General features: G+C 48.1%; 36 protein-coding genes and 1 non-coding gene across 37 annotated transcripts in view; 24 read left to right on the top strand and 13 right to left on the bottom strand.

Annotated features, from left to right (window-relative positions):
- Nucleotides 1-6: 6 nt before the first annotated feature.
- F4812DRAFT_410187 (P-loop containing nucleoside triphosphate hydrolase protein) lies at nucleotides 7-2,818 on the bottom strand. Its single transcript, XM_047932505.1, has 3 exons — nucleotides 1,609-2,818; nucleotides 1,475-1,555; nucleotides 7-1,421 (listed from the first exon to the last, which is right to left on the bottom strand). The coding sequence occupies exons 1-3, from the start codon at nucleotides 2,401-2,403 to the stop codon at nucleotides 36-38; spliced, it is 2,262 nt and encodes a 753-aa protein (XP_047795082.1). The 5' UTR covers nucleotides 2,404-2,818; the 3' UTR covers nucleotides 7-35.
- A 7,599-nt stretch (nucleotides 2,819-10,417) lies between these two features.
- F4812DRAFT_24614 (uncharacterized protein) lies at nucleotides 10,418-14,498 on the top strand. Its single transcript, XM_047930687.1, has 2 exons — nucleotides 10,418-10,745; nucleotides 11,011-14,498. Exons 1-2 carry the CDS (start codon nucleotides 10,728-10,730, stop codon nucleotides 14,284-14,286), a joined length of 3,294 nt encoding a protein of 1,097 aa, XP_047795081.1. The 5' UTR covers nucleotides 10,418-10,727; the 3' UTR covers nucleotides 14,287-14,498.
- Nucleotides 14,499-16,346: 1,848 nt separating this feature from the next.
- On the top strand, nucleotides 16,347-18,900 carry F4812DRAFT_410172 (tubulin beta chain). The gene is made up of 6 exons (XM_047932504.1): nucleotides 16,347-16,436; nucleotides 16,677-16,700; nucleotides 16,784-16,851; nucleotides 16,915-16,969; nucleotides 17,039-17,829; nucleotides 17,892-18,900. The coding sequence occupies exons 1-6, from the start codon at nucleotides 16,425-16,427 to the stop codon at nucleotides 18,280-18,282; spliced, it is 1,341 nt and encodes a 446-aa protein (XP_047795080.1). The 5' UTR covers nucleotides 16,347-16,424; the 3' UTR covers nucleotides 18,283-18,900.
- Nucleotides 18,901-19,298: 398 nt separating this feature from the next.
- F4812DRAFT_454577 (Mss4-like protein) lies at nucleotides 19,299-20,116 on the top strand (the record flags this gene model as incomplete). The annotated part of the gene is made up of 3 exons (XM_047936671.1): nucleotides 19,299-19,433; nucleotides 19,592-19,770; nucleotides 19,900-20,116. 3 exons carry the CDS (start codon nucleotides 19,299-19,301, stop codon nucleotides 20,114-20,116), a joined length of 531 nt encoding a protein of 176 aa, XP_047795079.1.
- Nucleotides 20,117-21,628: 1,512 nt separating this feature from the next.
- Nucleotides 21,629-25,848, top strand: F4812DRAFT_24496 (nitrite reductase). Its single transcript, XM_047930674.1, has 4 exons — nucleotides 21,629-21,992; nucleotides 22,077-22,227; nucleotides 22,300-24,308; nucleotides 24,373-25,848. Exons 1-4 carry the CDS (start codon nucleotides 21,928-21,930, stop codon nucleotides 25,511-25,513), a joined length of 3,366 nt encoding a protein of 1,121 aa, XP_047795078.1. The 5' UTR covers nucleotides 21,629-21,927; the 3' UTR covers nucleotides 25,514-25,848.
- A 2,474-nt stretch (nucleotides 25,849-28,322) lies between these two features.
- Nucleotides 28,323-30,936, top strand: F4812DRAFT_24344 (kinase-like protein). Its single transcript, XM_047930652.1, has 7 exons — nucleotides 28,323-28,575; nucleotides 28,720-28,842; nucleotides 28,932-29,043; nucleotides 29,109-29,313; nucleotides 29,372-29,527; nucleotides 29,605-30,056; nucleotides 30,109-30,936. The coding sequence occupies exons 1-7, from the start codon at nucleotides 28,533-28,535 to the stop codon at nucleotides 30,632-30,634; spliced, it is 1,617 nt and encodes a 538-aa protein (XP_047795077.1). The 5' UTR covers nucleotides 28,323-28,532; the 3' UTR covers nucleotides 30,635-30,936.
- An 869-nt stretch (nucleotides 30,937-31,805) lies between these two features.
- F4812DRAFT_454574 (HET-domain-containing protein) lies at nucleotides 31,806-34,516 on the top strand (the record flags this gene model as incomplete). Its single annotated transcript, XM_047936670.1, has 4 exons — nucleotides 31,806-33,699; nucleotides 33,843-33,935; nucleotides 34,102-34,113; nucleotides 34,197-34,516. The coding sequence occupies 4 exons, from the start codon at nucleotides 31,806-31,808 to the stop codon at nucleotides 34,514-34,516; spliced, it is 2,319 nt and encodes a 772-aa protein (XP_047795076.1).
- Nucleotides 34,517-36,158: 1,642 nt separating this feature from the next.
- On the bottom strand, nucleotides 36,159-38,513 carry F4812DRAFT_24131 (PAP1-domain-containing protein). Its single transcript, XM_047930631.1, has 4 exons — nucleotides 37,728-38,513; nucleotides 36,917-37,664; nucleotides 36,528-36,846; nucleotides 36,159-36,436 (listed from the first exon to the last, which is right to left on the bottom strand). Exons 1-4 carry the CDS (start codon nucleotides 38,244-38,246, stop codon nucleotides 36,259-36,261), a joined length of 1,764 nt encoding a protein of 587 aa, XP_047795075.1. The 5' UTR covers nucleotides 38,247-38,513; the 3' UTR covers nucleotides 36,159-36,258.
- A 1,122-nt stretch (nucleotides 38,514-39,635) lies between these two features.
- F4812DRAFT_24218 (uncharacterized protein) lies at nucleotides 39,636-40,959 on the bottom strand. Its single transcript, XM_047930640.1, has 3 exons — nucleotides 40,521-40,959; nucleotides 39,924-40,445; nucleotides 39,636-39,865 (listed from the first exon to the last, which is right to left on the bottom strand). Exons 1-3 carry the CDS (start codon nucleotides 40,533-40,535, stop codon nucleotides 39,758-39,760), a joined length of 645 nt encoding a protein of 214 aa, XP_047795074.1. The 5' UTR covers nucleotides 40,536-40,959; the 3' UTR covers nucleotides 39,636-39,757.
- Nucleotides 40,883-42,863, top strand: F4812DRAFT_24122 (BSD-domain-containing protein). The gene is made up of 5 exons (XM_047930628.1): nucleotides 40,883-40,959; nucleotides 41,020-41,538; nucleotides 41,595-42,312; nucleotides 42,377-42,583; nucleotides 42,641-42,863. Exons 2-5 carry the CDS (start codon nucleotides 41,329-41,331, stop codon nucleotides 42,736-42,738), a joined length of 1,233 nt encoding a protein of 410 aa, XP_047795073.1. The 5' UTR covers nucleotides 40,883-40,959; nucleotides 41,020-41,328; the 3' UTR covers nucleotides 42,739-42,863.
- On the bottom strand, nucleotides 42,290-43,818 carry F4812DRAFT_410151 (Pre-rRNA-processing protein TSR2-domain-containing protein). The gene is made up of 2 exons (XM_047932503.1): nucleotides 43,673-43,818; nucleotides 42,290-43,568 (listed from the first exon to the last, which is right to left on the bottom strand). The coding sequence occupies exons 1-2, from the start codon at nucleotides 43,701-43,703 to the stop codon at nucleotides 42,988-42,990; spliced, it is 612 nt and encodes a 203-aa protein (XP_047795072.1). The 5' UTR covers nucleotides 43,704-43,818; the 3' UTR covers nucleotides 42,290-42,987.
- A 2-nt stretch (nucleotides 43,819-43,820) lies between these two features.
- Nucleotides 43,821-47,401, top strand: F4812DRAFT_410149 (alpha/beta-hydrolase). The gene is made up of 3 exons (XM_047932502.1): nucleotides 43,821-44,359; nucleotides 44,494-45,513; nucleotides 45,567-47,401. Exons 1-3 carry the CDS (start codon nucleotides 44,297-44,299, stop codon nucleotides 47,220-47,222), a joined length of 2,739 nt encoding a protein of 912 aa, XP_047795071.1. The 5' UTR covers nucleotides 43,821-44,296; the 3' UTR covers nucleotides 47,223-47,401.
- F4812DRAFT_410146 (mitochondrial ribosomal protein L27-domain-containing protein) lies at nucleotides 47,402-48,480 on the bottom strand. Its single transcript, XM_047932501.1, has 2 exons — nucleotides 48,019-48,480; nucleotides 47,402-47,914 (listed from the first exon to the last, which is right to left on the bottom strand). The coding sequence occupies exons 1-2, from the start codon at nucleotides 48,205-48,207 to the stop codon at nucleotides 47,792-47,794; spliced, it is 312 nt and encodes a 103-aa protein (XP_047795070.1). The 5' UTR covers nucleotides 48,208-48,480; the 3' UTR covers nucleotides 47,402-47,791.
- A 110-nt stretch (nucleotides 48,481-48,590) lies between these two features.
- Nucleotides 48,591-52,033, top strand: F4812DRAFT_24094 (small-subunit processome). Its single transcript, XM_047930624.1, has 3 exons — nucleotides 48,591-49,260; nucleotides 49,315-51,405; nucleotides 51,502-52,033. Exons 1-3 carry the CDS (start codon nucleotides 48,778-48,780, stop codon nucleotides 51,682-51,684), a joined length of 2,757 nt encoding a protein of 918 aa, XP_047795069.1. The 5' UTR covers nucleotides 48,591-48,777; the 3' UTR covers nucleotides 51,685-52,033.
- A 4-nt stretch (nucleotides 52,034-52,037) lies between these two features.
- F4812DRAFT_410143 (DUF1604-domain-containing protein) lies at nucleotides 52,038-54,806 on the bottom strand. Its single transcript, XM_047932500.1, has one exon. It carries the CDS (start codon nucleotides 54,600-54,602, stop codon nucleotides 52,302-52,304), a length of 2,301 nt encoding a protein of 766 aa, XP_047795068.1. The 5' UTR covers nucleotides 54,603-54,806; the 3' UTR covers nucleotides 52,038-52,301.
- Nucleotides 54,807-58,395: 3,589 nt separating this feature from the next.
- On the top strand, nucleotides 58,396-61,289 carry F4812DRAFT_449115 (Pkinase-domain-containing protein; the record flags this gene model as incomplete). Its single annotated transcript, XM_047935939.1, has 3 exons — nucleotides 58,396-58,611; nucleotides 58,686-59,316; nucleotides 59,368-61,289. The coding sequence occupies 3 exons, from the start codon at nucleotides 58,396-58,398 to the stop codon at nucleotides 61,287-61,289; spliced, it is 2,769 nt and encodes a 922-aa protein (XP_047795067.1).
- A 1,711-nt stretch (nucleotides 61,290-63,000) lies between these two features.
- F4812DRAFT_23940 (cell differentiation protein rcd1) lies at nucleotides 63,001-64,695 on the top strand. The gene is made up of 3 exons (XM_047930617.1): nucleotides 63,001-63,555; nucleotides 63,621-63,776; nucleotides 63,838-64,695. Exons 1-3 carry the CDS (start codon nucleotides 63,186-63,188, stop codon nucleotides 64,389-64,391), a joined length of 1,080 nt encoding a protein of 359 aa, XP_047795066.1. The 5' UTR covers nucleotides 63,001-63,185; the 3' UTR covers nucleotides 64,392-64,695.
- A 1,866-nt stretch (nucleotides 64,696-66,561) lies between these two features.
- F4812DRAFT_410127 (uncharacterized protein) lies at nucleotides 66,562-67,862 on the top strand (the record flags this gene model as incomplete). The annotated part of the gene is made up of 2 exons (XM_047932499.1): nucleotides 66,562-66,820; nucleotides 66,879-67,862. Coding segments are annotated over exons 1-2 (448 nt in total), but the record flags the coding sequence as incomplete, so codon positions are not given.
- Nucleotides 67,863-67,910: 48 nt separating this feature from the next.
- Nucleotides 67,911-68,722, top strand: F4812DRAFT_23924 (uncharacterized protein). The gene is made up of 2 exons (XM_047930614.1): nucleotides 67,911-68,032; nucleotides 68,165-68,722. The coding sequence occupies exons 1-2, from the start codon at nucleotides 67,976-67,978 to the stop codon at nucleotides 68,600-68,602; spliced, it is 495 nt and encodes a 164-aa protein (XP_047795064.1). The 5' UTR covers nucleotides 67,911-67,975; the 3' UTR covers nucleotides 68,603-68,722.
- A 2,206-nt stretch (nucleotides 68,723-70,928) lies between these two features.
- On the bottom strand, nucleotides 70,929-72,474 carry F4812DRAFT_454562 (Zinc/iron permease; the record flags this gene model as incomplete). Its single annotated transcript, XM_047936669.1, has 6 exons — nucleotides 70,929-70,963; nucleotides 71,015-71,142; nucleotides 71,204-72,072; nucleotides 72,123-72,238; nucleotides 72,307-72,333; nucleotides 72,384-72,474. The coding sequence occupies 6 exons, from the start codon at nucleotides 72,472-72,474 to the stop codon at nucleotides 70,929-70,931; spliced, it is 1,266 nt and encodes a 421-aa protein (XP_047795063.1).
- Nucleotides 72,475-74,971: 2,497 nt separating this feature from the next.
- Nucleotides 74,972-76,676, top strand: F4812DRAFT_410100 (cation efflux protein). Its single transcript, XM_047932498.1, has 8 exons — nucleotides 74,972-75,080; nucleotides 75,136-75,213; nucleotides 75,268-75,342; nucleotides 75,408-75,492; nucleotides 75,549-75,619; nucleotides 75,682-75,930; nucleotides 75,988-76,105; nucleotides 76,155-76,676. The coding sequence occupies exons 2-8, from the start codon at nucleotides 75,136-75,138 to the stop codon at nucleotides 76,337-76,339; spliced, it is 861 nt and encodes a 286-aa protein (XP_047795062.1). The 5' UTR covers nucleotides 74,972-75,080; the 3' UTR covers nucleotides 76,340-76,676.
- A 95-nt stretch (nucleotides 76,677-76,771) lies between these two features.
- Nucleotides 76,772-78,644, top strand: F4812DRAFT_23820 (COX15-CtaA-domain-containing protein). Its single transcript, XM_047930603.1, has 2 exons — nucleotides 76,772-77,280; nucleotides 77,399-78,644. Exons 1-2 carry the CDS (start codon nucleotides 76,937-76,939, stop codon nucleotides 78,474-78,476), a joined length of 1,422 nt encoding a protein of 473 aa, XP_047795061.1. The 5' UTR covers nucleotides 76,772-76,936; the 3' UTR covers nucleotides 78,477-78,644.
- F4812DRAFT_23812 (lysyl-tRNA synthetase) lies at nucleotides 78,611-80,998 on the bottom strand. The gene is made up of 3 exons (XM_047930602.1): nucleotides 80,561-80,998; nucleotides 78,820-80,431; nucleotides 78,611-78,755 (listed from the first exon to the last, which is right to left on the bottom strand). Exons 1-3 carry the CDS (start codon nucleotides 80,768-80,770, stop codon nucleotides 78,745-78,747), a joined length of 1,833 nt encoding a protein of 610 aa, XP_047795060.1. The 5' UTR covers nucleotides 80,771-80,998; the 3' UTR covers nucleotides 78,611-78,744.
- Nucleotides 80,999-81,861: 863 nt separating this feature from the next.
- Nucleotides 81,862-82,698, top strand: F4812DRAFT_454558 (uncharacterized protein; the record flags this gene model as incomplete). The annotated part of the gene is made up of 3 exons (XM_047936668.1): nucleotides 81,862-81,947; nucleotides 82,065-82,262; nucleotides 82,476-82,698. The coding sequence occupies 3 exons, from the start codon at nucleotides 81,862-81,864 to the stop codon at nucleotides 82,696-82,698; spliced, it is 507 nt and encodes a 168-aa protein (XP_047795059.1).
- Nucleotides 82,699-83,822: 1,124 nt separating this feature from the next.
- On the top strand, nucleotides 83,823-86,837 carry F4812DRAFT_454557 (uncharacterized protein; the record flags this gene model as incomplete). Its single annotated transcript, XM_047936667.1, has 2 exons — nucleotides 83,823-84,339; nucleotides 84,403-86,837. The coding sequence occupies 2 exons, from the start codon at nucleotides 83,823-83,825 to the stop codon at nucleotides 86,835-86,837; spliced, it is 2,952 nt and encodes a 983-aa protein (XP_047795058.1).
- Nucleotides 86,838-87,140: 303 nt separating this feature from the next.
- Nucleotides 87,141-88,081, top strand: F4812DRAFT_23412 (uncharacterized protein). The gene is made up of 3 exons (XM_047930561.1): nucleotides 87,141-87,580; nucleotides 87,643-87,680; nucleotides 87,747-88,081. Exons 1-3 carry the CDS (start codon nucleotides 87,443-87,445, stop codon nucleotides 87,994-87,996), a joined length of 426 nt encoding a protein of 141 aa, XP_047795057.1. The 5' UTR covers nucleotides 87,141-87,442; the 3' UTR covers nucleotides 87,997-88,081.
- Nucleotides 88,082-88,165: 84 nt separating this feature from the next.
- Nucleotides 88,166-89,640, top strand: F4812DRAFT_454555 (uncharacterized protein; the record flags this gene model as incomplete). Its single annotated transcript, XM_047936666.1, has 3 exons — nucleotides 88,166-88,394; nucleotides 88,460-89,046; nucleotides 89,428-89,640. 3 exons carry the CDS (start codon nucleotides 88,166-88,168, stop codon nucleotides 89,638-89,640), a joined length of 1,029 nt encoding a protein of 342 aa, XP_047795056.1.
- A 5,413-nt stretch (nucleotides 89,641-95,053) lies between these two features.
- On the bottom strand, nucleotides 95,054-95,127 carry F4812DRAFT_t4. Its single transcript has one exon. It is a non-coding gene; the product is annotated as a tRNA-Val (tRNA).
- Nucleotides 95,128-97,499: 2,372 nt separating this feature from the next.
- F4812DRAFT_449109 (glycoside hydrolase family 16 protein) lies at nucleotides 97,500-98,726 on the top strand (the record flags this gene model as incomplete). The annotated part of the gene is made up of 2 exons (XM_047935938.1): nucleotides 97,500-97,596; nucleotides 97,663-98,726. 2 exons carry the CDS (start codon nucleotides 97,500-97,502, stop codon nucleotides 98,724-98,726), a joined length of 1,161 nt encoding a protein of 386 aa, XP_047795055.1.
- A 1,163-nt stretch (nucleotides 98,727-99,889) lies between these two features.
- F4812DRAFT_410059 (DUF791-domain-containing protein) lies at nucleotides 99,890-101,963 on the bottom strand. Its single transcript, XM_047932497.1, has 3 exons — nucleotides 101,317-101,963; nucleotides 100,752-101,243; nucleotides 99,890-100,699 (listed from the first exon to the last, which is right to left on the bottom strand). Exons 1-3 carry the CDS (start codon nucleotides 101,506-101,508, stop codon nucleotides 100,070-100,072), a joined length of 1,314 nt encoding a protein of 437 aa, XP_047795054.1. The 5' UTR covers nucleotides 101,509-101,963; the 3' UTR covers nucleotides 99,890-100,069.
- Nucleotides 101,964-111,294: 9,331 nt separating this feature from the next.
- F4812DRAFT_449106 (fungal-specific transcription factor domain-containing protein) lies at nucleotides 111,295-113,575 on the top strand (the record flags this gene model as incomplete). The annotated part of the gene is made up of 2 exons (XM_047935937.1): nucleotides 111,295-111,617; nucleotides 111,766-113,575. 2 exons carry the CDS (start codon nucleotides 111,295-111,297, stop codon nucleotides 113,573-113,575), a joined length of 2,133 nt encoding a protein of 710 aa, XP_047795053.1.
- Nucleotides 113,576-114,174: 599 nt separating this feature from the next.
- F4812DRAFT_23035 (glycoside hydrolase family 16 protein) lies at nucleotides 114,175-116,220 on the bottom strand. The gene has a single exon (XM_047930523.1). The coding sequence runs from the start codon at nucleotides 115,690-115,692 to the stop codon at nucleotides 114,673-114,675; it is 1,020 nt and encodes a 339-aa protein (XP_047795052.1). The 5' UTR covers nucleotides 115,693-116,220; the 3' UTR covers nucleotides 114,175-114,672.
- A 2,086-nt stretch (nucleotides 116,221-118,306) lies between these two features.
- Nucleotides 118,307-119,772, top strand: F4812DRAFT_23018 (bacterial luciferase-like protein). Its single transcript, XM_047930521.1, has one exon. It carries the CDS (start codon nucleotides 118,426-118,428, stop codon nucleotides 119,530-119,532), a length of 1,107 nt encoding a protein of 368 aa, XP_047795051.1. The 5' UTR covers nucleotides 118,307-118,425; the 3' UTR covers nucleotides 119,533-119,772.
- A 1,485-nt stretch (nucleotides 119,773-121,257) lies between these two features.
- F4812DRAFT_410017 (putative type III polyketide synthase) lies at nucleotides 121,258-123,706 on the top strand. Its single transcript, XM_047932496.1, has 3 exons — nucleotides 121,258-121,443; nucleotides 121,503-122,109; nucleotides 122,166-123,706. Exons 2-3 carry the CDS (start codon nucleotides 121,979-121,981, stop codon nucleotides 123,400-123,402), a joined length of 1,368 nt encoding a protein of 455 aa, XP_047795050.1. The 5' UTR covers nucleotides 121,258-121,443; nucleotides 121,503-121,978; the 3' UTR covers nucleotides 123,403-123,706.
- A 292-nt stretch (nucleotides 123,707-123,998) lies between these two features.
- On the top strand, nucleotides 123,999-125,154 carry F4812DRAFT_454547 (asparaginase-domain-containing protein; the record flags this gene model as incomplete). The annotated part of the gene is made up of 2 exons (XM_047936665.1): nucleotides 123,999-124,280; nucleotides 124,333-125,154. The coding sequence occupies 2 exons, from the start codon at nucleotides 123,999-124,001 to the stop codon at nucleotides 125,152-125,154; spliced, it is 1,104 nt and encodes a 367-aa protein (XP_047795049.1).
- A 231-nt stretch (nucleotides 125,155-125,385) lies between these two features.
- On the bottom strand, nucleotides 125,386-130,837 carry F4812DRAFT_22975 (uncharacterized protein). The gene is made up of 3 exons (XM_047930520.1): nucleotides 130,300-130,837; nucleotides 127,763-130,246; nucleotides 125,386-127,698 (listed from the first exon to the last, which is right to left on the bottom strand). Exons 1-3 carry the CDS (start codon nucleotides 130,624-130,626, stop codon nucleotides 125,842-125,844), a joined length of 4,668 nt encoding a protein of 1,555 aa, XP_047795048.1. The 5' UTR covers nucleotides 130,627-130,837; the 3' UTR covers nucleotides 125,386-125,841.
- Nucleotides 130,838-131,157: 320 nt separating this feature from the next.
- The window catches only part of F4812DRAFT_464761 (glycoside hydrolase family 61 protein), a gene marked incomplete at its 5' end in the record, with an annotated part of 1,625 nt that continues 1,524 nt past the window's right edge, over nucleotides 131,158-131,258 (bottom strand). The window contains one exon of the mRNA XM_047938380.1: nucleotides 131,158-131,258. This exon is cut by the window's right edge and continues 913 nt beyond it.

The raw sequence follows: 131,258 nt of genomic DNA, 5'->3' as shown, positions 1-131,258 counted from the left end.
CCCTTTTTTTTTTTTTTTTTTTTTTTTTTCCTCCTTTAATGCGCCTTCACCACACCCGCAGCATCCGCCTGCGCCGTGATCCTCTTCTTGTACGCCTGGACATCGCCGGGGAACTTCCAGACGGTTCCGTTTTCGCAAACCCACAAGCTCGTACATACGGTCTGCAACATAGTCACGTCGTGGGAAACCATAAGCACACCTCCCTGGAACTCGCGCAGCGCATCGGACAAGGCGTCCATGGCCTCGATATCGAGATGGTTAGACGGCTCGTCCAGAACTAAGATGTGCGGCTGCGTGAGGGCCAGGCACGCGAACGCGACCCTAGACTTCTGACCTCCGGATAGGACTGACATCTTCTGTAGACCCGTTGTGCCCGTGATGCCAAACGCGCCAAGTTGACGGCGATACTCCTCGTCCGTGCGACCAGGGTACGTCTTAGCCATGAAGCTAACGGCGCTCATGGTCAGGTCGAGCGCGTCGACGTGGTGCTGCGCGAAGAAGCCGATACGCAGGCGCGAGTTCTGTTGGATGATACCCTTGGTCGGCGATAGCTTGCCGATGAGCAGCTTAAGGATAGTAGTTTTACCCGCACCGTTGGGTCCTACAATACCAATTCGTGAATCTAACTGTACATCTAGATCCACGTTTCGCAATAGAATGTTGTCTTCGGTATATCCGAATGTGACTCCTGACATCTGAACAATCGGAGGTGACAACTTCTCCACTTCTGGGAATTTGAACTTGACACTATATTCTGTCTCTGGAGGCTCCAGAATAGGCATACGCTCCAGCTTTTTGATACGCGACTGTGCTTCGGCAGCCTTGCCAGCATTGTATCGGAACTTGTCGATGAAAGCCTGCAAGTGAGCGCGCTGCGCCACGTTATTTTCGTACTCTCGCTTCGCAGTCTTCTTACGCTCCTCTCGGGTGGCGTAGAAGGACTCGAAGTTAGCTCCCCTGTAGTAATCGAGCCTCATCGAGTGCTGATGTATGATATCTGTCGCCACTTCGTTTAGGAAAGCTCTGTCGTGACTGACTACCAGGACAGTGCTCGGATATGTGAGAAGGTAGTTGGAAAGGAAAGTGATTGAAGGAACATCCAACATGTTAGACGGTTCGTCGAGAAGTAGTAGATCAGGCTCGCAGAAAAGCGCCCTAGCTAGAGCCAGACGCATACGCCAACCACCAGAAAATGTCTTGGTTGCGAATTGCTGGCGCTCAGGGGAGAAACCTAAACCTGCCAAGATACTAGCAGCTCTGGATTCTGCCTTGTCTGATTCCATCTCGGCCAACTTGGCCTGGATTTCTCCCAATTTCTGGTCAAGAGCTTCACGGTCATGATCCAACTTCGCAGCATCTGCCGAAGTATCTGCCATAGACGATCGTTGTGACTCAATATCGGCAAGACGAGCTGTTATTTCCTATAAAAAAAAGTATATTAGCGAAAGTGGATGAGACGGGAAAAGATACATACCGTTTGCTCTTTGAGTAACACCTTTCGCCAAACATCGGCATCCAAGACGGCCTGTAAGGCGGTTGTGTCATCACCGGTAATCTGGCGTATGTTAGTATATGGGACGTATTATTCAACTTAGTTGAGTGGCGTACCTCTTGTTCGACGTGAAGAATGGAGATATGAGTAGGTACTGGTAACTCTCGCCTCGAGAGCGCCCTGAGTAGCGTAGATTTACCAACACCGTTGTGACCAACCAGACCATATCGGTGTCCATATGCCAGCGTCAAATCCGTGTCCGTTAGGATACGGGTACCACCAATACCAACATCAATATTTTCAAGTTTGATATCCTTGGTCTTGCCGGCACCGCTGCCAGAGCCAAGCTGTAAGGGGTTAACAGCCATGTAAAACTCTTCATAGCTCTGAGCGTCCTCGGGCTGGTTGAGCAGTCTAGAAGCTTCATACTCAACCGTCTTGAACTGCTTCTTGCTCTGCTTGGCGGCGATTTTACGCTCGGCTTTCTCGAGCTTCTTTCGATCAACCTTAGATTCTACCTTACGACTGTTGGCAGATTCTAGATCAATGCTGCCGGTAGCTACGGCTAGGGTGGAGGACATATTTCGTTGGGCGCCGACCTGGATAGCCTGGTCTAGTCGCCTCACAGCGGACGGCCCTCGTCTTTCACCATTGCCGCTGTTAGCTTCCTCATACTTGTCAACCCACTTCGAGACTAGGGAACGAATCTTTTCCTGGTTGGACCCAGCCTCATCACCGGAAGCGGACAGAAGGAGCTCAGTGATAGCAGCAGCAGCCTCGGCAAGCGGCGACAGACCTGAGGATTCCTCATCGCCGACCCACGCGGTGGATGCATGTCTAAGATAGCCTACCGAATATTCGGAGACAACAGGATCGATATCCGGAATAGCGGCTCTGATATCGGCCTCCATGTTAGGGGCGCGGGATGGGGAGAGATTATCGAGGAATTATCGATCCCAGTAAATAGTGATCCTTGGGGCTTCTCGAAACGGGACTCAATTTGCGAAGACCTCAGCGGCTCAGCCTTGGTTGGTTCGTTGTTCGCCCCCCTTGGAATCAGCAATGGTGAGAAAACACGGGCCCTTCGAGCAACGTGGATCCCCTAAGTTTTCTAAGAAATTTAATTTCCAAGGTACACTACGGACCGTCCGATCCAATATCAAGGTGCGGGATGTTCCTTTTGCTGGTCCGAGCGGTGGTTTTACTGATTTGGATTTGGATTTGGATAGGCACAGTTACACCAAAAAAATGAAGCCTGAAAGAGGTACGGATGGAAAAATAGTGGAACCAAGATACTACAGAATCACAGTAAGCAAACAGTTTTTTGATTTTAGCGACACTGTATTGCGTTTCAGCATGTATGTTATGTAATTGGTTTTAGTCGGTTCATCCTCGGTCTATTTGACACATAGAAAAGAATACAAGGTACATGAGGTACCTAGGTACCTCTTAAGTACATCCATGTAGAAGTGACCTCTGTCATTGCAGGTGGTTTTGGAACACGTCCGTGTCGTGTTCGTGAACTTATTATGTTAATGAATATATAAGAAGAAAAGAATGTCGATCAATAACAATATTCGACTTAGCGTCGGCCAAGTTGAATCAACCGGCGTTGCCGTGTTGACATTCGAGATCGCAACGCTTTAGTTAGGTAAATATCAAGTAAACAACAAGCAAAGGTTCTTCAGGGGTAGGTAATTCCTACATACTACTACTACTAGTATGTACATAGTTCTTCCCCCTCCTGTCGACGATTAGGTCCGATTGATATATATATAAGCTGGGATATCATGATATGATAGGATACCGATAGGAAGGGGATAGACTTAGCTCCATCTTAAAGAGGGCTTAATCAAGAAACCCCAACCAATAAATCAACACCATCTAGCGATGAGACGAAGGTTGAGAGAACGCAAGGCTAGCCCTAAAGGCTCGGAATCAAAACAAACCTAAGAAGGAAAGAGGGGAAAATAACAACTAGTTAGAGGTAACTAACAAAAGTCCAACGAACTCTTTCGGAGTTTTTCCATGCTGAGATATTTGTATGCGACGTGATATTGCCCAAAGCGCCACAGTGATCGGCGAAGTTCCTACTTGTACCCAGCGTCGCAACTGGGATTCGGATCGATCCTCGTCGAAATAACAATTAGTTTAGGTACGCGCGCGTAAACCAATAGGATAGATATTCTGCTGTCCCGTTCCCGGTTGCCGTGCGGGAATGAAGCGAAAGCGCGTGGGAAGATGACGCGACGGCACCAACCGCGGACGCGCTCTGGAAATCTCCCATTGCTACCTTTCGACGTATTTTTACATACCAACTACCTAGTACCTTACCCTAGGAGGTAGGTAGGTAGTGTACATACCTAATGCTCTTACGAGGATGTAGGTAATGCCTAGAAGGTTTTGAAACGCAGGCGCCATTCCGTCGCGACCCCCCAGTATCCCGATCTTGATTGGTCGTTCTACGCACCTGCAACCCTTTTCTGGCTCTCGCAAGCCACGGGGGGTGGGATTTCTTCAGCCAGCCAATGTCTCGCCGGGAGCTGTCGCTTCCGTTGCGGACAGTTGCCAACAGCATTCGAAGGTCTTATTCGGGTATTATAAATAATGTAATGTAATGTAATCGATGTAATAGCCCGAGATGCGACAGGTATGCTCGGTCCGTGTTAGGCTAAGGTAGGTAGGTATCTAGAGTAAGACGTTGGTACGTAACAATACTATGTTAGTTGGAATTATTATGTCTATGTTAGTAACAAATGTAATAGGTATTCCTTTCGCAACCCTTCACTGAGTTGTAAGCGCCCGCGATGCGAGGTATGGCCCATCTACAAGAAAAGGAGCTTGCCGCTGTACATGACTGACGTACAACAACAGCAACATGAATCATTATAGTCGTATTGTACGATTCTGACCACACATAGGTAGGTAGCTGGTCTTGTGCTTTTTAATCTATCTCCCGAACACGTCTGCTCATGTGGGGGTTACATTTCGCCTCTTGAGGGGGAATCCAACGTCATATCATCAGGTTATAATTGGTTTGAAACGTATCCGTAAGTCAAGCTTTGAGCACTCGGCTCGTCTTGTCTTTGCTTTAGGCATGTGAGGCTTGTGTTAGTGTGTTTGCTGTAGGTATTGTACAATACCTACCTAGGTATGTAGGAAACGAGTACGAGCTGTGGCGGTTCACAGCCAATAAGTTGAGCGGTTGGCAGTTAGGCGTATCAACTTATCAAGATAGCAAACCGTCTTCTTAAGTCATGTCGCAGTCATAATTCTATCGTGGCGGCATGATAAAGGGGAAACTTGCTGCTGCTCACCGTCTCCTCGCCTCTTGTCCGACTGCCACCAACCTATTAGTAGTATGATCTCCGGGCCGCGCCTTGATGACGGGCCTCAACACGGCATGATGCCGCCGCCCCTGGGAGGATCTAGTTTCACTTTCGCTCTGTTGGGTGGCTTGTAGGTGACGCGACGCTACGGAGAACTATCCATGAATTTTGATTAATCGGCATCGGTACGCCGCCCGGTTACATTTGTTAGGAAGAGTTAGGCCACAGCTGAGCTCGGCCGTGGGTCGCCGAAAGCGAGCTATATTCTACTAGGATAAGCTGAGGGATAGGTATTAGAGCGTTTCTTGATCCGTCGTCCTGTGCATGTGACTCGATAGGTATTCCTACACCGAGGGAATATGGAGGTCATAGCCGGACTTCCATGGCGCTGAGTGATAAATTTTGATTCAAGGATCTCCCAGCGAGAGACGTCTCGATACCCTCAGAGATAATTTCCGAGAAAAAACTACTGGTCACTTAGCACTCCGCCGACTACCGTAAGCCGTTGATAATCGGAATTTTTACCGAGCATTATGGACTAGGCAATTATTAACGAACTGAAATACTCGTTTCTCGTTTGTTTGACTTTAAGGTCTGGTTTCCGTTTACATGATTTCCCAATACAATCGTATTGTATTCCGTACCTAGGTATGAAAAAGTAAATCAAGAGGAATAGGACATTCGCGTTGGGTCAGGCTATTTGTCAGGCGATATTTATTACTTGCCTTAACTGATCAAGTCAGTCCATTGTTAGCATTGTCGTTGTTCTTGTTCTTGGTTTCGGCCCCCGGCTTGTGGGGAATATGTGGCTCGACTGGCTTCTGTTGGTCGATCCTAAGCTCGTAGTCGCCGGCGGTGTTTTCGTCAAGCTAGCCCACATACTATGTAATGCGGCACTACCTAGTCCCTAGGACCACGATTATGACCCGGCAGTTCCGTTAGGGGCGGCATAAGTGATATGGATGGATATGGATATCATGCTATGCTTTGTTCGAAACACCTTTCTATTTTGCCGACTTTCTCAGTCTCGAATCGCATTTTTACGCAATGGAGTTGAGCAGGTTTCTGTTTCACTTTATAAGCCACATCACGTCAAGATGTCTTTAGTGTGTCCAGGCACAGCGCCTCCAAAAGATCCCCTCCCCCATTGAACAATGACATTGATAGGAGTGAGGGGTTCTGACTCCTGAGGGGTAACACCAAAGACCGGGTACCCATAGCTATTTTTAAGGAGGAATCGATCTCCACATCTCCAGCTTCCATTGTCACACGGTCGATGTATATATCGCTGTATGGATTTACCTAGTATTTACATACATACAAATTCGGCTAAGGGATCGTATTGTACAATACGTTCGATATGGTAGTACCTGGACTTGCCTACCTAATTCGTTACCCAGGTTTAGTCTGTTGCGAACAGCTTCAATCCTTGCCCGTTGATAGGTTATTCCATGCGCTTAGCAGTATACTAGTCAAGCTGATACCTAATATTTCCTTGGAAGAAGTTGAGCAAGGAAAGGCGAGCCACATCATAACTTGCCGTGATTCGGGTGTCAAATGTTTGCATCCGTTCCGTTGTGATCTGAACAATTTAGACGGATTCGAGGCTCCCACTTGCTATCACTATCAATCACTCTTGTACCCTCAAGTGGAAAAACGCGGACTTTGAAGTTTGTATGGTTAGTAGGCCGAGGTAAAGGGGCAGACGACAGTATGAACACTACATAGGGCACCGCATAGACATAATGAGACGGCTGTGATTCGTAATAGGAGCCGTCGGATCGTGACGGCACGGCAAGACGCCTTATCCATGACAATCAGGCAAGGCCTTGTCTCGTATTTCGACCTCGATTGGTCGGAATGCTTGATGGGTTCTGCATTGTATTATTCTATAATACACAACTGGGATGCGCCGCAATCTACTTTGGTAACACTCGCATGCGTGTCTCGCCATCTAGCAGTCTTTTCGGTTGATGCTAGGTGGTCCTTATGATAAGTCATAGCCACAAGAAGAATCTAGTTGTGTAAGAGGTGGATAAAATAGCATTTCCGCGTTTGTCTTTATCCCCAAACTCTAACAAGAGTTTTTTTTTTTCTTTTTTTTTCTCGGGAGTAGGAATACGTGACTCGCAGATCGGAGAATTTAGGATAAGGCGAACCACGAGAAAAAAAATCTTTTTCCCAGGCGGACGGATACACGAAAAAAAGGTGATGCTAATTAGATCAAATATGAGTTGTATATATGATGTGTAATCTGTAATGTACAATTATGGGATGACGGGATGTGCCAGACGCTACTGATAATTGGTGGTACGACCTACTTGTTCCCCATGGGCACAGCTTGCTCATGTTGTGATTCGTGGCAGCAGGCGACGGTAGATGGCCAATGGTTGGGTAGGGGGCACAGGAATTTTTATACTGAAGCGGTAAATATTCAGTAGGCTAGTACTGCACCGACACTAAATATCGCTATTTTGATACAAGTATGACGGCAAGGCCTAATTGATGAGATTGTTTGCGTTTGGTGCTCGTCAACTTACACCGTAGTGTTATGAGCAAAGGAATGCGAGAGATCCCGCGAGGCTTTGTTTTCGTTCCCGGACTTAATGTACGCCGGACGTACAAAACCGGAAGAAGGTATTTAGGGAGATACCTTATTAGTCATAGAATTATATCCTGACAAGTATAATTATGAGCCTGCCTTCCTCGTAAGACTTGGAATAAGCACTTGCGCAACTAGAGTCCAATTTTGGATATTAATATATGTATATTGTATAGTTGTATGCTTTCCTATATGCACAAACGGTAGCTGCCTGCTTGAGGTATATACCTTCGATACCGCTGTAGTTTTGCTTTTTTCTTAAAAGATCCATTATTTTAACGAGCTTAGATGCTAGGTAAGTTCCAGAACCTCTCATATATGGGTATATACCTAGAGTGTGTTGGCGAAATACGAGGAATCTTGCCAGTGTAATGTATCTCGAACCATGGGCAGAGCAGTTCGAAGCACAGGATGTATCTAGTTGTTATGGCATCTGTTAGGTAGCACCTGTCGCATAAATCAAGAAAAGTGTCGTAAACTTGCAGTAGTTTGCACAACTAGCGGCGTCTAAAGAGAACTGGTTATACACGAACCGAATATCTGGAACTACCGTACCTAAATACAAGGGTTATAAAGATAACTAATAATGCATTAACATATAAGGCTGTAATTTTTAATCGTGGAGTGCTTACATGGTGTATATAGTTGCAATTATATAGCAATTATCGTTCTTCGTTCGATATCCCGAGTTCCAACGTGCCGGTTGATGCGAGATATACAACGTGGAGGGAGGGACATCAGAGGTTTAATTAGGAGGCTTTTTCTTTTCTCCCCCAAAGAAACCGATCGACGCCGAAGCCTGCTTAGGAATTGGCCAGCTAGGACTGGCATGTAAGCTTAGCTTGGAAGCTGTCCAGTTACCGCCGCACGTTTCGTCGTTCAGGAATCGGGCACTCTAACTAAAGCCAATGAGAAACGACAATAGGTCTCGGATAGCGAAATGGCGCTAGTAAGTTGCATCGGTCCCCAATCTCTGCTAAACAACAAGACAGTTAATAAGAACAATAATAAGAATATCATCATCATCAGCAGCATGCGGAGTGCACGTCCGAAGGAAAAAGTGGGAAAAGCGGGTAAGGCAAAAGTCCACTTTCGATAGAGTCCAAGGTTAGTGTATGCTCTTTGCTCTTTTTACTGTTGAGGAGATATGATTTTGATACAGCAGAACAAATATATTGTAACTTATGATCTTAATATCTTCAATATTTCTTAAACTCGGGCATAATTGAATAGTATCCACGGAGACGACTTGCAGCTAATGTCTTTTGTAGAAAAGAAGAAAAGTCAAAAGAGAAAGCCAAGGAGAATTAAGTTAAGCATAAATCGATCTAAGTCAAAGTCATCTTACATACAAGGTACCTGTCTCCAATACTCTTATGTATGGCATATGCAAGTCTTTTGTTCTATTTAAGCGTTTGTTAAATTCGAACACAGGTACCTAATGAATAGCATTAAAGGTACCTTAAAACACTTAAAACATACCTAAGGTACCTACCTTATTTTTCCTTTACTTCTAGCTTCGATCATTCCAAATAATACGGTATGCATACACTATTGGCTAGGCCATGCATTGTACATATAATACTGGTTGAGGTACGTGAATAGGTACTGTGCGTGTTAGGGAACCCGCATTTGCATATTGCAGGACAGACACTTACCAATCCTTGCCCTTGCCACACGGTATCGCCGTCCGTTTTGGTAGGCGTCTCAGACTCTCAGACGATTGGCAGCACTGTCTCGCACGGTATGCACTGTACGAACTGAGGTACCTACTATGATATAATCCGTAATGATAGGTACAACTAACATATTATTGCGTGTCATGTAACCGGTACTTGGATGCGCGCGTTCTTTCAAAGACTTCCAACTTAATAGCGGCCTGCGTTTTTATAGCCTGGAGAAATCTGGGTTCTCGGCTTCCATGGTTGCTATACTGGTTGCTATGCTGTAATGTCCATGAGATCGTGTCTAGGTAAGTCTGAGTACGTGCATTGTTACATGCAATGATGTACCTAGTACACAGATAACCTAATTAGGTAAAATATATACATGGGAGGGTATCTGGGGATACCTTATGTAAGGTACTCGACAAGGGACGGGATGCATACCTATGTTATGTACCTAGGTACTTTGGACTTTGGCTCATTTTACTGGGGAATCTGTGGCTTTTAATCTTAGATCGTCGAGTGTATTGTACCCATTATACCCTATGTACATACTAGCGTACTTCTAACCATGTTCTAACCATGTTCCAAGCAGCGAGATGATGTTTACATACCTAGTAGGTACTTTCGAAAGCCGGGGGTCGCTCCCATGTACATACCTGTACTAGGTAGTATCCAGCTCCGTAAATATCCCAGGGACTTTATTTTTTTTATATTTTTATATTTTTTATTTTCGGTAATCAAAAGAAAACCAAATCCTCTCTCACCAAATGTCTACATAGTAATGCTCTTTTTTTCTCCATCCCCAAGCAAGATTCAGGTTTAGTCCCCATAATAATTATTACAACAGCAGCAACCTTGCTATGCCAATACCTTGTATGTTTCTGTTGCTGCAGCTTACCTCCTCCCGGGATTAAGAGGTTTTCTTATGCTTTCTTCTTCCTTATTATTCCTGTCGTAGCTTGGGAGGTCCTTTCTTCCTTTTTTGTTTTACATAGCATAGGGAGGGAAGAGAGATAGGCTATGCATGAGGAGTTATAGCAATAACGACGACTACGACCACAACTACGACCACAACTACGACCACGACTACCTACGACTAATTCCCGAATTAGCAACAGCAATAGGAGCAGCAATAGGAGCAACAGTAGCCAGCGTCTTTACTGCCTTAATTTATTCCGTTCACCATATTTTTCTTTTTTTTGTTTGTTTGGTGTTTTTTTCCTTCGAGGGAGGAGAAGAGGTTCCATACGGTCTTGACTCTTGAGACCCTTATATCAGAATTATATAATTTGGAGTCAACGATTTTGTCCAATCGCTCTTCACTTGGGGGTCATCCATCCGTAGGGGCACCCAAAGTAAATATTGGCCCATCCCATCCGCACAATATCTAAAAATCGTCGCGCCAGGCCGCCAAACCCTCGACCGCCGACCCAGCTAATAGCCAGTGCGTAACGCATTCGATACAGAAGTTCTTACAAAAACCATAATTTTTCGTATCTCTGGTTCCTCCCAACACGAAATATCCTATGCCTCGATGAACAATGGTCACGAGAGCGTCACTGAGAGTCGACGTTTCTTCCCTCCGCCTCTCGATAGAAGGCAGCTCTCCCCTGTTCTCCTAACGCCTGTATTTTACGATGCAGACCGTTCCGAGTGTAAGTCAAACTTATCTGCTGATGTAACTTGCTAGCTACATTCCACATTCCATCCGTTGTAAAGGAATGGTCTATTATGTTATGGATACCTCCTGAGTCACTGGTTGCCATACTGGTTGCCATGCGAAACTATTCTCGAGTGTAGTTCTCTACAACTCATTACGTTGCCTTGGTGCCTCTAGTGTTTTTTCTTCTTCTTTTTTCCCTTTTTTTTTGTCACCTATTATCGGGCTTATACTTGGAACTTATTGCTAACGTGATTCAGCTCATTGGAGCCGGTACTGCGGTTGCCGCCGCGGCAACGGGTCTGGCATTTGGCGAACTGGCAGATGAACCGCCTCTGCACCCAAACACAAGCAAGAGAAGGTCGCTAATAGCGGATCGAGACTTCCTAAGCGTTTTCTCATCTCGACCCGGGACAACGAGTTCTGCCATCCCCGCTACTTCCAATAACGGCTTTACGCAATACTCGACCCAACAACCCTCCCAACCGAGTACGACTAGCCGACCGCGAAACCCTCGAGACTCTTCACATTCCCAGGTAATACGTACCAAATCTTTACTTTCGAGGCACCCGTCTACTAGACAGGGCGAATTTGCGCCTGCGACACCTCTTGTCGGGGATTCGCGAGATTCCTTGTCCTCGAACGGTTCTTGGATACGGAGATTCTCTCTACGGCCGCTCTCTCAGCACGGTAGTTGTAGGTCGAGCGTCGGTCCTGATTCACCATCCATAACTTTTTCTCACGGCTCTGGGGCGCCCATCCTATCGCCCGTGGGACATCCGCCTCCTCAACCACCTCGGAATAAATTAGTTAAGCGTGCATCGGCCGCCAACGGTGGGAATACTGGGCTTTTGGTGCGGCGAGGATCAAAGACACAGATGACACTGCGCAGACCGGCTACGAGTCACCAACGATCTGCTACATTGCATCAACAGATCAACAGCGAAACGTTGCAACCATTACCGGATATAACTCTCGAACAGTCTAATCGGCCCAGGGCACAGACACTGGCCAGTCCTGTTGAGCCTAATTTCGGTGCTAACAACAGGCCATCGAGGTGGAAGTCATTTTGGCATTCTCGAATATCCCGAAGTTCGTTTAAATTGTCACCACTGAGGGGCAACGACAGCGGCGCCGTACCTGGTATAAAGCGAGTCTGCGTGGAGCAGCAAAGTCGTCGACGAGTCTACTTGGTGGTGCCAGGCTCTCTTGCCATGGGCTCTTCCACTTTGGAGGTTCCAACCGGTGACCTTCCTGTGTCAGAAAACCAATCTAACACTGACAGCAGTCCACAGCCGTCCATCCAATCTTCAGAATCCTCCGAAGGCACCCCCGCTAAACAACCTCGACGTTCTATTTCGATGCACTTCAATTCAAATTCTACCTGGATGCCGAAATCTGGGAGTATTAAACGACGTAAGCGTGGTGAGACCGTTAGCGAAACAAGACGACACGTATCTGCCCCGGCTACAACAGGTGCAGACGCTACAAATACGCACGATATGGCCGACCGCCGAGAATTCGACCGCGCTGAGACCGAGCTATCAGTAGTGCTTTATCCAGCAACCCGCAAGAGAAATACGTCATCTCCTCTCCCGCCCATAACGAGACTTTCAAGCTTCCATATTGATTTGAACAAGTTTGGCTCATTGTCACCAGGCTTGCAAACTCACTTTACCGAATCAACAACCAATACAGCAATAACTCCAAGAACTGTTTCCAATACGTCACAGGCTCGGACATTGGACCGGGCTTCTACGACCGGCAGTTCTGAATACTATCGTGGATTTACGTCGGGTGATGATGATGACACGGATTTCAAGACGACGGATACGCCGTTTGACTCGATACGAACGGCTGCGTCCGGATGCCAAAGAGCTGCCGATAGCCCGTTAGAATCAATGTTTGAAGAATCACCTCCAAGTACTACCGGTCATAACAGTAAGCCGAAAAGATTATCGATTCAGGATATTTTAGGTCCGTCATTTGATGGCGGGAATAAGATCATGGAGGAGGATGAGGGTATCGCTACGCCTGTTCGAGCAGGGTATGGTGGACCTGAATCGCGGTTCCTTTTGACGGATATTGGAAATGGAGATGGTTTTGACTCCGTGCTAGCCTCTCCTAATTTCATAACGCGCGGAGATAATACTCGATTTTCCCTGGATGACGACGACGATCTCGATTGGGATAAGGAGGATGATGACGGAATATATAACCACCTATCTCCTCCCGGTTCGATGAATTCGCGAAAAGGTAGTCCGAATCCCCGACCTCCATTGACTAACATCAATGGTAATGCAAGGACTGTGGCACGCACCGATTCCATGAGTGAGCGACCTAGGAGTACTGTCTTTGACTGGACCGAATCGGTGACCTATGGGGGATACGCTGGCAATGGTAGTTATCTGCGACCCAAAACTGTCCATGGTAAACAGGAAATTGATATAAGAGGCGGGCGTTCCGCGAGTCGTAAGGGTCCCGTTCCCGCTCATGTGAGAAGTCAAAGTGTTCCTGTCGTTCCAGAGTTGTCTGAGACCGCGACCTCAACTCCTAAGTTTGGAACTTGGGGGCTAGGCCAGAAGAACGCGAGCGAGGACTGGGACGATGACTTCGAGTTCGAGGAAGAAAGTGGCGATGGGTTATTGTCTGGAAAGAATGAAGAGTCAAAAGTTTCAATGGTTGTACCTGCGTCGATTCAGGCTACCCAGCCTACGATCAAGGCTCACTCTGGACAGATCAGGGAGCTTTCGCTCTTAGTTAACGATTTAAAGAGATTGTGTCGACTCGGTCGTGAGATGGATATGCTTGGTGGCTCTTCGGTAAAGCTCTGGCGAGAGGCCGAGGGAATCATCGCCTTAGCATCGCCCGACGAAGATCCAGCAGAGGTTGTCGATTCTAAGCCTGACACTTCTGACACCAGTATACCATTCGTCGACCAGGACTTTGATGGGGCTTCTCATGATTCCAATGAACCTGCCAAGGCAACAGAGAACCAACGGAATGCTGTTGTTCGTGACCGTGCTGCTGGCCGTCGTCGATCAGTCTTTTCCCCAGAGGATGATATCTTCGGCACTTGGGATCATGCTGATGAGGCGGCTCCTGATCGACCAAAGACCCCGGAGAATCTAGCCGCCAACCCCGAATTCGGATCAACCAGTGTTGCTAGATCTGTTATGGAATCTATGCAGCCTCGGCATTCGAGAACAAACGCGGGCCGCGGATCGTCCGGGAAGTTGAACTTTGACACAAATAGTCTGAAAGAGCTGGTCAAGAGAGCAAGCGATTTGAGAGACGGATTATCCGACCTCGTTCGCAAAGCAGACCACCTTACGCAGAGCCCTGCGCGGACTCCGAAGCATACGAGATCAGATGGAAGCCCTGCATTCACGCGAGTTTTTGATGATCCAACGTCTAGTCCTACAAGGCGAATGCCCCATAGCCAAAGCAGCACTTCGATTCTTAGCAGCGGTTCAGTTGGGACATCTCCGTCCAGTGGATTGAACCAGCGCATGCAGATGATGACTGTTAGCTGAAGCTCACAACAAGCCATCCCACACTCGACACATCTCCGACCCTCCCCGTTCTCGCGCCCTCGTGGTCTAATTACAATGGGAAACTGTATATGTGAAGACGCATGTATGATTTGCATAGCGTATGGTCGGTTGTCAGTTTTTCTTTATTGCAAAATTACATACAAAGGGGGACCTTGCCTTTCTGCTTAATTACGTGGAGGATACGCCAAAACAAGATGCTTGTTGGCCTGATGTCGATTGTCGATTGTCGACCCGAGTATGAACTTGGTTTTCTCTACTTGGTTCATGTTTTCCTGGGCTTGAACCTGGATACACCTTAATGCGGATTCCTTGAAGGATCATTAATATTGGCTGATTTTTTTTTCCAACCGCGACTCCGAATGCATTGACGTCTGCGAATCACGATACATCATACTTATAGACTCACGGAGCATTATGAATACGAATTACGACTGCTGTATGCCCAGACCATGCACACACAACTGGACGACCTAAGCAGCCATTGTGTACGAGATGGATCTTCCAAGGGTTCCTAATTCTATACATAGATGGGGGACTGTGGATGGAGGCATAAATTGCAAAGGCGCAGCGAGCAAATTGGACAGGATTCGACAAGCCACCTCCACCTCTATTCACAGAGCCTATCTCCCCAGCAGATGGGGAAAAAAGGGATGCTGAGACCAATGTATTCCCCAATGATATATGCCTTCTCGTTTGTCTAGGACATGTCATGAGTTTTTCTTTGGACGTATCGACCTCAAAACAGCTCGGTGTGGCGAATCAATTTGTGTTTGATTTCAACACGAATGGAAGAAAAACGAATTGATTAATTCCCTTTTTTTTGTTTCTTTTCTGCCCGCCCGTAATTCTTAAAGGTACCGGGCATTGGTATGGCAACTAGGGTTTCTGGCACAGGCATACGGCATTAGGAGTGCATTCATTGTACAGGTAGACAGGTCGGCTTGGGTTATGGCTGGCTGGCTGGGCAAAAAAAAAACAAGTAGAAAAATAACAAATAACGGGCGACCGATTTGGCCGGCCTTGTTCGGAACCTTTAGTGCAGTCTTTTTTCCGTGTTGCTGTTGTTCTTGACGCTCGAGAAATGTCCCGCTTTATGTATCACACAAGATTGTTGACTTTGATATGATAGGATCGTGTTGTCACTATGGGGTTTAATCCACCCATCGTGGGAATAGCCACGTCTTATACTACTAGCACCTAGGCACCTAAGGCATTTACTTCGTACACCGCCAAGTATCGTGGCAAGGGAGGCTGAAGTTGAAAAAAACCGCGTATTTATTTCATGTACGGATTCATCGGACGATATACGATAGACCTAGGCACCCCTTTTATGATGGCTGTATCCGAGATAAGTTACGCTTAGCTACCTAAGGTAAATAATTCGATATGAACGTAGTAATAGTAATAATATATCAGGCAACAGAATATCAGGTACCTGTCCTAAAACATGTAGCCTAACCGTATCACGTTATGCCCGTATTGATGGTCACGGCGTTGGTTACCATGTGCCTACATGTATTCGTAAAAGTGGTGTTGTTATTGTTGATAAGGAGATGCAGGCCTACCTAACCTAACATAGGGGCAGCTACGGTAGCCTGGGTAGACAATACACGGTAAATTGGGAAGTAAATTGAAAGTAATTAGAGTGATTAGAGTGATTAGACTAGCTTATATGTACCCTGTACTTTCTCCGCCTCTGTACCGAGAGTATGGTCTGTGCGCTTGCTTCCCCCCCTAAACAAAGTGCAATAGAGCAGTAGCAGTGGACAGCAGTGGACAAGCAGTTGGAAAAAGAGGGGCTACCCCTGTCAGGTTATTGGTTATTGGTTTTTTGGGAGTGGTAATTGGGAGCGACGAGGAGCGACCCTTTCCGTTTTGGAAATCTCCAAGTAAAAAAAAAAGCTGCTCTCAACTTTCTTTCCGCCCAAAACCGCAAGGCAAAAACACAACTCTCCCTCAAACCACACCGCTCCTCTTTAGTTTTCCTCCTTAAACTTCTAAAACAACTACCATTCTCAGGAACACATCCTTTTTTTTTCTCCCCTTTTTTTCTTCTTCCTTACTTTGCCAGCTTCCCTCAGTCGTGTTCGATATTATCATAATCAACCACCGTCAAAATGCGTGAGATCGTAAGTCATATCAAAATTCAAATGTTCACACCTTTACCGAAGCCCAGCATCGCTAGAGAAACCCCCTGAACGCGTCCGAAAAACTCGAGAAAAAACCCCCCCCTTTGAGTTCTTCTGCCCCTCACGTATACAACAACACCACAATCTACATTTTATATTTTACATTTTACATTACAACCACGTCAAAAATTGTATAACAACATGTTGGAAATATTCAAGCTAATCGTGTTTCTTCAATAGGTTCACCTTCAGACTGGCCAATGTGTAAGTAGGCAACCATCATCGAAACGACCGCGATATACCTACCTATTTAATAAAACGTGGCGGGGCTCATACGAATATAATAGGGTAACCAAATCGGTGCCGCTTTCTGGCAAACCATCTCTAGCGAGCACGGCCTCGACAGCAATGGCGTGTATGTATTTTGGATTTTTCAATTTTCGCCGTCAAGGATATCGAACTGATCACCAATAAATAGCTACAACGGTACTTCCGAGCTTCAGCTCGAGCGCATGAGCGTTTACTTCAACGAGGTACGAATTCACACATAAATAAAGGATAGGTAAATAGAATCGGCTACTAATCACCCTTCACGCGTGCAGGCTTCCGGCAACAAGTATGTTCCTCGTGCCGTCCTCGTCGATCTCGAGCCCGGTACCATGGACGCTGTCCGTGCTGGTCCCTTCGGTCAGCTCTTCCGACCCGACAACTTCGTTTTCGGTCAGTCCGGTGCTGGCAACAACTGGGCCAAGGGTCACTACACTGAGGGTGCTGAATTGGTTGACAACGTTCTCGACGTCGTTCGTCGTGAGGCCGAAGGCTGCGACTGCCTCCAAGGTTTCCAGATTACCCACTCCCTCGGTGGTGGTACCGGTGCTGGTATGGGTACTTTGTTGATCTCCAAGATCCGCGAAGAGTTCCCCGACCGCATGATGGCTACCTTCTCCGTCATGCCCTCCCCTAAGGTCTCCGACACCGTTGTTGAGCCTTACAACGCCACCCTTTCCGTCCACCAGCTGGTCGAGAACTCGGACGAGACTTTCTGTATCGACAACGAGGCTCTGTACGACATCTGCATGCGTACTCTGAAGCTGTCCAACCCCTCCTACGGTGACCTGAACCACCTGGTTTCTGCCGTCATGTCCGGTGTTACCACTTGCTTGCGTTTCCCCGGTCAGCTAAACTCTGACCTGCGCAAGCTCGCCGTGAACATGGTTCCGTTCCCTCGTCTCCACTTCTTCATGGTCGGCTTCGCTCCCCTGACCAGCCGTGGCGCTCACTCCTTCCGTGCCGTCACCGTTCCCGAGTTGACTCAGCAGATGTTCGACCCCAAGAACATGATGGCTGCTTCTGACTTCCGCAACGGTCGTTACCTGACGTGCTCTGCCATCTTGTATGATATTTCTCCCATCTCTTTTTTTACGTATTACCATTTTGCTAACTTGAATTGTGTAGCCGTGGCAAGGTCTCGATGAAGGAAGTTGAAGACCAGATGCGCAACGTTCAGAACAAGAACTCTTCGTACTTCGTCGAGTGGATCCCCAACAACGTCCAGACCGCTCTCTGCTCCATTCCTCCCCGCGGCCTCAAGATGTCTTCCACCTTCGTGGGTAACTCGACTGCTATCCAGGAGCTGTTCAAGCGTGTGGGTGAGCAGTTCACTGCCATGTTCCGACGAAAGGCTTTCTTGCATTGGTACACTGGTGAGGGTATGGATGAGATGGAGTTCACTGAGGCCGAGTCGAATATGAACGACTTAGTCAGCGAATACCAGCAGTACCAGGATGCCGGTGTCGATGAGGAAGAGGAGTTCGAGGAGGAGGAGGATGCTCCCTTGGAGGAGTAAACGCTCGGTCATATACCCCGTATCCATAAGCGGCAACCTAAGGATTGGCGGCACGGCACGGCACGGCGCAGCATAGCACGGATGAGTGACTTCAAGTAAAGACATGTCACGGTTTGATGGTTTTTCCGCTTCACCTATACTATTCTCACGCCCCCTTCGTTACCCAGACGTTCAATGGATATAGTAGTACCTTAATAATGAAATTGATCAACCACGATCAGTTGAACGGTCTGTGGGGCCTGTTAGATATACCTCTTTGGTGTGTGTCTGGAGAGGAAAAGGAAAAAGAAAATTATTCATCGCTAATAGTAACAAGAACAATAATTGATCTTGTTGTACTAATTACTTGCTATTCTTGGTTCGAGTTCTACTCGGGCTCGTAATACAGTTACATTCTAACCTGTGAAAGACGTTGCAGGACCGAAGTCGTATGAATAATGTGAGTGTCATGTTGAGCCGCTTGAAGCTCTTAATTCCGAAGACTCAGCTTATTACCAAGATGGCCGTCAGCAAACACCGAAAAAAAGAGCCTATGTCCTGTTTTTCTTTTAAGCATGGATAATTCGGAGTCACTTATATCTTAGATCTTCTTAGTCAATCGACTATAAAACTCCGCGCCGTTATGGCTTATAGCTCCTCTTATACCCGATTACTGTGCTGAATAATAGATACCTATCTACCTACCTAGGTAGGTATAATGGACAGCGGAGGACAGGGGATACGGAGGTATATATTTACGTAAGTGATTATGCTAGGAGACCGTGAGAGAAGAGCCATGGTTATTCCCTTTACTATCTGCGGATATCTATAAATTTGACGTATACACGGATAGTGTTGGTACGGGAAGACGAAGCAAGTTACTTTACTTCACTTACTTCACACCAGTAATACCTACCTTAACGAATCGAGCTCGGTACTTATTTATCATCCTGAATATCCTTGAAGCTACCTTATGTTAGGTTAGGTTAGGTACTTACTCGAAAGAGAGATAGCAATATAACGCTTACACAACGGCCATGTCCATCTCCGACGAAAACCACCACCCGGAAGCGCCGCACCATTTCCCGCTCGCAGGCGGTGCCGATGACGGGTGGTCGACCGAGGACGAAGCTACGGCGACGTGCTACTGCGGCGGCGTGCAGCTGTCTTTCGTAAGTCCCACGCCTCATATGTAAGGCACCTACACCTAACCTACCTGTACCTACCTAACCTTAGGTAGGTAGATACATACCTAAGGTTAGGTAGGAGGTATACATCGTAAATACAAACAACGACAAACCCTCATCTAACAAACGACCAAAAAAAAAAGCCAACCCGCGGACCGGGCCTGGTCGACGTGTTCGTATGCAACTGCTTCGACTGCCGGAAGATCACGGCGTCGATGTTCGCGACGGGCATCATCGTCCGGGACGCGTGCGTTCGGCACCTGCGCGGGAGGGAGATGCTCAAGACGTACGCGCAGGAGAAGACTATTGCTTCGGGACATCGGTGCGTGTCTAATTCATACATCCGTACATACATACAATCCTATGCCCATGTCCCCTACCTACCTGCATCTCTCCTAGTACCTACCTAACCACTCACTCACTGACTGACTGGCTTATCTGCCACACACAGCGTGACCAACCACTTCTGCAGCACGTGCGGCTCCCTCATGTACCGCACGAGCACGGGGCTCCCGGGCCACAGCGCGCTGCGGCTAGGCACGGTGGACGACGTCGCGCTGCACGAGACGCGGCTGAAGCCCCGCGTCGAGCAGTACGTCAAGGACCGGGTCGGCTGGCTGCGGGGGGCGGAGGGCGCGAGGCAGGTGTTGGGGAGCGCGTATTCTTGATGGGCTATTGCATGCATGTGCCCTGAGAGACGGGATGAGTACCTAGGTTAGGTAGGTTAGGTACCTACCTGGTATTGGCATTTTAAAGGTCGGAAGTCTACACTGTAGGTCCTGTGGAGGGGGAAGGATGGTGGAAGGATTAGCTTGAGCTCGATGGGAGAGAGATGTAAGGGATGAGTGGTTGATAGGTATTATAGAAAGGGAAGAGGAATATTGATGAAATATAATGAGATGAGATGAGATGAAAAATAAATGAAAAGAAGAGACAGGAATATAAGATTGCCATAAGAACCAAAGGTCGCTTCGCTGCCCCCCAATGCAGGTTCGTATGGAAATATCGATATTGGAATAGTAGGGATTTATTTATTTGGCTTTTATTTCAGTCTGTCTGGTACTAATGCAAGAACCCGTTGGCTTTTGAGACATTTTCATGCATCTTCTCTTATAGAGACGAAACTCGTCTGTCTCAGAGTCATTCAGGCCGTAATTTGAGACGCGACGTAAGAATACAACTACTATATCAATAGTTAATAGTGCTTTTCAATGATATACCTAGCAGGATCAAGCAGCCACGACAAGTCCATAATTCAACTCATCTTCATTAGTTATTACCTTAGGTACCTACCTTACCTACCTAATATAATAACTCTTGCATGGTGGGCAATAACGCCTCACCTTCTACCCGCCGCCACCAGCTAGCGACGATCCAGTTATCCGAATGACCAGAGAAACTTAGTACTAACAACAGTCGATCCAGAAAGCCGAACGTGGTCCGTAAATGGGCCGATATATATTTCTATCCGCATAATATTATAACATAATAGAAGACCAACGGAAGCGATGTTGTAGGTTAGGTAATGTTGAGTCACGGATCGTATGAGAATGAAATAATAAAATAGAAAATAGACAGAGTTGGCCGGAGATGCAGAATTCCTCGGGAAGTCTTGTTAGCGGACGTTGGATCACAGTTAGAAAAAAAAAAAAAAAAAACGACTGTTGAGGCGCCGCCGTCTTTCTCCGCGGCGATCGGGTTCCCGTTGATTGGCCAATCGTGTTGCCTTATCGAAAGTTGTTCCCCCCCTTTTTTGGGCTGGTGTCAGGGGACGTCGATCCACACCAGTTTCGATGGCTCCATCTAACCTAACATACATACATACATACCTACACACCTCATACACTAGGTGGGTAGGTAGGTAGCTACATATACCAGCGTGTGTTAATTAGTACAAGTTGATTAGTCGCATAACCGTCCGCTAAGCTCAACACAGCAGAGCGTATAGGTTAGGTATACTATTATGTAGAATCCTACCAGAGCCACGCCGATATCTTCCATGGGGTATATCCAAGTTAGCTGGTCCAAAAGAAATACTAGCTACCTGTAAGATAGACTAGAAATATTAGGTACCTATCCAATGGGAACCTGGGGAATCTTGGTTCTAGTCAGCTTTCTTGCCTATCGCTGATAGGTTCGGAGATGCACGTATCTCACTTGGGAAGCCCATATAAGGTATATACCCTATACTAAGTTATGTAGGCATAGAGGTGATTCAGATTTCTATTTTGTTGTTGGCCAGCCCGCTCGTTTTTTTCTCCTCTGAGTTTTATAGTTCATAGTTTTTCTTTCTCTCTCTCCGTCGTCTCTCTTATATACTACTTACTTCACTGCATAATAATACTTTACGCCATCTTGGAAGACATCAATCCAATCTGTTAGGAAACGTCTTGACGTATTGTGACACGGCACATGTAATCAGAGTCGGAGTTGTGACGTAGTGGTCGACGAACCGAACCCGTTCTGTCCTCTTTCCAAGATGGCCGTCGACAAGAGGAAAACTATAGTTGTTGTCGGGTTGGGAATGGTCGGCATAGCCTTTATGTGAGGAAGAAAAAAACACTTCTGCTTCATCACGATTCGATACCGTACCGTTGTCAGATTTGCTAATTAGTCTAAACCTTATAGAGAGAAACTCCTGAAGCTCGACGCTAGAAATCGCGAATACGATGTTATCGTCATTGGCGAAGAACCCCACCTCGCATATAATCGAGTCGGGCTCACGAGCTTCTTCAGTCACCGGAAGGTTGAGAACTTGTATCTCAACCCGAAAGAATGGGTGAGTTTTCTAACTAAGGATATGGGTTATATTATAGGTAGCCTTAGACGTATTACTTACCTCTCAGTTCAGTATGCGCTGCAGGCCCCGGACAACAAGTTAAGTTATCACTTGAATACCCTGGTCACCGGCGTCGATTCTACACACAAGACGGTGTCTTGCGCCAACGGCGACGTGGTCTCGTACGATATTCTGGTCCTGGCAACTGGTTCCGACGCCGTTCTCCCAAGGCACACTCCTGGCCACGACGCCAATGGGGTCTTCGTCTACCGGACCATCGAAGACTTGGAAAAGCTCATCGCCTTCGGGGAGTCTCGCAAAGGGACAGTCGGGGCCGTGGTGGGCGGTGGCTTGCTAGGGCTCGAGGCGGCAAACGCCATGATGGACCTGAAATGCTACGAGAAAGTAAAACTAATCGAGAGGAACCGATGGGTTCTCAGTAGGCAGCTGGATGCTGATGCGGGCAACTTGGTCGTCGAAAAAGTTGCAGCGTTAGGCCTTGAAATATTGCTAAGCAAGAGGGTGGGAAGGATAAACACAGACGATCAAAACAATGTCATCGGTGTCGTGTTCGAGGATGGCGGGCAGATGGACTGTTCCACCGTTTGCTTTGCTATCGGCGTGCGGCCGCGGGATGACTTGGCAAGAAGCGCAGGTATCCAGTGTGCTGATAGGGGTGGTGGAATCCTCGTGAATGACGATTTAAGTACGAGTGTTCCGGATATCTACGCCATCGGAGAATGCGCCAGCTGGAAGAACCAGACGTTCGGTCTCATCGCCCCGGGTGTCGAGATGGCGGATGTGCTGTCCTTCAACCTCACACAAGCCAAGCTTCATCAACCAAGAACTTTCAAGCGACCCGACCTAAGCACAAAGCTCAAGCTGCTCGGAGTTGATGTGGCTAGTTTTGGTGACTTCTTCGCCGACCGGGATGGTCCCAGCTTTTTACCGGCGAAGGCGGCGAAGAAAAAGACGACGGACGACCAGAGCGTCGTTAAGACGGTTGTCAGCGGGCCTCCTCCCCCACCAGTCAAGGCTCTCATCTATAAGGACCCTTTCGCCCAGGTATATAAGAAATACTTGTTTACAACCGACGGGAAGTATCTGCTTGGCGGCATGATGATTGGAGACACCAGCGATTATATCAAGCTAGTGCCGATGGTCAAGAACCAGAAAGAGCTTACTATACCTCCTGCTGAGCTTATCTTGGGCGCTAAGAAAGAAGGCGACGATGGTGCCGACGATCTCGATGATGATACCCAAGTCTGCTCTTGCCACAACGTCACAAAAGGGGATATAGTCAAAAGCGTCAAGGACGGCACGTGTAAAACCGTGGGAGATGTTAAGGCTTGTACTAAGGCTGGTACGGGTTGCGGTGGTTGCATGCCTCTCGTCACAAGCATCTTCACTAAAACCATGACGGATATGGGCGCCGAGGTAACGAACTACCTATGTGCGCATTTCAACTATTCTCGCGCGGACCTATATAATATTATCATGGTGAAGAGGCTAAAGACTCTTCCCGAGGTGATGCGAGAGGCAGGAAACGACAAGGACTCGGACGGCTGTGAAGCCTGCAAGCCCGTCATAGCAAGCATCTTCGCGTCGTTATGGAACAAGCATGTCATGGACAAGACGACGCATGGTTTGCAAGACACTAATGACAGATTCCTGGGTAACATCCAGCGGAACGGCACCTTCTCGGTTGTTCCCCGCGTTTCCGCTGGCGAGATCACGCCGGATAAACTGATCATCATCGGCGAAGTTGCCAAGAAATATAACCTATATACGAAGATTACCGGCGGGCAACGTATCGACATGTTCGGGGCGAAGAAACAGGATTTGCTTGACATCTGGACAAGACTGATAGAGGGCGGAATGGAGAGCGGACATGCCTACGCCAAGTCACTACGCACTGTTAAAAGCTGCGTTGGAACGACCTGGTGTAGATTTGGGGTAGGAGATAGTGTTGGCATGGCGGTGCGCATAGAGGAGAGGTATAAGAGTATACGTAGTCCGCATAAGATAAAAGGGGGTGTTAGCGGTTGTGTGCGCGAGTGCGCCGAGGCCCAGAACAAAGAGTAAGTACCATCATATAAGCTAGGAGCCGACCTTGGAAGGCAGGTTATGCTAATGGTTCGACAGCTTTGGACTTATCGCTACAGAAAAGGGGTTTAATATCTTCGTAGCGGGCAATGGTGGTGCGAAACCCAAGCATTCTGAGCTCCTTGCCAAGGATGTCCCGCCGTCGGAAGTCATACCAATTCTAGATCGGTATCTAATGTTCTACATACGCACGGCAGATAAGCTACAGCGTACGGCGAGATGGCTGGAAAACCTACCTGGCGGTTTACGATACTTGAAAGAAGTCGTATTAGAGGACAAGTTGGGCATCTGCGCTTCGCTTGAAGCTCAGATGCAAGAGCTGGTAGATTCGTTCTTCGACGAATGGGCCGAGGCCGTGCAGAATCCGATTATTGCTGCCAAGTTCAAGCAGTTCGCTAACACGGACGAAACGGTCGAGACAGTGGAGACGGAGAAGGACCGCGACCAAACACGCCCCGTGTACTGGCCCAAAGACGCTGCAGCTGAGGACTTTGCCGGCCTGAAGAACCGTTGGTCATCCACGGCCTGGCAGCCCGTTATCGAAGCTAACTACTTTGCTGGTGCCGACGCCACGCCCAACGGTATCAGCGCAAATATTAAGCGAGGCGACACGCAGCTCGCACTCTGGCGCGTTAGGGGGAAGTATTACGCGACACAACAAATGTGTCCTCATAAGCGGTCCTTCGTGCTGTCGGACGGTCTTATCGGACAAGACGTCTCCCCTCCGTCACCCCCACCATCACCACCATCATCACCATCATCATCATCCCTGTCGCCTGATTCCACTACTAGCACTAAGAAAGAGCCATGCAGTGATCCCAAGGCGCCGTGGGTCTCATGCCCGTTCCACAAGCGCAACTTCGACCTCAGCTCCGGGGCGTGCCGTAACGACTCTTCCCTGTCTATTGCCACATTTGACGTGGAGGAACGTGCCGACGGCATGGTGTACCTTAAGTTACCACCCGTCGAGGAGCTAGACGCGGTGCTGGGAACAGCGCGGTGGATGGTGAGAAAAGAAGACGGGGGCTCAGGCCAGTTCGGCGAGCTGGATCGCCGGATTGGGTTTAAGGGGCGCCGAGGGAAGAGGCCAGCAACAACGGCTGGTGCAGAATTGTCGATGCGGAAACCCGTGGAAGTGTTGCCGAGTGGTGGGGGTTGTGGTGCTGCACCGGAATGGTAGTTATTGCCATTCATCTTATATTTGTATATCTCATTTAGCCATGTATAGCCTATGGGGAGCATCTTTGGATATGTGGCCAAGACAATATCATCTGAAGTTTATAGCATGTTCTTTGGCTACTTTAGGGACGTCGAATTGTATCGTAACGTTCGTTGTATGACCAAACGTTCGATCTATAGAGCAGCTTCCAGCTGTAGGACGGGGCTGAAACAGGGCCAACGCTAAGACACGAAGGATGGCCGTGGCCTCTGTTCCGTCGCCCAAAATTGCTGTTTACAGTGTCGGGTGCAGCGTAGTACTGAGATATGTATGATAGTTGTCTATTCTAAACATTAGAAGATTTCGATTAGGTGTAAGGAAGAAGCTTGGACCTGGCTACCTCAGGTAAGTTCATCGCAAATCGAAGTGATTATAATTGAAGTGGCGTCCCCTTTGTTTCTAGAACACAAGAGGAACTGCTTCCACGGGATTGGTTTCAAAAACCGTGTAGGTATATGAGGCTATGGGGTAACGAATGCACTGGTCCTCCTCATCCTTCTAGAAGGAATCCTCACGATCCTATTTGTCATGTTTGGGATTAGCTTCGCGTCATCCACGGTGGAACAATACGGAGACTTCGGACGGAATATCAGGATGGTATTGAATCAGGAGAGTAAATGGTAGCATCTGCTATATATAGAGTGGCTTTCCTTTACTTTAGACTCCGTGGTACGGCATGGCCGATTGAGTGACAATCTGAAATTACTCAACACGTGGCTGTTGACTTTTAATATCCTGTTCGCCACGAGGAGAACTTAGCCGAGCAACCGTGCGATCCATGCCCATGAGCACAAGCACAAGCACGAGCACGAGACCCAATGCTGCTAATGCTGCCAATGTTCCTTAATCCGGTGCGTGGGTGGTCCTAAAGGGATATACGAAACGTCACTTATCACTCTGACGAACCGGGTTGAGTCTGATAACTTTCTAAGCTTCCCAAGTTAGTATACGGACTGACGGACAAGATACAGGCAGGAAGCTGAAAGTTGTTCTTTTTTACGGCTGATCGGAGCTTAGCTCATTCTACATCTGTTGGCTAAAAGTGATGTGCATGGATACGGGGTTTTGAGATAACATTCTAGAATGGTTCCATGTCGTGGTGTCTTGGTGTCTTGGTAGCTTTACGATTGTTTCAAATAGATTCCCTCTTCGCGATAATCGGGTATGTAAAGCGTAAAATTATCTGAACCCCGGATACGAAATAGAGAATAACTGTAACTACTATAATGTGTAAAACCAAGGGAATTCTGAAAATGGTAGATGAAGATAGTTATTTCATTTCTTGAAGTGAGAGGAAATCTTACGAGGCTTATAGGATCATGTTGAAATAAATTAAGTGGTTAGTTCTGTATATGTTCAATAAACAGTATTATGTGATACACTATTGATTTTGTTATGATGAGAATCGCAAGGTGCGAAAAAGTAGTGGAAGAAAATGGGATAAGGGGGGTGGGTTGGAGGGCAGTAGGACAGGGGGGAAAAGGTGGGCTAGCCACACCCACAGCATACAAGGAAGTCACAAAGAATGGGATATTTCCAGGCTGAAACATGGTAACATGGTTCAACATCACGACCTTACCCATTAAGGCTAAGTCAAGATGCATGTACTTTATTACTTCGTGGCAAGTGCTTGGCCTCAACTTCAAGATGAACCGTGGACATTTGAAGGTGGAGCTTGGAAAGCCTCAGATTCGATTCTACCATAGGTACCTAGGTACGGACGCACGAGGTGTAGCACATGGAAAAGCCCGCAGCTGAGCGGCATGGATCCTGCCATGATCTAAAAGACCCCATAAAAGCCGAGGTTTCTCTTATGTGAGTTATTACAGGTACCTTACTTGCAGGCACAGAGGCAGTCGTGACTTGACCTAGCAGCTTACCACCTAATGTAAATAGAGTAACTGCAGGTATTATAGTGCAAGTCCGGTCCCCTAATTAACCTGCACTAGCTGCCTGACTTGATATTAAGTACCTACCTAGGTACCTTACCAGAAATTGTCCTAGGCCAATCGGTATTTTAGGAGGTATCATAGTACTGAAATCCCCTTATACTGCGATACGACGCAGTGCCGTACTGGTACTTGCGAGTCCACATCCTGTCCTTTGTTCTGTCCCGTGCCGTACCAATTATCAATGGTTGATGGTACATACATGGAGTACCCTACATGCAAGGAAGTAAGGTTACCTATTGCAGGTGCTTTTCTTTCTTTCTTTACTCTCTTCATACACTGACACTAAACGCTAACGCTAACGCTAACGCTAACACTGACACTGACACTGACGCTGACACTGACATTGACACTGACATTGGTATTGGAACCAGATACCAAATAGGGACCTTCCAATCAGCTACATTACAAGGTAAGGTACCCAGGTTATTGTCTCCCTCTTCTTTCTCTTCCTCCTCTTCCTTATGATTGTTACATGCATATCTAGGTACATGCATACATGCATACGTACATAACATAGCATTATTAGACCTTTTATTATTTCCATTGTCACCACTTACAACTTCTTCCCTTCGGGTCCTAGCGCTGATTATTATTGCTTTTTCCTCCATTGCAACTGGTCTTCTTTTCTATCATTACTTACTACTTACTTATTACTCATTACTAGGTAACTACCGCTTTCATAATCAGCTAACTAACTAATTATAACAATAACTTGTCTAGTTTGGTCAGGCTGAGAAAGAGACGAGAGATACATTTGAAAAGGAAAAAGAAGAAAAAAAGGACATTCATTCATAACCTAGTAGGGATCTAAAGAGTGGATCTCCCTGACCTCCTGACATTCTCTCATACACTATTCTCCCAATCATTATTTTTATTCTCCTTGCGCTTAATAAACTGGCCTATTTTTCTTGGTCTTTTCCAATCGCCTATGATTAAATTCTTAAATCGTCATCCGTTCACCGTCTCCCCCGCGGCTGAAAACGAGTAGAATTGTGGAAGCCGGGAGTCGATACCCCCAAGTTTCCCCCATGGGTAATAGTCAAGGCAAGCCCGTTGATCTCAACGGCGAAGGTATGGCTTTATTTCTTTTTTTTTTTTCTCCTTCGCCCCGATTCGCGAAGGGGGCCTGGACTCTCTACCCGGTCGTTGTCTCGGAAGCACCCTTTACCGTATCTATATCAAATAGCTAACCGAGTACCATCTTTTATTCCCTAGTGAGCCTAAACCATTTCCGATTATTACGAGTCGTCGGTCGCGGTGCCTTCGGTAAAGTACGAATAGTCGAGAGGAAAGACACCGGCTTATCCTTTGCCCTGAAATACATTCGTAAAGATGAGGGTGCGTCGACTTCCACTAAACCTTCACTCGTAATATGTATCACAATAACGAGAGAGTCGATGGATGTTAATATTATTCTGCCTCCCTAGTCGTACGGTCTGAAAGCGTCCGAAATATCATACGAGAACGACGCATGCTCGAGCATGTGAACCACCCTTTTATCTGTAACTTGCGCTATAGTTTCCAAGATATCGAGTATATGTACGCATAAATTACTACCCTCAACGCCAGGCCGGCCTTCTCTAATCCGACTTACAATATAATAGGTACCTTGTAGTCGATTTAATGAGCGGAGGCGACCTGCGTTTCCACATCTCGAGGAAGGCCTTCACGGAAGACGCCGTGCGTTTCTGGATAGCGGAGCTGGGGTGTGCGCTCAGATATATACACAATCAAAACATAATACATCGAGACGTTAAGCCGGACAACGTGTTACTGGATGCTGATGGCCATGTTCACTTGACAGACTTCGTGAGTCGCCCTCACTTTTTACTCTACTATTCACAGCATCTAACAACATGTTATCTAGAACGTTGCTTCGGACGTAATACCCGGCAAGGTCCTCACAAGCAAATCGGGGACGCTAGCGTATCTTGCCCCCGAAGTCTATGCAGGCAAGGGCTACGATGTAAGGGCTGATTGGTGGTCGCTCGGGGTACTTTTCTATGAATGTATCTACAATAAGGTACGGGCATCCATCCCTTCTTTTTTTTTTCTCACCCGAAACTCGTCGACCGAATTATATGTTTATTGTGATTATAGCGGCCATTTGAAGGCAATTCGGAAGCTACGTTAACGAACGTCATTCTTGCTGCGAACCCCAAATTCCCCGTCACTCAACCTCCAGTCTCACTGCCATGTTTGTACGCCATCGGTGCTGCTCTAAATCCGAACCCCGACAAGAGGCTCGGTCACACCTGGCAAAGCTTCATAAAGGAGTCCTTCTTTCAGTGTATCGATTTTGAGGCTTTGGAACGGAAAGAGTTAGAGCCTGTGTTTATCCCATCATCAGAAAAGACCAACTTTGATGCTACCTACGACCTTGAAGAATTGCTATTAGAGGAAGCCCCACTAGAAGCGAGGGCGCGGCGTCAAAAACCTAGAGAGAAATTAAAGGATGACGCTACTGAGAAAGAAATTCGTGAAGAGGAGCTGTACCGTACCATCGAGCGGGAATTTCAGCCGTTCGACTACACTGTGGCAGCTTATAAAAAGTGAGTACACCCTCCCGTCATTTGTTTGTCCTATTCGCTAACCGTAGATCAGAATTACGGCACAGCAGGCGGGAGGAACCGGAGAAAATAGTTCTGTTCCGAGCCCAGCCACTGAAGAACCTCGAGCCATCAGTACGGACGAGGTCAAACCAGCTCCAACCAACAATAAGGCTCCACAGCAATTGTATCAGTCGTCATCTGTACAAAACAGGCCCCCATCAGAGAAGAGTTTTACGACGAGCGGTAGCCGGGCACCCAAATCCGCACCACGGCCCCCAGCTCCGCTCGCGTCATATCACCGCACATACAGCAAGAGCGTTTCGCAATCCTCGGGTTTACAAGTCAAATCGCCCAGCGGTGGCATATCTGTTACGCTAGAAGATACAGGCAGTTGGTCAGACCTGGCTCGTCGGGATGCGACGTTGCCAGCCGATGCTAGTGTTACCAACGACGAAAAGTCATCCGGGGGCGGCGGCGGCGTCTTTGGGCTTTTTGGCCGAAAGAAGAGGGGCCATAGTCCAAAGCCAAAAGAGAGAGGAGTTCTGGGTAAAGAGGGGGCACGACAAGTAGTTGGTTGATATCATTTCCGCACTGCATATCATTAAGTGCATCGGCGTCTTCTGGAACTGGGAATAGGTCACTAGGACTCATGTGAGTCTTATTACTGCGCAATGTCCTCCTTTGATCGTGAGGAGAAATCTTTTACGATGGATGGCATGTCAGCTAAGCTGAGCGGCGTTTTTTTGGAGTCTTTCGACAACACCGGCGAACCAAATTGACTCATCGATTCGGCGGATTGTAATATCTCCAGCAGTCCCGATGTTTGCAGATACCAAGTGTCGCGAATAGAAACGAGCAACCAGCCTCGTTCAAGGGAAAATCTGTGTCGAAATTTCTTTTCAAGGGAATCGATACAAGTTTAACCAACCCCTTTTCAATACCCACCCGACGAGCCCCTTTAAGCGAGCTCAGCCTAGGCCATACTATAACTCGGAGCTATTGCCCGGGGGCCGTTTATTGTCTTTGGGAGTTAGTTTAGAACTCCAGACGGTTCTATCCGCATGATTAATCGAAGCCAGCGCAGCATTTACAATATACATGAGGCACCCTCCACTTGAAGACCTCGGAATGAAACAAGTTACGACATTTTTGAAGTGAATCCCAGTTTACGGCAGTCACCACTAAGAGTAATAGTCTACGAGCAAGACAATGATAGGTGCATATTTGGGTAGTAGCGAGTGCACAAACAGGTCGATTAGTGTTCTATAATGGTAGAGAATGGGATCGGGTGGTCTACGCTTGATATGTAGCGAACATGAAATATACATAATTGTAGACAATATACCTATCCTTGATATACGATCAGCCATGTACCCCGGGACAGTCTAAGCCTTAAGGCGAGTCTTGCAGCTAGTCCTCGACCAGATTCATATTGTGACGGGTTCACGTTGGCCAGCTAAACTGCTCTGGTTGTTCTGAAACTCCTAGCTGCTTGCGACAAGGACTAAACTCATGATATTCATGGTTGAGCCAATGAGAGGGTCAGCTCCATATGCATGGATGAGGCGTATCAGTCTTGGGTTGTGTCGATGCTAAAGCTGAACTCATGAGTAGAAGAGACTGGCTCATGACCTCGTTTGATAATTCACTGACCTAGGTAACTTAGGTACCTATCTACCTATAACTGTTAAGTCGAGGTAAATAAGTCTTGTTGGAACATTTAAGTACGAATTAGGGCACGGTTCGAGGATGGATCGCATAAGAAGTAAATACGAGTATACGCCCCTCGACCCGACGTCGCAGGACATTCGCCTGGTTACCATCTTACCGGGCAAGTTCGACGACCCCTTCCAGATCAAGATCACCCACGCCCCGCTCTTCCTCCTCCCCCCGCCCGTCCTAGAGGACAAGCCCGCCCGCTGGCCGCTGGACGCTATCTGGCGCTCGCTCCCGCAGGCGTGGAACGCCCGCGAGACCTTGGAGGGCCGCGTCGTCTTTCGTAACTACGACGCTAGGTACTCGTCCTGGGACCACCCGGACCCCGGCTTCCCGCGCGAGAGGTACGAGGTGCCCCCCGACGCCGACGGCAGGCCGAGCGTCGACTTCGAGGCCCTGTCGTATACCTGGGGGTCCCCGAAGATCAGGGAAAAGGCGATAGTGGTGATCGCGGGGGAAGCCGAGGACGCGGGTAAGAGCGGCGGCGGCGGCGGCGGCGGCGGGTTTAGTAGGGCACTGGGACGCGGCACCGGCGGCGGCGCCCAGAAGATCGGGATCCAGGGGAACCTCGCGGACGCGATGCGCCATCTCCGGTACGAGGACCGGAGCCGCGTCGTGTGGATCGACGCGCTGTGCATCAACCAGGACGACCTCGAGGAGCGCGGCGAGCAGGTCAAGCGCATGGGCCTGATATACGCGCTCGCGCGGCGGGTGGTGGCGTGGCTGGGGCCGGGGTCGGCGCGCAGCGAGCTCGCGTTCGCGCGGCTGGCGCATCTCGGCCGGCAGATCGAGCACGCGAGGGACGGGACCATGTTCGCGGCGCCGGGGTGCGCGGAGGGCATGTGGTACTCGCCGCGGACGGCGCTGCCGTGGGACGCGGACACGTGGGAGGCCGTCTTCGAGACGTGCTCGCGGGGGTGGTTCGGGCGGCTGTGGATCGTGCAGGAGATGCACCTGGGGCGGGGCGGGGCGTCGGTGCTGCAGTGCGGGCGCGGGGAGATCGCGTGGGCGCTGTTCCGGCGCGCGGTCATCTGCGTGCACGCCAAGCAGGTCGGGGTGCCGGCGAAGCTGTGGCACAAGACGCAGGAGATCAAGTTCCTGTGCGAGCACCTCGCCGACATGCCCTTCGCCGACCTGCTCAAGAACCACCACAAGCGCCCGTGCCAGGACGACCGCGACAAGGTCTACGGCCTGCTGAGCCTCGCGCCCCCCGAGATCTCGCGCCACGTCAGCCCCGACTACGGCGCGTCGCGGCTCGAGGTTTACAGGAGCGTCTTCTTCGCGCTCGTCAAGCACGAGCGACGCCTCTCGCTGCTGCCGTACAGCGGGCAGCAATACTCATCAACATCTTCTTCTTCTTCTTCCTCCTCTTCCTCATTTTTTACCTCTACTACCAAGGCGGCGACCGAAGAGTGGCCGACCTGGCTCCCGGACTGGACGCGTCTCGTGCGAGTCACGTCGCCGCACCACGTCGGGTTCTGCGCGAGCGGGGCGTCCAGCTGCTCGGGGGCGAAGTACGTGGGCCCAGGGCGACTGCAAGTAGCCGCATTGTACTTCGCGAGCACCTCGGGCGTGGGCGCCAAGCTCGCGGTGTCGGACTTCGCGGACTTCCGGCGGGCGGGCAAGAAGCTGGGGCTCGACCGGGAGAGGGGGGCCGCGGCGCCGTACCCGTCCCGTGGGACGTACCGCGACGCGTGGCTGGAGACGCTGGCCCTGGGGCGGGTTGAGGACAGGCACTACGGGATCGGGTGTCCTAGCCTGGAGAGCCTGGCGGCGATGGTGGCGGCGCCGGAGGGGACGGTGTCCAAGGAGGAGAAGGCGTTGTCAGACGGGTGGAAGATATGGACGACGGGAAGGATTGACGGGTGTTATCTGTTCAGTACGCAGAACGGGTATGTGGGCATGATAAATGGGGAGCCGCAGCAAGGTGAGTTGAATTTAATTAATGCCTACCTAATGTCTTGAAAAGCTTAGGTACCTGGCACCTAACCTAAGACATTGTTGTTGGTGATATATGGATTCATGGATATATGGGCGACTAACTTAAGGGGCTATCCGTTCATGATTCAGGCGACGAGATCTTCGTAGTGCTTGGGTGTAATATGCCTATGCTTCTGAGGCCGACGGCGAGTGGTGAATACGAGGTTATTGGCGATTGCTACGGTGAGTGCTTCATATTTCAAAGATTTTCTACGCTTACCCCCCGGATGATTATGTTAGACGTAAACTTGCATTATGGTCTTATTATAATAGTTTTCTTATAACTATCATCCTATCCTATCCTCTTCTCTATATTTAACAGGATACCGACTAACTATTGCGACTCCAGTACAAGGTATTAGTAAGTGATATCTGAGTTAATCCCTATAATCCCTATTTTCCTGAACCTCCTCTTTTCTTCCAGTGCTAATCCCCCTCCTCCAGTGGACGGCGAAGCCCTATTCGGCTCGATCCCCCCTCCCTGGACAGTGCAGATAGGAGCCGACGCAGACAACCGCGTCCGAGCGTGGTACTACAACGAGGAGACCGCCGCCATATACCGAGACCACCAGCGGCTACAAGAGGTTCCGCTACCGCTCGGGTGGGAAGAAGTCAAGGAATGGGAGAGGACGCGCGCCGACCCCTTGTATTGCAGGAGATTCCACAACAAGGAGACGGGCGAGACGATTAATTGGGACCCGAGGTTGTCTCCAGAAGAGTTTAGGGGACGCGGGGTCCCGATTGAGACTATTACGCTCGTTTGATACTCTCGGTAACTCTGTAAACCGAGGACTTCTTTATGTGGTGGACTACAAAAGCTCGACTCTAGAAACATGCTTCTTATATTCGAATGGACCATGGTCGGATACCATTCGGGGAAATACCCGGTTCTGCTCAACTTGGTGGCCGAGGTTATGGATTTAGAATATTGGACATATGTTGTATACCTAGGTACCTTATATAGTCTAAACTCCAAGCTACCTAGCTACCTAACCTACGGTATATAAGAAACAGATGATAGACTTCGAGTAATGTTCAGGGTGCTATGCATTTGAAAGGCGCCGCGAGGGTATGGTTAAAGTAACCGTAACGACTCCACGGTAATAAATAAATTAAACATTCACCGGATCTACCATCCTAACGGTTCCGTAACGTATATGCTTCTATATCCTTATTTGTATTTGGTCTTCTATTATAATACCGAGCCATAGACTGAACTATAGTCCCTGCATATCTGTTTAAAAGTCATATGCTAATAATATTGTATAGAAGAATGTTTCATATAATATCAAAAGGCTAGAAGAGGTACCTGTTTTATTGTGTTAGGAGGTATATATTATGGTTTGATAACCTTGGGTACTTAATTACCTTATATGAACTCTATGTACTTATATAACAGAATTAGGTATTTCAACAGTAAATTAATGATTAAATGCAGCTGAGGAACAAGAAAAAAACTGAAGTATGCCCAGATATGCGAAGAAGCTTATACAGGGGATACCCATTAGATGTCATGGGGCGAGGAATTAATTACCTTAATTACCCCTTTACAAATCTCGCCGCTGTGCCTACCATTCACCTTGCCTGTCACCGAAATAGAAGTTAAAGACGTAGTTGAGTACCTAGGTACCTAAAGTACTATAATCCATGGTTCTGCATTATATGTTTTGGTAGAGTTGTATGTAAAGAGAGGCAAGTAACCTAGACTTTCAATCGAACCAAAATTCTGTTCACATTGGGTCTCCTGTCTCGAAAGAGATACCGCCTTATCTCCTCTCCGAGTTAGCGTAACGCAACGGTATTGATACCTTAGATAGGCGGAACAAGCAGGCAGGCAAAGGGCATACGCGTCTCTCCCGAAACGTCAAAATTCATCGATATCGTCATCATTCCCTCCTTGCCTCGTGAGACACCCCTTTCATTCCTCCCACTAACTTGTTACCCAAGATAGATAGATAGGTATAACGCTCAGTTATTGGCCTTCTACCATCACCAGAGGCTGCTATACTCGTTACCATACATGGGACATCTCATATCGTCCACCTGTTACGCATTATCCTCCCGTATCAGCGAACGTCAGAACGCACGGCCCAAGGAAACATGAAAACTAGGAAAATAAGAATAGAGAACTGGATTTCAGTGATTTTGTCCGCCTTTCTCTGTCGCAAATGCATGCAACAACTCCGGGTCCCAATAAAAAAAAAGGAAAAAGGACATGACATTCAGATAATCAATTGTTGCCTGGACATCTCGAGATTATGGCAGAATAGCTTCGCCCTCTCCTCCTGTCTCTTTCTCTCGTCGTAATCGAGGGGTATTTGGTTTACATTCCATCGCTGCCGCCGTAATCCCCGTCGCGCCGCTTGATGCTAAAACTCCTTTCCGCCGTTACCCAATGATTGGTGATGGTGATGGCACAAGAGTAGGGAGGTCCTTTTTTGAGAGCTCCCTAAGTAGCTCCCTATATTTGTATACATAGGAAGTATTTAACAGTGGCACGCGGGAACTATGCGGTACACGCCTCGGCGTCGAGGCCAAGGTATTTTGTCATAACTGCCTTGAAATCATGTTCGTCGACAACGGCACCAGAACCGCCACACTTAGCTTTCTTCTGCAGGTCCGAGCATAATCCGTCTAGATCGAGATCGCCCGACTGAACCCTGGGACACGCTTGCAACTTCTCCCTGTTACGTTGTTAGTATACATGTTTCGAATGGGCGAATCATTCATTTAATGAGTGAGAGGGATAATAAGGGGAGAAAAGGGATAGCGTACCAAATGTTATTACACGTGAGCAGCTTGCCGTTGGATGAGACTATGGTATCCTCCGACTCCTTCCTGGCATCAATTTCGGCAATTAGATTCTTTCTGGGAGTGTTATTGTTGTTACTAGATGTCGTCGGTACGTTGTATGGCGTGGTGAAATCGACATCGAAGGCATCATTGAAGAAGCTATCATCGAAAGTGGCGGTTGCTAAAATGTTGTCCTGAGGCTCCCGGTAGTCGCCGAAGAGCTGCGGATCAAACTGGCCCCCGTTCTGTTGCGACAACCAATCCATGCTAGAGAAATCCATATTGCTGAAGTTGTTGAAATCTACAAGTTGGGTTAGTTTATGAATTATGAGAACTTGAGACAGATATTAAAATATATTGGTGATACATACGAGACATAGAGTCGCTTGTCAGTGTTGGTTGTTCCTCTCCAATGGTAGTGAGGGTGTCTACCGGCTTGAATCCTACTGGTGACTGCGTCAGCGGTTCAGGAGAGGTTCCGCACGAAGAGCTAGGGCCCGTGTTCGAGTTCGCTGTTGACGAACAAGGCGAATCAGTATTAGCCCCATTCACGCTGTAATGGCAGGAGTCCAAACTAGTTCTTGATACGTTGGCGCCGAACGTACTATCGTAGGGGGACCCAGAAGACTTGGATGATACATCCTTAGATGAAGCGTCAGAGTTCTCCCGGCTCTTCGTGGAGTTGGGTGTCGCTTGATCTTTGGACTTGTCTGGTGAGTTGGCCTGACTGTTGGGGCTTTTACTAGACGAAGGCGGCGAGTAATAGACCGAATTGGAGATAGTCTTTGGCGAGTTCTGAGGGCCAGGAAGGACACCAAACTTGGGAAACTCGAATTGGAAGTTGACGTCGTTGAGATTTTGAATTGCAGCTTGACCAAAAACTGAGCTTCGTTTGGTGTTGGGAATTGAATGAGGGCTGCTTAATAGCGTCAACTTTTTCTTATACTCATTGAGTTCCATCGTCAGCTTTTCAATCTGGGCTCGCAACTGCGAGTTCTCGTTGCTCGTCGCCGCTTCTGCTTTCTCGAGCTCCTCCACCTTCGTCTCGAGGTCTTTTAGGTGCTTCTCCTTGCGCTCCCGGAATGCGCGCTGGGCAGCGCGATTTTGGGCCTTTCTCTTCTATTATATCATGTTAGAAATCTCATATTCTCTGGGGGTGCCTGGTTAACGCTTGCGACTTACCGAACTGGGCTCGTTCGTAAGTGGCTTGCGGCCGGGTTTCTTGGGTATCTTTCCCTCGCCCTCCCTCCGCTTGCCTCCTCCCTCTTCTGTGTCATCATCGTCGTCGTCATCGGGATGACTTCTCTTATCGGGACTATCGTTTTCGGGAGAACTAGATTTGGAATTTTCCTTTGGCGAAGTACCTGGCGAAGTACCTGGGAGATCTCCAATCATCTTTGCCTGACCGTCATGGGTAAAATCGAAATCGAAACTAGTGTCGGGTCCTAGGTCGTAGTCGTAGTCCAAGAAAGGACTCTCGTGAATGCCATTGGAAATGCTGTTCTGAACATCTATGTTTGGGGTACCTTGCTGGTTCTGGACAGGCGACTTCGTCGATGACTCAGGTGAGAGAGACAGTCCATTGTTCGGGCTGTTGTTACTGCCACCCGGTTGATTTGAAGTAAGAGCGCGGAAGAGCAGGTTCTGCTGCTGGGGCGTGAGGATGAAATTTTGGAGAGCTTGAGAATGAGCTGAGGCCATTGTGACAGACTTTTTTTTTTATAGAAATATATTAAGAGAGATATGATCACGACTAAAAACGGCAAAAAGGTATGAGACTGTGTAGATATGAATTGAATTCGCTGACGTCTCTCCTTAATTGGGCAGAGAACGTTCCACCACTTGAGCCGATGCTGCCACCGACGACGTGCGGAGTGGCTTGAAGTGAAGAATAGCGCAGCTTTCGCTGCGCTAGATGCTTAATGTAGTAGTTCTTCAAAGATCAGATGAGACAAACTTTGAGGAGATAGATAAGGTTTGATGTCTTGGCTATCCACGATCAGCCTCGCACGAAGTTTGTATCCGTTGTTAGATGCCTGAAAAGAAAGGACGAATATTCGCCTTCTGGGGTCTTGAGGCTGAAGATGGAGGGATGGGAAGGGATAGAATAGCGGTCTTTCTTTTTTCGTCTAGAATTCTTTCAAAGGGACTTGGGAGGTAGGGACCACCACTTGCTTACGCACACCCCCCTTCTCCTTCTAACAGGATAGGAACAGCGCGTCAATGTGAGAGGCGTATGATATGTAGGTATGGCAGTTATGTGTATGGTGTATGCAAAGAACAGAGGTGTGACGAGCGTGGATTCAGAGTACGTTCTCACGACGGAAGGAATTCGAGAGAGGGGGGCAGAAGACATGCAATTTTCCGATTTGTAAGCGTTGTATGGCCCAAATATAAGAATATGTCAAAGAAAGTCATTGTGGCGGGGAACACTTCCTCGCTCTTTGTACTCGGACTTTACTAGCGGGCCTGGCGGGCTTACCCTGTGGCTCATTACGCCCTTTGCGTTGCCTCTATGCTACGTTCACGCCATATTTTCGTCTGTTCTGTTCTTCAGACAGGTCTCTCCCTGGTTTCCCTTAGGTACCTTAGTTTCCCTGCTTCCCCTGGTACTGTCTCCACTCGAGGACGTCTCGAATCCCAAAGCGTTTCTTCGCCTTAGAAACTAGCCTGCTAGCCTACGATAGCGCTTTGCTTCGTATATACGATACTGCCGGTAGCGCGGCCTGACCTTGAACTTGGTGGAGAATGCGTATACTATGTACTTCTCACGGCTATGTATACTATATATGGTGAACTTTTCGATATGGTGTGTTGGGAACAGCAAGGAAGCGCTGCTCTTTTCGTTCCTTTTCGGCTTTGGGGTCAAGTGAGCGTTGTATGTACAATACAATACATACCTAAGGTATGTAGTGTAGTTAGTAATGCCACCTTGGCATGTGAATTTGCCAATGAGAAGATGTTGTAGTCGTTCCGTTTTGAGGTATGGAGGGTTTATTGTGGTTACTATTGTGGGACAAGGAACAACCACGGGCAGTTTGATGGAACCGAGTCACGTTGTCTTCTTCTACAACTTTCGCATACGGTACGGTAGATTGTACCTAGGTATGCGAAAAGGTACAATGCATGCATGCATTTAGCCTTTAAAGTACCTTGTAGAGGAGTCGAAGTGGTTCAAGATTCGCCATTCTTCACTGTGTGATTTAACTGAACTAACTGGCCGACTGGATGACACCCACCCTGCCACCATCGGGCGTCGGAGTAGAAATCCAATGGATCTTGGCGCCGAAGTTGACTGGGTGTGATGACTCGTTTCCAACCTGGTGCCTGGTGATCAGCATTAATACCTTCCTAAGAGGAGGTACGATATGTAAATACATAGTAGTCACCGGCCAGCCCAGACCCAAAGCAGTGGGCAGATCTGGATAGAGAAGTTCGTGGAATAAGACCTATCGACATGGAGAGAATGCTACGTATACCAGTACCGCATGTATACAGTACGGACAACAGGTAACCTTTGGCCTTTGATGCCGAGCTGAGTCGGACTGACAGCCTCACAAACCCGCCCGAGTTACTGGGTGCTGTACTGTCTGACTGTGTACGAAGTCGATGGGAACAAATTCTCTGCGAATAATTTCGTTGGGGGGGGAGGGGGGGTGAGCATTCTAGAATGAGTGCCGCTATCTTGCAGCATTCGAGCATAAGCGTATAAGCCCTAAACCCAGCTGCGTTTAGGAGTTCTTTGAAACGCATGAATTCTGATATTGAGGGTCCTACAATACTGCATCGTAGTTTGCTTGAGAAAAGCTTGTGGGGGTGGTTTCGGGATTGTATGGAAGTTGTCCATGTCCATTGCATATAAATAGACAAAAGCAAGCATTTCCGAATTTGAGCTGACCGCTAGAATAGAATCAGACCAACTAATAGGTACCTATTGCCTTAGGTAGGTAGGTAGTAATAAAACCCGGTACGTACGATTGACCGAATCATATATGCTGTTTTATTTATACTGAAGTGAGAATCATATAAGAAATGTCACTTGCGATTCTGAATATTGATGTGAGTGTGTTTAAGGTATTACTTTTAGGTATGTACTAGGTATTGGGGAAGAGGAAAAAGCCCACGTGATAGATGATGATCCTTTCATTTTGCAGTGCAGTCTTATTGACAAGCGCCCAGATGGCCTAATCAAGCAGGAGAGAAAGTAAAAAACCCCAAGGCGGTAGCTATTTCCAAGATCAAAACATCAACGCTGCAATGGTTCAACATTACCTAAGGTACTAGGTTGTACACGCCTATAATCCAACCCGTGCCTGCCGTGGCTTTATCGCGGTGAAGAACGCCTGCCATTCCCCGCATTTGTTTAAAGCTGCCCTATGTAGCTATCCGACAAGCAAGGGCTAAACCATACGGGGTAAGCAATTTCAAGGCGGGAAGGTGGGAAAGTATCTGGTGTGCTAAATATGCAGGATAGATACTTCATAAACCGTACATAGTATTCCGTACAGTATAATGATTTCGCAAAGGGGGGGAAACCAGACCGCGTAGCCTTTCAATACGTCAATCGGCAGATTGGGAACGGTCAGCCTCGTCACCTGTCAACTTCCATCATTCGACAACGACGAATAATACTTTTCTTCTTCTTTTCCTTTTTTTGATCTCAACGGCGTCCATTTCGATCCACGTCGTACCCCTCCATCTATATTGTGGAAGAGGGGGTCCTACCTGTCTGAGTTAATAGGTTCTATAGAATTTTATTTAATTCACACCTCCTGACGCCACGATGGACATCGCATACGACCACATAGCCGAAGAAGCCCTTCCAAAAAACAGTAAGGACAATGATGCCAGCAGCAGCAGCGAATCCGCAGAGTCTTCTCGGAAGAAGCCCGAACATACTCTCAATGAAGATCTTCAAGAAGCATATCGTGCCTTCTCGAGCAGTTCTTGGGGGACGTGGCTAGGAGGAACTGTCGGTAACGTTATCAAGCAGGTATGTTGATGGTTGGATTTAATAAGGCTTATCGAATAACTTAATAGTTATATTAGGGCGAGTCTGTATACAGAGAGGCACAGCAAGAGGTCACCTCCCTCGGTGTAGATGCTACCAGAAGCTTGGCAAATCTCCGTGCGAGGGCGCTCTCACTAACCACGTCGCCCACCGTTACGGAGAGGGCGCAATCCTCCGGTGATAAGGAAAAGGACCCGGAGAAGACCCCGACAACAGATAAAGCACCAGGTCCCGATGGTACGGCGAAGGATTCCGAAACCGTTATATCACGTCTGAAGGCTGAGGCCGCGAAACGCTTAAAGGATATCCAGCGTGCCGAGGATGCTGCCGATGAGGCGTTGCTTAAGTTTGGTGGAAACATCCGAGACTTCTTCCGCGACGCTATTATTGTTAAGCCTGCTTCGGGATCGGACGATTCTAAGGGGACAGCCCGCCGTTTCGAGAGTAAGGATGAATCCGGAAAGCGAGTGATTCACACTTCGAGATACGACGCGCAGCTTCATGTTCTACACACGACCGAGAAGAGTTTTACAGAAGATCCTACTGGTGCCGAATATGCTGCGTGGTCTAAGAACTTTGATGTAGAGAGCAAGACGGAGGTTATCAGTGCTGCCCTAGCTAAGTATCCGGAACTACGAGCCAACATGGAAAGGCTTGTTCCTGACAAGGTTCCCTACGCCGACTTCTGGAGGCGATACTGTTTCCTTCGGCATAGCATCGAGACAGCTGAAGCACGTCGCCGAGATCTATTGAAGGGTAAGCTGCAGTCTGTTGTTTTTTCCTATGCCTATTTAAATCTAGCTAACACATTGACATTTAGCCGCTTCTGCCGAAGAAGAAATTGGATGGGGCGAGGAATCTGATGAGGAATCAGAAGAAGAGTCGGAAGAGTCTGACGACGATTCAGCGCCGATTAAGCCTACAGAAAAGCCTGCAAGACCGGCTTCTGCCGAGTCTTCCACAACGATTCACCCGCCCCAGGCGGGTGCCACTTCGGAGAAGAATCGGTTAAAGCCATCCGAGTCTCGTAAGTCTAACGACGAGAAATCTCAACCTGATAGTGATACGAGCTACGATGTTGTAGGCGCGGCGTCCGGGAACCCGAGCCAGGCCCCCAACAGCCCCAAAGAGGCCCGGAAAGCAGGCGATAGCGATGACAGCGATGACGAGGAATGGGAGTAACTTTTACAGCTTGATCCTTGACGTATTTTCCCCTCTTCCTATTGTAATGGGCTGTCCGGATTTGGTACTCTCATAGGCGTCCTGGTCTGTTTTTTCATTGGATGGCTTCGAACGCATGATATATTTGTCCGCCTTGACGCTCTGTTTATATCATTTTAAGCATACTTCGTCCCAGACTTGCTGTGTCGGTACCTGCAATTCCACTCCCCTGGGATCTGCAGTTTAGAATTTGACATCGTATGACCGTGCTCAGCGCTTCTTTCGAGTGACTTTTGTAAAGCCATCTTCGTCTACTTCTGGGGGCGGCTTCTCTTTAGGCACTGAAACCAAGGCAGGTGCTTCATCCATCTCAACGTCATCATCCTCATCGTCGTCATCCCCATCGCTCTCCCAATCAGTCTCCTGATCTCCGGCATCCACCTCTTGAATTTTGACTGCTTTGCCCTTCGTAGCCAGCCACTTGCGCCTCAGTTCCTCAACGAATTCGAAATCACCAGCAGCGCATTGAGTACGAACTTTAATGATGCGCTCGGCGACTTCGAGCTCGGAATCGTCGTCGACGTTGGTCTCGAATTCATCCCACATCACCTGCAGCAATGTGGCTTCAACGTCCTCGGAGTCAGGATCGGCGGGTGGTTGCTTTTGACCGGGCTTGCGCGGCTTGGCGAGATCGACGAAGCTGGGAAACATATCGACAATCGCGCCGGCGAACCAATCGCGCTTATCTTCGGAATCGGGACCACCTAGTCCATTTTGTACCGCGACCGTGAGAGACAACCACATATGCAGCGAGATTGCCACTCCCTGCTCGAATTGGAGCTGCCGGGTTTCTAAAGATTTTGGTACATCGGTTAGTATTTCACCTCAAGAAAAAAAAAAAGGAGTAAGAAAAAGAGTGAGCAAGAAATAATAAATCAAAGGACATATAACATACCCGGAGAAGGGTCTGCTTGCGTCAGGTCCATCTTGCCAGACCAGAAGTCAGGATGATAGGTCGTGTGTTAAGCTGAACCCTGAATATTGAATCGGGTTTAAAATGCGATGGAGGGGCATTTCGCATTTTGGCCCCGTTGCTGATAAACTTTTTTTTTTCTTCTTCTTCTTTTATCGGTTCTACCGAGCTTGACCCGCATTTGTGTTACGCAGAGCAGAGATTCGACATTAGATTAGATCGATACTACTAACCCTTTTGGTCACACATGTTCCCTTTTTCCTTTTCAGGGCAGCAGCTAACCTTGCTGAGGAACGGAATAGTGCAGTATCGTCTGAAACAAGCAGCGCAATGACATCACCGATAATTGACCAGCCTGTGAAATTAAGATGCGTATTCGGGATGACTGCCAAGTAATTCCAGTAATTCGCAGGAGATAGCTATCCACTTATTACGCTCATTACCTTACCTAGAAGGTACAGGAAGTTAACCTTTTTACCTTTCTTCTCTGTTACCTGAGTTATAAGCTTCCCCCTACTTTAGGTACTTATCTTCACTATTGCTCTAGCTGCTTCTTTTCGCTCCATATATAATAAGTAATCCAAACTGAGTCGTAGACACGCGACCATGAATACCGCTACGGTGTCTATGGCGGTTACGCCAACGATATTGTCAACATTTCTGTCTCACGTAGGTACCCGACCAGATAACTAAACTATCCAGGATACCTACGTTGTTTGCCTTCCACCAAAAAGCTTGCTCGGGTTAAACTTACTATTCCTGCAGAAGGGTTCATGCTAAGACTGTATGTTGTAATGTTGTAGTACCTCAATCGAAAGCCGTTACGCGAACTACCAACTGCCCACCTTTCGTACGACGAGGGTCTACACCTCATACGATCATTCCTTTCGTACGCGTCGCATCACACAGTCGAAGATATCCAAGCCTTTACCTCACAATGGGTACCTCATCCCCAATGGGTCAAGGTCGATCAAGTAGAGGTCCCCGAGTCGAAGCTTGTAGAAGCTGCAGGCGCTCTACAGGCGCAGTTAGGTCCGGATGGCATTAGGAAAGTCGGCGGCCGGAACTGGTGGCAATGGCGGAAGCTTGATAGCCCACTGAAGGCAGAATGGATTGAGATGAAGGCTGATTATCACGAGCGCAAGAAGAATAATGACCCAGGAAAACGAGTTATGCTCTATGTCCACGGTGGTGCTTATTACTTTGGAAGTGTAGACGAACATCGGTACCAGATGCAGCGACATGCGCGGAAACTGAAAGCAAGGGTATTTGCACCTGAATATCGATTATCTCCCCAGTTTCCTTTTCCATGCGGCCTACAGGATTGTCTAGCAGCGTATCTATACTTGCTTACGATCCAAGACCCTGCAACAATCATCCTCGCTGGAGACTCAGCAGGTGGTGGCATGGTTTTGAGCATGCTGGTTACTATGAGAGATAGAGCTATACCTTTACCTGCTGGTGCTATTCTTATTAGCCCCTGGGTAGACTTGACGCACTCCTTCCCTAGCGTTTCAGGAGATAACCCTTTTGACTATATTCCTCAGTGTGGCTTTCATCATAAGCCCTCCAAAGCGTGGCCTCCTCTGAATGCGGATGAATATGCGGCGTTGGCGGAGCAGGTGGCTAAAAACACTAAGAAGGGCCTACCTAAGTTGATGAAGCCCGCTTCGGTTGAAGCGAAGCCTCTCCCTCAAGATCTCGCACAGCTTAATGCGGCGGACACATCAGAAAGCGATACTCCAGCCGCTACCCTTGCCGAAACTTCATACATTTCGATCAATCTCGATGGTAAGGAGGTCAAGCTCAAAGATCAAATTCAGGTACGTGATGCAAAGCGAAATCTACCAAAAATACAATACTCATGTTCTTCTAGATGTATACGACCAATGAGCTCCTATCGCACCCTCTGGTCAGCCCTGTCATGCAACCTACCCTTGGTGGGCTGCCACCTTTACTTATCATGACGGGCGGAGGAGAAATTCTTCGAGATGAACAAATATATTTAGCACACAAATGTGCTAATCCATCTAAGTACCTGCCTCCGGAGTCTGTAATGAATGAGGCGGCATACGAACAATTGAAACGTTTCAAACCAACTGACGTCCAACTTCAAGTTTGGGACGATCTATGCCATGTTGCCACAACTCTGAGTTTTACTAGGCCAGCGAAGTTTATGTACCGTTCGATAGCTCAGTTTGGTGCTTGGGCTTTGGCGAGGGCCCAAAAGACGGGTATCGAGATCCTAGACGACGATGATATCTCTGTCATATCGAACTCTAGTTCAAATTCAAATGCAGAAGCTCCGGCCACAGTTACTAGGGAGGAAAGTAAAGGAGAAAGCGATACTGAAGTTGAGGTTGGAAAAGCTGGTGACCCCTTACCGCCATTCAAAAATCACATGATTCGCCAACGTGTCAGTCGTCACGGGGTTATTAGGCACCTGGAGCCTGCTTCCGAGTTGGTGGGTTGTACTATGGATCGCGACAGTGTAGGTGTCGTCAAGGAGACTCCAGTACGAAGGTGGCTTGAAACGCGAGCTCAGTGGAATAAACGCTATGGAAGTATCCGTACAAAAATACACAAGAGGCGTCTTAAGGAGATGGCTGCTGGTTACGTGGGTTTCGATGGAGAGACACCGCCACCAGCGTCTCTCGCTAGCAGGCGTAGAGGAGCAGAAGACGGCGCAGAAAAGAAGAGAACGAAGAGCATGGGCCTTGCTATGTGGTCTCTCTGGGGCTCCAAGCACGATGAAGCTACAGTAATCAGGGAAAACGAAGCGGATAGGGCCCCGGAAGTTAAGGTTGCTACTACCGACGAAGGAGAGGGAGCCCGCTCACCCGGCGACCTCCAAGAGCAAGAGAAGGAAATGGCTAAGCGAGAACTCGGACATAACCGGAGCCGGTCAAGGACGAAAATAGTCAGGGACGAACAGCAAGTTTCCAATGATGATGCGAACGAAAGCACACTCATTGCTATGCTTATGGCCGAGCGTGAGGCAAAATCAAGACAAGCTGAGCCATTACCGTCTTCTGGGAGTAGCCTTTTGACGGCGGATTACGTTTCGCATGAGACAGGCGTTGCGGGCAAACGGCCTATCGTGGGTGGTATTGCCGTGCCTTTTACTCTTAATAAAGAAGCCGAGACAGCCAGCATGATCACATTGACTTCAGCCTTTGACCAACCAGATCGGGTTGCGAGTCCTAGGCCACTGAGCCCGGAGGCCGATGCTATGGCGACAACAAGCGCTGCAGTCGTTGCCGCTGCTACCGACAAAGCGAAAGACGAAGTCGTCGATCCCGACTCGCTAAAGCAGCAGGAGTTTGGTTCCCGTGAAATTGTTGTTCCTGTAACTGTTGACGAGCCAAACGGTCCCAGGACTCCTATAACTGCTACTCCTGAACCTACACCAGGCCTCGAGACCGCACCTACAACGCCATTCGTCACGGTAGATGGGGTTGGCGCAAACGTACAAAGGCCCCCGTTGGAAACGTTCGTTACCGCGCAAGAGGATCTACCTACTACGAAATGAAGCTTTTAAAAGAATCGAGGCATTGGCGGAGAGGAGGGAAACAGCAATATACCCGGTATATCCTATGTTATTTGTCCGGCCTTGGATAGTGTGCTGCTTTATATTTTATATTTTTATTTTTATTTTGATATACCCTCGTTAATAGTCACTTAGTAATAGCATTAGAATTTGGCCTTGACTTTATATTTCGATGGTTGTTTATTTTATAGATGGCGAATAGATGGTGATTGTATAGTATAGTACAGGGTTTACATATAATATGTAGTCCTGTACCATGAACTTCATGCTAGCGCTTGTGACTGTTTGGGTCTGGAAGACGAGGACTTCTAGGGAAGGGGGAGGGAGGAGAGGGGAGAGGGAGTCTTCAACACCCATAACTGTAACCGCAACTGACGGACTTGAAGTCAGCTTAAGCTCAGCTCAGCTCATAAGCACATCCATCTCTTTACTACCTGGGCTCTCCTAGTCGGCCTCTGGCAGCAACCAATCTATTCTGTCTGTATTTCTTTTTTTTTTCTCTTTTTCTTTTTGGTTTACTTGTTTTGAACGATAAGTTGACTTGATCCCTCTCAATCCAGCCCGTTCTCGGCCTTCCACCTCTCCAGATATAACTCGGGGCTCTTAGGACCCATGCTGTAGCCCTCGTACCGACCTCTCGTCGGACGAATCTTGTTCGTGACGAACGGGGTTAACTGTTTATTATGACAAAGTGGCGTATTAGTTCTTTTTCTTGGGGGTATTATCATATCATATCGTATCGTATCATAATATCAAACCATAGGTATCATGTACGTACCTTGAAAGTGTCGAGTCCCGCGGGCACCACGTACGTCCGCACCTTGTTCCAGTCGATGATATACCCTCCGAACCTGGTGTGCTGACCCATGCTACCTGTTCGCGTACCCTTGTAGTAGCCCTTCTTGATGTCCTTGGTGGTGAGCGGCAGCTTGCGGAAGCGCTTGAGGAGCGCTTGGGTGGGCTGCATCGTGGATTTTTCGGTCCTTCTTGTTGGGTTTTGTGCGTTTGTTTTATGCGGTAGTTACCTAAGGACCTGTCGAGGTCTATAAACCGCCGTTATAATTGCGCCCCAATTGATCGGTACGATGAAGCTTCGGTAAAAAGTGTAAAAGTCGTCTTTTGCGAAGTTGCGATCTTGAAAATCGTCGAATTGGGTGGGTCGGAAAGGTACTTAGGTTAGGTACATACTACCTATAGCCTGTACCTAGGTCCCGACTGCAAGTGCTGAAAGGTACCTGGAGAAGAAGGTTTTGCTGGGCTGGAGTCTAAACTTGGACCCCTGCAGGCTAGAGCTCCCCCACTAACTATCGCGGCAGAAAAAAAAAGTTTAGACACCGCTTTCGTTTTTGTAAAGAAATCGCATTATCGATTAACTAACCTCTAACCTAGACTTTACAAGTAATTCTAGGAGCTAACAAGTATAGCTTCGTCTGCATTCAATTTTGTAGACAAAAGTTACAGCGTGAGAGGCGATTTTATATAACTTAGAAACGCCTTATATTCTGCAAGGTCTCAGGCAGATTTGCATCACACAAATATGCCAGGTCGGCAAGCCCACGGACGACCCGTCAGCGGCGGCGGCGGCGGCGGCGGCGGCGGCGGTGCAAGTACCAACAGCAAAGGCAAGAGGAGGTCAAAATCGAAAGCCAACAAGAAGGCTCTGAACGCATTCGCCATCGCATCCGAAGAGTATGCCGATCGCCAGAAGCGTACGCCCCGCAACCGCGAGCTTGATGTACCTCTAAGCGGTGGTGGGGGTGGCAAGCATGCCAGAGACGACGATGACGACGACGATGAAGATGAAGACGAGGACGAGGGTCCGCCTAGAAAGATGCGGCGAGGTGCCGACCGCGACGAAGATGTCGAATATGGCAGCGATAGCAGCGGAAACGAATGGCGAGTTGGTGTCGACGAAGATGACGACTCCGAGATAGAAAGTGACGACGCCTTTGGGGAGAGCGACGAGGAGCGCTTTGAGGACTACACTTTTCGTGGAAGTAAAAAGAAGCAGAAGAAAAAGGTAATGAGCTACGACTTGAGGAGCGTTGCATCTAATAGCTAATGCGACTTATAGAACGATGATGAGGACGACGAAGATAGCGATGAAGACATTGGCGATGCTGACGGCGCTTCTCTCGGGTCTGACGCCATTGACTTAGCTGCTGCCTTGGATATGTCTATGTCAGAAGATGATGGAGAACCTGGAGCTGATGAAGAGTCTGGCTCTGATGAAGAGGAATCTGACGACGACAACGAAGCATCCGGCAACGAGTCTTCTGACGTTGAGGGTGATGACGATGATGAAGTATCTGATTCTGGGATCAACGCATGGGTTTCTCAATTTTCTGGGGTCAAAGATACGGATGACCAAGATGTTGCGCCAACCAAGAAGCCTAAGATCGGATTAAAAGATCTAGGCTTACTAGGGATCAAAGATCCGCAATTGAAGAAGTCCCTTAAGCTTATGACAAAAGAGGAAAAATCTAGCAAGCCGCAGAAACTAGACGTTCCCCTCGCGAGACGCCAGCAGGAAAAGCTAGACCGCAGCGTCGCATACGAAAAAACAAAGGAATCTTTGGACCGCTGGACCGAAACTGTGAAGCACAACAGGAGAGCAGAGCATCTTGTCTTTCCACTGCCGCAGACGGAGACTGGTCTTGCCAAACATAACAACAGTGAAATCCAACCGCTGAATCGCAAAGCTCCAGGAACAGAATTGGAAAGGACTATCCTTGCGATTATGGAAGAAAGCGGTCTAGGCCCAAGTACTAAGAAAGAGGCCAAGGAGGCAGAAGATCTAGAATCTGCAGAAGCCGATGGTTTATCAGGAAATAACCTCAAGGCCCTGTGGCAGGAGAAGCGTCGCGAAAGAGAGCTCAAGTCTCGAGAGGACGCAAGAGCGAAGCGTATCAAGAAGATTAAGAGTAAGGCCTACCATCGTGTACACCGAAAACAAAAGGAAAGAGACGAGATGAAGGAACACGAAGCTATGGTTGCAGCTGGGGAGATTGATTCAGAAGATGAGCGCGAGGCCCAGGATCGTCAGCGAGCTATGGAAAGAATGGGCGCTCGGCACAGAGAGAGCAAGTGGGCTAAAATGAGTAATAAAAATAGACGTGCTGCATGGGACGACGACGTTCGAATGGGCATAGCTGATATGGCCCGGCGAGACGAGGAGCTACGCCGCCGTATCGAAGGAAGACCAGCAAAGGGAAATGATGACTCGGATGAAGGCTCTGACTACTCGGGCGACTCGGATGATATTGATGAGCGGAAGAGACTACTTAAACAGCTCGACAATGTGTCCGATGATGACGATGCACCCAAGTCGAAACTGATGAATATGCAATTCATGAAGAAGGCCGAAGCAGCTAAGAGGAAAGCCAATGACGAACTAATAGCCGAAATACGGCGCGATCTAGCCTCAGATGACGAAGCAGCTGCAAACTCTGACGATGAACCTGCGGACATTGGCCGACGAACGTTCGGTCAGCCATCAGGAAGCAAGTCAGAGAAGGCCAGCGAGCAGTTCATCAAGGTTGGGAAGAAAGGCAAGGCAGAAACTGCGGATCTTCAGGCGGCCAGAGAGAATATCGCGGCCACAAAGTCTGGTCGATCACAAGGTCTTTCAGCCCCGATATCACAAGACGTGAACGCAGATTCTATAGCGGGTGCTTGGAGTCAACCTACGGTGGCAGGGCCTCCAAGGAAACAAAGGGGCAAGAAGACTGGATCTGGCGCGGAAGTGCTGGAGATCGGTATTGACTCTGTGGCCGTAGCTGCATCGGCAATTCCCGCTAAGAAACCCCCCAAGCCGAGTAAGAAGCAGCAAACGGCCGCGGATGGGGACAACTCTTCGGACGACGAGACAAGCCATCTGCCTATCCAATTCCGCGAGCAGGACCTCATCGAGAAAGCTTTCGGCGGGCTAGACGTGGTAGCCGAGTTCGAGCAAGAAAAGGCAGCGATCGAAGAGGCAGACGACGACAAGATCATCGATAACACGCTTCCCGGCTGGGGCAGCTGGGTCGGCGACGGCGTCAGCAATCGCGAGAAGAAGCGGCACCAGGGACGGCTCCTTACGAAGCAGGAGGGCGTCAAGAAGACGGACCGTAAAGATGCGGGGATGCAGAACGTTATCGTCAACGAGAAGAGGATTAAGAAGGTATGTTTGTACAGTTCTGGTGTTTATCTATGTTTATGTCTACTGTATTTTTTTTTTTCGGGATAAAAGCTAATTATTATCATTTCGGTTCTGCAGAACGATAAGTTCATGGCTTCCCAGCTGCCGCACCCTTACGAGTCGAGGCTGCAGTACGAGCGCGCGCTGCGGCTCCCCGTCGGCCCCGAGTGGATGACCAAGGAGACGTTCCAGGAGGCGACCAAGCCGAGGATATTGATGAAGCAGGGCATTATCGCGCCTATTATGAAGCCTACGCACTAGGATATACGGTGGTTTGGGTGATGTGATGTAGCGTTGATGGCGCTTGTATATACCTACAAGGTATCTAAATTAGGCTAGGGGTTTTCAAATCTATATGGATGGATGGTATTGCTAGAGGTGAAATATCATGGTGGCGGGCTATTCAAAAGAAAAGAATAGAATCATAGAGCTTGTTGGTCTCTTATGAACTTTGTATAGGTATGCTATTCGTTTGGCTATAAATCTGTAATGAGTTCCTTAGACCACCTCACAAATTAGAGGAGTAGCAGCGCCGGAACGGGAGTGAAAATACTAAGAAGGCTATGTTCATATTCATCTTCTAGTCTTCCTTATGAATACGGAATGCTAGCACACCACATGTTTTAGCTGTTATACATATGACTAACGCACGACACATAATAATAGCAAGTTCGTTCAAAGCTTTGCGGTAGTTAGTTCAATCAATATCGTTTCTCGACGGGGTATAGCTAGCTCTACCACTACCAACAACCAACTTACTTCCACTTCCATCGTACAGGTTTGCTCTACTACCTCTAACCTAGTATTCCGTACATAATAAGTACCTGACCTTATTTAACCTAAGGAGGTACCTAACCTATATCTCATAATCTACCTAACTAGTCCTCATCGTCACTGCTATCGCCAAATATAGCTCGCAGCACATCGTCCTGTGCCCTCTTGCCTTCCACCGCCTCGTTAACTTCCGCATTCACCACCACCGCCGCCGCCACCGTCGTGTCTTCCTTCTTCGGCGGTGGCGCCTCGATCGCTTTTGGTATTGGCGCAACCGCAGCCGCTGCCGCTGCTTCGGTATTGCTGCCAGTAGTAGTCTGCGTCTGCATCTGCGCCTGCGCCGACTTCAGCAACTCATCTAGCGTCATCGCGCCGGTCGTAAACCCAGATACACCCATACCCATACCCGCACCATACGAGCTCTTGGACATTCTAGACCCAGCAGCAGCAGCTCCTCCTCCTCCCCTATGATCCGACTCCGGCTGCTGGTCCGGCTGCACGTGCGCGGGGGGCTTGACATTGAACCTCTTGCACAGCAGCCTGGTGGGGTAGAAATCGCGCACCGACCGCGTCATCGCGCCGTACATGCCCAGCTTCGCAGCCTGCTCCGCGGGGTCCACGGGCTTCTGCGAAAGCAGGTCTTTGTCCGAGGAGGAGGAGACGGCGCCGGAGGATCCCGTAGCCAGTTTCGAGGCCGATGTCGAAGAAGAAGAAGTGGTAAATCGCGAGGCCATGGCACCCGTCATGGGCTTGAAGATCAGCGCGCAGCTGCGGAACTCGTGGAGCTCGCGGAGCCAATCCTCCACGCTGGCGTTGGGCGCGCGAGGCGGCGGGTTCGCGCCGAAACCAGCAGCCCATTCGAGATACGTCCTGTACCGCGCGCGCTTCGCCTCGTCGTCTGCGTACGGTGCCGCGCCACCGCTCGCGCCGCGGGCTATCGCAGCCGCAGCAGTGGTCTTATCGAGCTCGGGGACCTGGCGCAGGAGTTCCTGCTGCTTCTCCGCCTCGCTCAACGAGTATCCTTCTGGAATTTCGCCTAGGCCGGGAGGGAGATTGGCCTTTCCGGTTGCGGCGGCGAGACGGTCGCGCGCGGACGGGGAGATGAAGTCGAAGACGGATTTGCCAGGGAGTTGGGCCTCGCCCAATAGCGCGGCACGCGATTTAGGGTCTAGTTTGGAGGCTTTGGCTGCGTCGGCGGTTGACATATAGTCTGATGTGGTTGCTGCGGGTACGTCGGATTTGCGTTGCTTGCTGGATTTCCAGCCTGGTGGTATTTCAGGGGGCGGGTATTTGTTGACTTCGGCGTTGATAGTGGATGCTAGATCGTCCGTCTCGACGCCGAAAACGAAGCCGTCAAGGGGTAAGCGGCCATCGTGGCATTTCCGTAGATTCTTGCCTGCTTGCGCGAGGGCGCTCTTCCGAGATATAAATACGGGTGCGGAGCGCAGAGCTGGATTAGCTGACGTTGTTATATTTGTTGCTTTTTTCTTCTTTTTATCCCCTCCTATATTTCTGTTATATGATATTTTTGGCCCGATCTCGTACGGGTCTTCATCGTCGGACCCCGTGTCGTTTAAGACACCAATGCCTATTCCACCTTTCCCGAATTTACTCGGCTTCTTTTTCTTAAGAGCCCCCGGACGTATTAAAGGCCCGTTGCGCGAGTCTTCGTCGGAGCTTGATTCGGCGTCTTCCCTTTTATCTAGCTTCATCGGTGTTAATCTGGCCTCTCCCTCATATCCCAATCCCTTGCGGTCCAATTTCTTCGTAAAGGAAATAAGGGCCACGTCGTCTGGCGCGAAGAGATATGTCTCGCCCTCCTCCTGAGTTGAACTGCCAGGTTTGCTACTGACATCGAGTCGAGCTTTTCGACGGACTTTGGGCCCAATCCCTTGACCATCCTTCCAACCCATCCTCCGCAGAAGCTTTACGCCCATCGTGTCCCCTTGAACTCTGAATAGATCAGCAAGTCCTCCACCCTGTCGCATTAAGCCATCCTCGTCCGTAGCCCCCAGGCCGGCGAACCCCTGGGCCGTCTGTAGTTTCTGTGCCTCAGCTGCATCAGCTAGGTCCTCCTCATCCATGAAGTCCTCGGGCCGCTGCTGCTTGGGGGTCTTTTCATCCTTGCGACGATTTGTGCGCGAGGAGACAAAGGTAGAGGGCGTCCATCCTTCCTTAGAGCCAACGGTGTTAAAGTAGCCAGCACTCCAGCCGCCTGTAAAGGCGCCGTGGAGGCGCTTGCGACCGCGCTCATCCCGCACTTCCTGCTTCCATACTGGGACGTACGACCCGTCGTCGCGAACTTCGGGGTCGAGGGGGGGCAGGGGGGTGCCGAAGAGAACGTACGGGGATTGCTGAGCTTGGAGGTCGGCTTCGAAGGTAGCGCGGGATCGCTTGAATGACATGAGGCTTACGAGGCTTACGGGCTGCAAGGAAGAGTGGAATACATTCGCGCAATGTGGTGGTGGGTCGTTTCCAGTTTACCGGGTAAATGTAGGCAAATGAAAAAGCATAGATAGAAAAAAAACACAAGGGTTCAATATATTTTGAAGTTGGATGTTTCTACTATGTAGCAATTGTAAAGAAAGAAGAGATAAAGTATCCTGGCTACGTGCATGAACGTGTATGCATGTATACAGGAAGTTCCGACAGTGTACAATACAAGATACATATATTCTGTAGCTTTATGGAATGTTCCACTTTTAAGATTTTTATCGATAAAGAATTATACCCAGGCAGGTACCTGTATTTTTTTTATTAGTACCTCTTCGCTCTGCTCCATTTCAGCTTCTTTTTAGTTTTCTTTCCTCATACCTAGTTCACGATGGTTTACAAGTTTAAGTAGACGGCTTTATGTTACAATAACTCATTCGTCTTCAATTAGATATCCTTACCTAAGTAACTTATTAACTATGTTAGGTACCTCTTAAAAATATCTACTACTATGTTAGATACGTATCAAGCTAACTGAGCGGCGAGCCAGGTCAAATACGATCATGGTTCTCAAAAAGGATGAACCTGGCTGGCTGCCTGGTGGATGCTCTTATGGAATATCAAACTATTAAACCAACAACCCACAAATCAAGCTAAAGAACGGATATCTAGACAATATCGGGTGAACCACCGATGGCTTCGGCAGTAGTAGTAATTTAAACGAGGATTGTAGTCAATCCACATACATAGTAGTAACACATGGCATGAAAAAAAGGTCGTCAGTCTTGTCCAAGTTGTACTACTATTTTATTGATCTGGCATCACTGCTAGATCATACATAGTAGATATTTCTAAGGAGACGGCTGATAGAATATGCAGAACGTGCCGGACCTGACGAGAAACGCATGTCAGATCTCATATCTATCTGCTCATCCCTGTACGCCTTGCTGCAGCTTACTCTGTTGTACAAGATTAGAGCAGTAATATAGCTATCCTGATCAGCTTCCCTATTCCATCTTAACAGGTATTGTGCCATCTGCGAGTACTTCCTCTTCGGTGGGGATGGATTGTGTCGAAGTGACTGCTTATACAACGTTCAACAATAGACCATTCGGAACTTGTACAGGGTTAATGTTCTGCCCCGTTGTAGAACGAACCTTCAACAGGTACCTACCGAGAATAAATGTCGGACCTGGTTTTCGCTACGCGGCCCAATCAAGCTCTTCCCATTCCCATTCCCATTCAATATGTTAACGGAGGCGGTACGGTCGCCAATATCCAACCTATCCTCGTCCTTGGCTGACCGAATAGGAATGGGATTATTAGGAGGTCCCAGGGGCTGTCGTCATACCCCTCTTAATCGTCACATTGATATCGCAAAATCAACTCGACTAACTCGACCAACTCTCTCTTCATTTGGCTCTATATGGTAAACAGAGGATTCAGTACTTGAAACGTAGTGGCAGGAAGAACTCACTTAAAGCTAACTAACAGAAGTTTCTAAACAAGAGGTAGGTGGTTTAATAATTATGAAGCTTCAGCTGTAAGAATATCTCATCTTATAAAAATCAAAACGGCATAATTGATCTTGCTAGTTCCAGGGGTCGAGTTTTATATCGTCATTCTGTCTTAAGCCCAAGGGGCCAAAACCCATCCGCTGACCAACCACTAATCATCCACTCCCTTCAGGTCCCTTATTAGGGAGCAAGCTCCCAGGCCCCTTAAGGTTTAGGTAGGTTCCTAAGTACTCGGATACGCACTAAAAGCCTTAAACGTGGTAGCGAGATGTAGCTAGGGAAAGCTTGACGCACTATGTGGAAAGAGTGCATTAGTGAAGGTTTGGAAGAGAGTCAAAAGTCTGCAAGCCCAGCTTTTATTCATCCAAGTTTCCCTCAACCAGCTATTGAGAATTCGACGGGGGTTAGTTGTTTTATGGGTATGGAACTCATCCTACCGTATTTAATAGAGGTAAGGTCCAATAAGGTTGTTTTGTTGTTCTTTTTTCTTTTTTCTTTTTCTTTACCCTTTTCTTTCCTTCTCCTCATATGATATTTCCTTGGCGTCGAATCAAGATACCAGATCCTACGTATTGTCATATCTAGACGGACTTCCCGAACCAGTTGTAGAGTGAATTCAATTATGATCTTTTTTCTCTCTCCTTGCCACCGTATCATCAGACAGACATTTCTTAGGTAGTATTCTCTTGCTTTGGGACACTCAAGCTGTCAATGTACTATTTCATAGGTAAAAGGTATTGCTCAGGTGTACTGTATTTGAACCTGTCGCCGGTACTAAAATTCATCGGTGGAGGGCATCTCTTATTTGGCGTCTCCTATTACTACACGTAGGCAGGGTAGGTACACCTGATACCTCTGCCAACAATGGAAGTCCACCTAATTAGATGCTACCTAACCTACCTGGTACCAAAGGTATAATACAGAGGTACTACTCCAATAAGTGCCTTTTGGACCTACATATTGTGATACACCTAGGTTGTAGGTACAAATTCCATTCGGAGGTACCATGTATAATACCTACGACCTTAGGTAGGTAGGTTAGGTACTGTCTACCTAAGTACCTTATGTACATTGGGTAGCACACAAAATGCAGTACAAATATATGTACCTAGATACCTACCTAAGGACGCTAATAACGCATTACGCATCCCCCGGGTACCAATTAGTAACTCCTTAAATACAACACCTGGGCAGTTAGACAGTTACTAAGTGGAAGAAGGAAGAAGAAGGGAAAAAAAGAAAAGAAGAATGAGCGGACGAGGACTGCACCTGCAAGTGCAATTGCAATTGCAAGTGCTATTCTGCTGTTCTGCTACTGCAAGGCTCCCACCCGTCAAACCGTCAACCGTACCACGTTGCTCCAGCTCTGCCAACCTTGCAACTCTTGCGGCGTACCCCAAGTAAGAAAAACCCAAGCAAAAACCAAAAACCAAAAAAAACCCAAGAAAAAGCAGGGGACAGGGTGACCCGCAGCCTACTATGGTACCCAGGCTAGTATTTGCCATTTAGAGGTCCGTCTCTCTCTAACTGCCCACTGCCCGTCGCCCGATGCCCAAACTTCTGGAAACCGCCCCAGCGACGAAAAAGAGAACCAATTCTCTTTTCGACCTTTTTATGGAGAAGAAGCATCGGCCCTTGCACCTGTTATACACCAGTCATTCAACAATTAATTATACTGTACAATTACTACATAGTACACACACTATTGCTGTAGCCGTCTAGGTAGCAATAGCAATAATCCAAGTACTGAGCGATGTCCACTTCCGCCACTGAACAACAACACCAACTCCAACTCCAATACCAACACCAACATCAGCATCGTCATCACCATCACCGTCATTCGTCCTCATCATCCCCGAGATCCCACCACCACCAACACCACCAGCAGAACCAGACCCAGCCACCAACACCCGTGCGCGCCCACTCCGCTCGCTCACGTCCGACAAGCTCTACCGCTGCTTCGACCTCCCAGCACAATCCAGGTAGTCAACCTCTATCTCGTTCCGCTTCGGCTTCCCATCATCACCGCCATCCTAGTCGTCAGAACTCATCTTCTGGCCGTCCTCTTCAAGACATCCTACCACAGAAAGACTATGAAACTTCTGACGTAGCTACTTCTCATCATCATTCCAAGCGAAATTCCAGTAACGACCGCCCTCCCCCTATCCCTGTCTCTGTCTCGCGGGGTCACGATCCTAAAGGAGTTCATCGTCGAAGCAGCACACGGTCAACCTACGCTCAGAGCGACATGGCAGGCCCAACTGCTGTCGCAAACAATGCCGGCCCTTCTGCTATTCCTCCCGTCATGCAAGCAGCAGCAGATGCCAGGGCTATCGGTGCCAAGCAAAGGACTTCAAGAACTTCTATCCCTACCCAATCTGGAAAATGGATTCTAGGAAAGACTATCGGCGCTGGTAGTATGGGTAAGGTCAAGCTAGCCCGCAAAGAAGACGGAACAGAACAGGTTAGTATCCTCACGTCTTTAGTTTTCTTACTCTCCATGGAACCTTATTTTATTTGCTAACAGTAATCGGACAGGTTGCCTGCAAAATCATTCCTCGGGGCTCTACTGAAGATAACCACCATAGCCGAGCTGATAAGGAGAGGGCCGATCAATCCAAAGAAATACGAACCGCACGTGAAGCAGCCATTGTGACTCTCTTGCAGCACCCGCACATTTGTGGTATGAGAGATGTCGTTCGAACCAACTACCATTGGTACATGCTCTTTGAATATGTGAACGGCGGACAGATGCTAGATTATATTATCTCTCACGGCAAGCTCAAAGAGAAACAAGCTCGAAAGTTCAGCAGGCAGATTGCCAGTGCTCTCGATTACTGCCATCGAAATAGCATAGTACACCGCGACTTAAAGATCGAAAATATTCTTATTAGTAAGACTGGAGACATCAAAATCATTGATTTTGGTCTCAGCAACCTTTTTGCCCCCCGTGGTCATCTCAAGACCTTCTGCGGTAGTCTATATTTCGCCGCCCCCGAGCTTCTTCAAGCACGGGCGTACACCGGACCTGAGGTTGACGTCTGGAGCTTCGGTATTGTTTTATATGTGTTGGTGTGTGGCAAGGTCCCTTTTGATGATCAGAGCATGCCAGCTCTCCACGCGAAGATCAAGAAGGGGCTTGTGGACTATCCTAGCTGGCTATCTAATGGCAAGTGATTTAGTTTTGGCTGGTTTGTCTTACCTTCTAACATAGATTTAGAATGTCGGCATCTTCTCTCTCGCATGCTTGTCACCGACCCGAGACAACGAGCCACCATGTATGAAGTCATGAACCACCCTTGGATGATCAAAGGTTATGGTGGCCCACCCGAGAACTACTTACCCGCTCGGGAACCCTTAACCCTCCCTCTTGAACCAGAAGTCATCAACGCCATGACCGGCTTCAACTTTGGCCCTCCAGAACTGATTAAGGCTCAGCTCACTAAAGTTATTGAATCCGAAGATTATAAACGTGCTGTGGCCCTTCTACAGAAGGAGAAAGAGCTGCCTCCCGCGCCTAAAGATGTAGAGAAGAAGCGTGGATTTGGATTCGACTTTTACAAGCGACATAACACTGGAAGCAGCCGCGACAATTTGACAACTCCAAGCTCGGACGCGCTTCAGATCGGCGCTGATCCCCTCAATGCCTTTAGCCCTCTTATATCTATATACTACCTAGTAAGGGAGAAACAAGAACGAGACAAAATAGAAGCTGCACCAAAGTCACATACGCCGAAGAATGTGGCAGACTCGCCGATGCCAGAAATCGTGCCACCACCTGAGGCTCATACAAATACGGCAACATATGAAATGGCCGGAGAGAAGGCTACTGGGGGAAGATCAAGACCCCGAGCCAGAACTCACGGGGAAGATGACGCCCCGGAGGATCTTAAGAAGGCACCGCAAGGCACACTTGCTCCCCCGGAGATTCCTACTGACCCACCCCCGAAGAAAGAGAGTGCAGCTGCTGGCATCCTTAGACGGTTCAGCACTAGGCGTCGCAAAGAACCAGAGAGGCTTGACAAAGATCGCTCGCATCCACCTGTGGTCCACGTTCATTCGCCAGCTGAAGCGCCGGAATCGCCACGGAAGAGCTTCAGCATACGCAGGTCTAGACGTGACCGAGAGGAGCATAAGCCGACGAGGTTACGATCAGGAAGCAGTCAGCCACAACATAGAGACTTACTCAGTCCACCTCTTTCCGCTGGTGCTAACTTGTCCGGAAGCAACAAAGGTCTGGGAAGATCGACAAGCGTGAGTTCGGCAGACTTTAGAAGGCGACCATTCGGATCTGGGAACAAGATCAACAAGGAACCGCCACCAACCAGCGGTTCTGATCAGTCGGCAACGACCGATAAGCTTCCGCCTGAACCGAAGAGCGCCTTAAACTCTCGGTCTACGTCTATGAGGGCAAAGCCGTTAGGCCACGCTCGTCGCGAGAGTATACAGGCAAGGAGATTGCGTAGGGAAGGTGCTCGTGCCGCTGATGTGCCAGAAGAGACGGACCAAGAGCTTGGCGAAGCAAGTGGAAATTCAGCGGAACGTTTGGACGACTCGGAGCTAGCTAAGCCAGTCTTCCTGAAGGGCCTATTCAGTGTCTCTACAACATCAACCAAATCAGTGCCTGCTATCCGTGCAGATGTTAAGAGAGTGCTAAAACAGCTTGGAGTCGAGTACACGGAGATCCGGGGTGGCTTTTCTTGTCGCTACACACCCAGCATCGACTTCAAGAAGGGATCGGACGGTCCGGGTAGCCCAACCCCGACGCCTAATCACCGTCGTAGGTTCAGCTTCGGCATCAGGACGGATAAGGAGCGCGAGGAGGTTCGAGAGTCGGACCGTGTTCCGCATACGCCACGGACTCCTGGAAAGGGACCAGCTGATCGAAGCGACTCCACTTCGGAACTTTCCGATCCCGAAAGCATTCACCGAGACGCAACTACATCGTCGAGGAGAGTACCAGGTGAAACGACCACCCACGTTCAGAGTGATTTGGGCGGAAACATGATTTTGGAATTCGAAATTTTCATCGTCAAGGTTCCTCTGCTTTCGTTGCACGGGATCCAGTTCAAGCGTATGGAAGGAAATACGTGGCAGTTCAAGAACTTGGCAGACCAGATTCTAAAGGAGTTGCGGCTATGATTTGCAGCCTCACTACGGGAATGTTGCTAAGTCGGTAATTCTTTGGATTTGGTAGTGGTGCTTGCTGGTGAAGGTGGCAAGAAAGGCCCAGGGCGTATGAATTACCCCTATTATAATGCGAGTGTCTTCTATACGTGGTGTTTCCCGTTAGAAGATAGACCGCTCACCAAGGTTGGAAATATGCGTTGATTCTTAAGTTCTTTTTCTCAAAGGGATGGATTGTGATGCCATCCATACGGGTTCTTCGAGGGTGAGCACCTGCATCCAAAACCTGTTGTAAGGATATGATGGAATTGGCAGGGTTTGGCGAACGGACTTGACGACGATTGATGTTTTTCCTAACAGCAAATACAAGTAGTAATGTAGACAGCACATCTTGGGGCGACGGGTAGATAAATGGATAGCAGCAACAGCCTTTAGACTGATGCGCGGTGTTTTCATCATGTTATTATTGTTTTTATAATTATTATTGTTACTATCCGCGCACTGAGCAGTAATGTACTAATACTTTTTTTTTGTTTCTCCAACGCTCATACTTCATCAACCATCGTTAAGCAGTATTTTTATTTTCTGCTAAAGTAGGCGTATTTATATTTGTTTACTCTTTTACTGGTGTTAGAAGAACTAATAGTAATCATATCTCCCGCTTACGTTTATTAATAACTGAGCAAATCTGATTCCATTCCGTTGTATAGGTTGTATATAACCTACCTGTACCTACCTAGAGGTGGGGAGTGCCGGGACGATGCTATAGGTGGACGAAGGAAATAGGGGGGAGGGGAGGAACCTTGACGGTTACGTAGTACGTACAGGTGCATCGATCGAATATACATTTAAGAGGACCTTCCTTGGTTACACACACCGAGATATGTACACCGGGTACATTACTCGGTATCTGTAGTCCGTGCACAAACCCCGCTGCGGCGCAATACCTAAACCGTAAGCTAGGGCTGAGAACTTAGGTACATAAATGGTCTGTGCTCCCTTACCTAACTAATGGGACCCCCATTCCGTTCGGTAAATTACGACGCGGTGCTTTCGTTGCTGGGAACAGCAAAAGCCCTGCAACCACTTCGACCTTCTTCAACATTTATCGATATCTAGTCCCTCACCTGCGATTTGCGACCAGCACCCTTTCCGCATACCACAATATCTTTCTCTAATTGTCTCTAATAATTGTCCGGTACCTTCTTACGCTTATCCTAACCTACTTGTTTACTTTCTTTGTAACAAACATTCCGTCTAGGTATTTATCAAAGAGAAGTTTAGCAACGGTTGCCCAAGCATAACTCTCGCGGCCCGGCTGAGGTCAGTATATATTTCATTTGTTCCAGTCTGCCAGCCGCCTTGATAGCTTCATGGCCGTAGCAAAGGCTTATTCAATCCACTCACATCTGTACTTCCATTCCTCCCTATTCTTAATCAGGACACATATGTCACTACAATCATATCCTTACTCACCTAGTGTATACAGACAGTATACAGACAGGCGCATATCATCCAGACTGGTACAACTGAGCTGTTAGGTTCCAGCAAACTACAATTCTACCCTGCGACTCAACAACACCCAAACGTACGAGCTGGCAAGCTACCTTTCTACCCTCGTCACACAGTTTAGGGCGAACTGGGGTATTCTTTGGCACACAAACCAAACCGAGCGCGACCAATAAGTACCAGCTGATTAACCCGCAAGACTCTCAAGACTTGCAAAGATTTATACGACCAACCGAAACTTCTACTACTTCGCCCGGAATCTGAGGAGGAAGAGTGTAGGCATAAAGAGCCCAACGCTATAGGAAGATAAAGAAGACAAGGGAAGAAAATATCACCCCAAGAATCAGCCACGCGATTAGGTACTTAAAGTGATTCGAGCGATCGCGATCATCAACCGCCACGATGTTGCCAAACCCCAACCTTTACAGCCACCACCAGTACAACCCACACGCTGACCAGCCATGGATGCACCAACCCCAAAGCCACCAGCATCAGGCCCAACAACAGGCTGCCGCTGCCGCCGCAGCAGCTCAGCAGCAGCACTACAACCGATTAGCAGGTGCTCACAATAATGTGTCCAACAACATTGGCGCGTCAGTCGGTGGTCATGTTCAGGATAATGGCCTGGAGAATGTATCCGAGGACAATCGCCGCACGTTGACCTTCGTCGCCGACCTACTTAATGAGAACACGCGAGAAGCTGCTCTCCTTGAGCTGAGTAAGAAGAGAGAGCAGGTGCCCGAGCTTGCCCTTATCTTGTGGCATTCATTTGGTTCGTAGCCTTCGTAGCCTTCTACGCCCGCATTGCACCGGTTCAGAGCTAATTTGAATTTCCAGGCGTGATGACCTCTCTCATGCAGGAGATCATTTCAGTTTACAACCTACTCAACCCGTCGCAATTGACCGCAGCTGCCTCTAACCGAGTCTGCAACGCCCTTGCGCTCCTACAATGCGTGGCATCGCATAATGATACGAGGACGTTGTTTTTAAATGGTACGTTATATCTACACAAAAAAAGTGAGAATTATAACATGCTAATAAGATGGAAATATAGCCCATATTCCTCTTTTCCTATATCCGTTCTTGAACACCACGTCTAAGTCTCGTCCGTTCGAGTATCTCCGTCTGACCTCACTCGGTGTGATCGGTGCATTAGTTAAGAATGACTCTAGCGAGGTGATTAACTTTCTCCTCACAACCGAGATCATCCCTCTCTGTCTACGGATTATGGAAACAGGATCCGAGTTGAGTAAAACAGTGGCTATTTTCATCGTCCAGAAGATCTTGCTGGATGATAATGGTCTGAATTACATCTGCGCTACCTACGAGCGCTTTTATGCCGTTGGAACAGTGTTGAGCAATATGGTTGCCCAGCTTGTCGAGCAGCAGACGGCTCGCCTTCTCAAGCACGTTGTACGTTGCTTTCTTCGCCTAAGCGATAACGCCCGCGCCCGCGAAGCTCTCCGTCAATGTCTTCCAGAACCGCTCCGCGACGCCACTTTCAGCTCGGTTCTTCGTGACGATGCAGCAACTAAGCGGTGCTTAGCCCAGTTATTGATCAACCTCTCCGACAATGTCGTGGAGACCAATAGCAACCATGCGTTATAAAGCCCCATTTGGGGCTTACCGCATAAGGACCATTGTCCAATGAGATACCCTTACGACTGCTTTAGTCTTCGGAAGCTTGGGTCATTCATAATTATGAGAGCATGAGAATTACGTCAAAATAATATCCTTTCTGATGGCATGGCATCTGTCTCAGACGCAAGAATTCCGCGATTAACCAAACCTCCTATAACCAGTGTTGTCCTGGTATGATCTCGACGGCGTATTGATTTCCTCTCTCGACTCTACAGTCAGATACATCCAGCTGATGTCTGAAAAAAAATTGATTTTCACGAGTCTTGCCTAGTTTACGGTACGAAAGGCTTATTTCCATCTGTGAAGCGAAACCTTTCATTCCGCATAGTTATCGGCAAATAATTTTAAGCCTGGCAACCATTTGCAGACTGTCGAATCTTACATCATATGACTCCCAGACAGCACTATCTGTGCCTGGGCACTTGAGTCATTCTGTTTCCAGCAACTGATGTCCTCTCGCGATGGTTTCGTTTCTTACCTTTACTTTAAGTAATGTACTAAGGTTATTAAGGGCGTCAAGGGTATACGGTTCCATGTCGATCTAGGGCAAGACTTGTGGCCATACAATACGGGTATGGATAACGGCCGAATTATCCATTCGGGGCCCTTTGTGGGACAGCGGCACGGATCATTTTGGCGGCTTGGTTTCTGTTTGCATCTTTTGAACGGGGCTGAGCAAGCAAACCACTCCTTGGTTCAGCGTGATCCGAGTCGTCTTTCGGACCCTAGCCCGGTCGTATGTATATGCATTGCGAATAGGCGCGGCGGTGTTACGGCGAATATGGCAACGAAAAAAAAGGGACCGGCGGCTTTTGATCAATAGATTATGTAGAGCTCACGATCTAGTGGCTAATGAATTTAGTTAAATGACCTCCGTTCGTAGGTAGGCATGTTTCCCTGCTCGTGACATTATCCTCTTGGATTAAAGGAATCTGTGTATCATACGATCTGCGTCTAACAACTCAACTTTCGCGACAGTTTGGCTGGGTACCGTAGACGACTGTATTTTAATGATATCTTGTAGGGATATACCAAAGCCACATATTTCTCTCATCCTATGAATACAGGCTATCCATCGTTAACGGAGACGTGGTGGCATTCGTAGCGCCAATGCTGATAGGTATAACTGACTATCTGATACCTTGCTGACAAGCATTACTTAGTGGGATCTCTTTGAGGTAGGTACCTTAGATAGGTTAGGTTAGGTAGGCAGGTAGTTCGTTAGTCTCTTAAGGGGAACGAAGAAAGAGAACATATCATATCACATCACATACATAAGTCTATTGGAGCTCAAAATTCGGATCCACTGAACTGTCTTTACCCCTTTTTATCAATCTCGCTTGGTAAAGTCGTCTGAACAAGCCACAGATTATGAGATGAGGATAATATAGTACGCCTAGAGCATGTTTTTTCTTCTTCGCTTCTAGGGATTGCATGGGATTTTTGCTACGGAGAAATGTTATCTCCTAGGTTTGTTTAATACTAGAAAGCTGACAGATACCCAGGTATTAGGTAAGTGCCAAATGGAAAAAGTCTTTTTGACAATAGGTGAGTCAGTGATTTGCTCCGCCTACCTACCATATGTGTAGGAAGCCCCTTGTTAGTTAGATACGCCAAAATACACTTGGAAAAGGGGGCGTGGAGTGGTAGTTTCTTGGCTTGTTAGAAGGGCAAAGAATACATAAAAATCCATGAGACAAATTCTTTATTGAATCGCAGTCATATCTATCAAGATCAATAAGTCTGTAAGGAGACTCACTTACTTGAGACTTCTTGCGGAAGAACGAAGTTATTTTCCTACCTCATGCTCTGCGACGTGACAAAGTCACATCGAAGCAGATAGTAGGGTAAGGACTACTGTCACCACTCAGATCGATGCATAAGCAATTTCTAGCGAATGTCCTTTATTCCTGCTTAGGTAGGCTATCATTTTCTGCCTCACCATTGGAAGATTTAGCCCTGCCTAGTATCGAAGGGCTTTCTAGAATGCCTTACAGGAGAGGGGGCCGTTGGAGCACCGCCCCCTCCCCAAAGGTAGATACGCCGATGGCTAACCAATCAGGTCATGTTATTCGCTGCAGGCTGCCGCCAACGAGAATGCCATTAAATCTTTTCGTGAGGCTCGCGGCGCTTGAATGCGTTCTAGGTGCAATATATCCTGCCGTTCCGATTGGAAAGGCGAAGGAGATGTTTATATATATATATACCTAAACTTTGCTTTCCAGAGATACCTTAGCTAGGATTCATTGCAGAATAACCAAGTTGTTTACCTGTTTGCATCTCTCTCATCAGGTGTAATCTATCCTACTACTGGCATATACATTGAAAGACCTCAAAGAATGTATTTAACCACTCTAGAGGAAGCCCTCTCATACCTTTCTGGGCTAGGCATTACTGTAAGTCTGAAATCGAACTGTACCGGTTTGTTTAGTCTTGCGCCCTAACGGTGTGTAGCAAATTCCCGTGGAAGAGTTGGCCCCTTTTCCGACATTACCGCCGCAATGTTTAAAGTGCAAACGAGTTACGACCGGACTGACCACCAGCTGGGCGAACACCAACGGCAACGCGGATCGCCCATACTTTAAATGCCTCCGCTGCAAGGTCTTTTATATATTCGCTGATACTCGTGGCAACAATCCTGACAACCCTGAATGCGAACGCCCTTGCAATTGCGGAGCTTCCACCAAGTTGATCGCAAATAGAGACGGGAAAGAAAGATATTTTCATCTACTGTATGTTTGTAGAAGAGGCACATGCACTTGCAGAAAGACATTGTGCGATGATACGAATCAGAAAATCAATGTCGCCTCGGAACTTATAGATGAGCTGGCACGTCGGAATATAATCTGAAGGCTATATACATCCCCAAGAATAAGCCACTGGGAGGAATGAAAATATTGAAGGCATAGGTTTGGATATGCTAAGCGGATGGCTCTCTCATGCGATGGAACAATGCAGATTGTCAAGATGTAAGGGGGTTCATAGACTCATAGGTACCCGTGTCGTTTCCTTTGGCAGTTGTTCGAAAGTCAGTATTTTATTTTAGTCAAAGACACGCTCTTTAAAGATATAACGATCTCTCCGGCAAAGCAAAAACAGGGCAGATGGTAGAATTGACTCAGATTGCTTAGGTGCCTGTTTCAATACAAATTCTTATTGCCTACCTCCCACTGGAACATCCTCAACATACTCCTTTTACTTACTTTATCAAGCTGTACAACAGTTCGAATGGACTATAGGTAACTAGATCTTACATACCTACTGTAGAAGGAATGATTATTCATGGAAAGGAATCATACTTTAGAATGTTCGGGTTGAATGTTAAGTGTAAAAAGGCCTCAAAGGAGGCATGTAGATAACTAACCAATCAAGTTACGTTATTACCTGGTTGCAAACGACTGCCTATCCGGAGGCAGCCTAGGAAGGTCTTCATGTTAGTCTATTTATTCATACTTCTAGTCGTTTGTAACCATCCAGTCAAGAGGAATCTACCTTTATATTCCACTTGCTTACAATACCCATAAATCATCATCCACAAAACGTCCAGCAGGATGCATATAAGTACGGTGGCAGACGTTATCGAGCTGATTTGCTGTGTGGCCCTGAATGTAAGTGAACCCTATACCCAACCCAGTTAACCTTGAATAACAGTACCTATTATATGATGGTCCTCGTTAGGCTTTTTACAATATATCCTAGGTAATGGTTATATAATCTAACAGGTAACCTACCTTACATAGGAAAGCACCAGAGCGTTCTTTAACAGCCCAGAGCCGAGATGGGATCAACTGCAACATTTCCGAGGCCTACTACCTCTAGCCTCCTACCCGAGCTCGCCGATGCGGTGCTACCACTGCGGCCTGACCGCCTCCCCGGCCGTCACGTCCTCCTCCAACGAGAACGGGAACGCGGGACGCCCCTATTACAAGTGTCCGCGGACGGGCAAGTTCCTGGTATTCGCCGACGCCCGGGGCAACGACCCGAGGAACCCGCCGTGCGAATGCGGGCTGTCGAGCAAGCGGATGGTGGCGGGGCGCAAGAAGTCCCGCGGAAAGCTGTTCTACGTTTGCAGGAACGGCACGTGCGATTACAACAGATGCTGCACGGACGCGCGGGGGGGAAAGGTCACGATCGACTGGGAGATTCTGGACCATCTGGTACATATCCAGATAATATGATACCTACCTCCCGTCCGGCGAACTGACACCGGCGCCGGGAGCTGAGAAACAGCTGGAGTCGGATGAGGTCAATAGACAGAGGGACAGCTGCGGGATATGTTCAGCAAACGATCCTTCTCTCAGGGGCTGTGTGGCGCTTCCCTTATGAACAACGACTTACGAATCCACGAACTTGGAAAATCCTCACAAATATTCTTTTGCCTTGGGCCATTGGCGAGGCGGTAGCTCACTGTTTTGTTGATGGGATGTCTTACTAGGTGCAACGGCTGTTCTTTAGTAGGAAGCACAGTGAGAGAAGGGAATGGAATGGAAGATAAACTGGCATCAGCTATTAGATATTGGGTTCTGAATATAGCCGCTCTCTGGATGGCTATTCTTGTGTTTGATGATAAGTATTGCGATATGCTGCGCTGATTGTTCGCTTCTCTACCTACCTAAACCAGGTGTCTACATCATAAGGTACTGTATGTACCTGAGGTATTCTTAAGGGTCAAGTTGAGAAGTGAGGGTATTCTGGTCGCTCAAGGGTACGACTACGATTAACTACTCCTTGAACTAGAGAAAGAAATCGGGAAGACATTATTGCCTCGTGACTTCAAGGAAGTAAAGGGGGAAAAACCCCCCCGCGGTTATGTAGTCAATGCTCCCGTAATCTAATATTCCCACATCTTAACAAAGATACTATGTAGAACGAGCTTTGAATTTGAAGCATCTTTGCAGATAAGTAGATAAATTGTCTACTTCTATCCACACCTCTTCATCGTCTATGATATTACCCTGGGTACTTCTTAGAGCACTTACATAAATTACGCAAGAACTTAAGCACCTAAGCTAAGGCAAGTATCGTCTATCTCACACTGCAAGAGCATATCTCGTATACCAACCAGCACCGAAGCCATCGTCCTCGTCAAAACCTTCCTCACATCGTCCTTGGCAGCATCGTGAGTATACAGTGTGCACCCAAAACACCGTTTTCAACCCTTAGGTACCTACCTTACCTTTCCTCCCACCGGGGCCATGAAGCGCCTCCTCCAACTGCACATGCATACATACATACATACATACATACCTCATACATATATGCGTGCCTCCCCAGGAGACATGGAGGTTATAACCTCTCAATCCGCGAGACGAGGAAACGTGCCCGCATCCCCAATACCACCTACTATGTACTTACTACTCCTACTCCTACACAGGTATGTATGTCGTCGGCCTAAGCTTCTGGGCATTGCGTCACGGGTGGCGCGGCTCCACGACCACGAAACTCCCCCTCTTTGTGTGTTAGAAGACCCTGGCCCTGGGGCCGAACGCAGGGACCCTTTGCGGATCAGGATCCGGTCCGACTAAGTACATTGCATTGCGTGTATGCATGTAGGATGCAGCTGCAGCAGTAGGTAGGTAGGTAGTAAGGATGGCAGGTTAGGAAGTTATCAGATTTGGAGATAACATAGGTAGGTATCCGTGTGAATTAAGTTGCGTTAGGTTTGGTAGGGTGCCTGGTGCAGGTACTGTAGGAGGTAGGTAGATGTGCAGTAGGCTGTCTGTCAATAGAGCTAATATCTGTTCTGCTTGGCTTTGACTTTTCCATTACAGTCCTGTTCGTAAGTACTGTTTGTCAAATTTGATTTGATTTTTTGATATTCCTTCATATGCTATCGTGACTACCTAATGTACCTAAGACTGTCGACGCGCACCATAATTACAATAGTAAATTCCTCTAGTTTCGCTTTAGTAATACATATTTTTCGCTCCAATGAGAATTGTTAACTTGTTCCGCACGCTTTTCGTAACTTGGCTAAGTAATGTAATGAATCCTCCGACCTGGTCGTGCTCTGTTGCCACCGCTGTCCGAAATTCTTTTTTGGCAGAGGTTCGGTATTTCGACTGGTCGTAGATTTCTTTTCGGCAGCATCTCCCCTCCATTTTGCTTGACTCGAAGTCATAGACGTCGGGCCCAGTTCTGCTTAAGCTAGGAGGCGGTCGCTTTCAACTTGCCCGCACCCCTGGTGTTCCTATACTCAAACTAACCAGATGCTGCGCAGGTAATTCTAATAATACTGGCGCATGCGGTAAGGACTGTTGTAAAATTACTTTCCATGTATGGAAACAGCTCGTGTGAGTTTGGCAAGGGAGCCCTTCATACAACTTCCAATGCCCTAGTTTCCCTGTCATGCCTACCACCCTATTATCTAGTTCCTACTCACTTAGTAGCTCGCTCTACTCCATTACGACTCAGTAGCGCAGCTTGGGAAGTAATGATAATACTCCCATGGTCTGCGCTGGCATTTTTTCGTTTCCCCGCATCTCCTCGCGGCCGATGATGGCTTTAAGCGAAAGCGCCAACGATGGACATGCCAATAGCTGTTCAAAAGTTAGCCGGGAATAACTGAAGCGAATTATACGTGAACTTACCTCCTAGAATGACAAACATGAAAGCGATCTTCTTTTGCTTCATCGTCAAAACCTGGCTGGACTCCTCCGAAAGGAAGTCCTCAGCGAGCAGGTCGACCAGAGCTGCGTAGATCAGAAGACCGGAAGAACTATTAAATATTAGCCTTCATCTTAGGAATTTTGGTGCGGAAGTAGTTGTTAGGTACATACATAGAGTTGAATACACCAACAATGATGAGACCAAAGGCGCTGTTGGGGTCGTAAGTGTTACGCGCAGCCAAACCGATAGCCTGTCCGATCGGTGCAGTTGTTCCGAAAGCGAACACCAACAGCCAGGGGCGGATGCTACCCTTGGGGTACGGAACAGCGGCAATACGGGAACCCAAACCAAGACCTTCGAACATCTGGTGGAAAAGGATAGCGATCAAAAGGATAACGAAGCCGTCGATGGTGATGGAGACGGTCATTCCGACGAAAACAGAGTGGAAAAGGATACCACCTTCAAGTAAGGTAATGTTCATGGACATTCTCCTGTAGACCAGAGGGTCAACCGGCTGACCCTCTTCGTCCATCATACTCTTTTCGCTGACTACTACCTCCTGCTTAGGCTCTGACTGTATCTGCGCATTACCGCCAGATGCCTTGATCATGTTGACGAGTTCGAGACGCTGGCGGACGTATTGCTCGTAGAAAACGACAAACCACGGGGGCATTTCGGATCGGGGAAGATCAAACTCGCTTTCGGAGTACGGGTTTTGCCTCATTTCATTCGCCTCCGCAGCCATCCTCTTCTCGTATTCAATGTCCTGGGCGTCGAAGCCCACCATAGTCGCATCAGATGGCATCGAGCGGTGGTGAACTTGAGCCTGATGAACGACAACTGGTGCGGGTGCGTGGTGCTCAAAGCCAGCGGCACCACCATGAGAATGCCCACCCATTTTATTGTTCATCCACATCTCAATGATGAATAGGATAAAGAGAGAAGCCATCATGATGACGCCAGGAAGCGGGGGGTACTGCTCAGTGAAGAGATCGGGAAGGCATGGATCTGAAAGACTGAACCAGGCTGTAGGGAGAAGCTGAGATATGTTAGACCAAAAATAACGAACCATACTTCAGCACCACATACATGAACAAAAGCAGTCGCTATTAGGACACCCGTTCCGAAGTGCTTGCAGGCGAAGAACACCTTCTCCGGTACCTTCAACCAGCTGATCTTCTTAGCAGCTACGGGAAAACCAGCCCCTACGAGTGAGTTGTTAATATCGTATTATCCAGTTATGTATTACTAGGTTAATTTTTCTTTCTCATACCTAAACATGACGCAGCCAGGACAAGGACTGGAAGACTATTAGCTGGGCTCAAATCGGAATTTCTTAAGGGCACTTACATAGTCCAATTGTGTGTAGAGCAACATCGTACTCGCCGACTTCCTTACCACCGCCGCAAACGGGCTTCGCGCTTCCCATATTGTTAGACATGATGACCAAACACCCGAGTTCGTTTCAACCAAAGAATAATACACAGAAAAGCAAAAGGGTGAAGTCAGAAATCCGGCGACTGGAACCCTGCCCAAAAAGAAAGCACAAAAGAAGGAATAATACGAAGCCGTCCGGCGACTCCTGGATATAATAAAACAGACGAGAGGCTTCAATCCTCACGCCAAGAGAAGAGAACGTAAAAGGAAGGAGAAAAAGAAGAGAATGTGAAAGAGAACGTAGACCCCTAACACTCAACTAGGACACAGCACAGAAGAATATGAATATCAATCAAAAAGTCTTGGAAGATTTGGCTGGGCATTCGCTTTAATATGACAAGACCTCGCCCGACGATCTCGGCTAGTAATCAGATGAAGACCCATGGAACTTCATGTCGAAATTGCGTGTATCTGCACAATCATGAGTTCGAGCAGATCTCGACTATTCTTGTCGTCTTTTTGTTCGTAGAGGCCTATGAATGCAGTCGACTCCTCGGATCCCTTCTTCGCCAGCCTCCAACCCTGTCTTATTCGAGCCCATAATATGTGTTGGATAAGAGATCGGCTTGGCTGGTGCTGCTGGGGTTGTTTCATAGCAATTCTTTGCATCGTGCAGAACCCCGATAATAGTACGATTACTACCGCAATGAGCATTTAGAAGTTGAAGATCATGCCTGTGCTTGTGAAAGCTTGGCATGAGCCTCACCCTAGAGACTCCACCTACACCGGCAATGTCCCATCTCATTACTTGATAAATTACTACTATATTGCTGCTATACTGCTGCTACGTTTTGTGTAATAACTACTGCATCGTTTCATTGCTGTTAGCTTCGTATGGGTGCGCAAAAACACTAAGTCAACGCCACGTCTTAGGCGAAGACAACGCCGAAAATAGTATATGAGGTAAATAGTGTATGTAAGCAGCGAAGGTTGTAGGTTGAAACAATGCCCACTGCTTAACCTAAGGGATTCACTTAGATAGGTATGTTTATAGTAAGCCAATACTGATAGTAAGCTTTAATGTTAACGCTATTTACGAGTACCGGCGCTACCGATCAACTCCACAGTATGCGGAAGAGGTGTCGACGGCTGCGACTGTTATAAATCCAGCAAGTCGGGGATTTCGTATGATAGTCGACGTTACCTTGTAAGGAATGAAGTCGTAGACGTACGGGGAAAATAATTAGGGCTCTTGGCAGTATCAACAATTGTGGGTTTCGATAATGCGGCTTGCGCAGTTATTATGTGAAGTTGGAAGGTTGAACACTACGCAAAACAGCACGTCGGCTTGGCAGAGAAGAAGTCCGGGGTAGGCTGGGTAGAGTGGCTAGCTTCCGGCTGCAAGCGAGTAGCTTTTGCTATTTTAGCTGTGACAGATAGGACATGATAGCCACGGCAAAGTAGAAACCCGTTTTGAATCGAAACAAAATTGAGCCAATGGTATATCCCGAATTTGATAATGATCGGCTCTCTGCCGATGCGAACAATCCCTCGCCAAGAGCGTTGTTGTTTGAGGCGGAGAAAAAATTGCGGTCTAAGCGGGAGCGGTTAACAACCCCCGGAGCCGGCATATCGAAACCCTGTTCAGCTTTTTTCTTTGCCTTTCTCCAACGGGGGATTCTCTGAGCAGAGGCCAGCCTGCCAGCAAAGCTTTCTTGGCAGACGGAATAACCTGGAACAGTGTTACATTCTATCAAGGTATGATGAAGTGCAATGTAACATATGACAACGGTTGGCTCCCTCATCTTTGCATTTCGACCCAGGTTTAGATATAATAGGTACCTTATGTATGAGTCGTCGTCTTGCAGCGATCACTTTCTCACACTGTCATTTGGAAACACCTTCTGTATTGCACCCCAAAGATTTCCAAAGCATGAATCCCGAGATGACGAATCGGGAACCAGGAAATACCACTCAGCCATCAGGTCAGTTGCTTTCTTACTGTTATTCTTGTCTGATCTGGTTATGAGGCTCCATGGAAACATCCATATCCGAACGCACAATCGTTTTGAATCTATTTATCCCAGATTAGGAATGCAGTGAAAGACTGACTTTGAGGGTGGAAGACAACACTGCTCCAGCAAGCGCCGGTCCCGCAGTTTCCACGCCTGCAGATGCTGCGCCTAAGGAGGCAAGTCACTCTCGGAAGGACGACGGCTTGCCTTCGGAATCAATCGAGGAGTCGCAAGCCATACAGGCGGGCGGGGTGGTAGCATCTTCTGCAACTGCAATCAATCCTTCCGACCCGTTGAATATCGGTCGCCATCGACGTGAAAATGTCAGCCAGCGCCAGATGAAAATCGACCACCCTAATGGAAATAAGAAGCAGCTCAAGAAGTTCTACACTCGGCAAAATGAGCTTATCGATCAATTCCTGGGTGCCGACGATGAGGAACGGTTGCAGGTGGAAGAAGACGCCCGAGTGGCTCCGAAGATCAAGTTTGCAGTCAATGCATCCTTTACGGTGAACTTCTGCCTTTTTGTAATACAGCTCTACGCTGCGGTCTCGACTGGGTCGCTATCGGTAAATGACCCTGGGTGCGAAACGTCCCCTCTTGTAAACATAGTTGACCATCTTAATAGCTTTTCGCCACTGCTGCTGATGCTTTTGTTCGTAATCCTCTAAAACTATTGATGAAGTGCTGCCGGTTAACCATAGAGACAGATGGATCTCGTCTCGTCCTTTGTAATGCTGATAACTTCGCGGATGGCGGCGAGAGCTAGCATCTATAAGTATCCGGTAGTGAGTATTGATCGACGTTATTGCCATCAAGGTTCTAAGCTCATAGCCACTTAGGGCCGCACGAGGATTGAGACTATTGGGATTATTCTCTTCTGTGCGCTGATGACTACCGTTGCGATTCAACTTCTCGTGAGTTTACTACCCCATGGCGTTTCAGCCGGTCGGAATAGATGGCTCTAATTCTTGGCCTACAGGTCGAGTCTGCACGCACTCTCGGCGGAGGACCATCCGAATCCGATGAGCTTCAAATCATTCCCATTATCATCGTGGGTATTGCCAGTAAGGGAATGCGTCCAGATGGTTACATTGTACTTTGTAATTAACAGGGATCGTAGTCTTTGCAAAGGGCAGTCTGATGCTCTACTGCCTCGCATATCGTAGATACCCGTCGGTCCATGTCTTTTTCGTACGTAATCCCTTACAGGTAGTTACTAAGATTTTGTTACTGATACTGATTGGCTGTTATAGATCGACCATCGCAATGATATTGTTGTTAACATATTCGGTCTTGTCATGTCGGTGGTTGGCGACCGATTTATCTGGTATCTAGATCCTATTGGTGCTATATGCATTGCACTCCTCATTCTGTTCTCCTGGATTGCCAATGCATTCGAGCAAGTATGGCTTCTCGTGGGCAAGTCAGCCCCCAAAGAATTCTTATCGAAGGTCATCTACTTGAGCATGACCCACGATCCCCTGGTTCAAAAGGTGGATACGGTAAGTCAAAGCCACCATATTACACTTATTAAGAGATGATACTTATACGAGTTTCAGTGTCGAGCATACCATGCCGGGCAGAAATACTATGTCGAAGTTGATATTGTCATGGACCAAGATGTCCCGCTGAAGATCTCACACGACGTAAGTCAGTCTCTGCAGAGGAAACTTGAAGGTACGTTTTGAGATCGAAACGAGCCCATTTGATATACTGAATCCTTTAGGCTTGAGTGATGTCGAGCGAGCATTCGTTCACGTTGATTACGACGATGACCACGACGTCTACCAGGAACACAAACCTCTTTACGAGGAGAAGAAGCAGCAGCAGGGCCGAACCTTGAAGGACGTGCTACTTTTCCGGAAGAAACAAGGAGAAGAGGAACTCAGGAGACAGGAGGCTCAACGATGAGGTTAGGTATCCACGTTGACTTCTCGAACCTCGAATCTAGGAAAAGAGAGGAAGGGAAAGGGGGAAAGGGGAAAAGGAGGTGATGGAAGAAAAAGATAGAAGAGAGCCGCGGTTTACACCACTAAGCAAAGGCGTGGTGAGGCTATTCCAACAGTGCGAACAACCCGTATACGATTATAATAAGTACGACGATTTTGTTTCTGTACGAGAGAACGACGACCGATTTATGATATATATATACGCCAGTTAGATAGTAAAAGTAATAAAAGAGTTTGAATTGCGCAAAACCTTGAGAGTTGAGAAGCTAAAAATGGGTCTGCGTAACTATAGTTGATGCGTGAACCAATTATACGCTATCAACGTCGTACAAGTGTTAGCGGGAAGCTAAAAAGAAAAAAGCTGTGGTAGGTACATGATACCACACAGCTTTCAAACAGGTAGCTGATTACATACCTGGCTGATTACCTCATAGTACTTTCGTATCTTATCGTATCGTATGATTGGAAATTAAAACCTCCCCATTTGCGGTTTTGAACTCTGCTCGCTACATAGTACGAGGGGAATAATCCTCACAGAACCCCCCCCTCCCCCACGAAAATGTCGCTTCTTCTCCCGGGGATACGCAGGGCGACGACGAAGCTGACGCTTAGTCAGTTCGTCTGCCGCCAATGCCTCCGTCAACAGCCCCGCGCGGCAGCAGCAGCAGCTTCTTCGTCGCGCATCTTTCGAGCGCTACAGGTCCGCCAGGCCAGCACCGAGTCCAGAGCTCGTTTCGCTCGCTATTTCACGTCTGCGGCTATCCCGGCCGAAGCCCCGCAAGCTGCGAAGTGGGCGTTCCCCGAGACGAGCTCCAAGGGCGTGGCATACTGGCTGATCGGCAGCGCCGCGAGCGTCTTCGGCATCGTGGTTTTTGGTGGACTTACGCGGTTAACGGAATCTGGGTAGGTACCTTATATATAATACCTCTATCAACTACCCCACTCCTCTTTTTCTACCTACCCTAATACAAGAAGGACTCAACGATCTAATTAAAATTGCCTTATGAAAAAACAAATATAGACTTAGCATCACGGAATGGAAGCCCGTAACGGGATCTCGACCACCCCTCACCCAGGCCGACTGGGAGGCCGAGTTCGAGAAGTACCGGGCCTCGCCTGAGTTCCACCTGCTCAACTCGCACATGGACCTCCACGAATTCAAGAAGATCTACTACATGGAGTGGACGCACCGGCTATGGGGCCGCATCATCGGATTGACCTTCGCGGTGCCCACCATCTACCTGGTTGCGCGCCGCCGCGTGTCCGCCCGCGTCGCCGCCCACCTCGTCGGCATATCCGCGCTCATTGGCTTCCAGGGCTTCATCGGGTGGTGGATGGTCAAATCCGGGCTCAAGGACGACTTGTTCGCGCCGGGATCGCACCCCCGCGTCTCGCAGTACCGGCTCGCCGCCCACCTGGCCACCGCTTTCGTATGCTACTCTTGGATGCTTCTCACGGGCCTGAGCATCCTGCGCACCCGCCGTCTCCTCGCCGACCCCGCCTCCGCCAGCAAGCTTATCTCCGCCCTGAAGAACCCCGCCATCGCCCCCTTCCGCCGCTACGTGTCAGCCCTCACCGTGCTAGTCTTCACGACCGTACTCTCGGGTGCTCTGGTCGCCGGCCTCGACGCCGGCCTCATCTACAACGAGTTCCCTATGATGGGTTTGGGCCTGACCCCGCCGAAATCCGAGCTGTGGGATAAGTTCTACTCGCGCAAGGAGGACCACTCCGACCTGTGGTGGCGCAACATCCTCGAGAACCCGAGCTTGGTACAGCTGGACCACCGGATCCTCGCCACCACCACCTTCTGCGCCGTGCTCGCGCTGTTCGCGTACTCTCGCTCCGGCCGTCTTGCCACGGTGCTGCCCAAGGACGTGAAGAAGGGTGCGATGGGCATCGTGCACCTCGTGTGTCTACAAGTCGCTCTCGGCATCAGCACGCTCATCTACATGGTTCCCATTTCGCTCGCCGCTGCGCACCAAGCGGGTAGCCTCGCATTATTAACTGGGGTCCTTGTTCTCGGCCACCGCCTACGGGTGCCGAAGGCGACGATCGCGCAAGTTCAGAAGAGATTGGCTTCGGCCGCGCAGCCGCGATAGCACGACCAACCAATATTCTGTCCCTGGCTAACGAGTGTACGATGTTTAAAACACTGTATGATCACTAGACAGATACCATGTATTATACGTAGAGTCTCAACTTTTTTTTATTCTTTCAATTCCGTCCAATGGTGTGCCGAACATAGATAGCATTGGTCTAAATCTGAACACCTAGCTATGTACTGTACAAACGCCGTAGACAGTCTAACCTTCAAGCCACTGCTCGCATAAATAGGGACCGTCCTAAAATAACATCTAAACCCTTACTTTATTTGTGGGCTAGAGAGCTGTGGTCAGTATGATACATCAATAAGCGGAGAAAAGTAGGGCGATGATCACTTACGGATTCCCTCAACTTGAACGTGAGGATCTTCTGCGCCTGCCTCTTCGACATCGGCGAGAAGCTTCTCTTTCTTCTGTTCGGGGTTCATGAAGGGGAACAGCAACACCTCCTTGATGGTGTAGTTGTTGGTGAGGAACATGGTTAATCGGTCAATACCCATACCCCAACCAGCGGTGGGCGGCAGACCGTATTCAAGAGCGTTTAAGAAAGTTTCGTCAATCATTTGGGCCTCGTCGTCTCCCTGGGCCTTCTGGCGTGCCTGCTCTTCGAAGCGCAGTCTTTGCTCGAACGGCTGATTTAACTCGGTGTAGGCATTGGCAATTTCCTTCTTGCAGACGAAAGCCTCGAATCGCTCTGTTAGACCGGGCTTGCTGCGGTGGTCCTTGGCCAAGGGCGACATGATCTTGGGGTGCTCTGTGATGAAGGTCGGGTTGACTGCGGTTTCTTCGATGAACTCGCCAGTCAATCTGTCGAGCATCCTGGCAGTAGTCTGGGGTTCGGGGCAAACAACGTTGACCTTCTTCAAAACTCCCTTGAGCCACTCCCTCGTTTCATCCGTGTGTAGTTGGTCGCCGGGAGGGAACTTCTCTCCTGTTGCTTCTTCGAGGGCAGGAATCATCTCGACTCGTCGCCACGGCGCTTCCCAGTTAACTGTGTATGTCTCACCGTGCTGGGTGGTGAATTCGGTTATATAGCTTCCAGTAAGGTGCTTCACCATACCGGAGACAAGCTCTTCCGTTCTCTTCATGAGATCGTTGAAGTCGGCATAAGCTTCGTAGAATTCGCAGGTTGTGAACTCTGGGTTGTGCGTCAGATCGGCGCCCTCATTTCGGAACAGGCGGCCAATCTCGTAAACCTTGTCGTACTCTCCAACAATCAACATCTTGAGAGGTAGCTCTGGCGCGATTCTCAGGAAGATGTCCATGTTGTAGTCGTTAAGATGGGACTGGAAAGGCTTGGCTGTGGCACCACCTGCGATCTGGTTCAAGATGGGGGTTTCCACCTCTTCGAATCCAGCGTTGTCGAGGTAATTTCGGATGTACTTGATAATCTTGGTACGAGTGCGGTAGGTCTGAGCGGTCTTGGGGTTCATGATAAGATCGAGGTAGCGCTTGCGGTAACGCTGCTCTTGGTCCTTGAAGCCGTAGTACTCGTCGGGTAATTGGTGCAGACAAGGGGCCAGAAGTATCACCTCGGTAGCGAAGATAGAAAGCTCACCCTCCTCGCCCTTCTCGAGCTTAGTCTTAGGGGCAGTTCTTCCAGGATAACCAACGACACCGATGATATCACCACGTCTTATGTGGTCGTGCTGCTTCTCGAAGGCAGGTGCGCCTTCACGAATTTCTTGAGCCTGGCACATAATCTGGACCTTGACACCATTGTTACCGCGGATATCGTAGAAGAGCAGCTTGCTACCGGAGGCGCGCTTGTTGTATATTCTTCCAGCGACGTGTAGGATCTTGGTCTTGTCATGTTCTCCAGACTTGAGATGGCCATACTGCTTGACTAGATCATTCAAGTCGTAGTCGCGTTGGAACTTGTGGGGGTAGGGATAGGGTTCCTTGGACTCGATGAGCTTGGAGATGGCGCGAGATCGAATCTCGAAGTATTGCTAATTCCAACCAGTCAGTTACCAGTAAGTAGCATGTTATTATAACAATGAAGAAGAACAAGACGAAGGAAGAGGAGGAGGTGATGATGGTGATGATGGTGACGATGTAAATAGACCTAATAGACTAACATTAGGAGTCAGCTCCTTCTCGTCGGCTTCGGCGTTTGTCTTCTTCGCGGAGGCGGGCTTAGGAGGGGCGGCAGCGGCCTTCTCTTGCTTCTTCGCATCTCGCTCACGCTGCTTCTGTCTCTTCTTCAACTCGGACTTGGATACCCTCTCACCGGTAACCTCGTCCAAGTGTAGGTTGGCAAGGTCTGCGGTAGGTGCTTGATCCGCCATGTTGACTGACGTGTTAACTTAATATTAGGTGTAGGTACCTAAAATTTGCGATTAGGTATTGTTGTACCTGAAGTTGGCAGAATTATTTTAATTATTTCCAGTCGACCCCACGTAGATTTTTTGTGAGTTTGATCGCGGGGTAATTTTTTGCGAATTGAAATTGAGTCACCCGCACCGATCTCGCTAATTGCAAATTGTTATATCGCGTCTAAACGCGGGGCACGTTTCATTGGTTTTGTTCGTCACGTGGATATCATGTGATGGATTTATTTACCCATTTTTAACCTTTCACTACCTTAAGGGATAATTCAAATTCAAGCATTAGGTAATACCTTAAGTACCTAGGTACCTCTTATACCTTAAGTTTAAGTAAGTACCCAAGTACCTGGTATTTTATCCTTTTACCAACTCAAATCATAGGTAGGTCTTTTTGGTATCGACCTGTCATATTCACCCAAGAAATCTCATAATCTTATACGCCAGAATAAGATCCAATCAGGGCTGGTCGCTTAAGCTCAACTCTTGACAAGAAAAAGTCCTAACCTCCTAATTTCCCTTCTGCAATTCTGCGCCCAGGGTCGAATCCTTCTATCCCTAGGCTTCACCCAGCAGCCAGTCAACGATTAGGAAAATAGCCGGGGTAACAGGGAATTTGATAAAACTTAAACGGCCAAGAGCCAACGCGTTTGCTACCGGTGCAAGGCTCATCTTGCCGTCACATTATTAGAAGGTCAGTGTTTCCGATGTATGGAGTTTACCTATGGTAAAGAGACTCCATGTCAGCGGGCTAGCTATTCTTAACATGTTATCGTCTTCACGCTCGTTGCTGGACGAGGACACCCTATCATTTGTTCTTGTCTAGGTAGATTTGTCGACAAGTGTTGGCTTTTCCTGCAGGAATATGTATTAGGTACCCCTTGAAATCAAGCGCCTATCAAGCGAAGTGGCCTCCTTACATGCCGTACTCAAAGAGACCGGAGGTTACATCGACGAATTCCAGGAATTTGACATATCCCCAAAGAATCATTTAACTATTATGGTCGATGGTTGTAACGCGGCATTGGGGGATCTGCAGAAGCTCCTCAAGTCCTATGAATGACTCGGGACACAAGCTCAAAGATCTTGGGACCGGCTGCGCTTCGGATTGGAAGATCTTGCTGATATCAGATCTCGCTTGGTGAGCAATACAACACTTTTAACAGCTTTTAACAGCGCTCTGGTCAAGTCCGTAATACCAAACCGCGTAAAGGGTTTAAATAATACCGACGTTAATGTAAAGCTCATCGACAACCAGGATTGAAAAGAAGCTGAATAAATTCATCTGCGAAGTACGCGCCGGGTACCGAGAAGGATATGTTGTTACTACCCCGGACGTCGTCGAGACGATAGACTCGCCCGATGTATGGGCCCAACTACGCCGTGAACTAGAAGACATCGACATCTCGCCGACCATCACGGAAGAACATCACGACTGTATATCAAATTGGATGAAGTCAGAAGTCTATCACAGATCCTACCAGATTTATCCGAAAGGTCTTCGTGGAGGATGATGCACTTGTACAAGCAGCAAGTGACGGCGACATGGACAAAATCGCCAAGCTTCTCAGCATCGGGTGTAACGTGAATGCAAAATATTGATGGAGGTCAGTGAAGCTTGAAGATGTGAAGATGCCTGTTTTGAAACATACTGACGCGTATTATTTAGCTGGTCAGCACTTAGTATGTGTCCATATGGAGGACATCTTGCCATAGCCCGGCTCCTCCTCGAGCATAGTGCTGACTTGTATAATGTCGATGTCGACGGTGACACACCCATGCAGATAGCTACAACACGCGGCCACTCGGAAGTGGTCATTTTGTTTGATGAAGCACAGGCCGAGAGAGATCGCCTTGCACGGGAGCTTGATGATGAACCAACAGCAAAATGAACCAAATTTGGCACGGGCCGGGTAGGCTTTTTCAATCCCGAAATCTTCAGCATCTGCGCCTCAATAATACGGCGAAGGATTTACTTATGATAGTGTAAATGATCTGCATACCCGCTAAAATCCGAGCGCAGTTAAAACGTTTAAGGAAGTAAGCTTCTTATTTAAGGAATACTTCTCTTTAATGTACTGTTTTTAATGTTGTTTATTTATGCATCCCTTTTATTTTCATCGCACTCTCTTTCACCTACATTTTTTTTTCTTCTATTGTTGGGATAATCTCTAAGGGGGCTGTCATCTTGTGTCGTACGGTTACCTACCTGTTAAGAGATCCAGAGTCGGCGTGGTACCTATGTGTTATTATTGGCAACATGTCTTGATCCCTGGTTTGGGTATTATTTTTCGAGAAAGAAGAAAAAAACTAACTGCGATTGGGTATGCACACTGTCTTCTATGCTAAGCTTGACGTAGCTACGAGGTAGCTAATAGGACCCATGAGGCCCAAGCACCGCCAAGCCATTGTGCCTAGTACGGTTGCATCGCCGCAACAAGAGCCGCTAGAGCTGCGAGGGAGAAAGCCAAGAGGCAGGGGAGTCGGTAAGGCTGACAATTATGTAGGTATAGTATGCTGACTACTATGGATATGTAAGATGAAAAGTTCATAACTCAAGGGAAAGGGACCTGTGGACCTGTGGACCTAGGGGTTCCGAAAAGTCCCTCCCTGTCGATCCTGTCAACCTCACTGGCCTCATCGCCATGCGCAGCCACGACCAGCTACTTGCCAATCAGGGCAACTTATTATTGCAGGTCGAAGGACTCGTACACATGGAAGATCAACAAGCAGACCCCTTATGTAGAATGGCCTGGCCGCTAACTATACCCGTCGGCTTTTAAGGATAGTGACTAGAACGTTAGACCGCCTTATATTGTCTTATACGCTGCCACTCAGATATACCTGGCTTTCTTTAAAATCCTACTTGGAATAAGCAGTGGTGTAACGTGTCTTACGCTACCGACTGGCCATGAATACCTAAGGTGTCACTGAGAGTTCATCTTACCCGGATATTTCATCGACTATTTCCCAGACGCGGATCCCGCTACGGTGGAAACATCACGGAATTGTCACCATGTCAATCCTCGCCCTCCCACAAGACCCTTTCTTTCCCCAAGAACCTGCCAGGGGACCGCTTTTCCTCGATACCCAAGCATGCCTCTGTGCTCTACAGAGTACGACAAACTCGGAGGATAGTAATATAGCATGGCAGTGTATAGGAAACCAAACACAGGGGGTCTATAATGTGACTACGGGGAAATGGTTCAACAGTGTAGGGCCCTCCAAAATACCGGAGGAACTCCTCATATCCGATGCGACAAATCATCCCGACACCAGCAAGCCTTTTATGGTAGATAATTCTACACATGCTTTAGTAGATCTCGACCCCAGCAAGCTTAGTGTCTGGGATCGAGCCTGCACGGGCGAGAATCACACATCCTTCTCGACTTCTTACTATAGGGCCTCAGCGGAACTCGATCGAGACGAGACGCCCGTTGACGCTGCTCCTTGTTGGCGACCGGGAGCCATTCCTATAACAATTCAGAATGCGTCGAGCTGGGAGGAGAGGGGATGCAATGAAGGTTTCCTATGTAAGTCGAAAGTCGAAAGAAAGAACCTTAAGACGAGGAGACATGCTAATGACTTGGAACCAGGTACCAATAATACCGTAAACTCACTACCACAATTCTGCCCTCCCGTAACGGAGTGTCAAATAGCGCGACTAGCCGGGTACACATGCATGTATGGAGGCAAAAACGTCGGGATGGGCCCTTTCGAACCCGTGGTCTGTCAGCAAGGGTATTATTGTCCGCCCGGACAAAACAAAATGATTCCTTGCCCGGCAGGCACGTATTGTCAACCCGGCGCCCCCTCGCCTACACCATGCAGCGTTGGAAGTAGATGTCCTGAACAGTCGACATATGAGACTTTCGTAATTCCGTTCGCGGTCCTGATTTTTGTCGACATCCTCCTGGTTTTGTCATTTCTCTTGTATTATATCCGGATGCGTTACTGGAGGGCTCGCGAACAGTCCATCGGCAACAAGTTCAAGAAGAGGACGACCTTCGTAGGGCAGCTGACGGGCTACAAGGAACTCTCTGGAAACGCGGACCAGGACCATGACATGATACCGATGCAGGCAACTTATATGCCTGGCCAGGATACGTGGACTGGTTTTGAAGCTGCTCTGGAAATGCCAACGCCGCGCAGCTCGACATTGAACGTTCCCGACGCCGGATTCTCCCCGCAGCTTCGAGTGTTTGTCGAATCTATGCGGAGAGCCACAGATGGCGCTCGCTTCGGTTTATCTTTCGCGTATACCGACCTCAGTTTCCAACCCAAGGGTAACCCGAAGCCGATCCTGCAAAACGTAACTGGGTCCATCGAGCGCGGTTCGTTAACAGCGGTTATGGGTGGTTCCGGCGCTGGAAAGAGTACGTTCGTTAACGTTCTTATGGGCAAAACCACAAATACCGGCGGCTCGGTCATGATTAATAACGTGCCGGGGAAGATTAAGAGGTATAAGAAGCTCATTGGTTACGTGCCTCAAGATGATATCGTATTGCCTGAATTAACCGTCTACGAAAATATCCTTCACTCGGCGAGGATACGCTTACCTCAGACCTGGAAGGACGTTGATATAAAAGCCCACGTCAACTCGGTTATCGACTGCTTGGAACTGTCTCACGTCCGCGACTCGTTAGTTGGTAGCGTCGGGAAGCCCGTTATCAGCGGTGGTCAGAGGAAACGAGTGAGCATCGGAATGGAACTCGCCGCAGCGCCCATGGCCATCTTCCTCGACGAACCTACCAGCGGTCTCGACGCCACGGCCGCGTCTTCCATCATGCGAACGCTCAAGGCGATCGCGCGGCTAGGCATCTCCGTTATCGTGATCATCCACCAGCCGCGCATGGAGATCTTCGAGATGCTCGACGACTTGATCCTGCTAGCAAACGGACAGATCATATACGAGGGGCCGGAGTCCGGAGTGCAGGACTTCTTCGAAAACGTCGGCTTCAGCTTCCCCCGGCACAGCAACTTCGGCGACGTCGTCACGGACATTATCACCGGCAACGGCAGGATATACAAGCCGTCCGGCGACATCTCGAAGGAAGCTCTGATAGCTAACTGGGCCCAATCTAGTAAGAACGCTTCGATCAAGGAGAAGCACGCCTCCATCAGGTACTCCAAGACGTCTATCGCGGAGAATAATTCTAAGGGTCGAGAGCTGCTCAAGAAACGAGGTGCCCCGCGCTGGAAGCAGCTCTGGCTATGTCTGTCGCGCGCTATGCTCCAGCAGTGGCGGGCCAAATCCACGTTCTGCTTCGAGATGGGACTGGCTACCGTAGCTGGGTTGCTCCTCGGTCTGGCCGAGAACTCGAAAAAGGGGGTGCTATTTACCGGGATCTACAATGAGCCGTACGACGTCCTGTCTCTAGCGACGGACATCAAGTCGGTGCCCGAACTGGCGCTCCTCATGGCCATCGCCATCGGACTCGTCTCCGCGGCGCCCGGCGTCAAGGTCTTTTCGGAGGAGATGCTGCTGTACAGGCGGGAGGCCGAGGCGGGCCACTCGCGCATCGCGTACTACCTTGCGAAGAACCTGTCCGTGCTGCCGCGCATGGTGTTCGCGTGCATGCACTTCTCGACGCTGATCCTGCTGCTCTCCGCGCCCATCATCCCTTGGGCCACCGCGTTCCTCGCCAACCTCGTGTACTTCTACTGCATCTACGGGCTCGCCGGCTGCATCAGCATGATCGTCCGCAGGGAGGACGCGCCCCTGATCGCGACCATGATCAGCCTGATCGTTGGCATCTTGTCGGGCGCGGCGCCGCCGCTGTCGAAGGCGGTGGAGTGGCATATGGAGTGGCTGTGGCGGGCGTCGCCGGGTACCTGGCTTGCCGAGCTGTATTTTGGACAGCTGATCAACCCGCTCCGGTACCTCTACAACGTCGAGCTGGCTGCGCAGCAGGTGGGATTCCATCTGGACTGGCATTGGCGCAACATGGGATGGTTGCTTGCTATCGGCAGTATATATCGCGTTGTTGCGTATATTGGCTTGCTTGCTGGGAACCGGTTGCGCGTGTAAGAAGGATGGGATGGGATATCATAAACTGTATCGGGTATATATATACCTAATATATGAAAACGAATGTTATTGGAGAAAACCAGGAGGAGTTGCGGAAACCTGCGGCATTTTGCGTACGCTGTCTTACATCATGTTTCATATTAGAAGATACCTCCTAAGTTTATATATATTGCATAGTATTTACCATACTTCAGCATCTCAAGTTTACATGCCTGTGGTAGTTAACACTCAAGCGACCAAGGGCCCAGTCTGGAGCCCGAGGAGCTGAACGTGATAAAGTCTAGCCAAGGATTGGTGGCGTTGGCGGCCTACCGCGAAGTTTAAATAAGCGCCAGCTGTTTATTGAGTCCTATCGACCGGTTCACGCGTAGGCTCGGCACAATCTGCCCTACAAGATGCCTTGAAACGATGAGCCATTATACTTGATGTCGATCATGAGCACTGTTTGGAAAGCGGATAATTGCGCCTACCACCAATTCCATGTCGGACTCTTGTGTATAATTAACGATATTGTACGTCAGGGTGGGAAAAAATAAAGTAAAATAAAAAGTTGGGATCTCCGGCTTGAACAAACACATAGTACATCCCGCGAAAAACACCAAGTCATGGAGAGCCAAAATGGTGATATGCCGCATATAGGTATCGTTGGGGCGGGTGCTTCCGGGCTTCGATGCGCAGATATCCTCCTATCTCACGGTTTCAAAGTAACTATTCTTGAGGCGCGGGATAGGATCGGTGGAAGAGTAAGTTAAATGAATCCTTACTACAACTAGAGCGATAACTAAATAAATCGTTGCCTACCTAGATTTGCCGGTCAGATGAGTTGGGCTACGCCGTCGACATGTAATTAAAGCCACGCATGCCGGTTAACCCGAAAATATATACTAAAAATGTCCCATTACTGTCTAGGAATAGGGGCCCGAATTGGGTTCATACTTGGGATAGCGGTGACGTGCATCCGATCCTGAAGCTAGCAGCAGAGACTAAGATGCCTCTTCACCACTGGAACGACTCGAACGGGAACATTGTCCCAGATGAGAAGACAGAAAGGCTTTCCACTCTCCTATGGGAGATAATCAAGAAAGCTTTCAAGGCCAGCGAAGCAGCCAGGGAGAAAGACAAGGGGGGAGAGCATCCCACGGGAAGAATCCCTATATGACTTCGTTAAGAGGTCCGTTGCAGAGGAACTAGAAGATGAAGGAGACCGGCAAACTCTCACCCAGATGAGCGAGATGTGTGGAAGCAGAGTCTGAGATTCGCTTGGATGGAGGAATGCTGCGGAGGTGGTAAGCATATCTGGAAGGAAATTACATCCTCAATCTGACAAAATGGTAGAAGAGGTATTCGTCGAGTCAAGCTATTCCGTGATTCTAAGAAGGATTGCAAAGTCTGCAATTGAACAAGCTGATATCACACTTGAAGCCAAAATCGTATTAATCGACACACTTCGCTATAACACGTCCCGGAAGGTAACTCTAAGAACAGAGGTTGGGAAAGAATACGATTTTGACCAGGTAGTGATCACGACACCGCTAGGATGGCTTCAGAAGAACATGGGTTGTTTCACACCCTCCCTGCCCCAGAGGCTTACTTCCGCCTTCCATAACCTGAGGCTCTCGCAGCTCGAGAGAGTCTTCGTCACGTTTCCCTCCGCGTTCTGGATCTCGGGCGCGACGACGGCGGATTCCTTCCCCGCGTACACGAACTGGCTCACGCCGTCGTACGCGCACGACAGCAACCCGCACGGCTGGCCCCAGGAGATTTGAAAACTGGCCGCCCTCGCCGCGCCCAACAAGCACCCGACCATCCTCTTCTACCTGTACGGCGACTACTCGCGGCACGTCTTCGGCGCGATCCACGAGCAGCCGAGGGACAAGAAGTTCGCGTTCCTGCGGGACTTCCTCCGGCCCTACTACGCGCGGCTGCCGGGTCGTACTACAACACGGCGAGCGGGGCCTGCGCCCCGACGGCGATCCTCGCCACCGAGTGGCTCAAAGACGACCTGTGCGGGAACGCGAGCTACTGCAACTTCCAGGTCGGCGTCGAGGAGGCGGACCAGGATATATCCTCGCCATTCGCGACGGCTGCGTGGGGCGCGGACTGTGGTTCTGCGGCGAACACGCGGCGCCGCTCGAAGAGTCGGGCACTGTCGCTGGCGCGTATCTCTCGGGGGAATCGGTCGGCGAGAGGATTGTGGAACTATACAGAGGTGGGATATGATATAGCAAAGTATCAGGTACCTACCTAAACTATCATGGCCTTGGATCTATAGGGAATTATTCTCAATAAAGTCGGACGCCTGGTTTTACATATACACGAACTAGATAGGGGTAAGCATAGAGCGCCACCGGTATATTGATATTTCATCTAGCTAGGTAGCATACACGCCATCTAACGCAATATAAATGACATTAGGTACCTCCTGTTATAGAACTCCTTATTTCGCATCCGCCAGGATATCATCAGCCGCGCTCTCAGCTAACATATAAATTCCCGCCACAGGGAACAACCCCCTATACCATCCAGGACTAGCAATACATACCTGATATATAACTCACGATGTCTTTTGAAACGCTGACGCATCCACAAGCCTCCTCGCGAACCCCATTGCTTCAAGTGCTCGTCCGAGATAATCTCAGCAGGCGGCCCACACGCGCTCGAACGACTTGCCGATCTCGAGCGACTTGAGATGTGTCGAAGACTTGGATCGTTACCTCGACGCATGCCGTCCTACAATGACAAAGAGTCAGCAGATATTTGTTTTAGGAAGGCATCTGGATTAGTGTCTGGGAGCTGTATGTAAGGTAATGTATGTGTACCTGTCATGCATGTCTTGGTACGCTATAGCTTCTCAGTTATATATATTGCTTGATTAAGGGGATGCCGGTCCCCGAAACAGGTTCCAAAAAAGAAGAAGAAGAAGCAGAAGAGGAAGCTAAGAGAAAGTTCCACGTAACGTAGTACGGTAGGTATCACCACAGCGTCCTCTGCGTGTCCGCCGCGCGAGACAGATCAGCCTCGCCGAAGTTGCGGAACGTCGTACACGGCATGTCGCGCGTGTTAGCGTTAGTAGGTACCTAACCTAACCTAAGGTTACATAGGTTAGAGGTAGTCAGGTTCACCGCATCGGCGCTGTTACGCGAGCGCGCCTCCAAGTACCAGCCATGTGAAGTAGGTAATTATTTCTTCTCCGTCGGCGTGATCACCATGCTTTCAATGCCTACCCAACCTAGTATAACCCCAGCAAACGCCGCCCCGGCCCATATAAGTCTTAGGTACAGGTAGGTAGGTACCTAACGTAGTCGGGCCCGGCCGGCAGTCGATGATCGTGGGAAGGAACCGAACCGATTGCAACCAAGCAATACCGTCGATATTAGCGCATGAAGCCATGCGCCAGACCCAGACGATGAGAGCAGGTAGGCTGCATCCAGGGTCTCGTAGCACGGATCGTCGTCTGTTATAAATCATGACGAAGGTTGCAGGTTTTTGGTAGGACTAGATCGGAGATCGGCCCGGTACCGAGTCTTGTCGTAGAAATGCTCAACGCCGGTAGTCTGAGGCTTTGCTACCCATGGTGTCAAAGTCGATCTTTCATCGCAAAGACACCTACCTAACCTAATGGAGCACAGCATCTGACTACTTCTTCTTCAAGCCATCGTCATGTTTGGTCGTGTCTAATATGTCCTCCCTAGATCCAATATTCCATGGCGCCGAGCGTTTTCGCTCAGGAGAACTAATAGACGAGATCACCTAGGTAGGTAACTAGAGGAACGCGGCTAAACAATGAGATACTGACGAGTCGTCGATGTTGATGTTGTACCTACTCGAAGAGCTAGCCATCTAACCTAGTTTGTTAATACTGTGGAGCTTGCGTAAGAAGGACGCAGTGCATGTGCGCATGCGCATGCGTACGCGTACGTTTGTGAGAGTGTGGCTTGGGAGGTTCAGATGGGGGGTGTGGAGGTAAATATGAAATGCATGCTCACCCCATCAAGACTGCATGACTATTTGCCTTTTTCTTTTTTTTTTCTTTTTGGCGCGATCTTCGGTAGCAACTACATCAAGCATATTAGTTTGCTATAAACCCCTTGCTTACCAGATATGCTGTGCACTCTCCTTCCTGGAAATGCCACTACCCCTAGATAATGTATCGAATGCATGCCAGTGTATTGGACCTGATATAGCTAGAGGCTCGACAAGTCGTCGGTAACAACCCGGGAAACCTGTGGGTCTTCGTGGTATCATCCTCAGGGGAAAGGCACTGGTTCTTCACCAACTTCTCGAAATAGCCTTTTATGTGACCTACATCCCAAATTCTAGTCGCCTGTTGGATTTTTGATATGGTCCCAGTCATTTCTCCTTGGTATAATACATACAATGGGCACCAAAGTTAGATTCTAAGTATGTACCTACAAGCATCTGCCCGCCGACGCGAGGATAATGGTTTCCATGCAGCTCGGAGCCTTCGCGAGGGCTTCACTCCGCTATAATAGTCGCTATAGGGTGTAAGTTAATGTCAAATTTCTATCTCGTATTGTCTGTCACACCATCGGTATAGTGTCGAGCGAAGAAGCCCCAGTCTCATCCGTTTCTTTCCCGCGCCCGGAAATAGAGACCGGGAATCTCAACTTCGTGTAAGCTGTCGTGGTCCCCACCGGCATTGATTAGCGGGACTATGGTACGACTTTAGCAGTAGGTTATTGCCTTGGCTTGTGAGAAGGCTTTGAAGGAATATTTGTATTGTGAGATGAATAAGAAAGAGGAAGCAAAATAACACTATACACATACCGCTGTGACCTGCGAGTGCCAGCAGTGCTGCAAAACGAGACCCCCCGGCGCCACAACCTATGGCTGTGTATTCATACGGCTTATTTTCCGGAAGACTAGGTAGCTGGTAGTTATGGACCACTTGGTGGATTAGTTCTTCCGCTCGGGAAGCCGAGGGACGGTTATATCAATCTCGGCGTTACCAAAGTTAAATTAGGTCCCAGACATTTCACCCGGTCGTGGGCAAACAAAACCTCGCTTTCGCAGCCAAAATTGCCGCAGTGAATAGCCGAAAGGTTGTCGCTAGCTTCATCTTGTCCCCAGGCTAGGTATGATCAATAAAGGTAGGTACATACATTTCTTATAAGGACCAAGACCCCTAGGTCTTTGATAATAGGAGCTTGATAGCGGAAAGTTGAGATTTGTGGGAGTGTTCTTTTCCTGAAGTTTTAAAGAAGGCTTATCACCTTGCAGGTACTAGGTATCTGTTTAGCATTGGAAAATCTGGTCAGATCTGTTGATAACGGCCAAAGTAGAGAGAAGGGCCATGATTCAACAATAGCAATATTATTTGCAAGCATCTCGCTAGTGATGTTCATTATTCCGTCATCTCAAAAATATGGGGGTGTCAACATACTCCTGAAATATGCCAAAACATTGAAACCGAGCGAGTCAAAAACACCGAGGACCAGTAGATCATGTTCCAAAAGTACATGTGAGTTGGCTGCAGGTTTTACACATATTCAAGCCACTATTTAATTTGACACTTGCTATGATACTTGCCATGATGTATCATCCAAGACAATGGCTTAGATAACAAACACCGAAGCTAAACATCTTCACTAAAGGGGTGTCAAGATCCTGCTTCCGTTGTATAGGTATGGTTGCCGTCATGGGACTTGATGCAAATAGCGGTTGACTTTGGGTTATCCCTTCGTAGTGATATTTTTACCAGAGCAAGGGGTGTGGACGCTTAACGTTATATTTATAGAAGCTGGACAACGCAGCTAACAGGCGATGTCAACCAGGTTAGGTCATAGTTTACAAGCGGTTCTCAAACATTACCGGCGGTTATCATGTGCCATAGCGAAGATAAACATTTGTTGGTAGTATTTTACTTAGCCTGAGCTACCTTATTTGCGGTTCGGGTAACACCGCTTTATATAGGATATTATATAGCATATCGTTGGCATGTTACTGGTTTTTTCTATGAACAGATACCATACCCAAGTATTACATATCGGGCTGAAAGAATACTGCTACCTAACATTTAATAGAAGTATACTGCTGGTATTAACAATACTTCCTCCATTTTATCAGCGACTACCTAGCGTTAGGGCCCTGCCTGCATATGAATAGTTACGAATTTTGTGAGGCTATATTGGTGTCTAGCGTGAAGGGTATTATTTTATTATTAGAGCCTTGCCAGATATATTGTAACCACGAGTATACGTGGATGCGTAAAATTTTCAAGTGGAGAATAGGCTTTTAATCTATACGAAGAGAAGCGATAATAGCGTATCTTGGTCCAAATCGAAGACAGGTTAGTTGGTATATAGATACTAAGTACTGAGGCTTGCTATTAATAGACAATTAGTGTATGGACAGACCGCTTCTACTTGGCTTTAGAAAGAGAATAGCGTATATCGGGTATCTATTTGTTAGATTCGGGCGATATTTCCCGTGCTATGTATCGTAGCGAATGTTGGGCCAACATAGGAGTAACTAGCCTGTGTATGGACAGAGTAAACAAGTGAAAGATGAAGTCGTTGGCGCCCTATCGTATATTACTACCAACAACACGGGCTACGACACGTGTAAAGGCGGCCATAGATAGGAGGTAATAATCGTAAAAAATGTTAACTCACTTTAGCAAAGATAGTATAGATGTTCGAGAAAGATTTATGGATACCGTATTCTATGGCCGTGTAGTGTAGATTAGAGTACGGCTTGTAGTATTTCGTGGGGGAATCCACCCGAACTAAGGAGATCCGTAATCGAGGCTGAGTTACGAAGCGAAGACTTCAACACCAACACCAACAACAAAGTTGCGTCAGAGATAGTAGATATTAATCTAGGCTAAACACTCAATAAGACATTGCACATTAGGTAATTCAAAGAGAGGTATATATGAGCTCATTGAAGGGTTAGCTGGAATGCTAAAGTCTTCGTTGTTGTTCCGGGCGAAGAACCCGTATAGGTAAGTGGCGTGGCTGTGAAGGAACAAAGGAAAAAGAAAAAAAATTGTGGAGGTTGGAGGCTGGAGGGACGAAAAGAGGAAAGGAGGATGACGAAAAGTTAAATTTAGAGTTCAGAGTGGACATGGCTCTACCCGCCTTTCCGTCTCTAATAAGTTAACAAGGTCTAAGACGGTCTTTCCTATAACACTGCTCTCTAGTATGTACCTACCAAAGCAATGAATCAATTACCTAACCCAAGGTACCTACTAGTTCTACATGTAGTTAAGCTAGTGATTTCTTCTTTTTTATTATTCTTCGCTTCTTTCTTACCCTCTTCCTCTAATCCGTAAGCTCCTCGTGATGGCGGAACCCCCGAGACCGTGTTCAGCCCGATTCGGTCATGTGAGCCGCGGAATACGAATCTTACCCTGTCGGCATCAAATCGTTGCTCACCGTCTCGCGACGTGGGTGGGCGGCTTTCTTGTAAATTCGTTATTCGGTGACCGCCTACTACTATATTATGTGTGCACGTTAGCGTTATCTAGGTACCTATATCTAGGTATCTAATGTATCGCATCGTAGTCCTTAGGCTATTGAAAACGCGCCAAAAAGAAAATCTGCAATTCGAAATTCGAAATTTGAAACGGATGGAACCTTAGAGGTAGGTTTACCTAGTATAATCAGGTACCTAGGTACCTTGACTGCTTGAATAAAATAATATGGGGCTGTGCGCAACTCAATACCAAATTTGGTTTCGGAATTGTCGCGCGCTCCTGACGGAAGTATGGAGAGGAATCAGTGGATTGATTGACACAATTGGGGCTGTTTCAACCAAAGTGTCGGATCGATATCACAAGTAGCACAAGTCACAGGGCTGCATGCGCCATCTTTAACGCACGACCGATCGGCTCTCGGTTTGTAAGTGGCGTTTTCTTGGCGGTCTGGAGGGGTTGTCGTTAAACAAGATATCAAAAACAAACAAACAATTGGCTGGTGTTTTTGGGTGTTACATAGTAACAATTCCGCTTGGGAATTGTGAAGTACAACATCAAATACTGAAGTAAAATTGATATAGGAACTATGCTCCTCGAGACAACTTTATATCCGCCTTATATCCAAATGAATACAAACTATAATTAAATGCTATTAATTAATATTTGGATTGTAAAATATAAAAGCAAAAAGGTCCATCTTTAAAGATAAAAATGATAAAAAACAGATTTAAGATCAATGATGTAAAGATGCAAAAGATGCGAAAACGCAAAAAGATGACTTCGCCCAGGCTCGAACTGGGGACCTTCAGTGTGTTAGACTGACGTGATAACCAACTACACCACGAAGCCGCGCTTATTATTAAGTTTTCAAAATAGGGTCTAAGTAAACCGTCGCAAGCGGCGAAATTGCTTCCAACTCAATTCCATCTTGTGGGCAAACTTAGGCCGAAGCTCTCAAAGCTTAAAAGCCGTCTGGTCGCTAAATGTAAATTATGCGATAGGCTATTCCCGTTTGTGATCCCTGCGTAGCGTGCCTCTCGGTTGTACCTGGCATATATTCGCTAGAAACGGGGGACCCCTTATGCAGGCTGAGATTTGGCGTGCGCTAAAATGCTGCAGCTGAACCTAGGTACCTACGGCTGGCACCAATAGCTGCTGTATAACCGTTAGAACGGTTGGTTCCAGACAGCGCCGCGCCGCAGTCCAAGGCCTGCATAAATACCAAGTAAGGGGGCATGGCAATGCATCTTTAAATAACACCAAGGCTGAGGTAAGGTAAGGTGAGGTTAAATTCGGGTAATAAGGGTCGATTTGGTGAGGGCTTTGGGAAGGATGCATTTTTGAATCAGTACTACCGGTATTGAAGCAGTACTTTTGGAGGTAGGTCAAGTCGGTAACTGCCCAGGTGGGTTATTGAACGCAAACATAAGGTTAGTTAGTTATAGGTAACTGCCCAAAGTTAACTAAAAATGTACCTAAGGCTAGGGTTAACTATGGGGAATAATATATACGGGGAATACGCACAGGGATTCTCGATCCTATTGTTACATACTACTACCTGTATAAGGTAACTTCGGATTTAGGGATTTAAGAATTTATTAGGATGGAAGGTTTAGGAAGATGGATACGCACGCCACTAATAACAACTTCTTTTTCTGGGTCCGTGTCAATTAATCCAAGATAACGATGGCTCTTTTCATAGAACCTTTCCATTCAACTCCTGACAAGAATTCAATAGTAGATTCCAACCCATCCACCCATCCACTCATCCACTCATCCATCCACCTGATTCACTTACCCAAGATTACCCAAGAAATTCGCGAAACCTCAGGACTTCTAAGGCGGCACAGTCTAGTATATTTCAGTCTAGTCATTACCTATTCCATCCGTAGTGTTCTATAGTGCCGGCCTTTCGTAGCCTCTTTTTACTTAGTCTTGAGTTGTAAGTGATGGTAGGTAGAGCCTTAGGTACCTAACTGTTTACCTAGGTAAGTTAAATTATAGCTAAGAGCCGAATTTTAAGGCTGTCAGCATTGGACCGGGTTGTAGGACTGGGCGTACTTGAGGAATACCTTCCTGGACATCACCGAAGCGACAATGAACGTCCCATCAATGTACGAAGTAGTAGTAGTGCATCTCCATAATCTGCTCCTATCCACTCTTGTCCCCGGTTGAATGGCACGCTTAAAGATGCGCGACACACATTGATGACTAACGCGAAAGCGAGATATGTCATTTATAGTTGACGTCTTTTTCCCTGCTCGCTTTTTTATCGATAAAGAAGCCCATTTAATCGCATACTATTAGGTAGTCATATGAGGAGTGTGCGCTCAAAGGTCACGATCATCGGGGTTATTTGATGTTGTAGATGAGGTAGCGCGAGTTGTTTTTGGTGTGCAACGTCACTTTCATAGGATGGCGATGGGGTGATACGATCTGCTCGTTTTATTCTATTTTTTTTTTCTTTTTTTTCTTTACTGTGACTCGTGATAGCCCCTGGGATACGAACAGGGGGCTGTTGCGATGTGAGATGATGGGGCACAGCCAAGGGTATCCCTGTCACGCATTGGGCCATCAACTTTCTAATTATTCGATTGGTTTAACCGCTTCAGCAGAGCCACAAATCTGGAGCGCTCCCTGCTGGGCTGTCTCGGTTCTAACTGCCTGGGGTCTAGCACTCTTTCCGAGTCTGGACTTCTAAAGTTGTTGCTGACAGGGGACAGAAGAAGCCGTACCTACCCAAACAAGTAGGCTCGGCGTCCAGAAGTGGTCCTAGGACAGGCAGGGACTTCGGGTAGAGAGTAAGAGCGAGCAGACGAGGAAGGATATTCAATGGAAAGAGCTGGTTAACTACTGGATGACCACTGGATGGCTACTGGTTAACTAGGCCATAATTCGTAAATAAAATCATAGCCGTGCCCACTTCCCTGCCAAAAAAGTCCCCCTTTTCTTTCATTATTCCCACACCTTCGTTTACCGTACGACGCATTCCTCTCTACTGCTGTCTGTCTTACTGTGCAGCGTGGTCCGTCCGCTTCGTTTTGTTGAAAATCAATTTCTGTCTCTCGTTAAAACGGACCCATTCAGCTGATAATTCAAGTTTTAATAAATCTACTCCTGTCCCCCCCCCTTTCAACCCTGTGCTCTTCTGTTCATCAATCTCTTCACGATCACAGACTTGAGCAATCCTAGTCAATCCACTTGCTGCAGCACCGACCAAAATGTTCTCCAAGCTCTTGTCTACCACCGCGGTGGTCCTCGCCGCCACCCAGCTGGTTTCAGCTCAGACCCATACCGACTGTGATCCCACCAAGAAGAGTGAGTTCACCTTGAAATTATGGTTTGGAAATGTTGTTTTATTCAGTTGCTAACATAGCATATCAGAGTGCCCTGACGACCCTGCTCTGGGTACTACTGTCACCGTTGACTTCACCAAGGGCGACAACAGCCTGTTCAAGGCTGCCGATGGCACTACTATTACATACGACAAGAACGGTGCTGTCTTCACTATCAACAAGGAGACCGAAGCTCCTACCATCACCAGCAACAAGTACATCTTCTTCGGCAGGATCGATGTTGAGCTTCAGGCTGCTCCCGGTACCGGTGTAGTTACTAGCTTCGTGTTGCAGTCCGACGACCTCGACGAGATCGACTGGGAATGGCTTGGTGGTGACAAGGCCCAGGTACAGAGCAACTACTTCGGCAAAGGTGATACTACCACCTATGACCGTGGTGCTTACCACGCCGTTTCCAACCCTCAGGACCAGATCTACAAGTACTCCATTGACTGGACTAAGGACTACGTCCGCTGGCTCATTAACGACAAGCAAGTTCGTGAGTTGAAGTATGCCGATGCTAAGGGCGGCACTCGATTCCCCCAGACTCCCATGCAGATCAAGCTTGGTACCTGGGTTGCTGGTCGTTCCGACGCTCCTCAGGGTACTGTCGAGTGGGCTGGTGGTAAGACCGACTTCAGCCAGGCTCCCTTCATTGCCCACTACAAGTCTCTCACCATTCAGGACTACAGCAACGGTGTTAAGAATGCTGAGAAGTATGTCTGGGCTGACGGCTCCGACGGTTCTTACCAGAGCATCAAGGTTGTCACTGGTGACGGCAAGGATGACGACACCAGCTCTAGCAGCTCTGCCTCCAGCACTGCTAAGTCCACCAAGACTGCTTCCGAGACCAAGACCTCTGACAAGACTACCTTGACGACTGTTACTTCTTCTGCCGGCGCCAGCGCCAGCGCCACTGCTTCGGCCTCTGTCTCTGCCTCTGCCTCTGCGACTCCCACCGGTGCTAAGGACGCCTCTGCCTCTGCTTCTGGCAGCAGCAGCACCTCTCCTGCTGCTCCTACCACCAGCATCCCTACCACCAACGCTGGTATGAAGACTGGCTTCAGCACCGCTGCCATTGGTGCTTGCCTCATGGCTGTTTTCATGCTATAATTGCATTTTATGTGTGATTTTGCGAATAGCGCCCTATGAGGCATTGGCGAATTGGTGATCTGTGGTTTCCACTGCTACGAGCCGGCCATTTTTAATTCTTCTGAACGATCCTTTTATACATACATAGCTAGAGCTCGATTGCACTCCCGCGCGCCTTGTAGAAGGTAACGGGAAAGACAATTCGCCTCTTTTCATACACGGTATTACTTATAATTACGGTTCGCATGGATTACTCGGGCTTGATGTCCAGCAGACCACCGGCCGCTGTGGTGCTTCGGCGAATGGGAATGATTCAATCATCGGAACGACTAGTTGCACGTATATGGAGTTGAAGAGACGATACCTATGCGGAGGTTATTTGGGAACGAGTGATATATATATATGATTGGGCGGGATCTTGCACGCTTTCATGGCTGTTCTACCATTCAATGCATGATACCAGGACGTACAGAAAATATAAATGTTCATTTTGCAATTCAATACGCGTTTGATTTGTGATGTTATTTATGCTTAAGTTATTTTTATAGTTAGATACCCACCTTTATGTACAGTTAGATATAATTTTTGGTATTTGTTTGTCTATCGCTATATTTCAAAGGAAGAACAGATTCGTTCATGGATTGGGATGTAAGTGTTGTAAGGAAAATCCTTCACTGGCTCGGCTACGCTTGGCCATGATGGAGCTCATCAAATCTGAGTTCCATATAGAGGGACTTATCTAGCTCTTTGCGGTATCGGCGCGAAGATCGTTTCGCTATGACTTAACCACTTCCTCGAGGCTTGAGTGTGAGCCGGTCGATCCTTAACTAATAGTTCGGTGGATTACATACATACAGCGCGAACAGCCAAGCAACGGTAAAGTGAAGATCATTTCATCGATTTTTTTGCTAAAGACTTGGGCTCACTTGTAGTAGGTGCTTGGCTGGGTGGAACGAGTCGGGAGAGAGAGAGAGAGAAAGAGAGAGAGAGAGGTTGGAGAACAGGTGAGAGTGGTATTGCTCTCTCTCTATGTTTACATGGGAAAGTATCTCCTGAGACTTATCACCGTCGGAGAAGAGGTCCCATCGGAATATGACAAGAAATATCTTTCCTTGACGTTAGCCTTTGTACGACTTAAACGTCCATTTAGATTAAGTAGCGGGCTTTTATTTTACCACGATATTTTAATGGTATACGTTTTCATTGGCTTTAAGTGCAATAGCTACAATTTTTTTTTGGCTTCGAGATGCGCATGTATACCTTGGTCTAAACTCAGAAAACCCTGGCACCTAAACAGTTCAACCCGCTTGAACGAAATCCTGATATTGAACAACTTTGACATTTTCCCTACCACATCCTGTGTCTTATGGCATACTTTCCTTCAGACTTACTGCCCAAATCGCACCAAATGATGCAGTCAGTAGTACCGAGCAAGTCGAGAATACTTTACCGAATTGTTGACTGTCGCCAGCGACTAATAGTGCTACCACAACGAACACATTCAACGGAATGCGTAGGACACTGTAGACTTTGGCGCGAACATCGTCGTCTACTAGACGCCCCTTCAAGTAGCCGGTACAGGGCCAATACATACCAACGCACGCTTCAAAAAGACAGAAGAGCCAGAAAGTAGCATCCTCCGTTTTGTGACCAGCTAATTTGACGAAACAGAAATTAGCTGCTAGGAGGATCCCAACAAGAAGGCGAGAATATTTGAAGGGCCGTTTCTGCATGACTATGTTAAATACCAATGCTGCTGCCATCGATGACGCCATGAAGCTAGAGAAAATGTAGCCGTAGGGAAGCTCCCCCGCGGATTTCTGTACGGATTTGATGGTCGGTGTCCAGAAAAAGACGAAGAGATACATGGACCCTTCGAACATGGTCGAAGCAAAACCGAGGGCTAAGATAGATGGCTGCTTCAATGTGGACCAGAGCCTAGATGCTTTAGGGTTTTCTGAAGACTCTGCGTTTTTAGTACCAAAGTTTTCAACCTATTTATATGTTAGCATTGAGATCCAAGTCATCAAAAGCTGTATTGCGTACCCAATGGGCCCAGATGAGCTGAAGAGCCTGCCAAAGGAGGACAGAACTGAGCAGAAACGGTGCCTTTTTGGTGCCAGTGACCCTCACCAGCCATTCACTGACCACCCCGCTCACAATCGCGGAAAGGCTGTTGACGATACTGGTGGTAGCATAAGTCCTGGATAGGTCGCATCCATCTTCGACGAGTTTACGTTCTCGGAAATTTGTCACCATCCAACTATCGAATACACTAAAGAGGATGCTCGTGCCGATACCACCGAGGATACGCCCTAGGAACAGGAATCCCACGGACGGAACGACGGTAAAGAAGCAGGACATGGCATACAGGAGGCAAAATACCATGCAGACCGCCTTGCGGCCATGCTTATCTGCTAATGCCCCAACGAAATATGCGCTGATGGCACTGGATAAGAAGCCCGTGGCGAAGAGAGCAGATACTAGGCGCTCAGATACGCCGTGCTCGTCGCGGTATAAAGAATACAAGTACGGTCCCTATGAAGGACCCAATTAGTTAATAAAAGGAGATATTTTTCAGCATATGGTTTTTTTTTCCTTCACGACATACTTGAAGCCAGTCGGCGCCCATAACGAGAGCATAAACCTTGTACCAATTCGCTTCAGGATGGCCATCGTCACGCGAAACCTGCTTGCGCGAATCTGCAAGCTTCTTCAACTCATTCCGCCGAGTGGGCTGGGAGGCAAAGAGACCTGCACAGAGGGTAAGCAAGCTATAGAAGCTGGTTTCGTAATAGCCCATGTTGACTTGGATAGTGCTATGCCCTTAATAGGTAGATAATGTGCCAAGATATTGATCAATAACTTATTAAGTGGTTAAGTCAATGGTAAGTACTGTAACTTGACACTAATTCGACATAATTATTCAGATATAACACGCGATGTTGAGACAGATGACACTCTGGCCACTCTTTTATTCTTACGAGAACGCGCAGACAAGAAAGCGAAGAATTTGACACTTGTCGTTTGAAATTACCCGGAGTCGAGGGTCGAGCGCTGCGGTGCTGCGACAAGACGCGTTCGAGAAGACTTGCGAGTCTGTTCCATATTGACGAGCATGTTGGCTAAGATTTACAGGCAATATGCAATAAAGTAGTAGGCATAAAGGATGGGGTGTAGATCTTGAAACGAAATGAGGCTCTATTCAGCCGGTTGTGGTATCGTGTACTGTAGGTTAGTGAGCTTGTCACGAGTTTCTTGAAGAAGAAGCGCTGAAGAAGATCCACTCCGGCCCACACTAGATGGCCGAAAGAGGAAATACGGGGAAAGTTCTCGGGGCGAACCCCACAGCGTCAGAGCGTACAGCAGCACCCGTGGACGACGTAGGGTACGACGTGGTACGTACTTAAGCACAGGAGCTAAGACTTGAACCGGGGTCCCTACCTAGATATACACTAAGCCTATCCTAGGTAAGTTCGGTACGCCCAGGTACCTAGCATAATGTATACATCATAGAACGCGTGTAACGTGTGTAACGTACTACATGTAACATCTTCATCTCATGTTTGTACCTTCAATTTTAGTGTACCTATAAGCGGGGAAAAAAAAAACAAAAAAAAACCCCCGCGTTGCAAAAGACTTCGGAGTGAGCCGGCCTCCCACTTTACCACACGTGGTAATTCAGAAACAACTTTGAAGCCAATCCCGTCTACCCAGGATACCAAGGGAAAGGGAATTAGATCACCTCTACACGTCCAAAACTCGAAAATAGCGGTGATACAGTTTTGATTGCGTCCATCCTAATAGATAGGCAGTGCGGTATTTTTGAGAGATAGGTATGTTTGCTTCTCGAGGCGATACCGCATAAGATGGAACAGCATAGTGTAATATTTCTATAGTGTATTACTTGACGGACAAAGCATACCTACAAGCTACATGTTACCAGTGGAATTACTTACATAGAGGTACATTAGGTAGCTTACATCATATAAGTAAAGGCACGGGATATGATTGGGTATTCATTGTACGCTAGTTTCAAATCCGATGATCGGTCCGGATACTGTATACTACCTAGCGTATATCTTTAAGTTACCTGTGTTGTTTAGGGAATCGCTCGAGTCTTTAGGTTTAACTGGGTCTTAACTTCTAATTTAACTTGAAGTTGTTGATGTGAACAGTGCGTCGTAATTATTTGTGGTAAACATCAATCTTAGATAATTCCTTTCTTTTTTTTTCCGATTCACCAAATTGTCAAACTACTTCACAACTTTTCTTTCTTTTCTTCTTTTTGCGCCTGTCCATAAGTACCTTATCCATACGTTATCAAGTCAATCACTTTACATTTTCAATACTCATTACCTCCATTAGAGGTACACATACTTCTTAATATTCGTCTTTCGTTCTTTTCTACCCTTCTGCGCAGTAATTTGTTGGCAATCTACCGTAGTAGCGGATATACCTAGCTTGCCATCTTAATAGAACTTGCATTGCATATGCTGCACGTTACTTGACCTTCCATCCTACTTATTCCCACCTAATTAATACTACCATTTCGTAATAGCTCTTCCTCATCCAGTCATCCAACCGAGTTGGGACCATCGAACAGCCTAGCCAAAAGAAAGGTCTGAGACTTGCTTGATCAAGCCACACATCCTTCCATTCTTCCGCCGACATTTTTTTTTTTCGTCAAACCAAAAACCAGGGCTCACAGTACAATCAAATCCAGTGCGACAGTACATATTGACATACCGACGGTACATCCATTAATCTATCATACAAATCCTCCATACAAACTGCGCGCCTTGCGTTGTATTCAACCTGTGTACGACCATACCTTTCAAGTTCAAGCCATAATATCCACCAAAAATAACAGACCTTCCGAGATCTGATACCCGGACACCCCTCCCCCCCCCAGCTGCCTGGCTTGTACACCGACGGACGCACCCACGCCCACTTGGGCAGCTGAACTGCTCTGGCTGACAGACGGAATCTGTTCATAGGCGCGAATAAGAAAATTACATTGTACTATGGCTAAGGATAATGACAATTCTGCCGCAAATGCCCCCCAATCAAAACGGCCGCCTGCCAACCGCCATGACAGCGATTCTCAAGTTAGCGACCATACATCGCACCAACAACACTACAAATCCAAACCCCAAAAACATGTTGTAGGTGGAGGAGCCACTGGTCGATTTCATCCTCGCGTGGCCTCGTCTAAAGCCTTACAAAAACATCACACGTCATCCACTTCTAAATTAACACGACGGCCACCTTCCCCCTCTCCTGAGCGCGCGCCTGCGGCTACCCAATCACACTGTCGCTCCAACTCAGACGCTAAAATACAGCGCGACTCCTCACCCTCCAACCTTAAAAAGAACCCCTCGCAGTCGAGTTTGAAGCGCAACCGTTCGCATGTCGAAATCGGAAAGCGACCCAAATCTACTACGGCTCTCAAGCGATCTCCGTCGCACAAAGACGTCAATAAGCTAAAAGGCGCAAAAAGCCAGGTCCACTTCGACCTCGGTAGTGACCAAGAAGACGAGTGGGTTGATGCGAGCGCATCCGCCTCGCCCTATCTGTCAAGACGCGGCTCAGTTGTTAGTACCGAAGGAAAGGCGCCACAGAGCCGTGATAATTCCCGACCTCAAACCCCTCACGAAGATACGTCAGTTGGTAAGAAGGAGTCGCCGCCACGTCGCGAAACTGCTCAGCATAATCAATACTTAACTTCCCGACTACTACAACGTACGCCTTCTTCTAGCGCTCCTCCCCAAATGTCCACTGAAACCGTATCGGTGCGCCATTCGTCGGGCTCGCCTGAGTCCCAGCTCAGCCATGGCCAATTGAGTCCGTACGGGACACCCAAAAATACCGCTGTAGTTGGGAGTGGGCAGGAAGAGCTCATTTCTCGATTCGTTAACGGATCTGGTCCTGGATCCGGTCCTAATATCGAGAACGGAGGTTTCTATCCGTCGACGCGAAATCCAGGCCACCGTTCTGAGGCTGTACGACGACCTCAGTCACTTGGAAATCTGAACGAAAACTACCGAATCTCGATAAGCGACGACGAGACCGACAGCGCATTAGCTCCTCGGACAAGAAAGACGGGTTACAGACCTGCGCCGGCGGAAAAGTCGCGAACGCAGCAAAAACTAAACCTTCAAAGGGCGAGCTCATCTATCGAACCGGCGCAACCGGTCGGCGGTGTCGGAGTGGGCGTAGGCGTAGGTCCCCTGACTAGCGGCTATAGCTACGACAACCGAGACCCGCGCATGAGTAAGTTACTTGAGCGCACGGGCATGGAGTACCTTGTTGTTAGGCGGTATCAGAATCCGATCGCGCGTTCGATAGCAAGGCTATCGCATCTTCCCAACGCAAATAAGAGCCAGCATATACCCAATCAGAATGGAAGCAACGGAACTGCAAACGGAAAGAGAACGTCGGGTATAGGTGGTGCAAACCGTCTTGGCTTAAGTCAGAGTCTTACTGATAAGGCAAAGTCGAGACCCGCAACGCCGTCGCAGGGGGCATTAATACGCGTGAACGGGGCGAATTCTGGCTTCGAGGGCGACGAAGAAAGACTCCACGAACGAATGAGCGGGTCTAGTTACGTTGATGAGGAGGATGACGGCGTCGCAGGTATACTGCGGAATCTCTGGGACAAGAGCATGGATCTTAGCGCAAGTCAGGACTGATGTGGTATCATGATATCATTGGGAGGCGTTTGAGTTCAAGCTGGTTGGGAACGGAAGCGCGAAGATATTATTTTCACCTTAGATTAACGAGACGATTCATCAAAAGTGAATTATAATTGGTAATACTATTTCCCCGGCGTTTGTGTGTGTGTTAGATGGGGATAAGATAGGGGGTCATCCATCGTGTTTAATAATGAGTTGTTCATTCTGCACATCATGTATAAGGAGCATGGGGCTTCTACATCTGAGGAGCGGTTCAAGGCTTGCTATGTAACTCTCCCATATACTGTCGGATATGGGGATTCTGTATTACCTATGGTCTATTCAACATGAGTTGTTCTAAGTGCGCCTGTAGCAAGGATACCAAATATTGTACAATACATAATATAACCCAGCTAGCTGGCTAAGGAGTTGTTAAGATTGATTACCCCTAAGTGATTGGCTTTATGGACGGTAGCTACGCCCTGAACCATTGCTCTCTCGTAAGTGTTTTGTTCACTGCCTAGTAGCACTTCGGTTTGCCTTTTAGGAAGTCTGTAGCCGTGGACGACAAGATAGGGGATCGCAAACCCAGCGAAACGAATACCTACCTAACCTAAGGCAGGTACAATACCTAGTGTACATGACCTCGGGGATGTAAAAAGTTCAATACTACACAAGTATTCACGCCATAAATCATATAAATTGATCGGCTACGCTTTTGGATATAGAAGGCGTTTCATAGCAGGATTTGGTTAGGTAGTTGTCAGTATCGTATGCCTAGAGTGAGATGCTCCCTGAGAACTAAAAAACTAATATAATACTAGTCAATACTCGTGGCAGAAGGGATTGGCAGTGGAACGAACTCTACTCCCATGAGAAGATGCGAGCAAAAGATAGGCCGGCCGAATTGGGACGCCATTAAAGAGAAAGTTGGGTTTACTCGAGCTCTTTCGAAATGAGAATGAGCTCTTGAAGATTACAGGAAATGATAGAGATACATACTTCCGATTTCTATCATAACATGCAATACATTTAGGTAATGGTAACTTGAAGGGGTTTTGGATTGACTCTTTACGTGTCCTGAAGCATTGAATTGGCTACTCAAGCTAGTTGGGGCTGCCATAATTCTATTGTCAAGTACTTCTCAGTTACTTTAAAAGCTTCTCTTAATTAAGGTAATATCTATGGTATTTACCTGTGCTATTAACTCATTACTTATTAGTGCTTCTCTAGACGACATGACACTAACTCATATCTTAGAAACAACACTATGTGAAGATGTTACTGTGGGAGACAGTGTCATGAGACTAATCCCTAGGCTAGTTAAAAATAATGATATTGAAGGCTGTATGTTTAAATCCTAGTAGTTGCTGTAGAAGAGTTTCAGTTCACTTTAGCAAGTTGATGCTAAAGACTTATAATAACAGAAGCGATTTTGGCCAATCAGATTGCAAATCTTTCATATTGCAACATTTCACGCTCTAGAAGAGATGAGACTTTATTTCTCTCAACCTCAGCCTATCTCCTTTATCGCCACTTACTCATTTCGTTAGTCTGCAATACTACCTTATAGTAACGATGTGTTAAAATAAGTTAAGCCCTATTGGTAATATCCAACGGAACTATCCATGATAAGAGAATGAGTGAACCTTAATAGGATTCACTTATTAGCCTACATAGTCATAGGTAGTTGATGCAATGGAAGTCTCCTAAAGGTACTTACTTATGATTATTAATTCAAGATTCAGATGGGCCGTTGGATCATACCCTCATTCGTCATCGACAATTTCCTCTCTGTCATAAACCGGTTGAAAAACCATCCGTTCGGTTTAGGGTTCTTGTGATTTTCATCAGCGTGCATGGGACTAAGAGATTGACATCTCATCCCGATATCTGATTGCCGAGAAGGCCAAGGAATCCAAGAGATGGGCCCGGCCGTCGTTCCGTAGAGATTTCGGCAACGGTCGCGCTGTCGAATTGGGGGGAGGAGGCAGGGCAAATTGGCGTGGTAAAGTGACGACGTCTGATGATTTGGAGACGGGAGCTGATTCGACCCTTATAGGCTGACGGCAGCCAACGCTGCCAACGCCCATATGCACCCCACGAACATAACCATCAGAGTTTTGTCGTGGCGCGATGGTGGACACATGCGTATGTACAAAGATGATAAATCATCCTGAGGACTTTTACCGATGTAGAAGGTTCGCCGTTGCCAATGCGGAAATGACGGACCGGTAGACATTCCCATGGGTTGCTGATATTGGAAACCGACCCGTCTTGCATCGACTCATGACTCGGAGCCGTGGTAGTTGTGGCATTGTCGCACATGTGAGCCTCCTTATTAACTCGATATAGGTATGTAATTCGACATATCTACCTGAGATACCTACCATACCTGCAGCACCAAGAAAAAGAAAAAAAAAAGCAATATTAACCTAGGCTTGAGGCTTTTCCGATTCCCCACCAGCATCACGTACCTGAGCGCCAAGAGGCTCTGCGGACATGGGTTGAGGATAAAATGTCTCTACATATTTCACCACGACGTACGTCGTACATACATACCTAACCTATGTAGTACATGCGTATATCTATGTATGTACTAACAGCGCATCACGCACGAGACAACGCAGAAGGGTCTAGTATCTCGACGGTGATGCAGGGGTTATGGAGACGACACTTTTTTAGGTCGAACCCTGTCTTTACCTGTTCTTGTTATACACGATACTATGGGTGTTATGCACGGCGGACGCAATACCTACACCCTCATACATACTGTATATAATCGTATACTATTATATGGTATACCTAACTAGGAGGTATGTATTGTATATCATATGTTCAGATATATGCCCCGCGGCCGGAGATAGGTTAGATAGGGTTAAGCTTGGGTCGAGCTTGGGTTGAACTAGGTTGATTGATACGCGGGGAGAAAGATCATAGGCGGAAGATAAATAAAGATGGTGGCTGATAGTGAGTGGATCGTGGGGGATAAAAGTCCAGGGCTGTGAGGCAGATCAAGGGATGGTTTAGGGATGGTTTGCATACATACCATACTACCTATGTAGCAGTAGGGATGTTTAGAGATAAGTCATTTTCTAGTTTCTTTCGTCCCTTTCCCTCTTCCTCTACTCTTCTCGTTCCTTTTACCGACGATGCGGTGACGTTCCAAGAAAGCGCCATGCCTTATTAGGCCCAAGACGGTGACATAATTGCATTCATGCCTGTCAGACGCTAACATTAGGCTTCATTGGCTTTGTCCGATAATGCAGCCGAATCCTCCGGAAACGAATGCTTGCTGACTTGCAGCCGATAGAAGCTCGTGATGAGTGGGAACAGAGACAAGGAAAAAAAAAAAAAAAAGAGGACAACATACGCATGTAAATCTTGGCTGCGTATAGGCGTTAAGAGTTCTTGTTTTTATTTGATGCTGTGTCACAATCTTACCGCTGTAGAAATTTGTGGCATGGGTTTTACTAAATTGGTTGACCTCATCAAAGAAAAAAAGGAAGATTATTTGTCTATTATATACCCTAGGTACCTTAAATAAGTATAGCCGTATAAGTTGTATGAATAGAGGGGCATTATCTATGATAATATTTACCCCACTACAGCTGCATAGAATCTCTTATACCACAATACATAATTTGCCTACCTACCTAGGTATTAGATAAAAATATAGTTGAAAGATAAACGATACTTTTCTTCCTTTTTGTATATGGAACTAACTGAAGCACTTCCTGGATTTGTAATAAAAGAGTCTCCGATCGGGACGGAGTTTTTAGCTGCGGCATACACATGGACACAAACAACACAAACACACAGACACACGCCCGCTTTGCACTTACATGGCACCTCTCGTCATGGCCGAAATCGAAAAGGAAAGGAAAAAAAAAAAAAAATAAGGTTACCCATTGCCAATCCCTAAATTCCCATATTGTCCCACTTGTCGGTTGTCCTTCTTATCCAACAAACCCTGCAACGGCTTGGCGTAGTCGAACGATTACGTTAAATATATTAGGACAGCTAGCTTGTATTCCACCAAAGACATCTTTTCTATTTGGTAATCGTAGTGAAATCTGAGCAGGCTTTGGCCTGTCCCTGAAATTCCCCTAATTTATGGTTTTTTTTTTTCTTCTTAACTTAGAGGCACAGATTAGATCAGTGTGCATAAGTACCCTGTACATTAATAGTACCCTGGATTTCAAAGCTAATGTATCCCCATGTGGGCTTTGTCATACCGCAGCTACGATACCCCTCTATCACCTAGGTACCTACGTAAGCTACCGCCTCGCCTCAGTTGAGGCTGTCTCTCTTGCATTCAAGTGTCATCCGAGTACCGTATACCTTGCACAAGCTAGCACGGGTAAGGTACAGGCTCTGATCTAACTTCGTCGAAGCGTTTCCCAAAACTCTCATTATTACGATTTATTTTCTGTCATTCGATCAAAGATAAGATTATCTCTTGGTTATCAATTGCTCCATTATAATTCGCCCGTTTGTTTTCGTTCCCAAGCCTAATGACAAGTCACTCACTTACTTACCTTGTTTTTCCCTTGAACCTAGAGTTTCTGAACCATACTATCTATGAACATGAACCCCATACCTTTTTCTGTAAGTTTACTTGGATATATTAAGAATTGAATGAATTAAGTTTGGCGTTATTTTTTGGGGGAGAAAAAGGAAAAAGCCAAAAAAGAGAGAGAAAAAAAAAGGGCACGCGACTCCGATCCATTTCCACTCTTCCCTTCTACCGCGCTCGGAATAAGGAACGAGATCCTAAATAAGATCTAGAAGAAAACATCCCCAATAACAAGGGCTAGTTACAATCTGCAAGGCCGTCTTCTTTAACTAACGTTTGTCCGACCCGCCCTGCCCTTGTACAACTTATCATCATCTTCGCCCTTCATGTCCACCTACCTAGTCTGATCTTCGCTGCATCTTGCCGGCCGGCATTATATGGTCTCTATGATCCATGGTCCATGATCCACGGTCCATATGTCCATGTCCATGTACATGTATTTGGTCATGTATTTGTTCATGGTGTCTGTCTCTACCTAATTACTTCATTCGATCTCTCGTAGATACACTCTTCCCCCCTTCTCCCTTCTTTTCCTCCTATCAGCTTACCTTAACCGGTTCTTCAATGACGAAAATAAGCCAAGCTTATTTGATACTCGCGTCCATCATTACCTAGTATCACACAGCTTCGGCACCCGGAGCAATTATATCATCATACTTATCCTATCATCATACCAGTCATCGGTCTGACCTATCGCACGGCGGCCTTGCAGATTCTAGGCCACCCCCCCGTCCCTTGACCGGAAGAATCACGAAGTTGCATGCGCCATTTGGAACGGCCATTTGGAACTGCATGCCGCCTTGTATCTAACGATTATTTACTAGAAACCGATAGGTCCCAGCCTTAAGGTATCTCTGATTTCCCCGGTCTCTCATTCCGTCGATAAACCAGATCCCACCACACTGGTGCCGGATTACCTGAAGCAGGCGGGAACTCACGTGGGCTTAATCTGCGTCGCTTTGACGCTTCCCGTGCCACTAACAGCCTTATCTACCCCCAAGCTCTCCCTTATCCCCTTATCACGAATACTTCAAAGAGGCTTTTCCTGGGAGACAGTGGGGAGTTTGTCTGCAGAGATCAGCGTTCCTCGCTAACTAGGTACCTACCTAGGTACGATTCCGGGTTGTACTTGTACTGTGGCAGCAGACCCTGCCTCTTCTCTCTTCAGCATTTACCACGGACTCTGGGTATTCGGCTACCCTAGCACATCCCCCCCCTCCCCTCTCTCCGTCATTGGATATCCAGGCGGGCCCCGATAGTGACACGGCGAGGCCGACCTCAGCCAAGCAGGAGATAGCGGCGTTTGTGTGTAACGCGCCTAATATTTTCAGTCATGTCCAACCTTGGCACCGTTCCTAGGACGGCTCCCATTGCCATTGCGCCTAAACCTTCTCAACTATTTTCTAGTCGCCATTATAGTATCGACGCGTCTTTTAATAATATGAACGGTAATGATTCAACCGATTCGGATTCAGCTGTAAGTGGAAACTCAACGCCTTGTGAATCTTGTCTGAGAAGGCGTCTCAAGTGCGTTATTGGAGATGACGACGACGGCTGCGTATCTTGCCAAGTCCGGGGGATTTTATGTTCTTTAAACCAGAGCCCCCAGCCTCGTAAAAGAAAGCTAGCGCGTGACTCGACCGAGGGGAAGAGAGGGTGAGTGCTCACCGATATTCTTTTCATTCGCTGAACCCCCCCAACCTTACGTTATCACCTTGCAGCGTGGTCGACTGACGCAAAGAAGAGGAAAAAATCGCTGACATACGATTGGTCAATGTAGTTCCCCTGGCAGGTCTGATAACAGAAGACAGCGGCAGCGTCAAGCTAGCTTGTCAAGCACAACTGCTAGCACTTCTTTAATCGAAGAGATGGCTAATTTTGGTGGTCCAACTCTTCTCAAGCGCACGCTTGGTCTTCAAGATGACCGGTATAGTCAGTACATAGGCCCTACCACTGACTTTGAGCCGTCCTTGATCAACCTTTCTCCATTTGATCCTCAAGATGAGAGCCTTCTCGCTCGAGGTACTCTTAGGAAAGTTAGCGATCACGATACTTTTTTGATGTTACCCGATAGCGCGACCCCTGGTCACGAGCATCAATACGAAGATGTCGACGAAATTCAACGACTTGTGGCTCCTTACGGCCGCAAACTGATTGATCTTTATTTCGAAGTTGTTCATCCCGCATTTCCTATCCTCCAGAAGAATGTCTTCTACGAGAAATACGCTCGAAACTACCGGGAATTCTCGCCGCCGTTGCTCGCTGCTGTTTACATCCTTGCCATCAACTGGTGGGATTATTCCGAAGAGCTATCCAAATCCCAGCGACCCAATGTGCGAGAGCTCGAGAGGCTAATACGATCTTCCTTGGCGGATGCTATGTGGCGCCCAAAGCTATCGACCGTACAGGCCGGACTTTTGCTCTCGCAACGACCCGAAGGCGACCAATGGGCCCCGACCGCTCAAATCGTGGCGATTGCTCAAGAACTCGGCCTTCACCTAGATTGCACGCATTGGAAGATTCCGCCTTGGGAGAAGGGACTTAGGAAAAGACTTGCTTGGGCTTTGTACATGCAAGATAAATGGGGAGCTCTGGTCCACGGACGGCCATCACACATCTTTAGCTCTAACTGGGTTGTGCAGCCTTTGACGCCAAACGATTTCCCAAATGAAGAATTAGACGAGCAGAATCAGGAGGAAAAGATGGATATCGAAAGGGGTCGGACATTGTTTGTTCAAATGGTTTATCTCACTCAGGTGCTAGCCGAGATCCTCGAGACGTTTTATACGCTCGAGGCTATGCAGAGCGTTACCGATGCTGGACCACAAGGTACTCACCTTGTTCTGGGTCTGGCGAAACCCATTCAGCTTAAGCTTAAAGAGTGGTACGCCGCACTCCCCAGTGTAATCCGTATGGATTCTTCCTTCCAATCAGGTTCTGTCGCGCCCGCCGTCGCACCCACCCGGCTGTCGAGCATCGGATATTTGCACCTGGCCTACTTCGCGACGGAGATCACGCTCCACCGCCGGATTATTCGGTCTCTGGAAACAGATTCGCAGGCCGTTGACCCTTACGTCCAACATATTTGCCGGAGTGCTGCAAAAGCCCGTCTGATATCAGCTATGGACTTCGTTAATCGACTGACGCCGCAACATCTCCGATCCTTCTGGTACTTTGCCTCGAAGACCAACTTTGCTTTAATCGGCACGTTTGGGTCCCTTTTATGGGCTACATCTCCGGGCCGCGAAGAGGCTGACTGGTATCGACGTAGACTTGGAGAGTACCGTTGGACACTAAGCGTTAGCAGTAAACCTGGAGAATCCAAAGGCCTGACCGAATTTGCGATGGGTATGCTCGATATATCGACCGGATTGTTGAAGCAACTTCCGGAGAAACCGGAGTTGAGCCGTAGCGGAAGTGCTATCGAATTTGAAATCGGCAGGCGTCAGAGTCTCTTTTCCATGGGTATGAGCGGTGCCTTGGGAGAGCAATATAGCAGCATGGCCAGTGCCGACATCAGTAATATCCAGAGTCCCGAGAGCCAAATAGACAGCAGCGATGAGGATTATGATACGTTTGCCCCAATGGCCGGGATGGCTCATATGGGCGACTGACGAAGCCACGCGGTCAATTCTTATCCCATTTTCGATCTTTTAGCTTTTTTCTTTCTTTTGTTTGGTGTCATGGTAGAATGGGGTATTGCAAATGATGTAGGTATAGAAAAGACTGGGATGAGGCAAGGTCACGCCATAGGCACGAAATCTGACGACTAACCGGATCCGTAGATAACTCCATTGTATATTAGGTATACAATGGAGTACGGACCATATCTTGGGGATGGGTTTTGGCATCTTACGTCTTTATTTCTTCTTCTGATGTTTTGTATCTTGTCGTCTCTGATACCCTATCTAGAGATCATCTGCTTTACATTTGCTGGATACCGTTCGATGGTGTCGTTACCTGCTGGATACCTTGCGTCACAAATCATGTTGAGCGACTGGGTCGGGGGCGATGTCTTCCATGGAGAAGCACAATGCATTTGCGAGTTTGGATGGATGGATGGATGGATGAATAAATGAATGGACGATGGACGCATGGTTTTGGGAAGACTGTTATGTAGCAGCGAGCAATCAATTGAACTTGTTCATCTTATCCTCCCTGTTGAGTTGAGGCATGGTACTGTATACTCGCCGTGGTAAGCTTCCTTGCTCTTCACTACTCGTGGTTTACTCTGACGTTTATTAGATAAATGAAATTTGAGCCGCATAAAGAAGAATTCGCTAATTGAGTTTCGATCACACAGCACAAGCAAGTCATTTGGTCAAAAAACGAGCAGTTTTTATTAATTGGAACACGAGTAAAAAACACCTCTTGTGGTCTTGTTACACTTTTACCTCTTTCGGAGTTATTATGTTAACATTTCAATCTAGTCACCAACGGCATATGCCAAGCTTGTCGCTTAGGTACATATTTGGCACATCGAGGCACATCGGGTAAGCAAGGTAGGTAAGTTGGTATATACGTGTCACAATTTCAATTATCAGCCAAATTATATACTTGAAAAAAAAGAAGGGAAAAAAAAAAAAGAAGAATCCTCAAAACCTTAAAAAAAGTATGCCTGCCTATAGGCCGAAACCAAGGGAAGCGAGGAGAGAAAAAGGAGGAAATACACTATTCCCGGGAAGAATTGCCTTGTCATGTCGTAACGATTTTAGGGGCCGGAGCTGCCGACGAGCGAGGGCACGCCGGGTTCGGTGCCGAGGTCGAGGCTGCAGACTTTGGCGCAGCGGGCGAAGCGCGGGGGCTCGGCGGTGTTGTTGTAGATGAGCTCGATCCACTGGATCTGCATCTGGGCGCTCTGGCCGGGGGGCATGGCGCCGCTCCAGCTGCCGCCGTTGGACCAGACGTTGAAGAGGAGCGTGGCCGGGTCCACGGGCGCCTGGAACGCGTTCGAGGCCACCGGCTGCCCGTCCACGTACCACGTGCTCAGCCCCGGCGTCCAGTCGTACCGGTGCGTCCGCCACGACGTCCAGGTCCCCGGGATGGTGACCTCGCGCGTCGCGTTCGGCCGCGGCACCCCGCGCGCCGTCGACGGCTGGTTCGTGTAGTGGATCTTGTTGTTCGGGTCCGACGTCCGGATCTCCATGTCCGCCTCCTGGACGTCGTCGGCCCCCGCGCCGCCGCCCCGGTACGTGAACATGGCGGCGACGGCGCCGGGCGCGCCCCGCGTGCGCGAGTGCATGCGCACGGACAGGAACCGGTAGTCGGGGGAGACGGACTGGACCTCGGCCGAGGACTGGAAGTTGCCGGGCCGGTGGCGGTAGGTGCGCAAGGTCAGGGCGGTGCGCGAGGACGCGTTGCCCACGTCCGCGTTGCGCCCGATGTAGACCTCGTTCTTGGAGTACGTGTTGTAGAGGGGGCCGCGCGTGTCGACCCAGTTCTGGATCGACCAGGTGGTGGTGAAGTTGGGGCTGGTGAAGTAGGGGTGCGTGACGGGGGCGTTGGTCGACGCGTTCCGGTCGTTGATGGGCGCGGGTTCCCGCGGGTTCGCGATGTCCCGGAAGTCGAAGAACTTGTGGTTCGCGAAGTACTGCGGCGACGACCCGTTGATGAGGTAGCACTGGCACAGGGCCGGGCTGGCGGGGGTCTGGGCCGCGGCAGGCTCGGGTATTAGGAAGGACAGCGCCGTGAGGACGGCTGTCCAGAGGGGGGTCTGCGAGAGTAATATCATGACTCCTGATAGAGGGTATATTTAATTGGTATAGGAATGCTCAGTGTTGTGGTGAGGAATGCTCGAGCATGATGACAAAATCACTTGGCCGGCCATCCCGAGGCTCTTCTATATACCTCCAATCCGCTTCTGGGTCTACGACGGCATTGCTGTTAAATCCAGGACATGATATGAAATATTAGTGACGTCTGTTAGGGCCCGGGATACTTGGTTCGGAGAAATTAGATCGAGACAGTTCTTTTCGAAAGGCGGACGATACCTACCTACACACTAACCCGAACTGACTCGCCCGACTACGACATCAGCAACTGAATTCTACGACTTATGAGCTTTCCTCCCCTTTTCCCCCGCTCTAGCTTATGACATATGCGTTTTTTTGCGCCCTAGAGGCTCGAGGAACTGAATGAAGCAGGACGCGAGTCAGTTGAAGGCCACCAGCCGCGAATAATGGAGCTAACGCCGGCACACTAGAAATAGCTCGTAAAGCGGCCGCAGCGGTCAGTTTAGATTCGTTCACTTTTTGCGGACGATGATGTCTGGCTTCGAAATGTCACGCGGCGCCCGTGTTTAGTCGCAACCGCTTAGGGGCCGCATGGAGGGGGTTTTATGTAATACGAGGTATATTGAATGACGAATGGAATGGGGTAGAATAGAGGTGCGTTGTATAGAGGCACCTGGCCTAGGTACTCATCATACTAAAGGCTACATGGAGGCTTACTTGTGCGTTCAGCTGCTCGTTTCAGAGAATAACCATCCTTACCCCTGTCTCTTTTTCAAAGCGTAGATCAGCTGCTGTATCTTGCATCCTAGACACCTACTAGTTGAGATACCCGCCGCGTTTATGTGCGGAGGGCTAGACGAGTTTACATACATCAAGCAAAATAGTGTCACTTATAAAAGGCCACGACCTGCTGCATCATGCCATCTCCAAACATCTTTTACTGCAAATGTCAGGGATATGTGAATATGTGGATACTACTACAAAGGATATATCCTCTATATAAAGAGTAGCCATCTCCCTCGAAGAAGGTGAGAAGGCTAGGTGTTACTAGATCATCTACAATATATTACATATTAGCCCGCTCTGACACTCGTCACTCCGTATACGACATCCATCACGGGCACTGTCTGACAGCGAACTAACAGGTAGAAAACATTGTCCTATGATAGCGAGTGGAAAACGTCGTTGGACTTTTATGCCTACAAGTGATGGAAATTCCTCTAAGAAAACATTACTAAACGACGACGAAGGGGTCTGAATTACTAAGGGTCCAGGCGCTAGGAAGAGAGTCTCTTCTCATTACGGAAGCAGAAAAAAAAAATGCCTGAAATCCAAAAGAGGACGTCCAATTGCGAGTCTAACAAGGTCCTAGTTGGACTATTTTAGGCTGCGGGCTCTAAAGAGGTAGTCAGTCTGCCAGTCCAATTGATCTATTAAAAGGCGAGGATCTCGGTAAGAGGTTTAGATAGGTACGTACCTAAGGTATGGCCACCATCCGGTAGGGCAGCCAAGGATGATATCTGGCGATCTATGCTGATGCTGGGGACCCCGCTTGTTGTGACCGTATTTCAGGGGCAATACTAAAGGTATCCTCAGATCTAGGTTAACCCCATAGACTACCTCCTATGTAAATGTCCGTATCAATTGGACGAGAGGGAAGTCAGTCATGGGACTGGGGGAATATCACTGCGGGCGCTTGGCGATCCTGCTAATGGATCTCATGGTGCTGTTTATTAATTTACATTGGCTATTACATCAAATTGAGGTCGAATGTTATATACTCCGACTCATCTGGATATAAGTTCTATCAGGTTTATAATGTATGCTCACCCAGCCAATTTCTTTCGGTTGTGCCGTGTGATGGCTGATCATCCTATAACAGGTATGTATATCATATGAAGGATTTATCTTAATAAAACTTATTAGTTATTCTATAATCGCCCGTTTTCAAATCCTTACCCGTTCATCTCAAAAATTCACCTGCCAGGTACCAGGTATTCTTGTGATTCTTACTTGCCTCGAGTGCCCCCGTTGCTGCTACCGAAACGATGCTTCTGAATACGAAAGAAGTATCATTATTCCTTAGCTTCAATCCTAACCATAGACTCAACAATATCTCTACTCAATAATCCTTCTCTAATTTTTAGTTATTACCATGCGTGGTTATATATCATGTGAGTTAAGTTAGTTTATCAGTTGAGATGGTTCATTTTACCCCTTATACACGACTTATAAGAAGAGTTAACATCTCGATTAAAATATCATAGTTAGAGAAACACTTTTCGCATGTGTTACATTCAGCTGATCAGGCACCCTGAGCTTCTATCTAATAATAACTGAACAAATCAATAGAATATATTACGATATCAATCTGATGCAGTCTATCAAAACATTCACGCCTCTAACCAAATTCATCGGCCTGGCCATACGATGATTATAAATCAAAACCGACCGATGATAATAAGGCTCTTGACGCCCGCTATACGTAGGTAGGTAGTATATAAAGTCGGGGTTAAGGTGAGGAGTATAACTGGCCGGCACCGGCCTAAGTGCCATTGCGTGATTCTGTACGAGTTGTCGTCATTGGGGGAGGGGAATCGCTTATATTAACGAAATCCTTATAAACAACCAGACTCATAGATATTTCCTAAGATACCTTAGGTAGTAACATTATTATCTGATCTTTGGGTTTACTGGAAGATCCGGGTAAATAATCAAAAAGGAAATTCAAGATGCCTACAGAATTCATCAGCTTGACGTTTCCGAACCCGTCTACGGAGCTTAACCCGCTCCCAAACCCGTCCATCGACCCAGACTTCTTGGCCCGGTATGCCCGGAACCTAGATGATTACGAGTTCAACTATACTCTTGTCCCGTACGACTCGTCGTACTATGACCCTTTTACCACCGGCGCTACCATCGCCGCCGTGACTAAGAACCTCAAAATCATCATTGCGCTCCGCCCAAACACATTGTACCCCACGGTAGCGGCCAAGGCGCTAGCTACCCTAGATCAGCTCAGCCGGGGCCGGGCTGTGGTGCACTTCATTGCCGGCGGCAGTGACGTCGACCAGGCGAGGGAGGGAGACTTCCTGAACAAGGATGAGCGCTACGCTCGACTTGAAGAGTACATCAAGATCCTGAAGCGCGCATGGCAATCCGCGGATCCCTTCGACTGGGACGGGAAGTACTACCAGTTCAAGGGGTTCAGCAACAAAGTGCGCCCCGTAAACGGGACCAGCATCCCCATCTCCGTCGGGGGTTCGTCGGACGAGGCGTACCGCATCGGCGGAAGCCTGGCCGACATCTTCGGGCTCTGGGGCGAGCCGCTCAAGGAGACCAAGGAGCAGATCGACCGCATCTACGCCGAGGCCGAGAAGGTGGGCCGCACGGACAAGCCGCGCATCTGGGTTACGTTCCGGCCCATCGTGGCCGAGACGGAAGAGCTGGCGTGGGCCAAGGCGCACCGCATACTCGACGCGCTGAACGCCAACCAGGCCTCGGGCAACAGCGGCAATTTCGCGCCTACCAAAGCCCAGCCGCAGAACGTCGGTTCGCAGCGGCTTCTCGAAATCGCGAAGCGCGGTGAGGTGCAGGACCGCGCGCTGTGGTACCCGACTGTGACGGCGACGAACGCGCGGGGCGCGTCGACGGCGCTCGTAGGGTCCGTGCAGACGATAGTTGACTCGCTCCTTGACTACGTTGACTTGGGTGCCGATTTAATCTCCATCCGAGGTTACGATAACCTGAATGATGCAATCGACTACGGACGGTACATACTACCTAAGGTACGGGAAGTACTGAAGGGAAGGGAGAACAGCGCCAACGGGGCTAAATGAAGATTGTAAAATACTTGAATATAACGATAACACATATATCATGATTATTGCTGTAATCCATCCCCGAAGCCGTGTGCTGCAATTACAGTAAAATCTTAAGAGGACCAAGCAATATGTGAGAAACATGCGCTTAGGGGATTCTGGGGACAAAGGTTGGCCTAGTCGCCCTTTACCTGAGCTCGAACGCGGTTCTTCAAAATGTAAGCCGAGGTCAGGACCAGACAATCAGCTGCTTCGACCAAGACAGGGGTTTTGGAAAGTTCATAGTTAACCACCAAGGCAGATTATACGTAATGAGTGGTACGAAGAATTCCGACATTATGCGCCTCATCACGGGTTCGGGACTTAGGTAACCAATGTCTGCGAGTTCTGCCTCGGGATCCTGGGTTTGTTGAGGGTTTTCGTCATGAGACAGCGCTGGTTGAGGATGGTACTTGTTCTATAGACTTAAATCGCGTTCGCACCGACCATCGGCCGATTTAAAAGATACAAGTCGATATAAACATGCCTAAGCAAGCTAGGTGGATGGTTAAGTGCAACGGCGGACCGCCTAAGACGGGCTTTTCTTTACTCTGTGCTTCTATATTTCGTCTCATGCGAACATAAGCTCGATAGCATGGCCAAATATGATATGTCCCAAGCGCAGCTGCGAGTAGGCGTGTCGTATGAGCGGGATAAGTAGGGCCAGAAAGGATAACGAGGCAGATGAGGTTAGTTGATAATAACAAACCGCCGTATTGGCGCAAGATGAGCTTTGCGGCGGTGTCACAGCCGGGTAGTTGTTTTTCTGGGCCGAATATAAATGATAGGGCTGCCGGTGTCTCGACAAGTATATGTACGGCAAATGGTAGTTTGGCTAGTATCATTGTTAGGGATGAATTTTGCTTCTTGATTGTGATAATTATTGAGGTGTGGTAGTGATGAGCTTGGAATATGTTTTTTCTTTCTTTTTTCTAAATGCCTTCTAATCCGTACTATGAATGGACCTAAATGGTAGGCTAACAGATACTATAGTAAGGTACTTGTACCTACATATCCTTAAAGCCGATCGTTCCTGAATTCTGATCTCAATCTCAAGCTTCGGAAGGGGGCAATGACGCACGTGCATTTGAACGATGCATGTGAAAATGTCATTTGTGCGAGCCTTAATGGATTACCCACCCCCTGCATAAGTCTTGTACTACCTCAGGTAGCTGTCCTGGCTGTCTAGGCCAGCTAGGCTAGGTATTAGTCTAGGCCCCTAAGCGATGGCTTAAAGCCCTGTTTTGTTAGCGCCAAGTAGTTCTGTAATTGTATTTTTGGAACATTCCACCAGCATGGGAATCTGACCTACAGCATGTAAATGCCACAACACTTTTGGGCGTTAATGATGATTCATGATTTCTTATATGATGAAGTTGGTGCAGATTGTATGTATTCCTTTTCTAAGCCGAGGTTGTGAAGATTCCGTTGGGAATTTGATGCAAGTACACCACATATGGCACAGGGACAGGCATATGTCATACCTTAGGTACCTCTATGTGACTTAGCGGTTATGTACGGACGGGGAGCGCGATTCGCGAGATGCGGGTCCAAAATAGGTTATCTTGGGATATCGTCTAGCTAGCTATCCCACTTGCAGACGTTGTACCTGTATCAACATATTACCTACCTGTTATCTCGTAGCAACCTCAAAATTCTTGCTCTTTCCACCGAGGTTCAAGAGCTGGGATACACTAACGGCCACACTAGTCCTCAACATATGCAGGTAGGGGTAGGCCCAGATAATTAAAAGAAAAAAAGGTAGCCTAAGTTAGGTACTTACCCGGACTGCTGCTTGCTTTGTTGTCATGCTGCCTCGTTGTTACCATCTGCTATCTCACCTGCCCCAGGTGTGTCATGATTGTTTCAACTTCGGGCGTTATACCTAAAGTAAATGGCCCTGAACCCTACCTAGTAACCTATGAGGTACCTAACCTCATACTACCTAGGCACCTAGGAGGTACCTAAGTTACCTTTTAATTGTGCCTCGGGTTGTTCTGTCCGACAAAACACCAGACGCTTTAAAGTTCTCTTACCAGGACTTACCGAGTGATCGGCTCATCCAACTTTCCTTCCTTTTTCCCCCTTCTTATTTTAACCCCGTCATCTACGTAGTATTTACGGCATACCTGTGGCGTTTCTGTTTAAATTTCTTGGCGTCTCACTCTCTTTTCTATTGCTATTGGCTGCTTATCTTCTTTAGCTTAATCCAATTAGGAATAACTTACACGAGCTTCGTTGCTATATTCCATTATACACCACTTATCGTTTAGCGTTACTGTGTTGACAAACGTTACTGAGACTAGAATCTTGACTTACGTTTTCCCATTACTATATAGCTGATTACACTGCTGGTTCTATATTAAGATAGAATCTAACACCTCATCAAAAAAGAGAAGTCCGCACACGACTAAGAGCCAAGGCAATGGCATCGTCAAACTCGTTCGGAGAGATGGGCCTCTCTATCATCGGCTTGGGGGCACAATACCCTCCATATTCTCTTAAGTCAGACGAGGTTAACAAAATCGCAACTAAATACTATCCTGATTCTCCTGCGTAAGTCTTCCTCCAGAACCAGACGTTGACATGTACTAATAAGAATGTCACTAAAGCATGCAAAAAGTGCTTTCAATAAATAAATACACGGGTATCGACACGCGCTCATCTATTGGTACCTCGGATCACCCTTCAGTGAACAAACCGGAAGCGCCATCGATAGCAGAACTTCACAGAATTTTCATGTCAGATGGTGTTCCACTTGCGATTGAGGCGTCTAGAAAAGCAATTCTAGAAGCTGGAGTCGATCTGTCCCAGATTACTCATATAGTCTCTACAACGTGCACTGATAGTGCTAACCCCGGATTTGACCATTTTGTAGCCAAGGGTTTGGGCATTACGCACCAGGTAGAGAAGGTTTTGCTACACGGAGTTGGTTGTGCAGGTGGGTTAGCAGTACTACGCACTGCTGCCAACTTGGCTTTGGGCCACGCGATGAGGCGGAAGCCTGCCAGGATTCTATGCGTTGCTCTTGAAGTGAGTACCACAATGGTTCGCAGCGAGCTGAACAGCATTGAAGAGCTCCAAGAAACGCGTATTGGAGCTTGCTTATTTTCGGATTGTGCGTCCGCCTTGGTCCTCAGTAACGGAATCGGACAGCTAGCAGCCGAACCAATCTACAAGTTACTAGGGTGGGAACACAAAATCATTCCCGGGACGGAAGGTGATCTTGGCTTCGACGTAGACCCGGTTGGTTGGAAGGTTGTGCTCTCACCTCGAGTTCCGAAGCTAGCAACCGAGATACTACGCCCTAGTTTTGCCGATTTGTTGGAAAATATTTCTGGTCTCCCTGCTGAATGCAAAGAGGCATCGGATTTTGATTGGGCCATGCATCCAGGTGGCCTCACAATTTTAACGGGCGCCGAAACAGCGATGGGTATCTCTCCAGAGCATATGCGCGCGAGTTATGACCGATACATGAACCACGGAAACTCGAGCTCAGCAACTATTTTCAGCGTGATGGACCGCCTAAGGAGTAAGGACATGGATGCACTGGCCCCCGGTGGCCGGGTTCGGGAGTACGTGGTAGGGTGCGCCTTCGGTCCGGGAATAGCCATTGAGATGTGCATGCTTAAGCGCAATATGAGATATCGCGGAACTGATATCGGACCCGAGACAGACAGTGAGGCTAGTAGAAGCGAGGCCGACGAGGAAGCTGACTGGGTAAGCATTGAGTCCCGGGAGTCAATTCCCGGCACACCTGGTTCCGCGAATATCCAAGCCGAACCAAAGCCTACGCTTGGGGAAGATATGTTCGTGAGAGAAGCAATTGCCAGCGTCGAATTGGATTGAAGACATTAAGCCGCGGGGTTGCATGTGCCATTACTTATACCCATGCCATATTTGATGTACGCCCAAGACGCCACTTTTACCACTTGAAAAAGTTGCTTACGGGCTACGTCCTATGAAGTGATTCACTATAGAAAGCGGAAGCAGATGATCTGAAATACCTCTGATGGATTTAATCTTAGAAAGAATATTATCACGTATATATGTAATAAGTAAATACGATGGAAGTGTAAACAATTCTAAAAATGAATGCTTTGAGAGAGATATATATAATTGGTCTGGGCCAGCAAATAAGTGAAATACAAATGTGGTATGACAACTGATATGGTTCTCAAATCAATGGTGGGGACACTTCAAGGGCCTCTTCTTTTCAATTGCCACGGCGGGTTAGCTCGATGTATGACTGCCCTATCAACAAATGATAAGGAATTGGAGAAAGCTTGGCCGCTGGAACATTGCCATCAGGTTAAACAGTAGGATGTCTACCAACCGTGGGTCGATATTTTGTTGTAATGTTGACCGTTCCTTTGTCCAAAGGGGCCGCGTTGCTCATTAGATTTCGATACCTCATTCCGCTGACCCTATGTTTAATTATCACGATGACTCGCCTATGTCAAATTGGGTTGGCAGCTCCCATCGCTTGGTTGTCAGCGTCAGTTTTCACTTCTTATGGGCAGGAGATAGGCAATTCACCCAGCCTACCCATGGTCATTAACACTTGGGGAGGCCCTTTTACTGCAGCTACAGATGCGGCATACCTATCTCTCCTGGATCCGAAGACATCAGCCCTTGATGCTGTCGAACTTGGGTGTTCTACCTGCGAGGTCAATCAATGTGACGGAAGTGTGGGCTACGGCGGTTCTCCAGATGAGAACTGTGAGGTGAGAAGGTCATCACGTAGGTATGTCTGGTTTATCATGCTAATTCAAATAGACAACTCTAGACGCAATGATAATGGACGGCACAAGCATGAAATCAGGAGCCGTCGCAGCCCTCCGGCGCGTCAAGGAAGCAATCTCGGTTGCGAGGGCGGTGCTGGAGCATACGACTCACACGCTACTTGTCGGCGACTTCGCGACCGACTTTGCGGTCTCAAACGGCTTTGCGGTGCAAAACCTCACGACGGAGAATTCCGCCGCGTCGTGCGGACAGTGGAAGGCGGCGAACTGCCAACCCAACTACCGCATCAACGTGTCGCCCGACCCGTCGGGCTCCTGCGGCCCTTACGCGCCGCTTGCTCTCAACGCCAGCTCGGCCGCGTATACGTCGCAGCTACTGCCGTCCGGGGACAAGCCCGAGGGCCACGACACGATCTCCATGATCGCGCTGCACGCCTCGGGCGCCATGGCGGCGGGCACCTCGACCAACGGCGCGAGCCGCAAGGTGCCGGGGCGGGTGGGCGACGGCCCGATCACGGGCAGCGGGTCGTACGTCGACGGGGAGGTCGGGGGCTGCGGGGCGACGGGCGACGGGGACGTCATGATGCGCTTCCTGCCGTGCTACCAGGCCGTGGAGAACCTGCGGCGGGGCATGGCTCCGCAGCAGGCCGCCGAGGACGCCGTCCGGCGGATGCTGCGGAAGTATCCGGACGTGCAGAGCGGCATTGTTGTTGTGAATAATAGAGGCGACCACGGCGGCGCGGGGTCCGGCTGGGGTTTTACGTATGCGTATCGCGGGGGCGGGATGAGTGAGACGGTGGTTGTGAGCGTGCCGCCTGTGGTTGCTGTTGCTGTTGAAGCGGGTGATTTGCGATGATGACGATGATGATGGGTGTAAGTCAGGTTAGGTATAATACAATACCTTGCCTCAGATAGGTATTTTTTTTTTTTTTATCACGAAGTCAAGAATTATTATATTGCTATATAACAGGTTGGGAATTGAACTACGAAATACCAAGACATTGACTCTACGATTATCTGGATTAGTAGGTGAGGTTACCACTAATAAGTCTAATTTTGAACTAGTGCAATCACGATGATGGTATCAATACAGGAACCGTAACCGTAGAAAGGCTTCAAGGGGAAGTTTATTGGGTTGTATTTTTAGGTATTGTACGGTTTACACTACTGTACAGTGTAAATTGCTAAAATGCTTACACAAGTCCACTGTACCTACCGGGTAAATACACCAGATAGGCACCTTCTACGGCACTGTATGCATTGTACTACTTAATCTGGGCAGAGACTCCGCGTTCTTGCAAACCTTGCAACCTACAACAATATATCATAGGCATTCTTTCAAGCGCCAAAGAAAAATATAGAGTTTGATATACCTGATATCTTTACACAGCCTAACCTGGCTTGTTCTCTTCTCTCATAACTCATCAACTACCTGTAAACAGTATTTCTCTCATATCCCAACCCACCCATCGTCATCTCTTTCGCCAGTATGTCTTCATCGTAAACACATTAGCCTTAAACCAAGTCCTGCTTAGACCACCGTCTACGCCTTTACTTCAACAGTACCACCGTCTAAATACAGCTTCGTTAGCTCATCTTTCCACTCACCAAGAGATATCCATAGCTTCTCTCCAGGCTTGGCATCCGGTAGAGGCACCGAACCCTTTGGTATGTCTTCATACAACCTCGCATCGAAACCAGGCACTTCGATGAAGGCGTGCACCTTCATGCACCTTAACCCCTTCTTCTTCAGCTCGCCCTTTTTATGCCGCTCGTAGCATTCTCTATCGAAATGCGTTTGCCCCAGGCAATCTGCACACATGTACAGCGGCTCATCCGCTACCATCCACTGCTTGTCGCAGCCATCACACGAGAGGTACGCAGCCGGCTTCTCGAAAGCTTCAATAACCTCGTCATCGCCAACTTTCGACGGCGTGAGTGGGTCGTGCACCGCATTCTTGCTCTTTTGAAGCACAGTGTCATGAGCCTTAGAGTTCGAGTCACCGTTTGCTATTGTGATAGCCGGTGTATTGACAGAATTGATCGTCCAATCTTGCCACATAGTCAACGCATAATTCTGCGTCGCATTTTGCATGTGCGACACAATTTGGGTATGCCTGGCATCCTCGACAGTGGTCAGTAAACGATCCAGCAGCCAGAAGGCCATTCCATCGTTGTCCACGTCGTCATCCGAGAGCAGCTCGACGCATGTTCGCACTATTCTTCGGATCCATTCCTTGGCAAGCTTCGAATTACTACTGCGCTTATGATGGTATCGTATCAAGCAACATATCTTGACGTTATTCGACCAGATATCTATCCTATCGTCCGTGACGTCTGGTAGCAAGTCGGCGATGCGAGCGCCATAAAAGTCAATCTTATCAACGACCAGGCCTGGCTGAAATGCTTTACGCAAGTAGCTCTCGGCGAGGGAATTGCTCATGTCGTCAATTTCAGACCGAGACAGCTCGTCACTAGGATGAGACTTGACATCCGCAAGAGCTTCCTCCTGGATGACAATGACTTTATCTTCCTGTGATCCGTCTGCGGCCTCTGCGAATGTCTTAGCAAAGCCGTACCGGAGAAGGAATAGGAGGTCATGATTGTCTCGTTTTATGCCCATATCTAGCGCTAAAGTGAAAAGTGCTTCGATAACGTCCCAACGATTGGTTTCGTTCGCAGCTTGGGCTAATTTGTTAGGTTGGGAAACAATTGTCAACTCATAGACGAAATGGTGAACCAACTCGTCGAAATACTCGGCCCAAATCTGGCTAGTTTTGTTCAAAGTCTCGATAAATGCAATGAACTCGGGGAATGCCCCGTGTTCCTGGTAACGAGCAAGCACTCCTGTATAGGCTGTGAAACGGACGTACTCGTACTCGAGACTCTCTCTGTGTGTACGTGCAGCGAGCTGATAGTCTTGAGACGCGTCCCACAGGCGGTCTCCTAGGTCTAATGTGATGCGTGCAAGCAGCGCTGAGTTAGAAGCATCCCTGATCCAATCCGGGTTTCCGCTGCGAAGCTCGTCGATTTCTTGTTTAGCCTGCGATAGCAGCTTCACTGCTTCCTCATTGCTAGTGCTGCGTTGCTTGGCGATGAAGTGGACCGCGTGCCAATTCCGGGGATTAAGATCAACGGCCTTCTGTGCACGCGATCGATAAATCTCAACGGCGCCATCTTCGGAACCGCATAGTTGAAATACAATAAGTGAACCGTGGATCTCCCAGCTTGATTCCTCTTCCGGCGACTTTTCAAGTACTGCTGCTGCGAACTCCTCAATCTCATTCACCTGCTCAAGTGGGAATTGCCAGCTTTCGAACTTCTCCAAAATCTCCGAGTTGTTTACTCCGGTATATTCAAATGAGTCATTTAGCATCTGGGATGACCTTTCTGGGTCAAGCTACATAAGGATCGTCAGCTGAACGCCTTCTTGCTTAACGTCAAACCGAAGCTTGGGAACTCACCCGTGATAAATACCCGCGGATAAAACAGCTTGCACAAAAGAATTGGCGAGGGAGGAATTCCACACCACGGAATAGGTGGTCTGCCATATGCTTGGCAGCAAAGGAGAGTACTGTCTTGTGTAGATTGGTAGAGGCCTTCACTTGTGCGACAAATGAAGCACCTGCGTCAGTGGTAATGCGCTTCGTCACTGAAGAATCATGCAGCCAGAGAGAAACCTCTCGGAGGCCGTTTGTAGAATAAAGCCATTCGATTCGAGCCTGGCGAATGTCACGGCACTCGTCGTCTTCCCAAGTTTGTTTGCTCACATCTAACTCAAAAGGCCAGAATAAGGAGTCAATTCCACATTCCTCTGTAAAGAGCTTAACAAGAAGCGGGCCAGCTTGAGCCTTTAGTTCCCGATCGGCAGCCGAGAGGTCAACCCCTTTCATATGGCTGTATAGCCAATTGATCGCATACTGACGGAGATCACGATTATTCCTCAGCTCTTTCTCCGTAAGTATTGTCAAGCAGGCTATAACAGCTTTGATCTCCGCGTTGTCGGGGTCAAGACAGATATACTCTTTATGCTTCGCGCCGAGCTTCGTCTGGAAAAATTGCTCGAATTCAAACCTCTGATAAAGTTCAGGGGGGCATACATTGTTGAGGAAATGCTGAACAATGGAGATTTCAGACTCCTGAATTGTTTGCGGACCCGAGGCCGCGACGTCTAGCGCAACATTTTGGTCGGAACTTTTTGACGGAATTCTATCTCTAACCTCTGGAGAGCGCCAACCGACGAACCCTGAATCCTTTACAGCGAATATCGGATATTTCTCTGCTAACTTTTGAGCAAAAGGGAGTAGTGATATGGTAAGAGTTGTTGGGGCAGTCTCAGAAATGCTCTCGGTATTTGGCGAATTCGTCCTCCGCCGCGTAAGTGGGATAACACGGCCTCCGGCCTGTGCGACAGAGCTATTCCAGTATTTTACGGCCAAGAGGTTTTCCATTATTTCGGTTGTGAACCAGCGCCGACCAGTCTCTATCCAAAGGATAATCTCGTTCATTTCTTGGATCTCTTTAACAGTGCGAGAATTATTGAGGCGTCGAATCTCAGCATCTACCTGGTCAACGCGTGTCCTATCGGCGTCCGCAAGTACCTCGTTGATATCATCAATCAGGTCGACCTTTGAAAGGGCGTGGAGACTTGTGTTTAGCTTGAAATAATCGCCAGCACACTTGAAGCGCAACGTCCTTAGGATCATATCTCGCCACTCAGAAATTCCTGGGCGGCTAGTATTTTTGAGGATAGGCATATTGTCCATTCGAGATATGATATACTTTTCAATGTCGTCACTGTTATTTTCGGAAATTGGGATTACACTGTACTCGACCCTCTGCTCTTTCTCGAGCCATTCTGAGACCGTTTGCGGTTGAGCAGTCAAGAAGACGCGAGTTTTCTTCCACGCGGATTCGGAGGTTAGCTTCTCGAGAAGCGGAACAAGAGTCTTGTCGAAATTGTCGATAAAAATGAAGACTACTGTATCCGGGTTCATAAGCTCCTTGTTGGTAATGAACAGCTGTTGCCAGAGTTCAAGCGAACTATCAAATTCAGAGGTTCGCTCGAGGGCGTTGTATACGGATTTGGTCATGGCTTCGTAGGAGGTCGCAATCTGCCAAAGCAATGCTCGCGAAACCACCTCCAGAACACTACTTGTGTCCTCATCGTCGGATTTCTTCTTGTCAGTATCTACAAAGAAGTAAGGAGTAATGATTCGAGAAGCGGGTCCAACCCGAGTTACCTTCTTCAGATACCTCATAGTATTGGCCATCGCTGATGTTCTTCCAGAGCCATTTCTGCCTTCCAAGACCATCACGGGTTTTCTGAAGGATTTTGGGTCGGTCCATTCCAAGAAATCCTCGTTTTCTAAAATCCACTTGCCAGTGTCCTCTACAAGCATGTTCTTGCGAGCGTCCAAAGCTTTTTGCCAAGACGGAATCGGCTCCCCGTCTTTGTCCAATGACGCGGGAGGAAAGCCCAACGCCTTTGCAATGGCTAACCTCCATTTCTTCAAATCTTGTTCCTTCTTCTGCTGGTTCTGACCGTCGAGTATCAACTTGATGTCTCCAGCGCTATCGCTCACTATTTTATAAGTCTGTGCATTGACTAGAAGGGCTTCTTTGCTGTTGAGGCGATCCATATAGCTGAGCAAGTCTTGGATACCGTTGTCATTCAAGAATAACTGTTTTGTGAAAGCAAATAATTTGTTGTGCTTCTTGCGTAACCTCATCATGCGATCACATATCTCGACGAACAGTTGGAGATTTTGGACCGCGACAAGTGTAAGCCTCTTGTCCATCCGTCCTTGGTAGGACTCTAGGCGTTCGAGGAATTCTGTACATTTCTCAAGCAGCTCAGCGAGATTATCGAAAATACCTTCATAACCCTGCCATGCTTGGATGACGAATGTGAGTGCGTTGTAGCACATCCCCGCTGGGGCAAAGACCTTTTAGTCTCTTGTTAGCCAGTCATAATAGGCTTGCTATTCGAAACACTTACGGTTGAGAGACCACTGGTAACTATTCCCCCCACATGGTTTATACATTGCAAGGTTTTATGGACTACGGTCTTGAACGTTCCATACTTCTCGGACTTCTTTTTGCCTGAGGCCTGCACGTCATCGACGTACTTGAGAACAGCGTTGATGTCGAGGGTGCTCTGTACCCTTCTCGGGTCCCCACCGGCGAGCTCGACTACTTTCCTGTAGACATCTTTCCAGATTGCTTCAATTTCTTTTTGCTCGGATATATCTGTTGCTTTCTCGATGGGAGATGGAGAGGCTATGCCCGATGCGCCAACCGAAGTTCGCAATGTCGGCAGTGCCATTTTTGGCACGTGCGGTTTCGTTTATTGTCAATACACGTGTTTCGGGGGAACAAAAGTCTCTCGACAACAATAGGTTTTATGTCATGGTATGTTGATTTATTCCATTGTTCGCAACCAATTCCTACTTGAGCGGAGGGGACGCTCGATACCCTTAAAGTATTTAGATCCCCCCTGCGGCTTGTCTCATGGGTCCACATAGCCCTAAGTTACCCTGATATGGCACAGCCAGCTCAGCTGAACCGGCCTACGAATCCGTACTTTTGAGTAAGTCAGACTTTAGTTAAAGGCGATGGAATCCTACGAGCTTAAGCTCGATATAGCAACAAAAAGAAGGGAGGTGATTGGCAGGGGAATGTCGCTTACGCATTACCCCTTGTCCCATCGAGGCATTTTGCCCCACGGAACCACTTCTATGGGTCGAGAGGGAGTGCCTACCTAACCGTCCAGCCTGAGCAGCCCAAGGTTCCAGGTAAGAAGAACATTATAATAGCTGCAAGGAAAATTCGATTCGGCCAGGAAGGCTGAGAGGATGGATCGTCTCATTACTCGACCGCGTCAGTTTTCCCTTGCTTCCCCGCATGCTAGGATTTGTCAGGGACAAACAAATCCTCCAGATATAGAAACGTTTAGAG

Source organism: Daldinia caldariorum, assembly GCF_022478825.1.
Source record: "Daldinia caldariorum strain CBS 122874 unplaced genomic scaffold F4812scaffold_1, whole genome shotgun sequence".
In the NCBI taxonomy this organism is placed as follows: Eukaryota; Fungi; Ascomycota; class Sordariomycetes; order Xylariales; family Hypoxylaceae; genus Daldinia; species Daldinia caldariorum.
This window is presented reverse-complemented; position numbering and strand designations above follow the sequence as displayed.

Bases quoted from the DNA above. Each gene is read 5' to 3' on its own strand.
- F4812DRAFT_410187 (XM_047932505.1), bottom strand. From the start codon at position 2,403: ATGGAGGCCGATATCAGAGCCGCTATTCCGGATATCGATCCTGTTGTC. The intron at 1,556-1,608 runs GTACGCCACTCA...AACATACGCCAG, and splicing joins TTCTTCACGTCGAACAAGAG to ATTACCGGTGATGACACAAC. The intron at 1,422-1,474 runs GTATGTATCTTT...TTTTTTTTATAG, and splicing joins TGTTACTCAAAGAGCAAACG to GAAATAACAGCTCGTCTTGC.
- F4812DRAFT_410172 (XM_047932504.1), top strand. The intron at 16,852-16,914 runs GTATGTATTTTG...ACCAATAAATAG, and splicing joins GGCCTCGACAGCAATGGCGT to CTACAACGGTACTTCCGAGC. The intron at 16,970-17,038 runs GTACGAATTCAC...TCACGCGTGCAG, and splicing joins TGAGCGTTTACTTCAACGAG to GCTTCCGGCAACAAGTATGT.
- F4812DRAFT_24496 (XM_047930674.1), top strand. From the start codon at position 21,928: ATGGCCGTCGACAAGAGGAAAACTATAGTTGTTGTCGGGTTGGGAATG. The intron at 21,993-22,076 runs GTGAGGAAGAAA...TAAACCTTATAG, and splicing joins ATGGTCGGCATAGCCTTTAT to AGAGAAACTCCTGAAGCTCG. The intron at 22,228-22,299 runs GTGAGTTTTCTA...CTCTCAGTTCAG, and splicing joins ATCTCAACCCGAAAGAATGG to TATGCGCTGCAGGCCCCGGA.
- F4812DRAFT_24344 (XM_047930652.1), top strand. From the start codon at position 28,533: ATGGGTAATAGTCAAGGCAAGCCCGTTGATCTCAACGGCGAAG. The intron at 29,044-29,108 runs GTACGCATAAAT...ACAATATAATAG, and splicing joins TTCCAAGATATCGAGTATAT to GTACCTTGTAGTCGATTTAA. The intron at 30,057-30,108 runs GTGAGTACACCC...ACCGTAGATCAG, and splicing joins ACTGTGGCAGCTTATAAAAA to AATTACGGCACAGCAGGCGG.
- F4812DRAFT_24131 (XM_047930631.1), bottom strand. From the start codon at position 38,246: ATGGCCTCAGCTCATTCTCAAGCTCTCCAAAATTTCATCCTCACGCCC. The intron at 37,665-37,727 runs GTAAGTCGCAAG...ATGATATAATAG, and splicing joins TTACGAACGAGCCCAGTTCG to AAGAGAAAGGCCCAAAATCG. The intron at 36,437-36,527 runs GTACGCTATCCC...ACAACGTAACAG, and splicing joins CTCACGTGTAATAACATTTG to GGAGAAGTTGCAAGCGTGTC.
- F4812DRAFT_24218 (XM_047930640.1), bottom strand. The intron at 39,866-39,923 runs GTATTTACATAT...ACCAGGCACCAG, and splicing joins GGCTGGCCGGTGACTACTAT to GTTGGAAACGAGTCATCACA.
- F4812DRAFT_24122 (XM_047930628.1), top strand. From the start codon at position 41,329: ATGGACATCGCATACGACCACATAGCCGAAGAAGCCCTTCCAAAAAAC. The intron at 42,313-42,376 runs GTAAGCTGCAGT...ATTGACATTTAG, and splicing joins TCGCCGAGATCTATTGAAGG to CCGCTTCTGCCGAAGAAGAA. The intron at 42,584-42,640 runs GTAAGTCTAACG...ACGATGTTGTAG, and splicing joins GTTAAAGCCATCCGAGTCTC to GCGCGGCGTCCGGGAACCCG.
- F4812DRAFT_410151 (XM_047932503.1), bottom strand. From the start codon at position 43,703: ATGGACCTGACGCAAGCAGACCCTTCTCCGG. The intron at 43,569-43,672 runs GTATGTTATATG...CAAAATCTTTAG, and splicing joins GCAAGCAGACCCTTCTCCGG to AAACCCGGCAGCTCCAATTC.
- F4812DRAFT_410149 (XM_047932502.1), top strand. From the start codon at position 44,297: ATGAATACCGCTACGGTGTCTATGGCGGTTACGCCAACGATATTGTCA. The intron at 44,360-44,493 runs GTAGGTACCCGA...GTAATGTTGTAG, and splicing joins TGTCAACATTTCTGTCTCAC to TACCTCAATCGAAAGCCGTT. The intron at 45,514-45,566 runs GTACGTGATGCA...ATGTTCTTCTAG, and splicing joins AGCTCAAAGATCAAATTCAG to ATGTATACGACCAATGAGCT.
- F4812DRAFT_410146 (XM_047932501.1), bottom strand. From the start codon at position 48,207: ATGCAGCCCACCCAAGCGCTCCTCAAGCGCTTCCGCAAGCTGCCGCTC. The intron at 47,915-48,018 runs GTACGTACATGA...CATAATAAACAG, and splicing joins CGGGACTCGACACTTTCAAG to TTAACCCCGTTCGTCACGAA.
- F4812DRAFT_24094 (XM_047930624.1), top strand. From the start codon at position 48,778: ATGCCAGGTCGGCAAGCCCACGGACGACCCGTCAGCGGCGGCGGCGGC. The intron at 49,261-49,314 runs GTAATGAGCTAC...TGCGACTTATAG, and splicing joins AAAAGAAGCAGAAGAAAAAG to AACGATGATGAGGACGACGA. The intron at 51,406-51,501 runs GTATGTTTGTAC...TCGGTTCTGCAG, and splicing joins ACGAGAAGAGGATTAAGAAG to AACGATAAGTTCATGGCTTC.
- F4812DRAFT_410143 (XM_047932500.1), bottom strand. From the start codon at position 54,602: ATGTCATTCAAGCGATCCCGCGCTACCTTCGAAGCCGACCTCCAAGCT.
- F4812DRAFT_23940 (XM_047930617.1), top strand. From the start codon at position 63,186: ATGTTGCCAAACCCCAACCTTTACAGCCACCACCAGTACAACCCACAC. The intron at 63,556-63,620 runs GTTCGTAGCCTT...TTGAATTTCCAG, and splicing joins TATCTTGTGGCATTCATTTG to GCGTGATGACCTCTCTCATG. The intron at 63,777-63,837 runs GTACGTTATATC...ATGGAAATATAG, and splicing joins GAGGACGTTGTTTTTAAATG to CCCATATTCCTCTTTTCCTA.
- F4812DRAFT_23924 (XM_047930614.1), top strand. From the start codon at position 67,976: ATGCATATAAGTACGGTGGCAGACGTTATCGAGCTGATTTGCTGTGTG. The intron at 68,033-68,164 runs GTAAGTGAACCC...TACCTTACATAG, and splicing joins TTTGCTGTGTGGCCCTGAAT to GAAAGCACCAGAGCGTTCTT.
- F4812DRAFT_410100 (XM_047932498.1), top strand. From the start codon at position 75,136: ATGGATCTCGTCTCGTCCTTTGTAATGCTGATAACTTCGCGGATGGCG. The intron at 75,931-75,987 runs GTAAGTCAAAGC...TACGAGTTTCAG, and splicing joins TGGTTCAAAAGGTGGATACG to TGTCGAGCATACCATGCCGG. The intron at 76,106-76,154 runs GTACGTTTTGAG...TGAATCCTTTAG, and splicing joins TCTGCAGAGGAAACTTGAAG to GCTTGAGTGATGTCGAGCGA.
- F4812DRAFT_23820 (XM_047930603.1), top strand. From the start codon at position 76,937: ATGTCGCTTCTTCTCCCGGGGATACGCAGGGCGACGACGAAGCTGACG. The intron at 77,281-77,398 runs GTAGGTACCTTA...AAACAAATATAG, and splicing joins ACGCGGTTAACGGAATCTGG to ACTTAGCATCACGGAATGGA.
- F4812DRAFT_23812 (XM_047930602.1), bottom strand. From the start codon at position 80,770: ATGGCGGATCAAGCACCTACCGCAGACCTTGCCAACCTACACTTGGAC. The intron at 80,432-80,560 runs GTTAGTCTATTA...GGTTGGAATTAG, and splicing joins AGAAGGAGCTGACTCCTAAT to CAATACTTCGAGATTCGATC.
- F4812DRAFT_23412 (XM_047930561.1), top strand. From the start codon at position 87,443: ATGGAGAGCCAAAATGGTGATATGCCGCATATAGGTATCGTTGGGGCG. The intron at 87,581-87,642 runs GTAAGTTAAATG...TTGCCTACCTAG, and splicing joins GGGATAGGATCGGTGGAAGA to ATTTGCCGGTCAGATGAGTT. The intron at 87,681-87,746 runs GTAATTAAAGCC...ATTACTGTCTAG, and splicing joins TTGGGCTACGCCGTCGACAT to GAATAGGGGCCCGAATTGGG.
- F4812DRAFT_410059 (XM_047932497.1), bottom strand. From the start codon at position 101,508: ATGGGCTATTACGAAACCAGCTTCTATAGCTTGCTTACCCTCTGTGCA. The intron at 101,244-101,316 runs GTATGTCGTGAA...GGTCCTTCATAG, and splicing joins TGGGCGCCGACTGGCTTCAA to GGACCGTACTTGTATTCTTT. The intron at 100,700-100,751 runs GTACGCAATACA...ACATATAAATAG, and splicing joins AGCTCATCTGGGCCCATTGG to GTTGAAAACTTTGGTACTAA.
- F4812DRAFT_23035 (XM_047930523.1), bottom strand. From the start codon at position 115,692: ATGATATTACTCTCGCAGACCCCCCTCTGGACAGCCGTCCTCACGGCG.
- F4812DRAFT_23018 (XM_047930521.1), top strand. From the start codon at position 118,426: ATGCCTACAGAATTCATCAGCTTGACGTTTCCGAACCCGTCTACGGAG.
- F4812DRAFT_410017 (XM_047932496.1), top strand. From the start codon at position 121,979: ATGGCATCGTCAAACTCGTTCGGAGAGATGGGCCTCTCTATCATCGGC. The intron at 122,110-122,165 runs GTAAGTCTTCCT...ATGTCACTAAAG, and splicing joins TACTATCCTGATTCTCCTGC to CATGCAAAAAGTGCTTTCAA.
- F4812DRAFT_22975 (XM_047930520.1), bottom strand. From the start codon at position 130,626: ATGGCACTGCCGACATTGCGAACTTCGGTTGGCGCATCGGGCATAGCC. The intron at 130,247-130,299 runs GTAAGTGTTTCG...AGAGACTAAAAG, and splicing joins TTACCAGTGGTCTCTCAACC to GTCTTTGCCCCAGCGGGGAT. The intron at 127,699-127,762 runs GTGAGTTCCCAA...ATCCTTATGTAG, and splicing joins TCCGCGGGTATTTATCACGG to CTTGACCCAGAAAGGTCATC.